At 49.5% G+C, this 140,423-nt stretch overlaps 5 protein-coding genes across 14 annotated transcripts; 1 reads left to right on the top strand and 4 right to left on the bottom strand.

The window, feature by feature from the left end:
• Positions 1–978: 978 nt before the first annotated feature.
• IL2RB (interleukin 2 receptor subunit beta) lies at positions 979–16,718 on the bottom strand. Of its 5 annotated transcripts, none has more exons than XM_054207876.1 (11): positions 15,760–16,078; positions 14,354–15,569; positions 14,137–14,237; positions 13,677–13,803; positions 12,060–12,165; positions 10,769–10,877; positions 9,630–9,778; positions 9,025–9,205; positions 7,143–7,239; positions 5,285–5,369; positions 979–3,914 (listed from the first exon to the last, which is right to left on the bottom strand). In XM_054207876.1, the coding sequence occupies exons 3-11, from the start codon at positions 14,216–14,218 to the stop codon at positions 3,087–3,089; spliced, it is 1,764 nt and encodes a 587-aa protein (XP_054063851.1). In that variant the 5' UTR covers positions 14,219–14,237; positions 14,354–15,569; positions 15,760–16,078; the 3' UTR covers positions 979–3,086. The 5 variants fall into 5 exon arrangements, with proteins under 5 accessions (XP_054063851.1, XP_054063892.1, XP_054063871.1 ...); XM_054207917.1 differs by having other exon boundaries at positions 15,491–15,569; positions 15,760–15,784; XM_054207896.1 differs by having other exon boundaries at positions 9,025–9,169; positions 15,491–16,718.
• A 2,965-nt stretch (positions 16,719–19,683) lies between these two features.
• Positions 19,684–35,777, bottom strand: C1QTNF6 (C1q and TNF related 6). 3 transcript variants are annotated; one of them, XM_054207956.1, is made up of 5 exons: positions 35,600–35,777; positions 33,630–33,763; positions 32,782–33,019; positions 30,757–31,202; positions 19,684–19,906 (listed from the first exon to the last, which is right to left on the bottom strand). In XM_054207956.1, the coding sequence occupies exons 1-5, from the start codon at positions 35,760–35,762 to the stop codon at positions 19,832–19,834; spliced, it is 1,056 nt and encodes a 351-aa protein (XP_054063931.1). In that variant the 5' UTR covers positions 35,763–35,777; the 3' UTR covers positions 19,684–19,831. The 3 variants fall into 3 exon arrangements, with proteins under 3 accessions (XP_054063931.1, XP_054063941.1, XP_054063921.1); XM_054207966.1 differs by having other exon boundaries at positions 19,784–19,902; XM_054207946.1 differs by lacking the exon at positions 19,684–19,906 and having other exon boundaries at positions 28,084–31,202.
• A 6,658-nt stretch (positions 35,778–42,435) lies between these two features.
• Positions 42,436–50,507, bottom strand: SSTR3 (somatostatin receptor 3). Its single transcript, XM_054207931.1, has 2 exons — positions 50,100–50,507; positions 42,436–47,105 (listed from the first exon to the last, which is right to left on the bottom strand). The coding sequence occupies exon 2, from the start codon at positions 47,048–47,050 to the stop codon at positions 45,845–45,847; it is 1,206 nt and encodes a 401-aa protein (XP_054063906.1). The 5' UTR covers positions 47,051–47,105; positions 50,100–50,507; the 3' UTR covers positions 42,436–45,844.
• A 2,853-nt stretch (positions 50,508–53,360) lies between these two features.
• On the bottom strand, positions 53,361–63,245 carry RAC2 (Rac family small GTPase 2). 4 transcript variants are annotated; one of them, XM_054187864.1, is made up of 8 exons: positions 63,034–63,245; positions 62,800–62,881; positions 60,208–60,279; positions 58,422–58,539; positions 56,844–56,906; positions 55,745–55,904; positions 54,389–54,527; positions 53,361–53,624 (listed from the first exon to the last, which is right to left on the bottom strand). In XM_054187864.1, exons 1-7 carry the CDS (start codon positions 63,035–63,037, stop codon positions 54,397–54,399), a joined length of 630 nt encoding a protein of 209 aa, XP_054043839.1. In that variant the 5' UTR covers positions 63,038–63,245; the 3' UTR covers positions 53,361–53,624; positions 54,389–54,396. The 4 variants fall into 4 exon arrangements, with proteins under 4 accessions (XP_054043839.1, XP_054043838.1, XP_054043840.1 ...); XM_054187863.1 differs by having other exon boundaries at positions 54,393–54,527; positions 63,034–63,243; XM_054187865.1 differs by lacking the exon at positions 62,800–62,881 and having other exon boundaries at positions 54,393–54,527; positions 63,034–63,238.
• Positions 63,246–73,165: 9,920 nt separating this feature from the next.
• Positions 73,166–92,900, top strand: CYTH4 (cytohesin 4). Its single transcript, XM_054187839.1, has 13 exons — positions 73,166–73,291; positions 79,165–79,247; positions 81,566–81,666; positions 81,926–81,992; positions 84,324–84,442; positions 84,816–84,896; positions 85,574–85,686; positions 86,246–86,394; positions 88,388–88,499; positions 88,947–89,023; positions 89,401–89,472; positions 90,490–90,644; positions 90,971–92,900. Exons 1-13 carry the CDS (start codon positions 73,273–73,275, stop codon positions 91,041–91,043), a joined length of 1,221 nt encoding a protein of 406 aa, XP_054043814.1. The 5' UTR covers positions 73,166–73,272; the 3' UTR covers positions 91,044–92,900.
• Positions 92,901–140,423: the final 47,523 nt, after the last annotated feature.

Consider the following 140,423-nt stretch of genomic DNA (forward strand, 5'->3'; position numbering starts at 1 on the left):
GTGTTTTCAGCAGAACAAAAAAATATAGAAACTCAATCTGATCTATCTAAGCAAGGATACCACATCTATCACCACAGGCTTTTGAATCAACCAAGGACCCAAAACCTTGATCAGATTTGACTTCAGAGGAATTCCTTTGCTGCAAGTACCCTTCACTTTCTGCTTCTCCACAGTAAAAAAAAGGAAGGGATGTGGGAGGAGGCTGAGAGTAATGTTGCCTCTTTACGAAAAAGGTGTCTTGGAAAGAGGGAGATGAGAGATGTGACAGCTATCTTTGCTGTCGCTGGGCTTAAGATAAAGAGAGAACTTGTCTGCGGCGGTTAGCTCAGTATTTTCCACACAGTGCTGGCGTTCAGCTTTGGTTTGCCTCTGGTACTGATGGACACTGTTGTAGCATCTTTCTGTGGTTTTGCGAACCACATGCTGGGCGTTCGCATCAGCTTGAGAGGGGACCGCTCCCCATGTGACATTTCCAAAGAGGTCTTGGGGACCCAGCAGAGAATGGGCCCCGCATCACTGAGAGTGTTACGCCTTTGGTATTCACAACCTGGGTTACTCACGTATGAGACCACATGATCTTGTCTTCCTGGAAGAAAGGTCCGGTTATCACCAGATCTGATGTTGAGCACTTCCTGCCGCAGTGTGTCACACATTCACACCCAGCGTGGTGGCGAATGCAGTACTAACATCTTGCCAGCTCGAAAATTGTCAGCACTTTCACAAGGAGGGGGGGAAATACCCAGCCGGCAGAATGGCCCTCAGGGGTCTGCAGCATGATCAGTTCCAACTCCGCTTTCTGTTTTAGGTGTCTGAGTCACCTGGTGGAGGGAGTAGGAAGGAGGGCTAAAGGTATATTGGTCTGAGCAAAGCTTTGCCTAGTCCCCTATTCAGAAAACCTGTTAATCCTTTTCCCCCATCCCAAAGGACAGAAAAACACCGTAGATTTCTTAATATTTCTTTTATTTACAAAGAGGCAAAGTTTTTTTGTTTTTTTTTTTTGTACTCATCTTAGCAGCAAGAATAATTAAGAAGCTTATGAAGACCTATATCAGGACAGGATAACCATCAGCACAACTAGGAACCTTGTCCCGTGTGAGACAGCAAGTTGCCCATTAGGGTCAAGGGATTCAGTGTCTCTTCTTGAAGTCCATCAGTGATCAGCTGGGCAAGCCTTGTGCTTCCTTATCTGGGAAGCTGTGGGGTCTTCCTCACCTGCTGTCTCCTGGAGACAATGGAGCAGTCCACGTCTTGATGCAGGTGCTGAAGAAGCTGATGAGAGGACAGGTCATAGCTCCTTCAGCCTCTCAGCCACAGGCAGGCTCAACTCCTTTGAGCAGCTCTTTTGAGGTGAAATCCAAGCCAGCGGGTGACCCAGTAGCTGGTACTCATAATGACATTCAGGCCGCATAATGCAAGGTCAGGTAACAGCGTGGGACCAGGACAAAGGGGAAGCTCAACGCTTGTGCAGACAGAGTTAGGGAAGAATTAGTTGTGGCTGATACTCACAGGGGTGACAGAAGCACCAAGTTCGATATCCTTGACCTTTTTGAAATAAAAACTCTAAAAGGAAATATCTTTATCACAGGGCTGGTATTTTCCCACTGCTGAATAGTCCAGAAATATGGCAGAAAGCAAACAGACAGTACAGAAGTTGAATGCAGGGATGGATGTAACCAGAACAGCTTGTCTTCCTTTGCCTTGCCACTTTTCTTCTGCAGTGTGCTGCTTTTTCTCAACCCAGATCAGCAAATGCAGAGATAACAAAAAAAAAAAAAAAGAAAAAAAAAGTAGTCTTTGCTATCCCCATTCTTTGTGAGTGGATGGAGGTTTTCTTTTCAGCAAAGGTGCTGATTCGTGGGTTAGTTTCTGGGCTCATTCACCACATCTTTGCTGCTAATTAGGCAATGGTTTCCCTTGAGCAATGGAAGGAATGGGCAGCACCGTTGCGATGTTTTCCACTAATACACAGGATGTGGGATGAACTATTCTGCAATCAGCTTATCGTAGTCAAATAACCGTATTTTGCCAAGCAGGGCAGAGAGGCTTTCGATTTCATGAAAAATATTGCAGCAAGAATGGGAAATTGTGTGCGCTCTTTTTACTGCCATCATCAGACCTGGGGGAAAGAAGGAGGGGGGAGGGGATTTCCCCAGTATTTTTAACTCAATAATGGGGATTTCTTTTTACACTGCACTGCTTAGACAGCTGACATAGTTGTGGCTCTGAGCTGACCCTAGAGACTCAAGTCTAAAGCTGGACCGAGTAGCTCAGAATGTAATCTCTGATTCAAACTTGAGGTGGGGACATCACAATAAAAATTACACTTTTGGGCAGTTAACAAGAGATTCTTCATCCACTTCACCTTCAGCCCCAGCACTGACTGGCAGTGCTACTGTCCCTTGTACAAAATCTCAAAGCCACCTCTTCTGACATTTCTCCCTCCCATTAGAAGTTTTTAGGCTGGGACAAGGCAAACGGACCATGCGTCTGCTTAGCTTCAAAGCTGAGTGCTATTTTACACCAAAATACAGAGCACAGAAGTGCTGGCACAGCCTCCTAGTGGGAGCTGGGAAAGAAGAAATGGGCTGGTGAGGTCTGGGATGGCACTTGAGCAGTGTGGGAAGGGGTTTCTATACCATTGGATCCAGCAATAGCAGAGAAACAGGTTCAGTTATGAAGATGAGTCCTTGTTGGCCTGTACAGCTAAGAATGAAGCTTCTGTGTCTCCATTACCTGTGTCACCACTGAACAGATTTAATATGCTTTTATCATTCCCCAGGTATTGCTTTATTGTCCACTAGCCCAGTTCTCCATGCAAAGTGTCCTCCACTTTCCAGTGCTCTGTTTCTCTAACCCTAGGAACTGATGCTACCCCTGTAGCCATCCATGAATTTACACCTTGTACATCCTATTCCTTTTCTGGTTTTGCAGCCCTTTAGAGTAACTGTGTTCTCCAGCCTCATTAAAGAACAGTTCCCATGGGTTTGATCCTGAAGCCACTTTCATGTCCTGAATAAAAAAACTGTCCATCCAGCCTTCCCAGCAGAGAAGACCTTTCCCACCTGTGGATTTCCTCCAGGCAGATGCTAGACAGGGCAATGGCTGTACTGGCTTTGGAGGTCCCTCAGAGAAAGGTAGGCACCAGTGTTTGGGACCTGGCTGGAGAAGGCTGTTCTGCATGAATCCTCATCCTGGTTTTGCCTTAAAGGTGGAGGCTGAGAGGAAGAAGAGGTAGCATGTGCTGTTGGTGTACAGGGGTCAATCAGAGGACCTGCCTTCCCACTCCCCTCCGTTACTTCAATAGTATCGCTGTCGTGCAGGTCGGGTGGGTCAGGAAAGTCTGTATTCAGCTGGCAGAGGGCCTCAGCAGGTTGTAAAGCTGCTTTGTCCATCACCTTCTCATCCTGGTTCAGAACTGGTGTGGATGAAGTGCCTTCACTTGACTGGAGAGCCCCAGAAATAGCCATGGCCTGCTGGGCTTTACCTTCTGTCTCCTCCACGAAGGAGCTGTTTTGGAAGCCATGGGCTGCCTTGATACAGTGAAGGAAGTTGTGGGACAACACGGGCATGTCTTCTGCTAGTGTGCAGAAATCTGGGGAGGGGAGAGCATGGTAAGACTTGCCATCCTCGCTGCCACTGCCCTCTTGGGTGAAAGGCTCATAGGTGAAGTAGACCTGACAGGGCTCAATCTCAAAGGAGTTGGGAAGGTGGAAAAAGAAGTAGCCTTGGTTGGTGAAGCAGCTGGATACAGAGTGCCCACTCGTTTCTATGGGAGGATCAGGAGGCAGGGTTCCCTTGGAAAGTAGAAACTGGGATTCTTGGTCATTCTTCTGCATCACTTCAAGCATGGATATCTCTGGGGTTGTGCTGTTCACACAGTAGGAAGATGTGGAGAATGGGGAGGAGAGCCATTTCTGATGGGGAAGAAACACAGAAGAGAGACTGTTATGCCCAAAGTATAACACTCAGTGAGGAACCAAAGGTTTCTTCTCCTGAGCACCCACAGCAATCAAGTGACTTTTTCTCTGCCCAAGCAAGAGTTGCCAGAGGTGGTGGGGAGGGAAATTCACATTCATGAATTCATGTCTCATCTGCGTGATTTTCAGAGAGAATATATGTTTCTGTCACTTTGAAATCAAGAGTGGATCTCGCAAGCCTATGTTTTGAGATTTCTGGAGAGGGGAAAGGAAGATGGAGAATTAAAGGGAAAGGAAGAAAAAAAATTACAAGACCATAAAATGAAGGTGGAAACATGAAAAGCAGTACTGAGATGCATCTCATGCAATGTATCCCTAGGTGCTGAACCAGTTTCTGATACATCTACATGGCCCTATGTGATTTCTTGTCTCAAGTGATCTTCCAGGCCCTTTGTGCTTAGATTTCCCCACTCACCATGAGTGACATCCTGCAGTGCATCATTATCCTTAAAAAAACCCTACTTTTGATAACACCCAAATTCATTGCCTTTATGACCAGTGAAGCAATTTTTCTAGTTCTTTCTGCACTGAGAAAGTGTCTTCAGTGCCTGCTGCACACCCCCGTCCCCCTACTCCACACTCTTCCCCTGTAGTTTAAGTTTTCTAAGTTTTTTTGCAGGTAGGCTTTTCCAAAGCTTTGCTGTCCTCTGGACCCTCTGCAGTTTGTTTCCATCCTTCCTAAAGTGAGATGCCCCTTGGGATCACCTCCCACGTCTTGGATCTGACACTCCCTTTAATACTGCACAGAATGGTAATCGTCTCCTTGCAGCTGCCCATACTCACGGAGAGATTAGGGGAAAGGAGAATGTATGGGTAGATAAAGAAGGGAATGAGACAACAAGAATGCAGAAAACAGCTAAGTGCCATTCAGTGTGACGGCAATTCACATTAGGAGCAGAGGAAAGGCTCACAGCCAGGAGGAGGGGATCACAGCAGGAAATCTGGGGAAGAGCTTGGCAGCCTAGGGCAGGCAGGGAGGGACAGAAGTGGGGTGGAAGGGGATCTGAGAGGCCAAGTTTCCTCCCTTGTTTTCTCTCAGGCTCCCCGTTAGGGGAGCAGGGTGCTGAGGTTTGCGTGGTTTGCCGTTTCTCAGTTCTGTAATTAGGGACGCTTCAGACGAGTGTCAGGTTTTAGAAGGTCAGAAAATAAAACTCGAACAGAGAACCCAGCAGCTGGTGCTACGGGCACATGTCGTGTGTGCACATGTAGGTCTGATAACCTGCTGGTTGTCCCAGGCATGTGCAGATGGACCCTCCTTTCCCTCATTTCTCCTTTATAACCACATGGCTCCATCCCCAGTTCCATACCTGAATGTCACCTCCGTGAACCGAAACGAGTGGGGGAAAGAATTTCTCGGGGTCTGGGATGTGAATCTTCAGGATCTTCTTAAACCTTGAGAAAGGAGAATGAGATGGAGGAATGAAGCAGGGCCTGATCCTGACCAATCTGGCATTGTGGTATGAGTAGGAGAGAGAATTGCAGCTCATGTGTACTACCATGGTGTGAGGGGGAGGTAAAATAAGAACAAGCCTGAGGGCTGTCCTTGCTGAAATGCAGTAGCTGAGGGATGAGAGGTATAGAGATGAGGCAGTTAAACCTAACATTGGACGATACCCACCCCTCAGACTTTTCCCTAGTGAAGCACAACCAATAGTTCACTGGTTTCTTCCCTGACTTGGCTGGTGACCTTAACTTCTCCACTTGCCCCTTTAGCCCCTTGTTCTGATAACAAGCTGGGCAGGTCTCCCTTGTTTCCAAGTTCTAGCAGTTGTGATTTGCTCCCTCTTTGCTTTCCTGCCACTGCAATGACTCAGAGGACCATATTGGCCTGAACGGGACCATCGCTGCCAAAGCCGTGCTACAACGTCTGTCTGCCCCATTATCAGGACACTGTGTGGTGTAGCATGCCCTGCATCAGCCCAGTGGCCTCTACTTTACTGTGTTGTCATCCCGAGGCACCATGAAGTGATCTAATCTACTCTTCAGTCCCTCAGAGAAGTTGGCTGATCGTGTCAGCTCTTTGCTGAGGGTTTGGTGTGGGATGCTCTGAGGAAAAACCCTCCTGACCTCTGTAGGCAATCAGTGTACTCTCTGAAGCATCAGAATTTGCTAGTTCTTGCATATAAACTACCTTACATCACTGCAGATGCTATTTTTATTCATGCGTGTCTAATCCTTCCTTGGATCTTACCTCAGCATTATCTTCCATCCAGTTCCCCCAGGTTAATTATACTCCGTGGAGAAAGGAGCCCTTTTTATCTCACTCTGTGCCATACAGCTAATACTTCCTCACCCTTGTGTTATGACTCAAGGTAAAACACAGTGACCAGTGTCTTTCTCAGTATCCATCTTCCTTCAATATGCATCTCCTTCTTTCCTTACAGAGAAGCCATCACAGCCTCTGCTGCCTCATCCCTGAGAACATTTTTCCTGCTCCCTGCCACGAACATCAGCATTCTGCTTCTCTGCCCCTGTCCTGAGAAGAGAAAACCTGAGGCCATTTCTAACCTTGCCATGCTGACAGGTCACTCTCCCTATTATTGCACGGAGTAACCTTGTGAGACACTTTCAGTTCTGAATAAAAGCAGTGCCTGGGTAGAAGCGCAGGCAAAGAGATCTTTAAAGCATCATGTAGATGTTTACCAGCATGTGATGAGACACTTCAGGACTGCACAAACCACTGAGAGGAAGAATTGTACTCCTCATTTTGGCTGCAGACCAAATGTCACTATGTCATGCCCGAGCTCTTGCCGGAATGTTCAACCGAGAAGGTAGCGCTACCTAAGCTTGCTTGGTCCTTTCTATTGAGGGATTGCTCAACCCAGTGGCCTTCTTTTTAAGATGCCATTTTGTTGCATCCCTGCTAGGGAACCCCACTCTAACCCACGGACAACAAAAGTGCTGAGGCGGCTGTTTTGAATTCAGCCAGGACATGTCACGAGGTCACAGGAGTGTGGCACGATACAATCATGATGGTGAAACCACATCATCTTGGGTGGTGATATATCTCTCCAGACAAATGTCATCCTCAAAAGGTTGGACTACAAATCATATTTTTAAGTCGCTCTCTATCCTGAGTAATGCCAAGTGAAAAATAACCCTGGTTTCAAGAAGACACACCAGATACAAGAGAGGAACAAAGAGGAAAAGTTGTTTCTCATTTACCATTTCAGGGTCCGTAAATTAATAAGGAAGGCAGTCCCAATGATCACAAAGATGCAGGTGGTCACTATAAGTGCTGGCAAGACTGGACGGGACGTTTCTGCAAGGTGAGAGAGAATGAGGGAGTTGCTGTGAAAATTTAGACAGGATTCTGGCAGTAGGAGCTACAGCCGTTCCATGGTGGTTCAAGATGATCAGTGATATAAAATTGTAATAAACAGGTGGTCAGATAAATGAGTTCTGCTGTGTTGTGTAGGATGCCTTTGAGGGTTTCAGAGTCTACTTGGCATTGCTTAATAGATAATTTGTGTTGAACAACCTGAAGTCCCTGTTCATAACAGTGCCACAGCTGGGGATTGCCACAGATGAGGTGGCATAGTGCACTTGTTAAAGTGTCCATCAACCTGTCTGTCTCATGGCAAAGGAAAGCAGGGAGTCCAAAAATCAGCTTAAGTGGAACTGGAGACTTGAAAGAGCATTATGAGCCAGTGGGAGAGACAGAGTCATGGGGTTCAGGGTTCTTTAAGAAAGCAGGAGGACAAAGGATGGAGAAGGTTAGGTGTCAAGAGGCTGTCTTCTTTCTTTGGAGAGGTGAAGGAAAGCTTTAGGAAGCTAGGAATTTTACAACATTCCACCACATGATGATTTTGGTACTTGGATTGTGGGCTTAGGAGAAAGAGACTGAGTTCCCACATTGACAGCACTGCTAGCACTCCTCAGGCTTGTCTGGTATTATCTCAAACTTTTCTTAATTTGTCTTTCACACACATCTCCCCAGTGCACTTTTGCTTGGTCTTGCTATTCTGGTGCCTGTCTCCCCTGCCTGCCACCCCCATGTCCCTCCATCCCTAGTACCCCTTGGTTTGGGTCTGCAGAGCTCCTCTGGAGTAGGTGTGAGGGAGCAGATCAAAGTAAAAGAAGGAGGAGACATTTTTAGGACATTCTTTCTCTGCCTGTCCTTGAGATGCTGCTAAGATCACTTTGTCTCCTCTGCCTCTGGTACCCTGGTTATCTTTGGGTCTTGGTTGCTATGACAACTGGTTGCGGCTGTATCCTATTCATTGACATCACACGCTGTCAAAATTTGATCGCCACAGCAACACAGTGCCCTTTCTAAACATAGCTCCTCTGTTTATACCAGCACCAGGCACAACAGAGAGGGGCTGAGCAGAGGCAGAGTGGGGGCGACATGAGAAGGAATAACCTCTATCTGCTTATTTTTCGGAAAAGACATGAGAGAGACCACTGCCAATGACTCACCAAAAAGACTTGCTCAGGGCACTATCTTTCAAGGATGGAGGTGTCCTCCCTGCTGTGGTTCGTGGTAATGACTGATGCAAGTCTCCGCGGACCTTGTTGGAAGGGACTTACATGTAAGTCTCTCTCATTCTCCATGAGACTTTGCTTCCTAGGCTCAGGTCTCCTTTTGTTCAACATCTGAGTGCTCTGTTTCACTGCATTTCACTGATCAATGGCTTCAAGGAACTGCTACATTTTAGAAAGCTGGATTTATGTCCCTAGGTCACAGGAGCACCTGGGAAAATGCCAGTCCTGGCCACTGCTTCTGCAGGTCAGACTTCTGGCCTTACTGCTCTGGGGAAACAGTCCCTGATTTACATTTTGTGGATTTTTGCCTGGCTTCTGGAAGTCAGAGGGGCTCTGTCAGGGTCAGGACATCTTTGTCCTTAAGCCCTGTTGAGCCAGCCTGACCTAACAGATTAGGAGGGGCAGATCATTTCCAATCTTTCTATTGCTCTTTGATTAACACAATCCTCCCACAAACCCATCTTCCTCCCACTTCCCAGCCTGCTTTGGCCCTTCTACTTCGTTTTCCCTGAGTGCCCTCTTTTCCCTCCAAGCCAGACTGCCTGACTCTGATCCTTACGGTTGGCATGTGTCCTCCACAGTATCGTCTCGCTCCAGTCGCTCCACACGCCTTTGTAGGTACCTGAGGCTCTTGGCCTTGCACGGACAGCCGCCTCGTATTTCAAGCCGGGGGAGAGGCTCTCAAACATCATCCACATCTGGTCCTGCTCAACGGTTAAAATGGTGAAGTCCTCTGCCTTCTGGAAGAAGGGTAAAATTAGAGCACCATCAACACCCTGCCATGACTTACAGCCTCATGTACCCATCTCTTCCAAGGCCCTCAAAAAGGACCTGTCTCAGATCCCTACACCTCAAGCACTGCTTGTTCACCCCGGAGGAAAATTCTTCTTCTCTTTACTTTTTTCACCCCTTTCAGGTCTGTCCTGGAGCCGTCTGGGTTTCTTTGTGGCAGGACTAAGTAAAATAGGATTCCCATCTGCCTACATGTCACCACAAAACACTGTCAGCAGGTGATGAAAGTAAAAGGGTGAGGGGGTGTCATCTGCTCTGCAGATTCACCAAAACCGGTTTCATCCCAAGTGGAAGCCCAGGGGCAAGTTGGGTGACATAAAGAAGACTGGGATTTGTACGGTGACAGGTCCCAGTACCCCACTCTGTACTCACCTCCCAGAACAGACTTGTGTTTCGGTACCGCACTTGATATTCCCGCTCCCCATCCAAATAGTGAGAAGAAATATTCAGGGTCCATGTCAAGTTGTAGGTGTTTTCCGTTTTGTGAATCAGCTGAAGGTTTCCTGGAGGCCTCAGCTTTACTGGAAAGAGAGAAGGATCAGGGCTGATACCTCTGCACTCTCTGTCTGTAACAGGGCTCCACCGCCAACCCCACTGCAGCAGGGTTGGTGTCTTGGCTGTGCTCACAGACTCCAGCCAGCCACAACCAGAGACTGTTAGTGAGTTCCCTCTCTCTGTTCCTCCTTCTTCCCCACTGTCACTGAAAGCAACAGGCTTATTGTCTCTTACATTAAAGGCAGCTCCTCCTGGGAGCCTGTGAGAGTGGCCCCTGCAGTCATTGCAATCAATCCCACATGGCCACGCATTCTATCTTGTAGGGGTGATCCACGAGGCAATTGTACGGACAGGAATGGAGCATGGATGGGGAGACAGCTGCTTTCCAGCTGCTCTTTCAGAGAGCTACAGCCACAGGGGATGAAGTTATACAGACTGCCTAGGCTGATCCTTCCCAATCCCTGACTCCAGCCATGCCTTTTTTTGCCTTACCTAGCAGCAGCTCTATTGAACGTCTCCTTGAGCCAGGTAAACTCACACATCCAGCAAAAAAATGACCCAAGCAGATGTTTTTCTGCTGGATTAGTGAGCTGAATCCTTTCAGCAAAGACTGATGCATGCCAAAGCTGCCTTAAAGGAGGGTGGAATCGCATATCTGGTAGGAGCAGCAGGGGAAGACCAGCAAGACTTTCCCTCTTTCTTGCAGCATGTATTTTTCGGGAGGTCAGCTGAGCTGTCATTGCCTATTTGAAGCCAGAAGTCCTAGCACAAAGTGCTCTCATTTAACAATGTCCCAGATATAGGACAGGATAGGAGGTAGCTGGCATGACACTGCGTGTTAGAGGTGCAAGTGGCAGCAGTCAACATGGTTCATCTGTGCTGGTTGTAGCAGGGGACAAGGAAAAGACACAAGTCTAAAATCATCCATGGGTGGTGCATAGGGGTGGACGGGGCAGAGAAATTAGTTATAAATTTATGGGGAAGCTTCAGAGACTGCAAGACAGACGAGTACTCACTATTTTCAAGTGGACTGAAATCTTCTATTCGCGCAGGCATAGATATATTCTCCCCAGTGTTGCAATGGACAGACAGGGTAAGACGGTCTGCAGCGGTGAAGCATTGAGTCTACAAGGAAAATTTACCATTAGGGACACTAAAGCCTCATAAATAAGCATTCATCTTTCTAAGCATTGCCTGTGTATAAGAGGTTTAGGAATACTTGACAATAAATATGGACAATATTTGTGGCTGAAAGGCATAAGCCTCAGCAGTGAGTGAGGAACCAAAGATTTATACTTCATGTGATTAGATTTTTTTTTGTTCATTGGCGAGAAGGGCACAAAGTATTGTGGTGTGGTAGTTTGCTAGGATTGCTGTATGTGCTGACTAAGCAGGAAAAATTTACTTGCTATGAGTGACATTTATTGAGAAAAGATATCTTTGCTAAAACATTTTGTGCTCATTGGTAAGACTGAGGTGATATTAGTATTAAATATTACTCTTGAAATGCAGTGATACTAACGGGCCTTATACATCATACAGTATTAAATAAGCAAGAGGGAAATGAGCTTGATTAGAAAGAAAAGATTTTGGAGCCATTTACCAATCCTGCAATTTGTCTTTGCACATGATGTGCAAATGTAAGAAAGCTTGTCTGTCGTTAGAACTGTTGTGACTTTATCAATAAGGAGAATTAGCTTATATTTGGATTTGTTTTTTTTCTGAAAACACAAGAACTAGAGTAACTCTGGCTATGACTGAAGGAAGCACATAATGAGTCTAAAACCAGACTGTTTTAAATGAAGAACAATAGCTAGAGGATTTGCATTACCATTAGCTCCAGTGATGTGTTGTTGTTGCATCTTGCATTTGACGTATCTAACCAGACTTCATAGGAGTTAATGATCTGGAAAATGGTACTAACCTCTTTAAGCAAAATGAGGTCAAGAGGTGACCTTAGAGCTGGTGATGATGTCCATCCCTCCTCAGAGGAAGGGATTAGAGACAAACCCAGGTAACTGAGACATGGGACACTGCATGTGATCTGTCTGTCCTGCACCTCTTCTGCATGCGTCAGGACAGCACGGCCCAGCTCACAATGAAATCAGTCCCTCCTGCAGGGGAACCCACAGGGGCGATGCATATCAACAACACACAACATCAAGCCTAACCCCAGAACTGGAGGCAGGGATTAGGTTTGGGCTTTTTATACTGCTCCTGGGCGTCACACTGTTTATACACCCAAAATCAACATACAAATCCTTTCCACCTTGTCATTAGCCAGAACATCCCAGACAAATTACTCACATTACTGTTTTTGCTGAAGGTCTTGATGCATCTTCTTGGCCCAGCCATGTGTTCTGCCTTGGGTAATTCACAGTGCTTCTTGAATTTTTCAGTTAAGGGAAACAACCTGGGTTTTAAGCAGGAGAACTCCAGAGATCTGGGGAGGCTCTTTTGTATTTAGTCAAACTTTATGTAACACTAAAGGCCTTTCAAAGCATTTTGCATCCTACCATATTTGCTGAACAGTATACAACAAGGATGTAATCCCACTTTCTCTCCCCACTGCATCGCTCAGTTAGCTCTCCCCAATGCACCCCAGTTATTTAAATCCAAAAACACCAGTAGGTTTCCAGTTTCCAAGTCTTCACAAAACCCTCTTGCTACATTCTCTGCTTCCTGTTGATATCAGAGAGCATGCAGAGCCTAAACACACCTGTTGCCCACAACTGCGCTAACGTGGCCCTGGAAGACAGGTGCCTGTTTCAGCCCCTCTAGGCTTTACAGGTGTCCTTCAAGCCACTGACAGTCCCGTAGGATCTCATAGACTGAGTGGATGCATCTTCTGAAACAGGTCACATCCCAGTCAATCAGGACCATACGTCACACTTGGCAGTGCTGCGCCATGACCTCTCTTCTGCTCTGACAAGTGTGGCTGGACAGCCTAAGCTGAGCTATGGCACAAGGGGTGACAAGGGTGGGAGAGCATCCCTGCGGTTGCAGCTTGAGGGGGTATCAGACTGAGCTGCCTGCTCCTGCTGTTAGGTCAGATCAAACCTGGGACTCGCTGACGGTGCGGAGAGGTGGTGTCCTAGAGCCCTGGTCGAGCAATGGCACAGTTCCAAATACAGCACAAATTCCAGCCCCCGTCTCAGTGATTCACACCCATGGAGCAATATAAATGTTTTGGCTTCCTAGGTCCATGCACCAGGCCCCAGAACATATTTGCCCATCTCACCCCATTGGAGGTGCCTCTATGACGGCCACAAGCAACACACCCACTGCCAGAATCACACTGAGCCTCTCCTAATGACAGGCACCCAGGAAAGCCCTGGGGTAGGCTGGTAAATCTTTTGGCTAAAGACGTCATACTTGGAGACCACAGAGACTCAGCCAGCCCCCACTGCAGTGCTGGCCACACACCTACCTCTCTGCTGGGAGATGCGTGGGAGAGGTAAACATCACAAACTGAGAAAGATGAAAGGGCCAGGGGAGGTAAGGGGAACAATATTTACCTTCATTTATTGTTACTCATGGTGCAACATCCCAGATCATCCTGGCAATGAGCAAATGGCCCCTCTATAACTTTAATTCCACCCTCCTCCACCCCAATCTCTATACATCCTCCTTTTCCATTGAAAATGCCATTCAGTCCAGGGGGTGACTACCAAGGAGGAGGGATTTTTTGGATGGAAGATAGGCTGTGCTAGACCGTTTGGGACTGTCAGATGACAAACACTGAGCAGTGGCCAGCATCTCAGACCCCATTCAGTTAAAGACAGTTCAAGGCAAAGCCCCTCGGCTCTGTGACTCCACTACACCCGGCCTGGGGAGGGGAAGCCTACATTTTTTTTAAGTGGTAAACTTTCCAGGACACTTCATTCAAAGCATTGGCTTTCCTCAGCCTCTCCAGTCACCCACCTGTCATAAAAAGCAAACATCGATGAAATCTCCAGCTGGCATGGTGCTTCAAGCAGCTCCCTGCTTGGGGTCCAGTCACAGAAGAGAGCTGCCCGCGAGTCATACCAACAAGTGAGGCTGGAGGCACCTGCCAGCAGGGAAGAGATGGACAGCAACGCGGACGAATTAGAAATTATGTTTGTCATTAACCATCACCCTGGACAATTCTGCCCCATCCCAAACTACAGACGGACTCCTCTGCTGGGTAACTGACTCCAACTAAGAAAGGCAGAGCCATCCACTTCTCTATGTCCTTGGAGGCTGATGTGCTCATAAGAGATCTGTAACTATTGCAACCTCCTCTTGGCTGTGCGTTACACCACGAGGATTGCACAGCAGCACACCGTGGCACACACACTCCTCTGACTGACCACCCTCCCTGCCCACCCAGCTGGCACGGGTGAAGGGAATCACTTCTTACCTTGTGCCGAGTCTGATGCCTGCAAGAGAGGCGTGAGGCTGAACAGCCAAAGGTGACACAGAAGCAGCAAAGAGGGCTTCATCTGTGCTGGTGGTGACACACTGAAAGAGATAAGACGCCCCCCCAGCATAGCTCAGCAATGCAAATTAGGAAGTTGACATCTCACAGGAGGCATGCTCAAAGCCAGCGCCGATCTTCCAGGCTCAGAAACTCATACCCTTTCCACTCCGGAGTCTGTGCTTTTCCCTCAGCACCTCATCGCTCTCCTGCCTTGGGTGCTTTGCTCAGCACTCAAACCATTCGCAGTGCAACACAGACAGGCTGTTTGCAGGAGTGATGCCTCCTGGAAATGTGTGTGCGAGCGCACAGCGGTCCACGTGTGTCATCTCAGGCTGCTTGCTGACTCAGGTAGAGAGTAGTGCCTTGGCTGCGCGCGGCTTGCGCTTTGAAGGGTTTCTCTTTTTGGTAAGCCCTAGGGCTGAAATAACTAGGTGCTTGCTGAGTAAGAGGGGTCTCTGGACGCAACTGACAAAAGTTAGTTGCAGAGCTCATCGCTTAGAAGGTAGGTTTTGAATGGCTTGTTTGGGACAGAGGAGGAAATCAGGGAGAAGTTTGTCAGGTTCTGGAAAGTCAAGGTTTTGCCATATCACACAATATTACGGTGTCATGCACAAACCATGCATCATCCTCACCAAATAGACCCCGCACTGCCTTGGAAGGAGTCATTTTTAGGCATAGCAGAAAATTTGGCCTTTGTAATTAGGAAACTCTGCAGCACCCCTCATCCACGCATGGCACCCAGAGAAACTCCTTGTCTTACAAAGCCTTTACAGCCACGCTCCATATGAGGCAGATGGGACTTACGGTCTTCTCATCCAAGCCTCCCTCTCTCCCCATCCACCTGGACACCCGTACCTCGAGGTCTGCCTCTGCCCACAGGAGAAGGAACCACCCTCACCTCTCAGCAAGCCTGGAGCCCAGCCAGAGCTGAGCAAAACAAGACAGTCCCTCTAGAGCCTGCTGGGACTGCCAGGGGAGTGGGAAGAGAGGGTTTATAAAGGGCTGGCATGAGGCATAATATCGATTCCCGTTGTGATAAAAGATTAAGTTCAGAGGAACTAAAACATGACGACAATGCATTAACAGACAAAGGGGAGAGAGAGGGAAAGAAAGCAGGCGGTGTGGTTGTGAGATGTGGGGTATGATTTGAGAGGACTGTGGATAGACGGAGAGATAAATATGTGCTCAGCCCTCCCCAACAGCAAGATTCAGTTTGTCAGACTGAAACTCCTTCCAAGACGCTTTTCAGATCAGCCACCCCCATGTGGGAGAGAGTTGGCATCACCCCGTTTACCTTCCAGCTCCAGGCAATGAGTGGTCCAGACGAAGAGAGTCCCCGGGTACCAGGTCGTGAGGTTGGATGGAAGCAGGTGCTGGACATCAAACAGTGAGGGGAACGGGAGGAGGGAAAGGGAGAGGGATGGATGTGGATATCTTAGCTCAGTGCATGTCCAGGTGTCAGCCAGCTACTGGCATGAGAGGAGAGGTGCCTGCAGCCTGGCAGTTCTGCTGCGGAGCCGTTCCTCTCGTACTTGCACGGTCTCTCTGTCTTCTCCCTCTCACCTTTGCACAGGAAGCTGCCGCTTGCTTGCCTTGTCAGACTGAGACGAGGCCCTGAAGTATCGAAAAGGCTAGCGAGGCCGAGAATAAAAAGCCCCAAACCACGTCCTACTTCCTGCTGGTAAAGCAATAGGTGCAGAAACAAGGGTGGAGGGATCAGGTGTTATCTTGCAGTGCTCAGATATACTGGGACCAGTTTGTAACTATTTCTGGGAAGCAAAAGAGAGAGAGAGAGAGAAGGACCTGTCTTCTTGGGACACCAGCAGGAGATCCTGTTTCAGACACCGAAACAGATCACTCATATCACTCTCGGCGTCTGTACACGTGCACAGACCACTTTGAAACTGGGGATAGGAGTCAATCTGCAGCAGAAATACCATGGAACACTTTGTGAAAAATAACTCGAGTCATTGACCTAAGCAACACCAGAATGAAACCAGTCTCAGCATCAGTGCCCCAGTTTCAGAGGATCCATCCTGGGTCAGAGCAGGAGTGGAACGAGGGCAGTGCTGAGTGTGAGCAAGCCTGAAGCACAACCTTCACACTTGCAGATGGTGTGACACCACAGGAACACCCATCCCACGGCCTCCCTACCCAGCTGAACACCACACTCGCTCCACAGAAGGAAGAATCACCCCCTCCGACTTGAGCCTCGCAGCTAGTCCAGACAGGCAACACCACCCTGCATTAGCTGCAGTGTCTGTTTGGCATGGCTTGTCCATTCAACAAGCCAGAGGGGGTGCAAAAAATATGTCCACCTTCTTATCATAGAATCATAGAATGGTTTAGGTTGGAAGGGACCTTAAAGATCCTCTAATTCCACCCCCCTTGCCATGGGCAGGGACACCTTCCACTAGACCAGGTTGCTTAAAGTCCCATCCAGCCTGGCCTTGAACACTTCCAAAGCTTCATGTCCCCTCACCTTCACAGGTGAATAACCCCTCACAGGCCCTGCAGGGCATGTTTAGTTTTAGAAGATCCTTTCACCACAGGCAGAGGTCTTTCCCAGCACACTTTGCCTTCACATCCCAAGCCAAGCCAGACATACAAACACAAATCCATGGCCAGATGATTGCCCAGTTCACAGATAGGCATGCACATGTAAACGTGTCCGTGCACACCTCTCTTTTTCTATACACGAATATAATTCTCTGAAATGCAGCATATCACGTTTCCTGTCTGGTCTGAGCCGCACGAAGATGGCCGCTGGTGTGGGGCCAGATGATGAGAATCTCCTTTTATACACACAGTGGTCGCCCCGCTCTGTGCACCTCACCTTTCTCTCCAAGAGCAGCTCAAGTCCCAAGCTCAGGTCCAGCAAGCAGTTTTTGCTGACCAAAAGTTGCCAGAGGCTTACCTCAAGTCTCCAGGCAGCTCCTTTTTGAGGACTCTATAAACCTGGAGGATAGGGCCTCCTTTAACAACAAAGGGATCTTGGTTTCAGGTAGTTGGAAAAGGGTGTGGGAAGAGGAGTTTTTAGTCACAGGCAGCCCAGCCCAGAGACTGGATCTCAGAAGATATTAGACCTCAAAAAAAAATAGTTTTGGAGTAAAACAGTGATATGAAGCTATGGGCAGAGCCATTTTGAAGGAGGTTGCAATAGTGGATTCTCATGGCCATTTCTGGGAGAGCATTGTGGTTAATGACTTAGCGAGCTGTCTGGAGTGCAACACCTCTTTCCTTACCACGTACGACATGGACCAGGAGTCTGAGAGGTATCATTTGAATGCTCTTGGTAGTCATCTGAAGACTCCTGTTATCACCACCCTTTGTGAGGGCGACTGGGGAATCTGACCAGCCAGCCTCTCTTGAAGGGAGCAGGAGAGAGGATGAGCTGTGTGCTTTCCTGCTCTGGTAATCACTGGCTGTGGTATGTGCACCTTGGAGGCTCCCACCAACTGTAATGGCATGTAACATCAGGGCATAGCCAGCCTTTCCCAGGCACTCTTAAAATGAATACAGATTACTGTGGTGGAGAAGTCCTCAGCTGAAGCAATGAAGGGCTCTCTGAGTAACTTCTTGGTATCACCAGCTCTGCGGCTGCAACGGAGTATTCATGTTAACCATCATTTTTCCCGTTTGTCCTTCAGACTGAGAAATCTGCGCTTTCCTTCAGACCACAGATCACTTTGGGAAAGCAAGAGCACAAAGCACCCATTTTTTATTGTTCAGCTTATCAAGGGGAAAAAAAACCCAACCACTGATTAATTTTTTTTTCTTTTTTCATTTTTTTCAATATGTAAGAATCAGATGAGGTTGGTTGTGCACTACGGTACTTGAAACAGTGGAAGAGGAAAACTTAACATGTAGTTAGTCCCTAGAGAAGATGAGTGGCTGCTATAGTTGAAAAAAAGGATTTATCTGGTCAGCCAATTCACTGGAGACTGTTTTTTCTAGATCTTCATCTCTACGATAGATTCTTATGCTGATTTTTTCGCTACCTAGTAAGGACTGATGTCACATAGAAGAATTTCCCAATGAGGATCCAAATGGAGAGCCATCTCTCCTCTATCCAGCCACCTTTGCTTAACATTAGTAAGGGATATACTTCTTTGTCAGGTGTGGCTGGAATTGATTGACTTTTCCAAAACTGGGGGGGGAATGGTCCAATGGATCAGCTAACAGACAGCTGAACATTGATGCCTCAGCATCAATTCATCAGTTTCCAGCATTGGAAACACAGTTTTAAATGTGCTAAAACAACAACTGTGTGGCGTAAGTAGGAAAGGGTTTCCTACACAGGCATCGTGTCCAGGCCCCATCTGATACAAACAAATACACTTGCCACCAGCACAGCTTTCAGACTTGATTGCCCAGGATGTCGGGCTGCTGAGAGTTTGGCACTTTTTATCTCCTTTACACCGACATTGTTAGGAATGGTGCCATTTTTAATGTGAGAAGCCCAGCAAAACCGCATTGTCAGCGACACGTGTGATGTGTTCTTGTGACTACCTTCCTGTCCCCATAATGGCGACCGAGACGGGTGAACTTGCCAGTCAGCATTGTTGTTTGGTGTCAAAGCAACAGGTAAAAGTGTGGTATTGGAGGTTTGGTTAAAGGTGTTGTTTGAGCCAGATCGGTGTTTCAGGAGCAATGTAAGTTTTAAAAATCCTCAAGGCTGGGGCAGGTGCTTACGTGCAGGCTGAACTTTTTCCCCCGACTCTGCTTTCATTAGAGCAGAGCAGTGCTCCTGAAACTTCTCATTTTCAGCTGTGCATCCACTGAGAGTCTCTGCAGAATGGCAGAGGTGAACAAGAGAACAGAAAGAGTGAAGAAGTGTGAAGAGCAAAGGTATTGCGTGGTATCAAATTGTCCCGCGATCCATCAACATCCCTTCCCTTTGCTGGCTCTCAGCTGGGACTGGAGCCCCAGGCTAACTGGGATGCCTTGCCTGCAGTTTACAAGCCATCTGTCTCACCAGGGGCAAGCTCAGTGAAGGGCTCAGTAGATCTATCTCGGTGTCCTGTCCTCATGGCACTCTGGAGTCAAGCAGTGGGAAGGGTGAAAAGCCAGCAGGAGGTGAGAGAGGGAGGGCAGAGATGCCCTGATGGCCACCCAAGTTCTCTTCCTGACAGGATACACTGTGAAGATCTCTAGACGCTCTGCAGGTTATTTTTGGTACTTTCCAAATAATGTTGTTTTAGCTATAACCTTTACATTGAATTTCCTGCCGTTCATATATGTGCGCTTCTCAAAACTCCGACGTTGTTCTACATCTGCCGTTATTTTCCCCTTAAATTGTGGTTCTACTCCGAAAAAAGTCTGTAAAAATGGCCCCGCGGGGAATCACTGTTTAGTGTATCAGTGAGCTCTTTATTGAATTTGTTCACATTACGGGTCTAAAAGAGGCTTTGCTTTGTATCAAAATGGCAACCTCGGGCCAACGTTAAAGAGGTTTTTTTTCCTCCTGCTCCATCATTCCTACGGATATTGCTGCTATAGGCTAAACGCTGCCTTCAGGTTAATCTCCATCACCGTGTTTAAGTGGAGAGGCATTTAAGCAATGGAGTTTAAGTTCTGGGATCAGGTACCACAATGGGAGTAGCCACGCCAGCCAGCAATCATTAAAGCCCACCTACACAGCAGATGATATTCTTGCTTTTCTTCCCTTCCAACTTCTGTCCCCCAGACAGTGTCCTGTTAGATCTGCCTGACAAAAGCAGAAGACATCAAATATACACGTTATATACAAATACACACAAAGTGTTCAGAAGTAGGGATTCCCTAGCCCTGCAGGCTAGGGAAGAACATGGATACAAGTAGTAAGAAGCTGAGGCATTTGCAGGCACTCTCACTCGTGGCAAGCCTGGGGCCACAGGTGGGAGGGGGATGGAGGAGGTGTTCACTTTCACTCCCTGACGGTGATGGTCACAGGCCCAGAGAAGTGGGGAAACAAGGGTGGGAGGGTAAGCATGCTATTTTTGAGCAGTTTCGCTCTTAGCCTGCCTGGCTGTGAACACATAACTATGAACTCATAAGCATGAGCACGGGACGGTCACGAGATGCCCCCGCTCAGGACCTGAGCCCCAACTCCTTGTTATGTTTGGGTAGAACTAGATACTGTCAGGACTTCAGTCTGAAGAACTGAAGCCCATGCAGCAGACTCAAGGCTTAAGAGAGCTCCTAGGTGTGGATGCCTGCCTCCTTGATGGGTGCTTGTGGTGCCACAAGGGCTCCCCCAGGGAGGGAATTCAATGAGTCCCTCCCTAGAGGCACTCAATAAAGACTTGGACTGTCACCCTGGCCTGGCACTCTGTGTCCCTCAGTACCCTTGGGCTCAGCAACACGAAGGAAGGTCAGTGCCTGTGCCCTCGTCTGAGCCTGTGGACACAGTGTGTGAGGCAAAGCAGGCATTTGAGCCGCAGCAGTGTGGCAAGTGATCTCTTGTCATCTGAATTGGGGCGTCTGTGTATGCAGATGACCTTAGCCTGGCACACCTGCAACGGAAAACTCACCAGTGTGAGCTGGAAGGAAGGTGGCATACCCGTGGGACTATCAATGTATTTGTACAGCTCTCACATCCTCTCTGTGTCTCAATTTCCACAGCAGAGAAAGGGGCACAAAGGACATCTTCCCACCTTCTTCAAGAACTGAGATTCTCAGACCAGGCACCAGATCCTGCATCACACGCAGATGTCTACTGCCCAGGTCTGTCATATTGATTTCTAGTATTAAAACACGCCTGTGCAAGTCCCTGAGGGTTCCCCTGGCATTGAATGCTGAAGATGCGCAGCCAGAGTGCTTACTGAAATTGCTGTGTTGAAGAGGGGAGTGCCTGTGCAAGTTATACGACCTACAGGAGGGCAGCACTGGATTCAGAGACCAGCCTTATACCAAATCTGTGCCGGAGCAAGATAATGAGCTGAAAGCTGTCTGATTTGCTATTCTGCGCCAGCAACCGCTCTCATCTTTGCAGGAGATTATTGCCTTATTACCTGGGCAGTCTTGGAAAGATAAAGCCCCGCTCTGTTTTGCAGCTTCCCAATGTGCTAAATCTCTCTCTATTTAAAGTTAGAGGGGCTTGTGTGGGAATGCTTGACAAGCCTAATATGAAGCAATGATGGCTTCCAGACCTAATAAATTGAGAAGAATTCAGAGATTTATTGTACAGTCAAAAATGCTTGAAGGCAAGACATGATACTGCAAGGAGATTCTTGGGAATAAACCCTCAGGTGCTTTGACTAGCGAAGCCTGCTCCCAATTTAATCACATTTCCCTTCCTTCTCTAGAGGAAAAAATCATTACAACAACCACCCCCACTCTGCTCAGAGCTCTCCTTGCTCCTTCTCCATTTTCTTCATCTCTGTGCCTGAGCAGTTTCTAGAAAGGGAGTTAATTAGATTGTTGACTTTGTTTTGAAATACGCTTGATGATGTCATGCTTATCCAAAGGCAAGCCCCCTGCTCCCCCTTCAGCCCTTCTGTGGGTTACTGATTTGTGACTATGGCAATTATTACTTTTCATGTCATTAAAATGCCTGAACAGAAATTACTTGTTTGGGGGCAGTTGCCTGCCTCTCCATGGCTCGGTGCTCAGGAATTGTGCTCCTGTCTCTCCCCTGGCCTCAGTCAGGAGAGACATTTTTTCCCCTGCTTCGTGGTTTCTCAGGTTCAGCCCCCCTCCTTTTGCACCTCAAACATCACTGCTCATGAGCACTTTACTCTTTCTTCCCCACCTTGGGAGGCAGAAGGTATGATGAGAAAGGCAATAGCCACAACCAGTGTGCCTGGGTGGAAGGAGTGGAAGGGAAGGGTGAAGTCCAGGCCCACAACCTGACCCAAGGACTTGAGGGCACTTCAATCCTCCAAGTGATGTACTGGCTTGTGAAACAGGTCAGCCCAAAGGGCTCCTCATTCCTCTTGGGAGCCCACCTCTGTCAGGGTTTCAGCTCTAGGCTGGCTTCTCTGAGGACTTTTCCTCCTAGGGAACCCTTCTCTGGGGTGAACTGCCTGTAGCACAGCAGCTCTGCAGCTTGATGAAGTTTTTGTGTATGGTTGCATGCAATTGAAGACCTCATTTCCTGGATTGGGGAGATGGATTAAGAAAGGCTGCTTGTTACTGGAGACTACTAACCAGACCGTGGTGAACACTGCAAGACCATCACCTGGAGAAAAAACAAGCAGTGTGGAAATTAGTATTTTCCCCACTATAGTCTCTGAGGAGCCTGAAGGTGCTCCTTGAGAGATGCGACACAGAGCCCTTTACTTGTGAAACATTTCAGATTTGTTGCTATAACACAAAGCCCAAGCCACATCTCACCACATCTGCCCCATTGACGGTGCCTGTATTTGGGAAAGAGGGAGAAGGAGGTCTGAGGGGAAATGCGACTTGGTTGCTCAAGAGAAAAACAAGACCAGGGTGTCACTTCCCTCCTCTTCTGTTCCTTAGGGTGGCATGCATGGATAGGAAGGGAATGCCTTTTTGAATACCACCATTCCCTGTTGTTGCAATACCTCCCGCCTAAGAAGCAGAAAAGGGCACAGAGCATTGAAACAGTTCATAATTTCATCCTCCCTCTCCCCACAGCTCAAAAAAAGCAGTTGCAGCCCTCGCAGCCCACACGGGGCCAGGAGGGCTGTTTTTGGAAGGGTGCCGTGCCCTGCAGTTGGGAGCAGGCTGTGGAGAAGGCCGGGGAGAGGGGGGGAGCGGGGGGGCGGGGAGGGGAACATGGCCCCCCCCCCCGGCCTGCACCTGTGCACACATTCGCACACATAAACACACCCGCAGGCACGCACGCAGAGCTGCAGCCGAGCCGGGAAACACAGAGGGGATCAAGCACTTGGCTCCACTCGCATGCTAACCCTGGAAACAGGCCAAGGACAACACGCGTCCCCAGGCACCCAGGGTCCCTGCCCTTAGCCACGGTCTACCCAGGTGGGACCTTAATTCTAAGGGGAAACTGGCACTGTTGCTTTTATGTTCCAAGGATGAGGGCGTCAGTACATTTCCCCAGCGCTGACCTTCCCTGCACCCCAAGAGAAAGGATCCCCCCTTTCTTCCTCCTCTCCCCACTCCCTTTGCAGGCAGCAGGTTCCTTCATCAGAGATGCTCAGCTCCCGGAGGGAAGGTGGCAGTTGAAAAGGGCCACTCGGTTTGGGTTTTTTCCCCTTCGGTCTTGGAAACGATGCCGGCAGCCCGGTGCAGTATTCGCCCTCCTTCCCCCCTCCCCTGCCTCAGCCCCCGTGAGGGGGGAGGAAGAGCGTGGGCGGTGGAAGGAGCTGTGGTCCCCAGATGTGTGAATTGTTGCCGAGTAGAAATAGCGCAGCACGGACAAACAGCGGAGCAGCTCAGCTGAGAGCCATTGCTTTGGGCTTGCGTCACTGACCTTTTCCTCTCGCCCTTCTCGGTCCTCACCTGACCCTCCCACCGCTTCCCCTGCACTTTGCACTCAGAGAGCTCTCTGCTTTGCAATGGTGAGGAGCCCTGGCCCAGGAGCTTAACGGTTGGGGGGGGGGCGGGGGGGAGGATGGAAAAAAAAGCCCCACAGCAAACAGAAGACAATGCATTGATCCTCCCTCCATTTCCCCAGAGTTCAGGTTGCCATCCTGCAGGACAAGAGAGTCACGGTCTGAGCCAACACACCACTGTCCCTGCCTGGTCTAGCCGTTGCCATGAAGATATAGCTGTGCTGCCTCCACAGCTGGCAGGGTTGGGGATGAGGGAGGAGAAGCAAGCCTGGCTTAGGGTCAGGGGGGTGCTTCAGACTCTGGCATATCATGAACAAATGGAATTTCAAAAAAACATGTCAAAGCCTTGCAGGACCAAGCTTGAAGTGTGGTACAACTGTAAAAGCCTGCATAAGTCTTCTGAAGAGTCAACCAGTGTCACCAGCATACCACATGGAGAGAAGCAGGAGTCGGAGCAAAGCAAGGTCTCAGGAGGTGTTTTGGACTGTGTGTGGAACAGTAATTCTGTGGGCCCTTGGCCCAAAAGATCTGCTTAATTGCTGCTCGTGGCTGCAGGAGACAGGCTTGGTTGCCTATGAAGCCCTTTCTAGTGATCTGCCTCGTTCCACTACTTCAGGGGAAGAATCGAGGACAGGTGGGGGGCAGTGGGGGGAAGTGTCTGTAGGGGCAAATGGGAGAATACCTTGAGCCCAGAAAAGCACGTGTGGGGCAAACAGAAGAATGCAGTGAGCCTCTGGTACCCCATGGAAGATGCTATGCCCGAGTCTTGCTCTAGGATGCTGTTGTGTCAAACACCTGGAAGGTAGTCAGAGCTTCAGAGCAGGGGACCAGAACAGCGAAAATGATACCTGCAGGGTCAGTGCCAGTTAGACAGGAGACTGTTGTCTTCCTTCCTCTCCCTGGGTGTTTTCTTCCCCTGGCTACTTTGAAGCATTGCAACTGCCCCCAGTAGCAACCAGTGAGGCTTGGACACATCTCCTGCCTCAGAGGTGCACTGCAGTTTGCATTGTCTGGGCTCCCTGGCAGTGGAGGCACCTCAGCAGCTTTGAGTTTGATGCAGGTCAGCCTCACTTCTTGAAGGCATGGATGCAAGTAGCTTAAAGTGAATCAAGAAACTACCCAGCCCCCCACCTCCCACTCGCCCAGGGCTGCATTCCCAGCCTTCCCAGGTAGATGGGGAGCCCCCTGCTCCTTAGCGTCTCCAACCCAAGAGCTCTCCATCCTGCTCCCTCCCATTTCAGCCATTGCAAACAGAGACTGGGAAAGATTTTGCAATAATTCCCTCATCATTTGCGAGTTAAGTGACACAAACTCAAGAGATGGGACAGTCTGTGGGTTGAGAAACTGTCAGAAGCCTTTGATTTAAACCTGCCCTGGCACTCACCATGGTATAACTGCAGGGAGAGAGATCACAGAGGGCTTGTGGGAGAAGGGGGAGGCATGTCATGAGGTGAGGGAGCTGTGCTTGTACCAAAGAGGCCTGGAGCCTCAGCCCCCCTCGAACCACGTCCTGATAGCATCTTCAGAGCGAGCCAGGCTTGCAAAGGGCAACAGTTTCCGTTGGCAGGAAGATGAGAGATGTCCATATGGGGCTGGTACGTGCATGTGCATACATGTGTGGGTGTCATAGCAGAGTGCGCACCGAGCTGGCCTCTGAAGCCCAGCATGGCTTGGCAGATGCCCATTTTCCCGCTGTGGTCAGAGGAGGGCCGTGCCATGTGAGGCAGTGGAACGATCATGCTTCGCAACGCAGCTGTGCCCCACCATCCGTGCAGCCACAGGCAGGGTCCGCATCCAGCCCTTTGGGCCCAACGGCAGGTCCCAGACAGCAATGGGAAAGGGAAGGTGAGAAAAAGGGAGATCTGGCACAGGTTCAACCCATTGCTGGCATCTGGCTGCGATGCACTGGATGGAGGGAGGCGAGGGCTCTGCTTGCAGCACTGGGCGATGCTGGCTGGGTCGTTGTATCACCCCCGTCTCTCTCCCTGGACTCTGGGAGACAAACAAGGCTGAGGTGTGAGTGAAGCAGGTTGACTGGGTGGTTTGGGCGGAGAAGAGGGACAGCAGGCTGGAGCAGAAGGGGAACCTGCTACGGTACAGTGCAGCGACCCCCTGAATGGTGCACAAATCCCTGACGTGGGGCAGACCCTGTACCATGGCTGGGAGCTGGGATGAGGCTTTAGAGGCTGTCAGAGACCTTTCCCATCCATCCCATCCCATTCCCATTCCACTGGATGCCCCATCTGTGACAAAGGGTCAGGGAAGATGCAGAGCCAAGATGCAGAGCCAAAGTGCTGCGCCCCTGCTCTCCCTGGTGCTTTGGGTGCAGGCACATCTACCTGTGCCCATCTGAGTGCCCTCAGAAGGGTTAAAGGTCTCCTTTTGTATACCTTTTCTTGCTCTGCTTCTCTCTTCCCCTTTCCCACAGCTATCACAGGGCAAGATGTTGTTTCAGGGCCTTCAGCTTCTCCTGACATGTACTTTCTACCCCGGAGACAGCACCATATCCTGCCCTTTACCTCCTCTCTCCCACTTCCCCCCCCCCTTTCATACCTGCAAGACCACAAACCCGCAGGAAGCCAGTTTAAAGGGCCAGCCCCTTGGCACATACCTTGAACAAGTTTGAGACGTGGCCACAGAGACCTTTGCAGCAGAGCTTGGACCTGTCTTTCAGGGGAAAAGAGAGGCACGGCCCCAGGGTAGTGCTGTAGCTGCCCACCCCAGGGCACGCTTCTTGCTTTGCCTGGGAGAGGGGTGCTGGCTGTCACCAACCCCAGGCTCACATACCTCAGGGCAGCCCCATTGCATGGAAAAGGACCCAGCCCATGGGTGAATGAGGTGAATGGAGGTCTCGTGGCCTTCAGGGCATGGCTGCACCCACTGGAAGGGCAGCAGGGCTGGTCTGACCCAGTGTAGCCCTTGTTCCTTCAACAGCATTGCAGGGTCCACCTGGCCTGAGCTGAGCCTCACCTACAGCAACTCCCCAGCTGGGTATCCATGGTGTGATGGGTGGCACCAGCTACAGATCCCGCCTGTCACCATGCATCTTATCCCCAAGGGATTTGGCTGAAGAGACTCTTCATATGGCACTTTCCTCTGCAAATGGGCAGGCTGAAGGACCAAATCAAAGAAAACTTTTCTAGAAGGTCTGGCTACACGTTTCCACTCCTCCCTCACTCCTCACCTTTTGTAACTGTGACAAGATCACCTCCAATCTACCAGCATCTCACCTCAAGGGGCCAGGAACATGCACAAGCGCAACCCCTGCACTTCCTGAGGACACATTTCTATCTGCTTCCTCAGAAGTAAATAAAAAATGCGAAGAAGGCCAGGCTCTGACCTGGCAGAGTATTGCATTTACTAGAATATATGTAGCCCTAGCTGTGTGCCTGACACAGGACACAGGACCTGTAAGGATGCGTGTGATTATGTTTTCTATGCCTTGCCAAATGAAGCGTCTGGTACACGTCAAAACACCGGAGAAGCTATGTGAAGATGAATTAAATTCAAAACAGAAGGTCCTACATGGGCATCTTCTCTTGTTTTCTTGTCCATTCCTCCACTTCAGCAGGAGTCCCCTCAGTCCAAACCCCAAAGATGCTAAACAAAGCCCTACTTACCTCTTTGACCCACACTGATAGCTCCAAAAGTCATCTCCCTGCCCTTAGGACTCTATCCCTCCTAGGATCTTCCACTCAGGTCTCCAAGTCTCCACTCCCACCTCACGTCTCCCCATTTTCCCCAACTTTATGGGCAATCGCCACTTGTCTTTCCACCTCTGACTTGAACCTCAAGCCTTTCTCATCAAACACAGGTTTTCCAAAAATATGTGTCCAGCTTAACTCTGGAACTGCCACTCACCTCATTGTTAGCAAGCACAGGTGTGTCTAGTCAACAGTTTAATGTCCCTTTTACATCTGTACTTCCTGGTCTTCACCTCTTGGCAAAGAAAAGAGAAACACCACAGGGAAAACAGAAAACACACATGCTTACTAAGCACTTGGTAGAAAGCTGAGCTAAAAATTTCACAAGATAAAGGGTCTGATCCCCCTTATGAGAACTCCAGCATCAGCCCAGCCTTCCTCAGTATAATTAATTACGTACTTGAAGCCTAATCCTACAACCTGTTCTATTGTCCTGGGTTTTTTTTTGGTAATTTCCAAAGAATCCTTCCTTGAATTTACTTAAAGCTTTCCCAGCAAAGAGGAGAGGGTTGTCATTAGAAGTGTGCAAGCAGTAAAATCTTAAGGTAATGGTTCTCCACAAAGGAAACAGACAGAAGATTGCCCTGGATTGCCCAGGGAAGTTTCAGAGCTGAGTTAGACTTTGTACCTGTCTCTTTCATGTCAGTGTCTTTTCCATTACACTATGCGGCGATAACCAGAGCTAGACGGAATAGGTTGGGAGGGAAAAGCAGATCTAAGTGCAAAACAACCAGAGAAAAAAGTTTAATACCACTGAAAAACAAAAATGTATATATACACACAAAAGTTCTTGGAGTTTGGTTTTGTAACATAAAGCACCATTAATTCCACAGTACATTACAACTCAGCCTACTACACCTTCCAGAAAGCACACAATACTCCTGAAATCTGATTTAGCACCAAGGGATTGCCATCTTGTTTAGCACCAAGAAGCCTTTTAAATACACCCTTTGGTCCCCCTTCCCTCCTCTCTCATGTGCATCAGGCACCATCTGGCTGCTTATGGGTAGCACATAAGACCTATCACTGGCATTCAAACACCAAATAGAAATGGAGGAAGAAGGAAGCTTCTTTCTGGAGATATTCAGTGTTAGAGAGGCTTGCTTCTCTTCAGGGAGACATAGGGGCACTATACACTGTAGATTAGATAGACAACATCTGGGTTTGCAGCCTGTTGAGGAAGAGAGAACGGGATTTGATCCTGAGCAACACCTCCAGCATGCTGCTGCTTCTCTACTGCCTGAAATCCTGCCTCTGAGCAATTCCACATGCTTGACCTGCTAAGGGAGGGGAAGAAACTCGGTCTCCCTTAGTTCCCATGATCCCATCATCACAGGTTTCCCTGGGAAAAAAAAACAGCTTTGCCTTAGCGAAACCTTTTTTTTATACCCACTGCCTCAGTGACAGTGGTGGGGAGGATTGAGGGCAGAAAGTGCCTGAAACTCATTCCAGTCTGTACAGCTTCCTTAGCAAAGCAGGGAGGGTAAGTAAACAGGGCAAGAGAGAAAATGTCCTGCAATTCTCTCAAGTTCATTTTGAATATTTACCCTGGGTCCCTGTGCCTTTGCCATCCTGGGCTGAGTGTACCAGACCTAGTCCTGTATAATGATGTGTATCTCCTATGGGAGAGCTCTGGTAGTCCCAGGTGCTACAGGCAGAGACCCTGGCTAATCGTGAGACCGCAGAAGCTAGATAAGTCAGAAGACTTCATTATCAGTGATGGCCAGAGGAGAAATACAGTTTCTCCTGCTTGTCCTGTCCTGAGACTCAAAAAACAGACAACTCTTGGCACTGCTGTTTACGGGACCATCACAACATGTGGAAGCAGGTTTCCCAAAGTGCTGAGTCAGCCTCACCTGCTCCCCCCAGGACCATAGTGATCCCAGAGGGATGTGAGTGAGAGCAGTGTGAGACCAGTACAAATGGTACTAGAAAATCCTGCCGCTGGCATTCCTTTCCCACTGCGACATCTCCAACCTGACAAGAAGAGCGAGGGTTTGTTTTGGCCACATGTTTTTCTCAGTTGCTCTGATGAGATTGCCAGAAAAGGGCACAGAGCACGTGGCAGGGAAGCTTTTAACCCTGGGGTGAGGTGCTGTAGTCTCACCTCTATCTCTTTTCCGTCACAGAGACAAAGAGGTGCCAACCTGCCCAGGTTTAGAACTGATTTAACTGCATACAGCCTCTAGGTCAGGTCCTGAAACAGTGGTCTCTCAATACCAGCTTGGGAGAACCACCTTCAGGAGGACCAACCTAATGGCACACAAGAACCAGGGCCTGGCCCCGACTCTCCCCCCACAACAGCAAGTGTTAGGGATGACCTCTGATACCAATGGAAGGGCACAAGTGCATCTCTTCCAAAAAAGAGACCAGATTCTGGTTCACTGTCTGGATTAGTTTCCCACAGCTGGGGAACCAAGACCGAGTATCATCCCAGGCGAGGTTTGGGAGGGTGGTTTGGTAGGGTTGTCTCTCTCTGTCTCGTTCTGTGCTTATGATCCCTAGTGGGAATAGAGTGGTGGGGTCTACTGATTCAATGGCAGATGCCTCTGAAGGATCTGGCTGGGTGTCTGGCCCTTAATCTCTTAGAAGAACTAGAGCTGGCACTGAGGAGAACAATCCCACCAGGCCTAGATTTTACAGTCAACTTTGACTCTGTGACCCAGAAGAGTGTCTAAGGAAAGCCAGTTACATCCTTCAGAAGGTCAACAGTCCCCTTTTTGAAAAGACAGTGTCATCTCTCACCACTCCTACATCTTCCTTGTGCTACAGGAAGCCATCAGACCCCACTCCTCTCTCCAGACTACAGGTGTGACAGGTAACATTAAGGCCATGTTGCAGGCTGTAAAACTGGCCTCTCTAGCTGGGACATAGAGGAGCTAAGATGCTCCTGGGCAGTAGGGACTTTCTAGCCCTTTCTACGTGAGTCCTTTGTGTATGAAGCCCCAAGGAGGGACACATCCCCAGGAACAGCGGTTTATCATTCCTCCTGCTCTAGGACCCTAAATGCCAGACACAATTCACTGGTGGATTTAGAAACAGACAATAACCTAAGTTGGGGTCATGAGGTGAGGGGGCGAGAGATGGTAGTGTCATGCTGTAAGTGGACAGATAGAGGCCTGGCTACAAGAGGGTGTGAGGTGGGAGCCAGTGCAGCAAATTTCACACTCAGTGCCTGAGAACTGACAGGCCCATTTCCAAGTGATTTGCAGTGGTTGCGGGCAGTAAAGAGAGAGAGAGAGGAAGAAAGAAAAGGCCAAAGAGGCCTCAAGGAGAAGGAGAGGCAGTTAGTCAAGGCTGGGCTTGACCAGGTACCCGTTGAAGGTGATGTACACATCAACATCATCACTGTAAATGGCATTCTCCCGCTCCCGCTTGTAGAGCCTCACCCAGATCTCATCATTTTCCTGAAGCTCCAGCATGAGGCTCTGGCTCTGCATGATGCTGCGGTCACTGGGTTGGGCATACAAGATGACTGCCTCTTCTTCGTTGTGCATGATGTGCATGTAGGTCTCCTTGAAGTTCCAGGTGTGGACGTTGAGGCTGAAATAGTAAAGTCCACCTACATAGCAGTAGAATTTGCCATTGAACATGTCGAAGTGGCTGTAGAGGTTGACGAAGACAGTGTCAAAGATCAAGACCTGGAAGCCTTCACTACTGTGCAGTGCTTTCTTGCGACCGACGGAGAATGCAGCATACTGATGCTTGCAGGGGTCTCCTGCTGTGCCCATCTGTCCTTTACTGCCTTTCTGGCCCTGGGCACCCCGCTCGCCTCGTGGTCCTTCTTTGCCCCATTTCCCTGGCATCCCAGGCTCTCCTCGGTCTCCTTTCTCTCCTACAAGAGGAAGCAGAGGACACAACTCCTATGTAATACCAGAGGCAGAGGTGCAAGTGGCGGTGAAAAAGACTAACAAGGAGGCAGAGGATTGCTCAAGGGTGGGGCAATGCCAGAAGAAGGAATGCTCCTGAAGGTCACAATATAATTGTGCTTCATGGGAAAGGAGATAGCAGACCTCTGGGTGTGACCGGGGTCTCTTCTCCTTTGAACCCCCTCCTCACCACATGATATGGCCTTGCTGGAGGCACTATGACCCGCCCCTAGGAGACTTCAGCCCCGGATGGAGCCCAGCAATGCAAAGTACCACTGAGGCTTTTACCTTTTCTTCCTCCACAACACTCCTTTACCTCCACCACAGCCCCTGCCCTCCTGCACACCTCTCCCATGACCCTCTTATCCATGTAGTGTGAACACTGTTCTTGCTGTAGGCTGGAGATGGGGAAGAAGTTCTAATGCCTGTGGAAGAATATGACCAGAGAGGGACAACAGTGGTCAGTCAGAGGGAAAAGCTGCAAGCTGGACTTGGCGGATGGTGCAGTGCAAGTTAGAGGGCTGGTACTTTGACAATACCGGCGTCCTTTGGTTTGTATGTTCCCTGTCACACACTTGGGCAGGCATCGATACAGAGAGAAAGCAGCACTAGAATGTACTTTATGTATACAGAGAAGAGATGGGGGTCAGAGCAGCCCCCAGCACAAGTGACAGCATCCCAAATTTGGGCCTTGTTCTTTTCCTTCTCTCTGTCCCCTGCATGGTATCGCAGCACCCTGCTCTAGTCCAGGCCTCTCTCTGCCCCAGATATGCTGCTGAGCTTTGATGGATTGCAGCTGTTTCCAGGCTGGGCAGGGAAGGGGGAGCATCTGCCCATCTAGCCCAGAGGAACCACAGGGCAACAATAAATGAGTGTAGCAGGATCCAGCTGGGAACAGGCTTTTGCCCACAGCGAAGTCTAAAAGGGGAGCCCTGAAGGGAGGAGCCAATCTAAAATAAGGAGCCTTTTCCTGCTATCCAAGCCAGCCGCTGCAGGGTGGAATGAGCTGGGGGTCACTGACAGCTTGGAGGTGCTTGCAAATAGCTGCTGCCACCCCTTGCCCTCCTCCCGCTCCGAAATGCATGTGACCCATGGAGCTGGAGAAGGTTTCCCCACAGCCTTCCCGGGTGCCAATGCCTACCCTCCAAACATGCTTATTTTGCAGCTGGATAGAGACCGCTCCTTTCCTCAGGCACTACAGGACTCTGGGAGTCTGAGGCAAGGACGGTGTCCTCCCAGGTTGGCAAGAGGTTCCCACCGCCACTCCTATGCTAATAGGGAAGAAGAGCTGGTAGCGGGCAGCATCCTGAGACACCAAGGTCACAGCAGGGATATGCATTGACTTCCCTTCCCCCAAGCTACTCTTCATCACAGCACAGAACATCTAAACCCTTGGCACAGTATTTGGGGGCACATACCCTTCAGGAGGGCATCTGGCAGTTTGTTAGCACAACCAGCATGCCATCAACCCAGCTGTCGCTTCCACCATAATGCCACCAGTCCCTGAGCAGGGCTTGGCATCCCGGGGCCAAGATGGGCACTTACCCTTCAGTATGGTGATGTTGATATAGGGACGGACCTCCGGTACTGGGTAGGGCCAGTGGTGTTGGCTGGGAGGGAGCGGTGGGGCATCTGTGGTAGGGTCCAGTGGGTCACAACAGCGCTTGCAAGCACCAGGGTCTGGTTCTGTGAGGTTGGGTTCATCAGTGGGTGCCCCAAGCACAACAAGACGGAGAAGAAGGAAGGCCAGGGGTGTGCGCAGGTAAATTATGTCCATGCTGACCTGGGAAGATATGAGGAAGCACCAGAGTAAGGTATAAGAAGGGGAGGACATGGGGGATGGAGCAGAGATCACCACAAAACATCTTTCTGTGGCTGGAGCCAAGGGGTGGGACAAAATGGCATTGTCCTGTGAAGGGAGTTTACATGCTTGTCCCTGGAGGTTCAAGGCTGCAATCTGAGCAGCAACCGCACGGCCCAAGAGTATGCCCCACGCCCTTCTGCCCAGACCAATGGAGGCTAGGTGCTAACCCTGGAAGAAGGCTTGACCCTCACTAGGCAAACCACTGGAGCCACTGGAAGATTCAGTCCTCAGGCTGGGATAGAGGAAGGAGCCATGGCAAAACACAGAGCCCCTTTAGCAAAAGCATACTGAATCTGTGGGGAGGGCTGTAGAAAACTTCTCCAGTCCTCCAGTCACAAGGTACCAACTCTTTACGGGAGTTAACCCAACAACCCCCCTATCCCAGCTGGAGTCTGACCCAGGACTGTGGCCTGGAAACTTAAATTCAGCCCCCTTCCTTCCGCCCACCAAATCCCATCCCTCCCTCTGCCTCAGCCCCCTCCCACCAGTGTTCATCTGTGTGCTCAGGCAAACCCCAGCACCCCAGCACCTTCCCAACGGGATGTCCTCCGAGAGCAGGGGACAGTGCCAGGCCTCTGCAGACAGACCAGAGGGGAGCTGCTCCACAGCAGGGGAGGGTGAAAGAAGCAAATCTTGGGAGCAGGCAGCCTCCAGAGAAGCAAGCTGACGAAAGACAGACACGCAAACAAGCTGAGAAAGCCCCTTTCCCAGCCTCTGCCCTCCCTTCCCTCTGCCTGCACCCCGGCGCAGCGTGGCAGCTCACCCCGGAGGCCGAGGGCTCCCCTCTGTGCTTCCCAGCCCCTGCTCGCCGGCTCCCCTCCGCCTGCAAAGCCGGCCCCCGGACCCATGGCTTTAAGAAAGCTGGCTCTTGGCACAGGCACTGCTGAGCGCTGGCTGGGTGCTCAAGCTGGGCTTGGACCTGCTCCCTCCCCTCTCCTCTCCCTCCCTTCCCCTCCCTGGCTTTGGGCGCTCTCCATTGCAAACCGGCTTGGGTTTCAGCGCTTTTTAACTCTTTCCTAGGTAGTGCCTTTCCTTATATATACATATATATTTATTTTTTTTATTCCTCTGCCTTTTTGCTTCCAAACAGCCTAGCCCCGGCCAGCAGAATGAGGGCAGCACAGGTTGCACCCCATGCAAAGGGTGGGCAGGCGGCAGGGCAGCGTCCCACTGTGAGCATCTCAGGATGGGCAAGGTGAGGTGCATGGGTGCAAAAGACGGGCTTTCCTTCAGGTGGGTTGGTGCGGGACTCTGCCCTCACTCCTTTGCGTTAGGCACTCGTCCCAGGTATTAGTCCTTCACTTGGCTGGCCATGCTGTCTCCCCAGCTCTGCCTGTCCCGCTCATAGTCCCCAAAATTCATCTTTCATTCTCTCCTGTGTTGTTTCTTCTGCATGTCACTGCAGGTCCTCGCCCCAGGCGTGATCTTTCTAGCAAGCTCATCTGCCAACTAGGAGAGGTACCAGTTTTTTCCCTCTCTGGTCATCCACTCTCCCGGGGCAGAGCCCCAAGCCTTGTACTCCAGCGCATGTCATCCCCCGGTCATGGCCCCGGTTAGGTCCCTGTCTGAGCATTTCGCACGGGAGGGATGTGCCTGGCCTGAAGCACAGCCCGGCTGCGGGGAGCTGCCTGCCAGCAAAGCTGAGGATCTGGAGTAAACCCTGGCCCTGATCTTTGTCCCCAGCCTGGCGCCGAGCTGACGTGCTTGTGCTCTTGGGGTGAGCACTACGTGGCTGCACCAGAAGCTGCGAATGAAGGGCATTTTTGGGGGAGGAAGAGTTGGGGGGAGGGGGGGGGTGAACAGGAGACTTTTCTTACACTCCAGAATCTGTTGGGAAGAGGATTTTGGGGATCCTACCCAGCAGCAAAACTGGATTTGGGAACTTATACTCTGGGGGGAGTGCACACATGTATCTTTGAGAGGCAGAAGGAAGAATGGGCAATAGCTCTCTTCTGCAGGGGCCAGAAGTGCCAAGTCAGCACTGTGCCTCCTGCAATTTCCAACAGAAGCTGGAGAAGGCTCCAAGGTTTCTGAGGGGGAAAGGGTTTTGTGCGTGTCTACGTGTGCTTAGACTTCTTTTTTTTTTCTGTTTTCCTTCTCCCATTTGTTTAGTTTGGGAATGGGAGGCCCCGCTTCCCAGAGAGTGGCTGGCGTTTGGCAGGACCCCAGCACCACTGGAGAAGCAAGCGGAAAACTCTGGGAAAATATGTGCTGCGAGCTGGGGGGAAGGGAGGAAGGGGGGGCTGGGAGGCCTGGAGATATTCTCAGGCTGCCTGTCAGCCTAGAGCTCAATGAACATGGAGTGAACATGCCTTCCAGACGGGGTGGGAAGAGGACCAAGAAATTCACTGCTGTGCTCGTGAGTTCCTAGCTGGGCTCCAGCACTGACATGCAATGAGACCCATTGCAGGTATCCCACATCTGCCTGTGCCTGTCTCCCCTTTTGGAAAATGAGATGGGGAAAGGTTAGCACAACAATTCTTGCTAATGGAGCCTTACCAGCTGACAGAAGCAGGTTTTTGTGATCCGTGGTGTTGTCTGCTCCTGCCTGCTGCTGGTGGGGATGTTGGCAGCTGCCAGTACTGTTGAAAGTCAATAAATTTTCTGGGGTGCATGAAAACTCTGAGACTGACACTGAAGGCAAAGTTCCTCTCTGTCCCATCAAAGCTATTGCAGTGCCTCATTCCTTCAGGCTTTCCTGCCCGGCTTATTATTCCCCCTTTTTGCAGCTCGTGGCCTAATGTCTGACCTCATCTACTTTTACAAGGGGAACAGGTAACAGGGAGGCCATCACACTCATTTCCATCCTACATTTCCATCTGTAGTCCTGAGTTGCTCAGAACCAAGCAAATGTTCTTTGTGGAGGACCTCATCAGCTGGGGCCTTTGCCTTTGTCTCATCTGACTGCAAGAACAGCTCACAGTGGGCAGCGAGCAGGACTTTGTATTTAAATGTCTCATCTGAGATGAATAGGGACCCATAGGGAGCCACCAGACAAAGACTTGGACGGGTGGCATTGCCCAGCTGGGCAGCAGTTTATGCCAGTAAAGACACTTTTGCCAGGGTAATATCGCCTTCCTCCCTGGAGGGAACTGGCTGCACCAGCAACATTCTGCCAGGGCAGCCACATTTGCAGGAGGTTTTGGCTTGTATGGCTGAGTGCTCCAAGACATGAGTTTTGAGAATGCTGTCCAACAACCCTGTGCCAGCCATGCTTTTAAGTGTAACCCAAGCCTGAAGGCACCTTGTGTGCTCGACAATCTTCCCTCTCCCTCATCACACACTCTGTCTTGGAAGCAGCCCAGGGAAGCTTTGGCCAGATTGGACTACAACAATCCCTGCTCAAAAGCAGCTGCTTCCTCCTCCTTCTGCATTTCCTCCCTTCTCCTGCAATCACCCCAACACGGGCAAAGAAGGAGGATACAGCATGGCTCTCCCCCAGTGGCTGTGTCCCATCCTATTAACCCTCTCCACCACAGGTACAGAAGGAAGGAAATCACCTGGATGTTTTCTCCCCTTTCCAGTCCCTGTGTACAGCTCAGCTCCCCTGCTGCGCATTTGGATCCCCTGCCCTGCTACACATACACATGTACTCACGTCCATCCACAAACACCCACACGCTCGCCCTTCACAGCTCCTTCCTCACCAAAACCTCTGGAGCAAAGGTATCATCTACACCAAGAGGCAGAGAAACATCCCCTTCTCTTCCCCTTCCTGGCTGCTTCTCCTCCACCACAGTCGCATTCCCTTTCCGTTTTTCCTCACCCCTCTGCCCCCACTCTCCGAAAGCATAGCAAGCCAGGAGGGGAAGTAGAAGACTCTTACCTCCACTCCCCTCCGGAGGGGTCCCACGCTGGGTTATCCGTATCCTCAGCTGCTCCTGGGGAGCAGCACGGGGAGGGAGGGCTGGCGGGGCCCAGCTGACTCCAGCCAGATGCTCGCCAAGTGCTTTTATGTAATTACTGTCTTTTCCATCCTGCCTCCAAGGCTTTTGTGAGTGTCTCCCCCCCCGCTCTGGCCCGTGTCAGGCTTGGCTCTCCCTCCTTCCCTCCCTCCTTCCACCCACCCCACACAGCATCATGATTTGCTCAGCTCAACAGCTGATTCCTTCTGGAAGCAAAGTTCAGGCTTTTGGCTACTGCCGTTGCTACCCTTGGAAAGAGAGCTCACGTGTTTCGAGAGCTGGGAAGCGATGGGCAGCGCTGCTCCGTGCTCGCCTCCTCTCCACCACTGCCTGGGTACCTTTGCCTGGCCCTTCTGTAGTGCCTGCAAATGGGGAGGGAGACACCTGGGACATGGAAAGGTGGCAGTGTGTTTTTATGTTTCAGTATTTTGGGGTGCTCTCGGGTTACCCTGTAACAGCAGCTGACCGTCTGCCGATCATCTCTGGCCAGGCTGCAGAGGGGGCTGGGAAGACTAGGTGAACTTTAAAGGTCCCTTCCAATCCAAACTGTTCTAAGATTTTGTGATACCATGATAAGATGAATCTTTTCCAGCCTGTGGACTCCACGGCTGTGCACAAGGCTTGTGTAACAGCCAGCCCTTGTTACCCAAGAGCACCAACGCGGTATGAAATTACTGGCTTAGAATATCTCGTACGTCTCTGAGGATGGGCAGGCCTGTTGGACGTCAGCTACATTGCTCTCATAACTTCTGTCCATGTGGGGCCTGGACTGACCAGGAATGACACGTTCCCGGGCTTTACACAAGCTGCTGCTGCCTTTGAGGGCACTTCTGCCAGCAGGGATTTCTGCGCTGGTCTGCTCGGCGGCCTGGACTGTCTCACACAGAGATCAAGGCCTGGCAAAGACGCTGAATTCTTTTTTGCTGCGCATTGCTGAAACGCCACGTGGCTGAGCAGCCGCTGGAAGAGCCGTTCACCTGTACTTATTGCTAGAGCAAAGCTGTTACTAGACCCGGCAGTCTCTGGCCCTGAGCATGAAACTGTGAGCTGCCTCCACGGCTAGTCCGAGACACTGCGTGTCTGCCGGACACAGCTGAACCGTGTATCAGAGAGTGGCGGACAAGCTGCGTTGGTTGGAGATGCCTTGTGGCTAAGGGGACATCACCTAGGCTGCCCCTCTCCCCATAGGTAGCTTTTTCAGCTTGAGTGTCCCGTCTCTTACCCCCACCTTGTGACCCTGCCTGAGAGACCACTGAGGGAAGGAACTGTGCCAGTATCCACCCCAAATTCTGGTGGGCGTGGGACTACAAGCACGAACCCAACTGCAACCAGCAAGACTTCGCTGCCTTGTGAGCACCTGGGCTCAACCGCTTGGCTGGGTGGGAGATACCAGGTGACACTGCAGCCTGTTTGAACCGGTTTTTAAAAATAACCATCTGAGCTTGCTGCCTTCTGCTTCTCTGCATCTGAATGCATCTGAACGCCTCCTCCTCCCATCCTCTCCTATGTAGACCCAGGAGTTTTTACCCCTGTCCTGTGCTGTCCTGTCCTACACACACTCCTAACCCTGCCCTGAGGAGTTATCAACAGCAGGTTGCTACTGGGGGCATCTCAACTCTCAGGAGCAGTGCTGAGAAAGGTAGACAGTGGTTAGGGCAAGAAAATTTTCTTCCAAGGTACCCATGAGCTTTCTCACCAAAGAAACAAGCACTTTGTGTCAAGAGGGGGGAAGCTGGTGTTTAAGAGCTCACAGAAACTCTTGTATCTGTGACGGGTACGTCCCACTAAGGGAACCACCCTGACACTGGAGGGGTTTGAAACAGAGAGGTTCCACCATTGCTTGGCAGCACTGTCCTGAGTCTGGTCCTAAAACTAGTTGAAAGGGCAAGAGTCCTGCTGTGTTCTCTGGCCATTGGATCCAGCACGAGCATGTTCATCACTCCGTCTTCAAGGCACAGGGCATAGGCATTGTTTGATACCTTTGTGATAAAGTTTGATGCATTTCATAGCAACAGATCTCTGCTGAAACTGTGTGATGCCTTGCAGTAGCTGTGATGCCTCTCAGGGTCTAACACAGGGCTCTGCATAGATCTCCAGGCCCACACACCTGCAGGGTGAATATATGGGATTTCCCAGAAGACAGTGGTGTTGGAGAGGAGTCTGGACAAAATTCCAACAATATAATTTGTTTCTGCACTCATCACACTGTGGGGAGTGCAGGCGTGCTGGGACCAGCCATTTGTGCAGCATCCCCGCCAGGCCTAGCCCTGCCTCAAACCCAGGTGGGAAAAGAGCAATGTGTGACAGGCTTGAATTAGAAATAGTGTGGCCAGCAGGACTAGGGAAGTGATTGTCCCGCTGTACTCAGCAATGGTGAGGCTGCACCTCAAGTACTGTGTTCAGTTTTGGGTCCCTCACTACAGGAGGGACATTGAAGTACTGGAGTGTGTTCATAGAAAGGTGGCAAAGCTGGTGAGGGGTCTGGAGCACAAATTTTCTGAGGAGCAGCTGAGGGAACTGGGGTTGTTTAACCTGCAGAAAAGGAGGCTGAGTGAAGACCTTATTGCTCATTACAACTACCTGGAAGGAGGCTGTAGTGAGGTGGGGGTTGGTCTCTTCTCCAAAGTAACAGGCAATAGATCAAGAGGAAATAGCCTCAAGTTGCACCAGAGGGGGTTTAGATTGGATATTAGGAAAAATTTCTTCATGGGAAGGGTTGTCAAGCATTGGAAGAGGCTGCCCAGGGAAGTGTTTAAGTCGCCATCCCTGGAGGTATTTAGAAGACCTGTAGATCACAGAATCACAGAATGGCAGGGGTTGGAAAGGACCTTTGGAGATCAACTAGTCCAACCCCCCCTGCCAGAGCAGGTTCACCTAGAGCAGGTTGGACAGGAACGCATCCAGGCAGGTTTTTGAATACCTCCAGAGAAGGAGATTCCGCAACCTCTCTGGGCAGCCTGTTCTGGTGCTCTGTCACCCTCAAAGTAAAGAATTTTTCCTCATGTTGAGATGGAATTCCACATGTTCCAGTTTGTGCCCGTTGCCGGGCACTTCTGAAAAGAGCCTGGCCCCATCCTCTTGACACCGGCCCTTTAGATACTTACAAGCATCGATGAGATATCTACAAGCATGGATGAGATAAATGATGTGGTGCTGAGGGACACGGTTTAGTGGCAACTTGGCAGTGCCGGCTTAGCGGTTGGACTCGATAATCTTAAAGGTCTCTTTCAACAAAACGATTCTACGAGTCTCTCCCGGTGGCTGCCTGCCCGCCCGCCCGCCCGGTTGCCCACCCTCCCAGTTGCCCGCCCGCCCGGTTCCTTGCCCGCTCGCCCGGTTCCCCGCCCGTACAGCGGCTGCCGACTCCCCCCTGCAGGAGGCTGGGCGCAGCGCCCCGCAGGCTGCCATCGGCGGGCAGCCGGCTTGTCCTGCCGGCGGGTGGGTGGCACCAGTGGCCGAGGGCAGGTGGGGACAGGGGTGGGCTCACGGTGCTTCGTCCTCTCTGCAAACCCCCCCTTGAGAGCTGCTGCCAGTAAAGACGGCCGAAGGAAACAGCGGTGGGGCACAGCCCATGAGCGCACAGCTCGTGAATCGAGGCGTATATATTTCTTTCCCACAGGACCCTGTTTGTCACGTATAGAAGGACATGCTGCAGTCCAGGCACGTGGCTTTAGCGGGCTGCATTGACGTGCCGGGTATGTGTATGCATGTGTTTGTGCATGACGTGGTAAGTGTGAGATCTGAGCGAGCCGGCTGCGCTGTGCGTGGCGTTTGCATATTTTATGCTTGGGAAGGCAAAGAACACCAAGTTTTCATGAGCAAATATTTGCATATTTTCCACTCGTTCGAGCAGATAAAGCATTTCAATTCTCTGTTGCATCCTCAGGAGAGCCAGGAACATCTTTTCAAGGATGTTTCCCTTCCTTGTGTCTCCCTGTCTCTTTTATCTACTGGCTCCCCTATTTCAACAACTGATTAACTGCTTTCTGCCCCTTCCCCACACCCCCTTGTTCCACGGTCCTCTACAATAGCTGAAGCAGAACGTGACCTGGACAATCTGGCACTGAGCTGCTGTGTTTCCCTGCTGATGACAAATACAGCGGCTCCCTAACAACAGCTTCAAATGACACTAAGTGTGGGCTGTGTTAGTAACAGCCTGGAAACACACCCTTGCCTCTCCACGCTGGAACCCCTCCCCGATCGCGATTCCTTGCCCTTCCAGTTTCTCCCCTGAAGATCCACCGCAGAGCAGAAGGGTCAAACTGAGTGGGTCCGAAGTTGCCCCAGGCCACTTTTGGGCTGGCAGGAATGTGCTTGGGTGCACACGTATGGTGGGCCTGTGTGTGGGGAGGGCCGTTTCCAAGGTCCAGTTGTCATCTCCTAGTTGTAGCCCATGCCTGGGCGGTGTGTATGAAGGCGTATGCGCTGTGCTCTTGTGTTCATGCTTAAGGCCAAGAGGTACGTGCATGTCTGGGTATGTGAGCATTTGTGTGGGTGGCCACATATGGTCTCACACACACATAGACACGCTTAAATCAAAGCACCCACACATGTGAATATGTATATATATATTTATACATATCCACACATTCACATGTACCCACACATACATGCATGCAATCACATAAATACTCATTCATATGTGTGTACACACATCACATATATATGCCTCTCTATACCCGCTCTTGTGCACTCTGACGTGTGCATGTGAACTCTCTGAGCAGGTGGCAGAATGGGTTCTCCGTGCCTCTAACACCCTGCCTATGATCAAATGTTTGCTGGGAAGAGGCATTGCACAACGCTGCTGAAATCATTGCGGCCTTTTCTAGTCTTGCAGCTCCGATCTCTACGTGACGAGAATAAAACCTTTTGTGCAGCACAGGGCTTGATGGAGCCCTTATCTCCGTGTCTCTGCACCCAGAATAGAAAAATCCATTTCCCCATCTGACTGGAACAAATCCCCCTGAACACAGCCAGAATTTCACTTAGCCATTGCGCAGGGTCCCGGTGGCCTCTGGGTTGCCCAGAGTCAACCACACCATCGTTAGGAGAGGAAGAGGGATCACAAGGGCAGTCAGATTAATGCTATTACCACAGAGAAATCTGGGGATTCACCAGGAGGGAGACAGAGCTGAGGACAGCAGGCAGGGGTCAGCAGGCAGCGAGGTACTGTCCGTCATTCCAAACGTCTCTTCCTACAAAAACCAGCCTTTTAATCTATGGTGATACTTTGCAGAATTTTGCAGCACTTGTTTTCTCCTCATGAATTTCAGACAAAACCCCCCACCTTTTCTTTTCCCTCCCCCAGTCTTATTTTCGGTTCATCTCCGTTTTTTTTTTCCCCAATTTGTCACTGAAAAATAGGATGCAGCGTAGGGGGGAGAAGAAAACACAAGACAGAAGAATATGATACTTGTGACCCTTTTTTCTTTTCAATTCCTGTTTAAACTAAAGACCTCCAGGTTTCTGCGGGTCTCCGTGGAAAAAATTTTGTTTTCCCCAGCAGGATCTCCTGCCGAGCTGCCTTCCTAGTGGGCTCAGACTTCATGTATCAAAATGATATTTCCTTGGCGCGCTTGCTCGGCGCTGGCATTGCAGTGCCTGGGCTCTTCAGAGATGCAGGTATTTTAAGAAGCCAACCAGTCGGTGGAGTTTCTTGAGTGGTGACTTGCAGCAGATGGAGCTGCAAAGGCGTGCAAAATGAAAGTCTCAGCTCAATTCGGTGGTGGAGGAGAGCATCTCTGCTCAGCATATTGGCAGCCGGGCAACTCCCCCGTCTCCCCACGGCAGCTGGGCAGCCACTCTATGGAGAAGGAAAAACCCTTCCTATATCTGGCCCCCCACCCATCTGAGCGGCCTCCTCCAAGTTCCTCATTCACTGTTGCACATCTTCTTCAGTGCCTGGTCACCAGCCACAAACAGCGCTATGTGCTCCCTAGCTAATACCATTTCTCCTCGGTCCTACAGTGATTCCTGCGCCAGTGGTGTCCAGCATTCGCCTTGCCCTGGTCCTGACTGCAAGAGGAACAACACAGACCCCCATTTAAGGTGCTGTGTTGTCTACCTAGTTGACAACTCGCCAGACCTTTTAATCTTCCTACTGTTTGTTGCCCCATAAAGAGGCAGGAGCTTTGGCAGTTCATCTTCATTCTGTCAGGATTTTTTATTGTGCTTCATCCAGTGGATGTTGCAGGAGCTCCCCAACAGAAAAAAAAAATAAAAGAGGCTTTTTTTAGTCCAACAGACTGTGTATCTCATGCCCATGAATAGTTTGGCTTCTTTTCTCACTGGGCAGCTGGTGCGCGGATGGAAGGAGGAGGACATGTGAAGAGGTAGCAGAGGATAGAAACTGGCCACCAAACACTTTCTTTTCCCCATGAGTTGAGCCAGCACTCCTGGGGGTCTTGACTGCCCATGCTCAGGGGAGTACACCCGCTTTGCAAGAGGAGCCAAGCAATGTGTGGTATTGCTGGTAGCTGACATCCTGAGGCTGAGCCTACAGGCATGGATGGCTTGGCACCAGCATCCCAGGCTCAAAGATGAAACAGACGATAGAGGATTCATAGGGACAATTGTCACCTCTGTCAGGGAGATGATGGTTGTATCAGTGGCTGACAGCACAGCTGAATGGCTTTTGCTTGGTCATGTTTGCAGTCCCTTCTCACCCTTCCTCTGTTTTGTGGCCTGGCTATGACATGTCTCTTCACCTGATGCTCTGCTACGGTCTTTTCCCAAACTCAGGTGTCCTGCACTCCAGTTCCCCTGATGCCCAGCAGGCCTTCACTTCTCACATCACCTTTGGGTGACCTTGTCTCTTGCTTCCTCATAAAGTGATTCTGTTCCCATCATCCTCAGCTGCTGCAGCTTGCTCTACTTTCCAGTCCCGGGCTTTTGTCTTCTGTCCCAGCACACTTGGCCCCATGCCAACCCTTCCCACCTTATGCCTCTTCTCAAGTAACCCGTGAGACACTTTTCCATCACCCAGCCATCTGTCATCACTGACCCTTCATGAACTGCCTCCTCCAACATCTCTTGACCTCAGGGAGGCATGTCTCCTGCTGGTGGATCCCTCCTTCCCATTTGTCAAAGTTATTTGTGGAGAAAAGTGCCCAGATATAACCAAGGACTCTGGTATGACAGTCTTCTTGGTGGCTGTAGCTTAGCAACAGCATTCATGGAGAAGCTCAAGGTGTGGGGCAGACATTTAGCAGAGCCTGCAGGAATGAAGTCAAAGTGGAGGGAGCGACCTTCATCCCACCCACCCTTGTACATTGCTGCTCCTCTAGCCTGCACACTCAGACGGGCCCACCCACAACTTCCCTGCAACAACCGATGCACAGACGCAAGCTCTCATCCACCACTCACAGCAACACACAGACTCACACTCTTACCCAAGCGTTCACATGCGTGCGCACGTTTCCATATATACTTGTATGCCTACACAAGCGTATATACCCTCAAACATCCCACAGTCACATAAGCACACTTCCTCATCTGTGTTTGTATACACACGCATAGCCCCATATCTACATTTGTACTCATTTACACACACCCTGCAGCCACACACAGATTAGGATCAGTGGCCAACCCGTGCACATGTCCCCCCAGCAGTGGCTCCTCGATCTCTGACCCTGTTCAGCCATTCTTACACACATACAGTCCAGTGATCAAACTTTCGCACACAACCACCTTTGAACATGTGCAGACACATCATTTCTTCTCCATCCCGAGCCAAATACCCTGCCACTTCCCATAAGACAAATCAATTCACATGCTGGACATCCCATGACCTCCCTCTGCTCCCTGCCCCCATCCTGGACTGATACATGTCTTGGTCTCCTGTACCAGACAAACAATGACCAACTCAACTCAAAGTCATTGTGTATTCTCAGGAGAGCCAAATCTATAGGACCCTCCCTCCCCTAAACACACTGAATGGTTCTGCCCAGTTGGCCTTTTTAGTCCAAATGCTTTTTGTTTATTTAGAGTAAGGCTTAGGGAGAGGAAAAGGGGAAGGGCATTTCAGCTTGTAACAAAACCCTGCCTCCAACCCGTGCCTTGTTGTCTTCTTTTCTACCCTTGTTATACCTTACACCAGGGTGCAGAGGCACCAGGAAAACCCTGAAGAATGCGAGGTTCAGGAAAGAATTGTCCCATTTGTTCTCCCAGGTAAGTGTCATCAGCCTGCCCAGAGTCCATGAGAGCCCTGGAAAGAGAGAGGAGGGTTTGAGCAGTCAAAGCAGTCTCCAGCAACAACCAGCATAACTAGGGAAGTTGTCCCCAAGACTTATTGAAGAGCTAGAGAAGGGTCAGCCATTCACGCAGCTGGTATGTCTTAGCTACAGACATTTTTCTTCCTGTTCTTCCTTTAGGGTAAACTGCTTCTCATGTTTATAAGGAAGATAACCAAGGCACTGGGATACCTATTTCTAGATCTTCAATGGCACGTGTCATACATGTCATTTTGAGGACTTCCTGCAGGTGCCACAGTCAGATGACAGCTGATGCCCTTCATAGCTGGGTGATTTAAGGATGGATCATGCAGTCTAGGGCTGACCTTGCTCTCTCCATACTGTCAGTGCCCATCACCTCTTCAGTTCTCCCTGGATTGAGTCCTTCCTTTACCTGGTACCACAGAAACCTCAGGTGTCCCTTCCAAAGCCAAGAACAATGCCTTGCTTCTTCCACAAACTCATGGAGCCCTCTTCATCTTTAAGTAGAGTCTTGGCCTTTAATATTCCCTTGTATCAACCTCTCCCATTGCCTTTGAAGTGGAAAAGCACACAGGGTGAAGGGGATCCAATGTCCCAATATCTCTTTCCCCTGCACCATCCCTTTCATCATAAATAACTGACGTGCAACTTGTTGCTCTTTTCACATCCCACAGGTTCTTCGGGGAGTGGTTTTTGCTCATTGCTTTCTCCTTCCCCACTGCTTAGAGGGTGTTCCTGCCTCTCATTACCGTTCTGGGTGATCTTGCTGATCTCACCCTCTTCCCCTTCATCATCAGTCTTCTCTGGGGGACATGCTGGCACCTCCTGGCTCTGGACTCGGCGGGATGGCCTAAGGATCGCCCTCCGGAATCCTTGCTTGAAGCGGTAGGAGAGGAAGCCGTAGATGATAGGATTGGCACAGCTGTTGGCATACGGCAGCACCACCACGAGGAAGTAGACGCCAAAGAGGGATGGCTCCTCTGGCAGTGGGCAGACGACATTGATTATGTTGAGAACATAGAAGGGGAGCCAACAAAGGACGAAGACAGCCACAACAGCCACCACCATGCGCGTCACCCTGCGCTCTGAAAGCTTGTGCTTGGAGGACAGAGCCCTCACCCGCCTGCCAGAGGAACGGACCTTCACGACGATAAGAAGGTAGCAGAGACAAATCACCAGCAGTGGCCCAAAGAATCCCAGGGTGGCAGTGTAGACGATGAAGCCAGCTCTCCACACGGAGGCAGGCTCTGGCCACTGAATGTGGCATGTGCTCATCCCTAAGGGGACATCTGAGAAGACCACAACAGGCAGCACCACTACGGAAGACAGCACCCACACAGTTGCACTCACAGCCTTGGCCACCCGTGCCGTCCGCCATTTGGAGGACTTCCCTGGGTGGACCACGGCCAGGTAGCGATCAACACTCATCACTGTCAGGCAGAAGATGCTGGTGAACTGGTTGATGGCATCCACAGCCATTACCAGGCGGCACATGAAAGACCCAAATGGCCAGTAGGACAGGGCATTTTGTGCAGCCAGGAACGGCAGGCCCAGCATGAAGAGCTCATCAGCTAAGGCCAGATTCAAGATGTAGACATTGGTCACTGACTCGCTCACAGACTGCCGCAGGACCACATAAATGACCAGAGAATTCCCAGCCAGCCCCACCACGCAGACAATGAGGTAGACCAAGGGGATAAGGATGCCGCTGACAACCACACCAGGACTGCTGGTGGTGGAGACGTTGGGGGTGGTGAAGCCCGCCCAGCTGCCAGAGACATTCCCCTCCTCTAATACCGCTGGCGTGGGGAGGCTGAAAGCAGAAGTGTCCATAGCAGAGGCAGGGAAGAAGGCGGGGGACAGTGTCCTTGCAGGATCAGTTAGCAATCTGCAGGTGAAAGGAGGAGAAAAAAGCCATTGGTATTGGGGACATGACAGCTGAACAAGCCACAGATAAAATCACCACGTGAACTGTGTGTAGGTATGGATAGGCATATTGGAAGTCGAGGTGAGTTTGTGGATGCTGGCAGTCACTGGAAGACGTAGGACAATATCGACCCTGTCTAGTCCTGGGAGGCACACTGGGCATGGAGGGACAAACAGGGACATGCCTCAGTGTGGGCCAATGGGTCTTCTCCACTAGGGAAAGGTCATCTGGAGAAAGAACCACAGACTAGGATAGGGACAGGAAAATTTCTCATTTTCTGCTAACGGCTCCAATACTGAGGACTAGTCACCAGGGGCCTGATTCTCATTTATGAGTGGCAGGTGTCTTACGAACAAAAGAGGGAAGAGCATCCAGTGGTAAAGGGCCATTCCAACTCTGGCTCCCCCATTCACTGAGTATCCTCCTGCTTGTTGAAGCTCTTTTTGGACTGGCCATGTTACCATGGGGTTGTTAGCCCCACCAGCAGAAACAAAAGCACCTCCGCTCTCAATCCAAGCCCAGAGGCTGAGCTCAGCACCTGAGCTGGAAGATAGCTGGTCTGTGCAATGCCAGTTTGAGAGTAAAGGAAGAGACAGATTATTTTGGGTACACCAAGAGGGATCAGTCCAGGTCCCTCTTGTCTCTTCCTCTCTTGTTTTCTCTCTCTCCTTCTGCACCCTGCAACACACTGCTAATGGAAGAGGCTCTGCCTGCCCCAGCTGTTTGCAACACCAAAGCAGTGTCCCAGCCCTCCTAATCTGAGGTGCCCAATTGCCCGTCACATCAGGGTTTGGCATGGAAACAGCACTCAGCTCACTTAGAGAAAGCCTTGAACAAACAACCTCTCCACTCTCCACCAGCTCTCTGCTGACACTGGGTGAGAAGCTGCAGGTAGAGAAGAGGCAGATAAGGGAAGGTTGTGCCTTTTGTCTTTTGTCAGGGCTCCAGATATGTGAGCGACAGAGACCAGCATATACTCCAGACCAGATACACCCTGGCAAATCTTATGCAGGGAAGACTTGTGATGCTTTCAAGATCACCCAGGCTCTGGCAAAATTTTCTGGAAGTGGACTGGCAGGGTCACTCTCCTGATGAACTACCTCCTTGGAAGCGAGCATGACTTAGTGGAAGAGAACAGGGACCCTAAGTCTCACCTTTACATATCCCACCAAAGAACTCTGAAGCTCCTTTGTTATTGAAATGAAAACTGGGGATCTCAAAGGAAAGGACTCCCAAGGGAGGGACTACTTTCAGGAGGCCAGAAACACTCCAGAAACTTTTTTCCAAGATGGGATTCTCTGTAGCATCACAACTTTGTTCACATGTGTCTTGATACTACAGCTTTTTTTCTTCTTTGTAGATGTCATTCCAACTTCAGAAAACCTTAGGGGAGACCTGAGCTTTGGATGAACTCCTTGTACATCAGATAGGTAAACCCAACAGAATCCACAGGTGTATCAAATCTTATGCTGAAAGAGCCTCATCTGATAGGCCCCATGAAACCACAATTGGGCAATTATGTCTTAAGGCCATTTCTATGGGCTATTGCATAAATGTTTCCTGCTATGCTTAAATGAGCTTTGAAGGACTGGAATTGTTTAGACTTTATTTGCAGCTGCCTTGGGCTGTGACACGCTGTCCTTCTAGAAGCCCATCTCTCGGGGTTCTGCAGTACTGGGTTGTTCCACACATCATGAGTGGCTGCAATGAATGGGCAGAGTAGGAAGTGAATTGAAACTCTAAGCTCAAGGATCTTTCCTCTGATAATTTTTTTCCAGTGCTGTTCCAGTGACGCAAGTCACTTGTTGGAGGAAAGGGGAGGGCAGTGGCTGCTCTGGAGACAAAGATGCCTGCAAAGGGGAACAGTATGTTCATGAAATGATGATTGTCTAAAAGGTGGAGACATAGTTAGGAATCCCTTTGAATATTCCTCCTGCATGCAAAGGAATTTACAAAAAAATGCATTTGGAGACTGAGCCCTGCAAATATCAAGTATGGATGGGGACACTCGTGCTGGGGCTGAAGAGCATATGGGAAAGTGCCTGGGGTCCAGACCTCAAAGCTAATTGCTCGGGCTGTTGTTTAGCAATACAGTAAACCCAGCCACAAGGCTCCAAAAGCCCTATCAAAAATGCTAAGGCATGCAACAAAGCACTGGTTCACTATAAACTCATTCTGCTGCTCAGAGCGCTGCAGTGGAGAAACTTTGTCTTTAAGCAGGCATGGTCTGTCTGTGCCATCCTAACTTTTTCAAGTACCATCTAGCAGTTCAAATGCCATATCACATATTCTGGCTAGTTCGACAGAACAACCACTGGACACCAGTGCCTCATCTGCATTGGATTCACTCTGCTGGCTTCTTCGGCAGCAGCTGCATAGGCAGGAATTGATGAGGAGCCTTGGCCTCAGACTGACAGTGTATTGGCATCTGCTTGGCGTCTGTCCCTAGTGATGTGGACTGCACCTGTTGCGAGAGGCTTGGGATTCCCTACCAGGTGCTGCCAGAATATATTTGGTCCATACATCTGGAGAGCGGGGGGAAGGCAGAGAGGTAGGAGGAGATGGTAAACTGGCGCTACTGCTTTCATTAGGAATAAAAAATAATATATTTTCTGCATTGAATGGGAGGAGGAGGTGGATACTAAAAGCTGAGCCTAGACCTGGTTACAAAACAGGAATGGAAGCTGGGAAGGATCCACAGAGTCCAATAACCTGCAGTCCCTTCTGCCACCCTCCTGTCCCCCTTGTTTCCCATGGCCCTGCTCCAGCCCAGGACTCCCCCTGCCTCACCGCCGGGCTGAGCTCTCTGGTAGGGACCAGACTGGTCTGGCAGAGTTGGGGGGATCAGGGAGGGTCGGCAGGCTTCCTTCTCTGGGACTGCAGAGTTAACTTCTGCATGGACTCATGCCCGCGGGAGACATCTGGGAAGAGCAGGCAGAGACGCCTGGTACTTACGTGTCGTTGGGATGTACATTTTCCTCTGCTTCACCAGGAGAATCCGAGTCATATTTTTCCCTTTCCCCTTTCTTAAAAGCAATTGAGCAGAGCGGTCCCAGGAGGGAGCGAGTCCCACCGTGCACTACCGGAGACGCGAGTCCTTCCTCCTGCACCTGCCCATCTTCCCCTCTGTGACTGGTGTGGGACTGGGGCCCACTCCCGTGCCCCGCTGGAGCTGGGCCGGCCCCGGGGATACTGGCCGGCGTCCCTCCGGGGATGCGGGGTCCCTCACCCTCAGGCCGGCGGGTCTCTCCCCCGCGCTCCCCTCGCCATCTGCGGGAGCGGGGGCTCCTCCGCCGGGCAGGCGGCGGGGAGCGGCGGCTACCGGGGGACGGATGCCGGCAGCCAATCGGCGCCACGCACGGAAACACCGGCAGGAGAAGGAGAAGGAGGGGATGGACGATAGGGCAGGAGAAGGGAGAGGGGGTGGCGGGGGGAGAGAGAAGGGGGGAGAAGGCAGGCGCAGGAGAGGGGCAAGGGGAGGAGGGGAGCGCAAAAGGGGGGATGGAGGAACGAGGAGTGCGGTAAAAGAAGCAGGGGAGAGTGGAGGAGAGAGGGAGAGAAAGAATAGAGGGATGCAAAGAGCAGCTGTGTGGTGGGAGAGTGGTGCGGCAGGAGGGGGGGTGCTTGGCTCGACCCCCCTAGGTGAAGGGAGCTGTGTCAGTCCAAAGCGCCCCGTGAACGCCCATGGACACACAGGAGAGGGGCTCCTTGTTTCGAGGACGACCTTGAAACGAGGAGGTCCCGCCTTGCGGGCAGGACCGGTGCTGCTCAGACATGCGGGGATGTGGCAAAACCTTCTGGCTGGCAAGATGCTCAGAAACCAGGGTGGATGCGGAGCACCCAAACCCTTCTCCCTTCTGTTCTGCCCTACAAGCACCATCCAGACAGATGGAGCTGAGGGCAGATGGGCAAATAGGGGGTCTGTCTGTCTCAACTCTGTCCCTCCCCTGGCTTCATCCACAACCTCATGTCTTTTGCACATTCTTTGCAAAAAAGCTCCGGTTCAACAGCCCCAAACTCTTCTACCAAATTTCATCCCTGCTGCAAGAAGTGGACCCAGAAGAAATGGGGGAGGACAAGTAATTAAGTTCTTTTGTGTGAGCAGTTCTCTCAGAAAGGAAATTAAGATTTCCCCATCCCATTTCCAGCACAAAGTGCTTCACTGTAGTCCCCATCCCCTGCCCTTCAGCCAACATCAGTGACTCTTTGTGCTGTGCAGTCACTCAGCTCTTGACATTTGGCACTGCTCGTATGAGCATTTGAGCTCCTAGGGCAAATTCCAGCCTTAGCAGAAGTAGGGAGTATCTCTGTGAGCAGAACACAGCCAGGGTCTAAAACCTGGCCTTCCAAACCTGCTTGAGCAATTTTATGTCCAGCCACTGCTGCTCAATGGTGAACAGGTGAAGGCAGCACAGGGCTTCAAAGCTGTCAGGATGCCTTAGCCCAGACCTTGGGCGACAATGCTGTCTGGAGACAAACAGGAGAGATGAGGCCTCACTGGGGAAGGAATGGCATGGGCAGCACCCAGTGGCTACCTTTGTCATGGCAGGACAGTTACCTGCAGCACCATGCAGGGAACCCCTGAGCTTATGTCTTAGAACACAGAGCTATGCAACAGCAGAGCTCTACCCAGGCCGGCTACACCTTGCAGGTCTTGTTAGCCCAAGCACAGTCACAGGGTCACAACTTCCAGGTCTCCAGCTCCGAGTCCTGCCTTATTCTCTGCCTCAGCTCCAACGGCGTTGAATTGTGTTGGAAGGAGAGCTTGCCATGTGCACCTCCACAGGTGGGCAGATACAGGAATTTTGCTTCATGCACATGGTGAGCCTCTCTTCTCTGCATTGCTGTATGTGATAGGGGACAGGGCAGACCGAGAAGGCAAAAGCCAAGGCTTGAAAACTGGAGGGGAAGTAATAACCTACTGAGAATTCATTGGTTTGAGTAATGTTTAGGATGCTAAAGGGAGGCTAGATCCCAGCCTCAAGGGCTTTGTGTCCCTTGGCCTTCCACAGGTATATGCCCACACCAGAGACTTCATTTCTGCTCTTCTGGAATCAATGTTAATACAATTTACGTTATCTTTGGCTGGGGCTTTTGCAATTCATCTGGCAGCAGCGCAGACATTTGTGGAACTCGCTGCCACAGGATGTCCTCCAGGGTTGCTCTGGACATTATCAGTCTATAATGTTTTACATCACTGAATTAACTGCCTTACTCAGATCCGGCCATGAATTGAATTTGCAGAAATTTCCCTGGCAGCAGGGTACCTCAGGGCCTTCACTGTGGCGGGTTGTTGCTGACACTCCCCCATGCACTTCCTCGGTGCCTTTGAAACTCAGAAGTGGTGCCGCGTCGGGGGAGCGGTGAGCTGGCTCAACTCCACCGTTGCTCCGTGCCCTCCTAGGACTGCAGGATTTTGCAGTGCCAATCATGGCACCCTGAGCCCTCCTCCCTCCCACAAGCAGTGGCAGCAGCAGCCACCCTGTAACACCTCTTACTCTCAAGTCCCTGCAATGCATCAGGAAGGCAGGTGCTCACAGCTACCAGATCCATAGTACCGCCGGGACCACTCTCCTCAGCTTAATTTTAGTGACTTGGAGGCAATTTGTCTGGACTGGTGACTCATTCCTGGCTCTTTTCTTTTTTTTTTCTCCCCCCCCCCCCCCGCCCTCCCCCTTCCTGTTCTCGCTCTGCCGGTGCCTGGCAGCATGAGTGAGTGCCAGTACCGATATGACTGTGCGTGACGTGAGCTTAGCTGCGTTAATGCAGAAATGTTTTGGCGAAAGGGTGTCCCCGGCAGTTCCCACAGAGAGGAGTCTGGTCCCAGGTGTCCCCTCCCAAAGCCTGCATCTCACCCTCTGTGTGTCTGAGAAGGAAGACAACTTTTCCTTCGAACACATGGAGGAAGAGGAAGGGCAAAAAAGCGGAGGTGGACTCACCTCCCTGCCTTTGGTTGGCACACCATGTTTGCACTTTGCTGAGGAATGCAGGGGGGGCTCAGCTGAGAACTCAGCAACTCGGTGCATGAATCAGGCCTCGTCTCTTCATCCTATAGCAGCTGGGGCTCCCCGGTACCAAGCGCAGTGTGGTGCAGCCCGGGTTATCACTGCCAAAGGAGGGGCACAGCTGGCAGGTACCTCCACCCCAGCTGTCCCACTGATCACCACTTCAGGACTCTGTGTCCTCCCCCGAGGCGCAACACATCACGGACATGGCGAGAACGTATGGTCTGTTTATTGGGTCTTACTCACTACGTTGTGACCTCGGAGGCTGGTGAGGAAGAGAAGGGTCAGCCAGGGTGGGGTGAGTGTGGGGAAGTTGTGCAAACGGACGAACCAGTGCTACAGACCCACAACAGTCTTTGAAGCCAGCCAGAAGTAAAAAGCACGGTGACCGCCACGAGGTACTGAGCTCCAGGATGCTGGAGCCGTCACTCTCCTGCGTGCTGGGCAGAGCCTGGCATCAGGATGGGGCTGGGATCTGTAGCCAAAAATGTGACAGACCTTGTGAAACCAGCTTGGACGTTTTCCTGCTCTCCCTCCCTCTGTGCTGGTGGTTGGTGGGAGAGCGAAGGGGCAGGGTCCTAGTTAGAAAGCTCTCACTCTTCTCTCTCCTCAGGCTCTGGCCGGTTTTGGCTCTTGTCCTGAAGCCCCTCTCCTCCCTCTGCTGCCTTGAGTTGAAGGGGAAGGGCAGGTGGGGACAATATGAGGAGTAAAGGAGTCTTAGGGGAGAAGCTGCTGCCTGCCAATGAACAGCAGCACAAAATCCCCCTTTCGGTGAGAAGGGCTTGGTAAGAGGAAGGGCCATTGGGCAATTGCCACGAATAAGGAACAGCTTTGGGGTTTTGCTGGTTTTTGGTGTTTTTGTTTTTTTTTTTTTTCTCTATAGGCAGAGGCTGCAACTTCACAGCTCTCACAGCAGGTCATCCCCAGGGCAGCTTGGACACAGTTCCCTCTGTGGCAGAATGTGACAGACAGTTCTTCTTTGTGAGGGCAGAGGTGGAAAATCTTGGGCCAACCTGCACCAGGAGATGGGGGCAAACCTGCCCATGGGCAGGCAGCAAGGAGTGGGAAGTAGTTCAGGGGTCCGTGTGCTCCGTCACACCAGCAGAACTGTTGTCTCACTCCCTGTCTCTGAGGGTGACCCATCCCACCAGCCACAGCAGGTCATAGGAGCCCATCGGCCCTGACCTTTCAGGAGCAGGAACGGGCCACTGGTGTCACTTCCCAGGGGTCCTTTCAGACTTACTCGCTTAGAGGAGGCTGCATACTCGTTTCTTTGTCCGGGTGGGCTGCGGACAGAGGACCGCTCGGATGGCCTCGTCAAACACCGTCTTGAGGCCGCGCTGCGTCAAAGCCGAGCATTCGAGGTATTTCACGGAGTCTGTCGGGAGGAAAGCAGGTGCTGTAATGGGGAGGAAGGGAACTGGGGTAGGCAGTGGGGGTACCCAGGAGGCTGCTGCGAAGGGTCCTCAGAAGAGAAGCATGCAAGAGGAATGCCACAGATCACATCAAGCAGGAAGAGCTGCATGTGCCTGTATCACCAGTACGTTTCTGGCTCCCAACACCTCACAGTCACAACACCCTCCTCCTTCGGTGCCCATTTTACAGTGTTCTGAGGCACATACACACCACCTAAACACTCCCTGAGTCTTGTCTTGAGACGAAGTCTCAAGTCTCCTCAGGCTTCGAGTGTCGAGCACCTCTGGTGGCACATGGCACCTCCCTTTCGGGATTCTGTACCCCCAAATTCTCAGAGACCTTGTGCTGAAGAGCAAGGCACCTGGATCTTGCCTGAATTGAATCGACACAGCTCAGGTGATCAAGCACCATTCACTCACTCAGGCAGTCTTGATTCAGGGCAAAACTTGCCAGCTGTACAAGACCAGGGTCTGCCCTTGTAGCCAGAGCAGAGCCATCATGTGAGGCTGGCTGTGTTATCCTGGTCGGACACCCTCTCCTCTGAACTCCTGGTGGAAAACTTCTCCCTCAAGCTGTGTTTCCCACCCTCTCTGCTGCCTCTGCATGCTGCATCTGAGAAGAGAGGGTACCTGGAACAGGCATTTGCGCTTGTCCCGAAATACAGGAGGGAGTTGATGCCCCTGGGGTGAATGATGGGGTTGAGACACGCCTGCCTGGGGTTGCATGTCTAAGCCCCGGTAGCTGGAGGCAGGGACAGGAAGCTGCAGTTGCAACTCTTCCTGAGAGATGTTAAAAAACTCAGTCTTCTGCCTCTTTCCGGATGTGGAGGAGAGGCCTCTGCCCACAGAGCAGCTGTGGCTTTCACAGAAAAATATTGGCCCAGATAGAAATCGCAGAGTGAAAGGGGAGGGGAATGTGCAAGTGCATATAATTTTGTGTGTGCATGTGTAGGATAGTGGCCAGAGAGAGGCAGAAAACAGAGGGTTGAGGGGCTGAAAATTCCTCAAGGAGCAAAACTCCTTCCTGAGCCTCCTGAAATGATTCTGTCCCATGACCCTTGATGTGTCTCCCTGTGTCCCTTGGAGATACCTCCAAGGAAGCCTCATTAGGTTGAAGGGAAGGCCTTATCTTCTTCCACTCTCCTTTCAGTAGGTCCAAGATGTTGTCCCAAGCACATACCAATTTCCTTGGCCAGAGCAAGGCCCTGAGGGTAGGTAATGGGGGATAGCTTCTTCTCCTTCAACTTCTCAATGGTATCCTTGTCATCACGAAGATCCAGCTTTGTGCCCACAAGGATGATAGGAGTGCTAGGGCAGTGGTGCCGCACCTCGGGGAACCACTAGCAAGGGAGCAAAATGGCAAAGTTGTGAGAAGTTGTCACACGTATGGGCATGCACCAGGTAAACAAGGAAGCATCTGTCAAGGTTTAGGCTGGGCTGGCCATTAAACGAATGACAGAGGCTCTCTTTAACCTCTCCCTCCCTTCCCAGAAGAGAATGGAGAGAGAATAAGAGAGATAGACATGGGTTGAAAAGAAACTAGAATTACTTTAATTAAATACTAATAACAAAAAGAAAATATAATAATATCAGTAAGAAAAATAATGAAATCTATACAATGGGGTGCCCATGGGATCAAACCCCTCATGGGGCAAGACACCCCTGAACAAATGTCAGGAAGATAGTTAACACCCTGTCCTTCCTCACAGCCCTTCCATTCAGTATTGGGCACTAAAGCCTGGCCTAGGCAAGCCCCTGTTGCTGGGTCCACAAGAGAAATCCCTGACGTGAAGCTCAAATTCGGTTAAGCAAAAGCACAAGCTGCTCTTCCCCCCTCCATGGCTCCCTGAAAACCAGGGAGAAACCTGAAAGTGGTAGGAAGGAAATACTACGTTGTTCTCCTCTCCATTTATCTCTCCCTTCTTCCCTCACTTCCCATGCAAAGGCTGTGGGTAGCTGCTTCTCATACCCTACGGACTGGTCCTGTGAGTCTGTGCTGGGACAGTCTTGGCTGAAAAGTGACATCAGAACACAAGCCTGTGGTCTCACAGCTGAATAGCCCAGCAAGATGAATATTAACCCTTTAACAGGGTTGGCTGCTGCCTTTGAGATGACCCAGAAAAGACATCTGAAGGAGGCTGATATTTTAGTTCCTTCTGGCTGACACAAAAAAGAATCTAGATGTCCTGTTAGCATTCTCCACCCAGTCATTCTCTTTGAAAGGCTACCACCAATCTCACCCTCCTCAACCCCTGATGGACCAGGATACTCTGTCTCACCTTAGCACGGACGTTTTCATAAGATGCCGGGCTGACAAGGGAGAAGCAGATCAGGAAGACGTCCTGTAGGCACACAACCATGGTGCAGTGTTAGGATGAGAGCAGGGGATTTTGTGACAAGAGGCAGGGAAGGGGATGAAGAGCTGGGTGGGCAGCATCCTCCCTCTGCAATAAAGAGGGTCATGCTAGGGAAAGCTGTCTCTCACAACATAACACATCCCTGGCTGCTGCTAATTGCCTCTAGGGAGAAGGATATTTGCTCCCCTGACTTGTGGTAACCATAGCCACCATTATCAGAAGAGCCAAATGTTTAACTACGAGGATGGGGTTTTTGCGGTAGGCACATTCGTCCTCATGGGAAACGGCCTGACAGTGTCCTGCTCATCTCTCACAGGACACCAGAGAGCTTTCAGGCCAGAATAATTTTCCCTGCTGTTGAGACAAAGCTTGGCTCAACCCAAAAAAGTGCACACGCAGGATGCAAATGAGTCTCGGTTACCTACATTAGCACTTCCCCTGGGCATGGCAGAATTTAGATTTCCATTAAAAACAAAACAAAACAAAACAAAACAAAACAAAACAAAACAAAACAAAACAAAACCTTCAGGGTTATATTTCTTTCATCCAACTTTGTCTAGCTAAACAAGGGTGTCAGGCCCAACATATCCATTTCCATACTTCTACAACTGCCAGAGGCAAGTACCTTGGAGCACATCCAAGTACGTTGGAGAGCAGTTCCCCCACCTTTCCCTGGGATGTGTCCCAGGTGGGTGCAATCATCTCGCTGAGAAATGCACCTACTTACACAGAGTGCAGAAGGAGCCTAGGCAAGCAGCTTACACCAGGAGTCCGACTTTTAGGTGGCTGAACCTGGCTGAAACAAATAGTGCCTTCAATTCCTAGCCCTTTCAGTTACAGTGGCAACCTTCAGACCAGCGGCTGAGGCAGCAGGGTCTTTCTGAGCTTGCCAAGAGACTGCTTGGAACAACATCCTCCAGGGAAGGTGACCTTGAAACCCTGAAATCACTCTGTCAGCATGGTGAAAAACGTGATCACCAGTATCTGAGGAGAGGCATCCATTTGTTCTGTTAGAGGCTTGGGCTTAGTTGAGGCATCAGCAGATCAAATACATGTGTCCACACATCACATCTCTTTTGAAAGGCAGAAGCCAGAATAGTGGGGTTCATAAAAATATGAAAAGCTCCTGCCTCAGCTTCTAAATTCCCTGAGCAATATTAGCTTCACAAGAGGAGGGTTTTTTAGCAGGGTTGTGTAAAGCATCTGTCCCATGCTAAAATCAGCGTCAGCTGGACTCATAAGTATCTTTGAAGATCTCCATTTTCTTGCTAAGTTATCCCAGTAATAAATTTCATCTAAAGGCTCCAAAATACCCTTAGATATCTTTTACCTTTAGGGTTTCAAGGCACTTCTATATCAACAGAGGTATTCCCAGGAAAGAGCAGAGACAGATGGGAACAGTCCTACCACTGTGTTAGGGCAAATGTTGATTTCTGCAGTGGGAGACAGAGGCATATCTCAGGCAGGAACAAGGGATGAGGGGCATGGAGTGTGACCCACCGTCTGCGGGTAAGAGAGCGGCCTCAGCCTGTCATAGTCCTCTTGTCCAGCAGTATCCCAAAGCCCCAGGTTTACAGGCTTGCTGTCAACCATCACGTTGGCGGAATAGTTATCAAACCTGAAACGCAGAGACATAGGCTCAAACAGGAGAAGAGGGAGCCCTTCCAGGAGTGTAGGTGAGTTTCACTAGGTGTACCACAGAGCAAAGTGCAGGGATTCCTCTTCTCAGCTGATGCTGTTTTCCTGTAAACTTCTGGCTTATGGACTTCCCACTCAGCATCAACCTCCTCCCTATCACCCAGCTGTCCTGGACAGGTACCTGGCTGCAGCTCCACCTTTGCCACCATGCACGCAAATCCATAAACCCCGCAGCTTCCCCAGTATCCTTCCCACAACAGTGTCTGCTCTAGCCACCCTTGTCTTTCTTTTGTGCTCTAAAACCCAGCTTTCTTCTTAAAAGTGAAGAAGAACCCATGTCTCTGTAGCTCCCCCAGAGCCCTGAACTCCTCAACACCCCTGCTGGAACTGCTATGCCAAGGTGTGTCCCCTTACGCTTTGAAAACCCAGCACAAAATATTTAAGAACAGCTGACAGGATTGCATGCTTGGAAGCAAAGACTTATTGGAAAAAAAAGGCTATTAAATCAACAGAGGTGTTCCTTCCCTGGGTTCTTAGAAAGTTTTCTTTCCTGTTCCTTTTGGTAGATTTTTTTTTTCAGGTTAAGGCGAGGGGAAACAGTGATAGGAAGGAACCGGTGCAAAGACCTTGCGAACGTGCTCACAGCACATGCCACAGTTGTAAGATAAGCTCTGCTGCCCAGGAGCACGAAATGGCCTCCCTTTCACATCTCCAGACACAAGCCTAGACGGGAGGAGAAATGATGTGTGACATACAGAATGCATGGCCACTTCACGGCTACACGCTGGGAAGGGATGGTGCCCTTCCACCAACCAGCTTCTGAGAAGAGATGGGATTTTGTTACCACAACCATTTTTCAAAATGTCTATTGCAAATTGCTCTGAAGAAAAAAGTGAGTCTTGAAGGTTTTCCTGCACCTATCCTTCCCAAGGAATCTGAACCTGAGCTGTCAGTCTGACACATTATACCTAGCTCCTTTTCCCACCTCAGGGAGGTCACACTCCACACCCCAGTGGTGTGGTATGAGTATATGTGGTGCCCATCCCCAAATGTACCCCACACGCTGCAGGGAGACAAATGCATCTGACCACTCAGCCGAAGACAACCCTAACCCTGCTCCCTATTCCAACAGTCTACACGTGTCCCAGCCTTACCCACAGATCCACTGGATTGCATAGGGCTTCTACTCTGGCAAAGAGCTGAATCCTGCACTCCTACCGTCAGGGTTACCAGTGCCTGCTCCAGTGACAGTGGGTGCCTTGGACAAGGAAGGAAGTGGGTACATGTGTCCAGTCCCAACTGCCTTCTCTTGGGTCTGGCTCAATTTTTGCAGCCTGGTGCCTGGTTGTTTTGCCTAGCAGGACCCCATCTACTACTTGTAAACATAGCAGGCAGAGAGACCCTTGCGTTGGTTTGTGTCTCCCAAATATCCCATTACGCCAGGGTTTTATAAGGCCACTTGTGCTTCTGGTGAAAGGTGGCAGATCCAAAGTGTAGAGGCACCTTTGGTAGTTTGACAGCCCTTCCTCTGCTGGCATGGAGATTGCGACCCTGCCTTCAGAATGCACAACAAGGGGCTTCTGCACCCCTTTGCATTCAGCTTTCCATGTCCCCACCCCATCCCAGGACCTGTTTATCTATTACTCACACAGTGGGGATGTATTCTCCTGGGAAGGCATTGGTGGTGTAGCTGATAAGAAGACAGGTTTTCCCCACAGCTCTGGAAGAGAAAGAAAAAAAGAACAGTAAGTCATGGTAATGCAGGCGAGATGGGGATAGAACAATCCTTCCACACCTCTAAGCCAGCCCTGTCAGGAGACCCCTGAAAGCAGAAACACATTCACAGGACCAGACAGTGCATAAACATAGGTTAGACAACCAGCAGGAAGAAAGACAGGATGTCACCCAGAAATGTTTGTTGTCTTTGAGCACGAAGAGTTGTTTTTACGGTCTGGTACAGAGATCACTCAGCTAAGACATATCCACTCTGAGATGGAGGCGAGGGCCCATTTTCCAGTGTGTGCACAGTGCCGTACGCTCACAGCCAGGGTAGGTGCATCGATTCGGTGTGGGAGTGCCATGACAAGGCTGCCCAGCCAGCTACAGCCCCCAAACACAGGCACTCCTGCCAGCGCTGTGGCCAGGGACTGGTAGCACCTCCTCTTGACTTAGCCACAACACTTTCCAGTCCTGCCTGCCTGCAGTAAGCTGCAGCATCACCCGCAGAGAGAGCTGTAAGCAGCCAGCAAGGTGCCTCTCCCTGTGGCTGACGGAGGCTGCTGGTGTTTCTGAGCTAGACGATGGTGCTTCCTCCCTCCTCAGCCTCCCCCACACCCATGCTGCAGCAGGTTGGAGTGTAAATAAGCCAGGGTAGCAGCACAGTCCAGACTGGGTGAGAGCACTGGTGTGAGGGAGGTGGGAATGGGGGCAGTAAGGCTGTCAAGGGGAGGAGAGTGCTGGGGAAAAGGCAGGAGTCCCACTGCTGGAGATGCTCCAACCATCTCAGCTGTACCTGCGAAGTCCCCTGTTGCAGAGCTTCAGACCTGTCTTTTTGTGTGCCCTTGACAAGAACAGCTGGCATCTTCTCCCTGGTCACGAGGCACCTGCCTTGGTCACTGCACTGTGGGGCAGCTGAGGAGGAAACTGAGCTCTTCAGCATGCTCTGACAATTGTTTCTTCCTTCTGCAATCTCCTAGATACTCCTCTCTCAGTCCCTTCTTTTTCCCCAGCTCCCTTGCTTCTTGCGTGTCTTAGAGATATTGAGGGAGGGCCATGGAGACTTCCTGAAGCTTTGCAGGTAATGGCTCAGGAGATCTACAGGACTGGGGGTGGGTCAGTCGTGAAAGGAGGGACAGTTCTGTATAAGTGTGGTTGAACAGAGAGGAGCACAAAGCATCAGTGAAAGGGTGAAGCTTACAACAAAGCTATTGAGAGAAGAGGTGAGGTTAGTAGCACCTGTAGGTTCCTGGGACCGAACTCGGGGAGCGTTAAGGGGTCAGTGATGTGTGATGGAGGGGGCTATGGGGCCAGAACAGCTACAGGGCAATGTGAGTGGCTTAGCTGAGTGGCAGCGGAAGGTCCTGTGTTTCATAAGGTTGAGCCAAGGAAGGGTGAAGTGGCTGGTATGGCTGGGAGGAAGGTGAAGGGTGATGAACAAAGAGCTCAGAGTGAGGGGGGGATGACTGGATTGCTGTGTTGCAAGATGGTGAGAGGGGAGGTGCAGTGTACAGAGAAGGAAAATGATGGGACAGAAGACATTTAAGAGGAGTTGTGGTCAGAAGGGTTGAAAGCAGGACATTTTGTGGGGTTAGCCATGATATGAGGGGATTGCTGCCTTGAGGGATGGCTACAGAGTTAGTGCAATGTGTGAGGGGGAAACCAAGGGGTTAAGAGGGCAAGAGATAAATTCCCAGTGGAGTTGTTCACCCAGCTCTAGCTTGCAGCCTTCAGGGGACTTTTCTTAGAGGTGATGGTGTTTATCTGGGGCTCTGTCCTTCCTTGTCCATTCTCCCCATCCCCTGGCCCCAGCCCCTGAGAATACTTCTAACATGTACTATTATGTTTGCAGACTTCTTCTTCCCCAGGCAAGTTTTGAAGGAGGAAGCGACTGTGGGGAGCAGGGCTGCTGCAAATGTCTCTTCGTCTGCTACCTGATAGCTGCCCCAGATAACAGTCTGGCCAGCTCCTAGCTGGGAAATGAATTAACCTACTCCATGCCAAATGTGGACTCTCCTCCCCTCCCTTCCTTGCATCTACTCATCCCCCTACAGAGCAAGAAGAGTCCCCATCCGCCCCATCCCTCCCGCCCCCAGCAGTACTGACTGCTTCACTTATTGATGGCTTAGATCGGGCCATTTCCAGGGATCACGGGACATGGGCAGTGATGCCATCATGCTGTGAAGGCAAGGTTGCGTTACCTCCCACTCCCAAAATGGCATATACTCGTGCCTATCTCAGTGGAAAGAGCTCCTCCTCCTTGTGCCCACAGAAACCCCTGCCAAAGAGTCTCCCCCACACCCCAGTACAATGTGCCAAGAAAAGCTGAACACAGAGATACCGGAGGACATCTCATCAGGACCACAGTGCTATGCCCTCTCTCAGTCAGCCCCAATGAGCAGATGGCTTTCAAGGAGCCATTCGCCTGCAGAAGAGCACTTGAACCTCACAGGTTTTAAATCTGACTCCTACCTACAGGTTGAATCTGGCAGCTACACCACCACCTCCTGTGCGTGGGACAGACCTGCTCCATTTTCGATGCCCCTTATGCAGATGCCCTTCAAAATGTCCTCTTCCACACCCTCCTGAGAGGAAGGTCCCTTGCCCTGGGGAGGGAAGAGCGAGCGAGAGAGGGAACACAATTTGCAGGAGGTCAGAAGCAAAGCTGGGGAAGTTTCACCAAGCAGCTGCCTTCTTTCTTGTCCCTTGTCACCGCCATTCCCTCCCCGCATCCACAGCAAACCAGCCGGGTACCTACCCATCTCCCACCACGACACACTTGATGGCTTGCATGTCTCTGGACCCGTGGCAGAGGAGAGCACCCGGGGCAAAGGAAAGTCAGGCCAAGGCAAACAGCAGGGACAGACGGGCAAATTTGTCTATGAGCCCTTGTGCTGCAGTGAGCGACAGGTTGCAGGGAGGGAGGAAGTGGAAGAAGGAACTTTACTCGACGATCACCCTCCGGTCCCTCCTCCCCTCCCACCACAGCAGCAGCTCTGCGGCCGAGGCCGTTAGCTGAAGGCGGGGCATGCATGACTTCACGGTTGGGATGATGACTGCCGTAATTTATTTTTTTTCACCCCCCCGTGTCTCACTCACTCCCCTCACACCCCATCTCAGTGAACAGCTGGGGGCACCAAACCGCTTTTACAGGGGAGCTGAACAAGGGTTAGAAGCGGGGTGAGATACAGGAGAGGTGGATTTCCTCCTCCCTCCTTTATCATCCAAACTTTGGAGGAGTTGTAAGCAGGGAAGAGAATCTGAAGTGAGAGTAGTGGGGTGACATGGGGCAATGAAGATTTTCCAGGTCTTCCCAGTGCCCCTGAATGTCAACAGCAAAACGTCACAAGGAACAACGTTTTCTGTGGAGGCTGAACAAGGAAGTTAAGCAGCCTCTAGGAAGCAGCAGCCACCCCATGGCTGCCCTATCCCTCCTCTCCTGTGGTGATAAGGTCCTGCCGCTCTTCCCTACCTGCCCGGATTACTAGTACAAAGAAGTATTGTGTGAACCTTTGTGTTTACCATGAAGTGGAGCAAATGCATCAAGGGATGCAATGATCTGTTTTCTCTCCCCTGCCAGTACTATGAGAGCCAAGACTGGTGGATGGGAGGATCCCCTGCAAACCAACTTCTCCTTATCCACCCACTGGTTTGAGTTGGAAGGTACCTTTAAAGGTCATCTAGTCCAATCCCCCTGCAATGAGTAGGAACATCTTCAACTAGATCAGGTTGCTCAGAGCCTTGTCCAACCTGATCTTGAATGTTTCCAGGGCTGGGGCATCTTCCACCTCTCTGGGCAACCTGTTTTAGTGTTTCACCACACTCATCATAAAAAATTGCTTCCTTATATCTAGTCTGAATCTATCCTCTTTTAGTTTAAAACCATTATCCCTTGCCCTATCACTACAGGCCCTACAGGTCTGTGCTTACCTTTCTTATAAGCCCTTTTTACGTATTGAAAGGCCACAATAAGGTCTCCCTGGATCCTTCTCTTCTCCAAGATAAATAACCCCAACTCTCTCAGCCTGTCCTCATTGTCCTCAGAAGGTAAAAGGATTTTAGAGCTAAACAGCAAGGAAGGAATTACCCTAAGGAAGAGAGAAAGGAGGCTCTATTCCTTCCTTTCCCTTCTCAAAACGAGGGTCTGCCTCCTCTTCCTTCCTTCTCCTCCCATGCAATGCTAAGCCTGGAAAAGTGCATATGTATGCACATCTGTGTGCTCCAGCCTGAACTAATGGGTGGATGGGCAGGAGATGGGTTTTATAGAAGAAGAGATGTGGTGCCACAGAAGTAATTGTTATTTCCAGGCTTTGTCAGGAGGCCAATTAGACCAAGAACAGTGGGTTTTCAGCTGGGATGTTCCTAACGGAAGGAACTCTGAGGCAAAGTGTTTCTCCAAAGGTTGGTGACCTTTCCGCTGCTGCAGCCACGGGAGGCTGTTGCAACTAACCTGCTCAGGAGGAGAGCTCTCCCATCCATCACATGGCACTGGCCGCAACCCAGAAATCTTCAACTGTGGAACATTTCCAAGTCTTGTGGCTATTTCAGAAGCACAAAGCGACCAGCTGTACTAGGTGTTCCCTCTGTGGGTGGTAGGGAAGAGGGAAGAAGGAAACCCACTGACTCCTCTGCAAGCGAGAGCAGGAACAGGCCATAGGAATACAGGTCAGAGAAGGACAGAAGGCAGAGCGACAAAGGCTGTTACAGGTAGAGCAGCAGCAGGAGCTAGAAAGGGCAGGCAGGTACAGAATACAGCAGGCCAGGAGACAGGGACTCAGTCAGAAGAGAAGGCAGGTATATTTGGCTCTAGAGAATGCTACTGGTGGATGGAGAAAAACCCTGGGCAATTGGAAACATTGAGAGCTCTCTGTAGGAGACATCTGAGCCACAAGTGAGGGTCCAACGAGCTGGAGCTGGTGGAGTCCCTAGGGATTCAGGGAGCTCTAGGTTGGGCAGGTCACCTGGGAGAGGTACGTAGGGAGCTCACCCCTTTCTGGGCATTGTTGAAATTGCATTTAGACTCAGCTTCTCCAAAGGAACATTTCCATTTTCACCCTGTCTTTCCTCTGAAGGTTTCCAATAACCCTTTTGTGCCTGGGGAGAAGCAGGATGGGAAGAACAGAAAGTGAACACCTGGGATGAGAAGGATGGGGACTGAGGGGAAAGGAGCTGGGGAGAGCTGGAGAATACATTGAGTCTTACCTGGAACAGAGTAACAGTCATGTGAGGATAATGGATCTAGGGATGGGATTCAGGCTAAGGGAGACTGGATGGAAAACCAGCCAGTGGCACGGTAGGACCTGGTGGCAGGGATGAAGGAGGACCACTGACCTGCTGAATGACAGTGTGTGCATTTGTCCTTGTAGTCTGGCATATGGGCTTGTGGGACTGGCAGCATGGAAGGGAGTGGGGAAGAAGAAGACAAGTTAAAATTGGTCAGGGAGGAGGGACTGTTGTTGAGACCCTGTGTCCAGGTGAGCTCCATGTCAGTTACTGTATTTCTCTATGGCAAAGAATGAGCTGTGGAAGTCCTGGCGAGAAGGTATATATCCATCCCCCTTCTGGGGATTTTGTAAGATAATTGCCTGCTATTGCTATGGGTAGTCAGTTCTCATCCCAAGTCAGAGATCTGTGCTGTGAATCTATAAACGTCCCTCCTCTGCCAGTGCCTCTGTAGAGGGACAATAGGGATCTACATAAAGGCTTTTAGGGTGTTTCTTTCCATCATATTTAAATTATTAAAAATGGGATATGACATTCAAATAACACATATTGTAATCACTCTGAGAACAACTGGCACATGATACATTAAAATCTCTCAGTTGTACATGCTGCAGGAAAGGGAAAGAAACTGCAGGATATAGACCCAAAGCCTCTAACTGATCACATACAGATCTGTTGCTGCTCTGATGTCCTCTCACACCACCAAGAGGTGCTCTTGACATGAGTTTCCTTCTGCATGTGCAGTGAGGCTGAGGGAAGGCAGGCACCCATCTAGGGCTTCTTGTTCCCTTTACTGAGTTTGAGGAAGACGCTAATGGGAAAGAATTGCTCAGAGAGACAGTTTTGTTCTGAGAGGCTTCCAGGGCCCTGGGATGGGTCACCTCCGAGTGACTCATCTGTGCTGGGTTTACACGGCACCCATGTGGGGAAGCAGGCAATGCATGATACCATTTTTCCCCCCACAAAGATCCAAAGCGGCAAGGAACTTGGGTGACTCCATCTCTCCCCTTCTTTTGGAGGGGGGCAGGGGGGTGTTCTGCTCCCTCAGAGAGGAGGGGAAAGGGTGAGGGGGCTCCTTCAGAAAAGGTGTTCTCACTTCACAGCCCTGCACAGGAGGGTGGGAGCTCAGCAGGAGGCTTGTCCTTCAGCACAGACAGAGTAGCAGGGGGGAATCCTTTCCTGGGGGGCACACGAGGATCATTTCTTTGCACACACAGGGCATGGCCACAGCAGGTATTCTCATTACCCTGGGCCCTGATAGGATTTATTTAATGTGGGCTATCGCTCAGGCAATCCTGAGTGGCCGTGAGACCTTTTCTGTGTGTGCTGGGCCTCCACCAGGGAAAAGAGTAACTTGCTTCAGCCTGGCCAGGCTGCAAACTGTCCCCACTTGCTATATTCCCCTTTTGCATCTTCCCACTTCCCCATTCACACAGCTTCGTACCATCTGCCTCCTGCTTTTAGTTCTTGCTTTGCTGCTTCTCTTTTCCAAAAGTGCCACCCCTCCCTGTTGCTGCCCCCACCTCTCCCCTCACGGCTGGGGTTGCCACGCTCGTCTGAAAAGCCTGCCCCAAATTCAGAGCTCACATCATAACTGAAGAGAGGTGATGCACCTCAGGCCATGATGCTCTCCAGTCCCTGTTAGAGAGGGCATGGAGCTGCTTCATACAGGGTCTGTTTTCTAACGTGGCCACACCAAGGGCATCTGTAGCCTAAATTTATCCTGTCAAGCAAAAGCTTAGGAAAAAAAAAGAAGTTTCCAATCCAGCCTCACTGAACACAAACTACCTACGTTTACAATGTAACACGGAAGCAACTCAACTTGAAAATGGTTTTTACTGAGTCTTGGACCTGTCTTACTCACGGGCTTTTCTGGAGATCAGCCCTACTGCAATAGGGGCAGGTGGTCCATTCCTGAAACTTTGTGTCTTGAAGGCTCCTCTGTCTTCACGGTGTGAAAGCTCTCAGTCTCTCCAGTTTGGGGCAAAATATCAGGTTCACTGACATCCTCCTAGCTGGAGCAATGAAAGAGGTTCACCTCCTCCACCTCTTCTCCACTATGTACCTGAGTAAGCAGAAGACCATGGTACAGACCTTTGGGCATCAACTTTGTTGTGATGGCTGGTTCACACTTGCGCTTCCCTCAGTTGAGAAGTTGTTTGCAGACTCTAAATCATACTGGTTTTTTATGCCTTGGCCTTATCTGGTTCTCTACCTCTGCAAGTCCCCAGCGATTCTGATATGGGTTTCTATTCTTACAGATACTTTGTTCTCAGCCAGTGACAACCCCCATCTTGCTGATACCACCCGGTTACTTAACAGTAACAAATGCAGATCAATATCTGACTGTGCGTCCTTTCCCAAGAGGTGCTCAGACAGTTCAACAACACTTTTCACCTGTCTGTTGTAGAGGGGAGGTTACAGGGACTAGAGTTTACACGTGTAAATTCTAACTTGAGCGTCAACTGCTTGGCTTGCCTCCCCTGCCTGCTAGCACTCTTCATACGTTATCAGATGTTAGACATAGTATGTTTTGTAAAAACGGATCTAATATATATCTTTACTAGGAAGCTATGGTATCTTCTAGGAAGGCTGCATCAGGGAAGTGAAAAGAGCTGTTTAGAGTACTAAGGAAATCTACAGCTACTTTGTTTTACAAGACTAATATTTTCGGAACTACCAAAGTAAAATCTTTTGCTTGACTTCTACCATTTCTTCTCAAAGGCATAAAGCTTCAATACTGCTGCACTTCTGAGTCCAACAAAAAAATCCCTCTGGCTCTTCATTCAAGTTTATCAGACTCTAAGTGACCCTCCTCTAATCTTTATAAGAGCTGGTTTATTTTTTTTCCTGTGGCCTTTTATAATCACCATCTTTCTATCTTTAAAATAGACTCCAGTTCCTTGAATTAGTAAAAGCAGTTGAGGACAGTCTATTCCAGGCACTCTGCAGTAGTAACTTTACTTACTGCCTGCATGTTTGCATCCTGAGCTACTGACCTGGCTGTCACAGTCAGTGTTGCCCCTCACAATGGACACGGATTATTGTATTCCAATTGTTATATGAAAAATCCTGTTATTGTCTTTGCTTTAGTGCTGTTTTACCTTGCATGCAAATACTGTCTGTGCAGCTTGTAATCCCCACAATACCATGTAAGAAGTGCTTCACTCTCTCCTGACATACTGCAGTCCCTAAGTCCAACCTGAATGGAAGCCTAAACCTCCTGAAGGGGCTATTGAATTTGTACAGACCTGTATTTTGTCTCTCTGTGGACAGTTGTGGGAATATAGCTGTCATGTTCAGCACAGAGAAATATATGGCACTTTGTCATTGCCTTTATCCCCTCGAAAGTAGTAGGAAATATTTATATTTCCTTTTTATTTAAACAATCATTTTAAGCCTATAACAAATAGTAGAAAAGTGCACCCATGCTGTTGGTTTGGTATTTTCCTTTGTGATCATGAGAACAACAGATATTTCTAGCTCCAATTTAAGTCTCTGTGTACAGACAGGGAGCATCCTTCGAGAAAAAAAATGGTTGGTAGCACCGGAGGCACAGGGAGCAGCCTGGAGTATTGATCTGCTGCAGTCTGGCTAGTCTGCCCACGCTTGATGAGGTGAGAACTGCTGGACCAGCCTGGATGCCCCCCATTGCACACACTCCCACCTCTTGCCTGCACAGCCCCAGCCTGAGATAACCAGGACTGGGAAGGATGTGCATCAGCAGAAGCAATTCCTGGATCTAACCCCAGTCCTGTATCAGAAGCGCTGATTTCCAGGGACCTGCTTCTTCCTGTCCTTGTTCCCAACAGCTCTGGAGACACAGGAGAAGCACTGCTTTATCTATGGGGTGTTGGATGTGAAAGGGAGTGATAGGAGGGGGAAAAAAGGGGCAAATCCCACCCCAATCCAAGACATATCTGACCTGTCCCAGTCCCCTTCACTTACCCTGATACTATGTAGGCCCCTCAACACCCCCTAACACCCATTCCTCTTGTTCCCTTGTTGACACCTCTTCTTGCACAGCTAAGAGAACTTTGCACCTTGGAGCCCGGTATGTCTCGGAGCAAGGAGAGGCCATTTCCAGCTCTACTCTTTGCCTTGTTGAAATAATCTATATCACCTGGAAAATTTTCTTTGGATCTTCTTCCAGTCTCCTGCTTTTCAAAGGAGTGCGTTCCTTGATGAGATGTGCCCTTGATCTCATCTGGGTTGCTCTTTTCCCAGATGTTGCTGCAGTCATCATAGTGGTTTTTTCAGATGTATAGGCCACAAGTTTCTCTAGAAAGAGGAAGATGCCAGAATCAGTGCCCAACATGAGCCAGTCCCCTCGATGTGGGTATCTTTCAGCATAAGTTGATTTTTGCTGCATGTCAAATTCTCCTTGCTTAGTCTGTATTTGACCTAGGCTGTATCTATGCTGGTCTTCTCCCACAACACCAGTGGGAGAACCCATGTGCTCCGAGCCACTGGCTATTGTGTAGCTCTGACCACACTGTGTAGTATTTAAATCTCACCTCCCCAGGATCCATTTGATGTTTCCTTGACCCTGGGGCATAATTAATTTTTATGTCATCTTGCTTGCTTGCTTTTTCTTTCTTGCTTGCTTACTAGCTTTCCTGCTTTCTTCCTCTCCTCTCCTTCCTTCCTCCCTTCCTCCCTCTCATTCTCCTTCGTTCTCCCTTGTTCTCCCTCTTTCTGTGTCTTTGCTTTTTCCTTTGCTTCCCCCCCTGCCTTTTTCACTTGAAATAATGAGAGGGTTGTGTTGTAGCCCTTTCACGGCATTTTCATGCCATGACCACAGAACATGTGTTACTTACCTTAAGGGCATTTCCAGATGTATTGCTGGCTGGGGTAGTCTTGGTATCCACCTGAGCTCACTAGAGATCTGTACTGCTTGTCTGGGATGCTCAAGCAAACTGACCTGTCATCTGGGTATAGGCTTCCTCAAGAAAGAATGGCTGTTTTGCTCCAGAGTAAGGCTGGAACCAAGCTAGTTTGTGCACTATGTGAATGAGTAGCAGACTAAGGACCAGGTGAGGGAGATATACTTACCCTACAGTTTGGAAAGAATGGGACATACTCTAGGTTTAGTTTAGTTCTACAATCCTGTCTCACTTCTTGTGTACCCTCAAGAGAAAACATCTCACAGGTCTTTCGTTTTTACATGAAATAGGCTTATGCAGTTTTTTAATGGTGCATTTCCTATTCAGACTCCTCTGGCTGAAATAACAGAAAGCATTCAAAACGAATCAAGGCCAAACACTGCTAAAAACAAGGCTCCCAGAACAAGGAGAATGCAATTAGTGGAGGTGATAATTGAAATGAATTAGTAGTCAGGGTCTCAAAGCAGGGCAGTCAGGGATTCCAACCGACAGGCAGGAAAAGCTGTGAAAAGAAGGAAGCATCAAGGAATTAAGAGATGCAGCAAGCATGGATTAGAGACACAGGTACAAGTTTTGCATTGCTTTCTGCTGGAGTGGCTGATAGTACTTCTGCAGTGCACAGAGGAATCCATTTTGGTGTTTGCAGGGTGCTTGTGGTTTGGCCTGTCCACAGACACATGCATAAGAACAGCCCTGATGAAGCTGCCCATATACGTCACCTACCTTTGAGGCAGGCAAGACCAGGTCTTTCAAGGAAGTGCTTTACATTTGTGTGTGTCTGCTTGATGTCAGCTGCAATACTGCCGAAACAATTTTTTTGGTGGAAAACAATGATGTGAGGACTGCAGGTGGCAGGCTGGACCCAGCCCCAGTGCAAGAATTGGGACACTGGGCCGGACTGTGGGGCAGTGAATTCTCCTCTGCCGTGGCCCAGAATCTCAAGACAGAAATTGAGTTTACCAGGAGTGGGCTCTTGGCAATTTGTGACCCAAAGGCAGGCCTCTGATAAATTTTAACCACGAACACTGGGTGTAATGAAGGTCAGGGCAGACATGGGTGTAATCATTTGAAATCAGTTTTCATTAATAAAGCTTGGTGTCTTCTCCTTCCTTTTATCACTCCCGAATAAGCTCCTAGCTGCTTCTTTGAAAATATTGACACTGACCATGGAAAGTGAGTGTGAAACTTTGCCACTGACTCTTTTTAAAGATCATAGGTTATTTGAGACCCTGCCTACAGCTGCCTGCATGGATTCATTCTGGATTTCTGCCACCCCTTAACATCTTTAAGGTTGGGATATCTCCCACTCTTCACTGGAGGTTCATTGGGGCACTTGTCCTCTCCAATAACAGCACTGAACCTATAGCATAACCACAGGTCAGAGCAAATGCAAGTACTGAGAGGAAGGGAGGGCAACCTGTGTCTTTCTTAGTGAGGTTGAATGGCCCTAGAGCAATGGTCCTTAGCCAGAGTGTTCAGGCAGGTCCTACCTTTTGCATCATGCCTTTTAAAGGGCCAGTTGTTCTCTCCAGAGGATCTCAGACCAAGCTCAGTTAATGGGAATGTGGAAAGGTAGTAGCTCTTCCTGTCCTAGTGAGTCAAAGACCTTCAGCGTCACAGGAGCCTATTCTAAATGGTGGCAAGCGTAAACAGATGCTAACTCCAACTACATAACGAGTCAGAGGGTCATTTCTTACTTTTCTACATATGCAATGCTCTTGCAAACTCTACCTTGCTGTGTCATGGAAAGATGGTAGGTAGACGTCTGGACCTGTTTTGCTGTCCTGCTCAGGGCCTGCTGTGAGTACAGCAACAGGCCAGGGAGCTAAGGGTATACAGAGTGCTGCAAAGGTAAGTGTTTGTGTGTGACGAGGAGCCATCCCTCTACAACGTCAGTCCTGCTAGAGGAGGCAAGAGCCCTGTTCGGGCATCGCAACTGGTTTGAATTTTAGCTTGACCTATTTCATCAGTTCTTCTGGCTCTGAGGTGGTGCTCTCCTGCACACTTCTTTTTTCCCACATTGGCTACATCCAGAGATCTACCACATAAATCACATGGCAACCAAATACAACTCAAGGGGAAGTGTACAGACTTCTGGGGCTGTGTGGAGGGGATGGAGGAAAAAGAGCACCCCTCTGCTTCGCAGGTGAACAGAGCAGCACAAAACTGTCCTGCTAATGCCAGCTGTTCCACCAGCAGGGATATCACTAAACCAGAGAGTCCTCAGTTCACTCCCTTACTTACAAGGCTTCCTAAAAAAACCAGTCTGTTAGTGGAAAAAAAAGGACCAAGGCTTAGAGTACAAGTCACTTAGTGGCTGGTGGGGGAGGGAAAAGAAGAAAAATACTCTCTTCTCCCCTCCATCAACCATCCTCCAATTTTAGAACATTCATCCCCCCACCACCTGCTGCAGAATGAAGACAGGAAGAATTTTTCCTTTAAAATGAAACCACTTCCTGAATCAGATGGATTTTCTGAATCAAGCACTTCCTTTTTTCCCCGTCTCTCTTTGGAGTATTTCAGACAAAAGCCCAAAGTACTATCAGCCTCTAACTACTCATTTCAGTCCCCTGAAACTGAGACGAGTGCTCAGAGATCCCCCAAAAATCTTCTGGGATGGAAATGCCTTTGTGGGTTTGCATTTCAGAAGTAGCCAAGAAGACCCTCATAGCAGTATGCACGTACAGTTTCCTTGACTGATGCAAGCTCTTGAGATGAGGTCGGAGGGACGAGGAGAGGAAGGGAGGAGTCACGGGGCAACCCGCCCCCCTAATGCTGCTACGATCTTGGTCACTGGCTCCAAGTTGTTTCAGTTCTGTGAAGCATCTGAACAAGCAGAAGGCAAGGAGGAGCAACACTTTTGTTGAAAATATATTGCACTCTTCAGGATGGACTTTTGTCCTGCTGGTAAGCCTTGACCGTCTTTTGCCTTGTTTTCTGTGAGGGCTGTGCAATCTGTTTGATGGGGCAGAGCACACCATGAAATCCCAGCAGCTAGAGTGGATGCTGCAGCTGGTGGCTGGAGGAATGAGGCGGTGGAAGATCCCTGGTGGTGCAGCTGATTGCTTGTTAGCCTTCAGCATTAGGCATGGTTTTTGTTTTACTTGCTCTCCCGTAAGCAAACTCCTTTCATATTGGGAGAAATTTTCCCACGGATTTGAATGGCTTTTGTGATGAGAGTGTCTACTACTGTGATCCTTTGTGCTGGTGATCCTGAGCTGAGCTGGGAAGCGACTCAGGGGTATCAAGGGTATATGTGACACTTGGGATGTGCACCTATAAGCTTTGGCTTCTCTTCATGCAACTCTGGCATGGCTTGCAAGCTCCCCAGTGGTGTTTCCCTACAGCCCCCAGAAGCTGGTTTGCCTTTGCAGAGCCTCTCATGCAGATGGGTGTCCCAGTGCAACTCACTTGCAAGGCTTTTGGTGCTGGGACCTCTCTTGCTTATGTTCATGTTAAAGGTAAATTACTGTATTAGAGTTCTACCAACTCCAAGTGACCTGCAGGTGGGCCTGCCTGGTCCCGAAATAATCTCAAAAGTCAGATGTGTGTGGGGGGAGATAAGCCACATCTGAGAAACCGAGAGAGACCTCAGGTTTTATTTCCTGCTCTGGCAGGTGATGGATAAAGTGGTTGGAATTCAGCAGGGAAAGGCTGAATTGCCAGACTGAACATTTCTAGCCTCTGGCTGAGAAAGCTCTGAGTGCGTGTCTGTGCAAAGGCAGCAGACAGGGAGAGATGAAGGGGAATAGGCTGAACAAGGGAGAGGAAGAAAAGGGATCAACTTGCAATGGCCCTACTGTGTCTGACTCTCTGTCCCGACGGGCTTTTGCATATAGGATATAGAGTGCAGAGTGAAGGGAAAAAGCAGTGCCCAGTTTCAAAAACTGTTCTGCACTTTTTAGCACTTAGGTGGGTAGCTCAAACCACATACTAGCCTTGCTTGTCAGGGAAATTGGTGGTACCTATGGGAGCTGAGATCTTGCCAGCATCTGGCTATGACTGTTGGTGAAGGTGGGTCTTCTCAGATCACCCAGCCGTCACCACCTGAAAGCAACTGTGGACAAAGCTTCTGCAGGACAAGCTGGGCAGGAGAAGGGGGGATAATTCATGTTTTGCAGCTTACTTTGGGGTGTGTTTTGCACAGAAAAAGTGGCACTCTGAACTGATGGTCTGACACAGTCATTCACTCAAGTTATGTGGTAATTATGTCTTATAAGTAAGTTACACACTGCTATCGCACAATGAGATCCTGCTCAGGGACAATGCAGGTTTGCTTAGCTCTGGCTAGAGGCGGAGCCTGGAGACAGGCAATGCCTGAAGAGATGAGCTGGTTCTGACTGATGTCTTTGCTCAGTCCCAGCCTGTCACTTCACAGCTGGGTAGGAAAGCGGGCTTGTTTGCTGCTGCTCTACCTCGGGAGCCAAGGCTGCCCCAAGATGCAGTTTTCGGATGTGTTTAAAGTTGCTCAGTTGTGGCATGATTTTCCTCAAGGTCAGAGGTCCACATGCACCTTTTCCTGGAGTCACTCCTACCTGGAGATGCAATGGTCCTCTTAGGTACCTGTCTGCCACAGTTGCATGTGGCTGAGACCTATGTCTGTGGGGAGACTGCTCTTCCCACAGTGGATGTCCTCTTCCAGCTTCCTTCAGGATCCTCTAGTGACTGTCTGGGTGAGGCCACAGAGTCAGTATGCCAAATCCGTGAGCTTAGTGTGTGAAACATGGGAGACCAGACTGGCACCGTGGTATCATGTACTTGGCTGTGTGGGGTGACAGCCATAGACAAAAGTGGCTGGAAGCTATCCTGATTGCTGCAGGTTGTCTTGTGGGATAAGGGGACCAGGACACAACATAAATTCTTATTCACACCTTTTTCCCCATAGCTGGAATGTGCAAATTAAACCTGTGTGAGGTTCATGTTGAATTTCTTCTGAAATAGGCTGGAAGAGAACTGTGTAGTGGCTGCAGGAGAGAGACAGATTGGGCTGGAGGGAATTGAGGAACTGGTACGCTTCCCGTTATCTGCCTGGCACCAGCCTGGTACCTGGCTGGGGAGGTGGTGGTCTGTGCTGAAGATGACACAGCAGCCATATCAAAAAAGAAAAGGAATTTCAAGTGAAATTCTTCCACCAGACAACCTCATCCAGGCAGAAGGTGCCCATCAGGCTGCTCTGCTTGTGTGTTGCCATGGGTGGAGATGCCCAAACCCTTTAGCAGCCACACACAGAGCCCTAAATTGCTTTCAAACGGGTCAGCTGAACCTCTGCTGTTATTCTGTGGGTGGGTAGCACGTGGATGGTCTGTAACAGTGCTACAGAGGCAATCATTCTTCGTAACCTTCTGCTACTGTTTCTGCAGTCCATCCTTCCAGCTCTCCTGGTTAGTCACTTCCCACTTACCCCTGTGTCCTAAAAGCTATCTTCCTATTCATATATTTTACTTGGGATTGAAAGCCTCACTTAGCACCTGGGTAGCTCCGCACAGCCCTTTGAAATGGGAAATGAGACCAGCAGACACAGCACTCTTTGCTGGCCACCTGAGTGCCCGGACTTTTGGGTAACTCCGACCTGCCCTCCAAATAGGGAGGCTGAGGGCGTAAGTCACCACATCTGGAATTGAAGTCTATGTTCTGTTTTGAGTGACAGCACTAAAAATACAAGCTTGGGCAATTCATGAACAACTGGCAGGTCTTTCTGGGTCTGCCCTGAGAGTGGGGAAACAATCTCAAGAGCAGGTGTAAGCCCCACAAAGGTGAGGCTGATGTGCTTTCCTTTCAACATTTGCTCTCTGAGAATAAATTCCAAGCAGCAACTTTATGTCCTCTCTGGAGAGGATGCTAGCCAGTTTTTTACATCTTGTGTCTGAACTGGAAGACTTCAGCGTTGTTCTGTCTGACAGCATCCCCCTGAAACCTGCGGGTGTTTTCGTGGTGTGTTCTTCATTGGGGTGAAATTTCCCCCTGTGCAGAGAACCCTGACCAGGGGCTATGCTTCATCTGTGTCCTGACTTAGCCCTAGAGGGAAGTGGAACTTGGTGGTACTGAGGACTTTGACGAGGCTGAAGCCGTTCCTCAGTCCCACGGTGCAGGGACAAATTCCCTCTGCCATTGCAAGCCAGGCAGTGCTTCTCTTGGAGTGTCCTTCTCCTGCCGGCTGGGCTCGTTCTCAATGTGGAGAACAAAGGAAAGGCCTGCTCTTGTTGTCTCATCTGCTGCTTGCCCAGCTGCCTCTGTTGCCTTCACTGCCTTTCTGTGGATGCTTCCCCAAATGAGCCTTTTGTGTTCACTTCCCCTAACTGTAGACCCTCAACGTGTGCAGTAACATTGACGGACAACCTCAAAATAGGATTGAGCAGAGCATTAGGCCTTCTGTTAGGGAAGCACAGTAATGCGCAGACACTGACCTCAGAATTATTTTCCAGGGCAATCGGGGACTTAAGCTGTCTAGGAAACAGGAAACCTTACAAGGACCCTCTCTGCAGCTCAATCTAAATTGCTCTGAAAGTTTGATCCATCCATTTTTTTCCTTACTATGTCACCCTTTCCTGTTTTTTTTTTTTACCCTTTGATTGCCTTCCCTTCTCCATGACTCCTATGCTTTTTCTCCCCCACCTTCCCCACACACACAGTCCTTCCCACGCTTTTCTCATTCTGACAAACTGGACAGGTAATTCACTCGGGAGTTGGGGTTTTCAGGAAGGGGGACTGAGTTATTTACAGTCTCAGCGGGGGTCGCGTGGGTGAGATATTGTCCTCTGGGAGCTTCACGTCTCTTTGAGATGCTTTAGGCTGCTTCAGTAGACACAGAACAACTGAAACAAAGCAACCAGCCACGCTACAGACTTTGCTGACGAGGTGGGGGAAGGGGAGGTTCCTCAGGTATACCCTGCTTACGTCCCTTTGTGGAAAGAAATACAGGACGAAGGGTCTTGGTGGCAATTTGTCAAGGAATCACCCCAGTGATTCCACAATTATAAGCCCCCGCAGGGGGGAGAGAGAGAAAGCTGGGGAGACGATGAGGCTGGCCTCATCTTGTGCGGATGCCAGAACTGTGGGAGACACACAGTAAGCTGAAAGACCCAGGCACCACAGGGCTGACATTGAAGGGGAAGTCAGCAATCCGCCTAACAAGCAGCAAAGCCACTGCATGGGGGTTTTTGTTGTTGTTTATTTTTGGTTGGTTGGTTTTTGTTTGCTTGCTTGCTTCCTTGCATGTTTGTTTGTGTTTGTTTTCCCCTCACATGCTCATTTGGCTGTTATCAGCCGCTGGATGACACAGGTTTTCTTCCTCCCTCGACCAGCGTCAGCAATCAGTCAGCTTCTTTCAGCTCTTCAGGAGAGTTGCTTGCGGAGCCGGGAGGGGACGTGGGTCCTTCCCAGCCCTGGCTTCATGCTGGATCCTTGCCTAGTGATTTCCACCCAGAGGCTCAGCAGCTTCTCCCCAGGGAATGCAGCGCTTGAAAACAGCGGGAGAAGTGACGGGAGAGAGGCTGCAGCCTGAGAAAAGTCAGAGGACAGACTTAGCACATGGAAACCCAACCAGGCAGGAGGGTGGGAGAAGGATTAGGATCAGGGAAGGCAGGTCTCTCTGAGCTGTTGTGGCCGTGACAGGAAAGAAGCATATGTGCTCTGAGATGACTCCCTTTGCTCCCTTTTCCTTCTGTCTGTCTTGGCTGGTTCCTTCCCCTTTTTTCCCCACTCGTATTTATAGCAGTTGTTTTGCATGTGAGATCCACACTAAGAGAATTTCCAAGGCAGCTGGTGCCGCTTCCCCTTTTTCCAGGAAGAAGGGAGGCCCAGAGGATTTTGGTTTATGAAACAGTGGAGCAGGGCATCCAGTAACCTGACGTGGCTCCCTGGAGAAGCTTTGTCTCACAGAGTTTGGGTGCAGCAAAGACCCTGTCTGCAAGTTCTGCAGTGACCTCCCAGGAGCTCCAGTGCTCTCAGCCTTGTCTGAGCCCTCTGTTTTTTTTCCTGGGGTTCACCATCTGCTTTGCCTCTCTAGGGCTGCAGCCTCCTCTTTCTCCTTGATGAAGAGGTTGTGCTTCACCTGGTTTATATTTAGCAGCAGTGCTGTCACCCCAATTCTTCTAGGTCTTTTATGAATCATTTTGTGGTTGCCTTGGCTCTGCTGGTATCTGTTTAACTTCCTGTACATTACAAGGAAACCTCCTCTTATTTCTGCATTGTCTGTAGTCCACAGAACAACAGCCTCCCACAGATGCTCCTTCTTCAGCAAGGCTTTCATCCCCCCAGATCCTGCCCTCAGACTTTAAAAACCTCAATTCTCTCTCTTAAGCCATTTCTGACTCTAGCTGTGGTGGATCAATCCATGAAGCCAGTGGCTCTTCATGGGAGGTTTGGATGTAGATTAAGTAATTAGGTCACAGCTTTTCAGTACATAAAGGTGACTGACATAAAAACCACCAAAGAGCATTTGGTAGGACCTCTTCATGCTGCTCGCAGCAAGCAAAATCGGTTGAGTAGGCGGGGGTGGCGGGGGGGATGTTGCTGCAGGGTTACATCAGAGGGCTACCAGCACAGCGGCTAGCTGCTAGGAGGGATATATGGGTTTGTGCTGCTCACTCCGGTCTGAGAACCATTTTCAGGGCAAAGCTGAGGTGCAGTGGCTGCAACAGCGGGGAACATAGATGCTGAAACACAGGAATCAGTGCTGCTGTGGCATGACCCTAGGAGAGGATAGGCCCTGAGAGGTTGAGGCAGCTTTTCCTGTGATATGTGGGCCCTGGTACTATTCTCAGACATCTTTGTTCTTCCAGGGTCAACTGACCTGAGTGAGGCTGAAGAGGCTGAAATAGAGACAATCAGGCAGCACAGACAGGAGCTTTTGGAGGACATTAAGGTAAGCACGATGCTGTTCCTCCCGTCTGCCTAGCCTTCTCAAAACTGTCTTCACCAAGGAGTGTCTTCACCAAGGAGTGTCTTCACATAAGAGTCAGGCCATGCAGAAATGTTTTTGCACGGGAGACATTTGCTCTGGCATGATCCAATTTAAATTCCGAATTTCAGGCTGCCCTGCTATATTTGCTACCAGTGTACATCCAACCTGTGGTACTCTCTGCTGCAGGAGTCATCAACTACCCTAATAAGACATTTGAAAATGTTGGTCAGCCCATTAGCAGGGATGAGCTGGGATTGCATATTTAGGATTAGGGAAATGAGCAAGACTTTACTAAGTCATACTGGCAGGGGTCTGGCTCAGCATTTATGATTATTTTTAATTACTGATTACCTGCTAATGACATATCAGTCCTAGTTACCTGATGCATCCCCCTGTGTTTATTAAACTTTTGTTTGGTTTGTGGACCTCTAACAAGCTCTTCATGCAGGATCCTGTCTCTTTAGAGAGATGTGACGGCAAGACCTTCTACACAAATTTCCGTGGTTGAACTTGCTTTTCTTCTTTTCTTTTAGCAGACCCAAACATTTATCCACTGAATCCTGAAATGTCTGAAAGTGTCAGATTCAAAATCAGTCAGTAATATCGCATCGCAGCCATGCATGGTCCCATACACTTTCTATTCTATTCTGCCTCCACCACCATGCAATATGGTCTCCCATTTGAGAGAGCTCATTGCACCGGATCATGGGACTTGCACTGATTTTCCCCACAACATGAAGATGTCCAGGTGCCTGCGGAATAGGTGCAATATTTCCTTGTGTAAAAGATTAAGCCAAACTCCCTACTACTTCTCAGGCCTCCAGATTCACCATCTCTGCTGCAAATCAGAATGGTTTCTTATCTTTTCTTGCAAAACGGGCTATGAACATATGTGCGTGTGGTTTGCTTGTATGTGTTTCTTAACTCTTCCATTTTCAGAAGGGGCAATGAGCACTGTAGGAGGCAGGATGCTTGAATAGGAGTACTACATTTTTTACCCACTCTGGACAGAGAAAAGCTGCTAGACTACACAGACCCATACTCTAAATCCCAAAGCCATTAACCAATGGGGTATCCATTGTCCAATGGAGCAGGATGAGTTTAAGTGAAAGAGCACCGAGAACTAGACACATTGTCCCAGATGGATTTCTTCAGAAAGTATCTAACAATACCCTTTAACGCAAAGATGTGAGGGGAGAGAAAGGAGGGGAGAGGATGGGTCTAGACTTGCCAGTTACACTGCCAAAAGACAGCAATGAATAAAATAACAAAACTGATAATAATTTGAAATTCAGGAGTGAAGATCACAGCTTTTTTATGTTTGCACAATACCTAAAGTCTGGGGACTGATGAAGCACAACAGAATGAAGGCCAGAGCAAAACCGAAATCCAGAAGCTCTTTTAAATTATGGGATATTGGAGAACTCCAGTTCCTCTATTTGGGTGCATATTGCGGCCCCACCCTCACTTCTTGTTGAGGCAAGATCTGTCATAAAACAACCCTTCTTCCCCTGCCCATTCTGGTTTGCACGGGGAAGAATTCAGCTGATTCCTGGAAGAGAGCTGTGACGAACCCTGGCTCTGAGGAGGACCGTAATGCAGGATGGAAGCAAGGAGATATAGACATCTTCATTTCCTTGGTAACACAGAATATCCAGCCAAGAAGGCCATGGTCTGTCAGGGGCCTAAAAGAAACTGAATTCTACAATTGATTTTTTAAAATTTGGCAGTGATTGCTCTTCTTTTACTCCTCCTCTCTTCTTTCTCCACCTAAAGACAGGTATCTGCTCAATGGTATTTGAATGATAGGTGTGTTAAAAACTCTGTGTTTCACAATGATGTGGCTACTTTAGGTTCATATTGACCTCACATTTGCTGGTTCCACTTCCCCTTTCCTGGATGTGTGGTATGGCTATGCAAAGTAAAAAGCTAGAAGGAAATGGGCACAATGGAAGGAGTCTCATATCTGACATTGTTTGAGGAACTGAAATCAACACTGGGGTGAGTTCTCTGACACTCTCCACACTGGCTGAGCTTGATTCTCCAGCCTTAACTGACAACAGGCATGAGAACACCCTTTTGCCCCTGTCTCCCATTGTTTTAATCTGGAATCCAGCGGAGTCACCCCAGAGCAGTGCCCATTTCAGAGACATCCTTGGCTGGTCATGACCATCTAGCCTGTACTTGTCCTATGATTGAGGAAAGAAGTAAGACATGCTCTGTACGTATCTGCTGTTTTTCTCTTCATCACCTTCATCCTGCTGATATTTCTTTTGCAGAAGCTGAAGGAAGAGATTGCTCAAGTGTTTGCAGAGATTGAGTGCTTCCAAAATGCAGAGGAAAGGCAAGAGGCAGACAGTAATCCTGGGGAGCAGACCAGGCAAGTGGGACAAGATGGGTATTCTTTTGTTTACAAAGTCTTTCTCTTGATGTTGAGAAAACAAAAACACCGATGGGATTTTGGATCACAACAATGACAGGGAAATGAGACCAGGAGTACCCTTCTCTCCTCTGATATTTCTCTTTTTATTCCTGGATAGTCAGTCTCTTGTCCTTGAGATATCTGAGTTACCTTGTGAATGAATTGAAACATGGCCCTTTATTCTAAGTTTGACTTTCCTCCTTCTTCGTGTTTGCAGCAAACTATCACAGAGGGATAAACTTCTGTCCCTGGGCCGGAAGAAATTCAACATGGACCCTGCAAAGGTAGGATTTGCTCCTTCCATTTATGAGGAGAAAGCTGGGAGGAAGAACTTCTGTTGGTTACTGGTCCACTTGCAGCCACCCATGTCGAAGGAACTACAGCATGGGACTGTGCGGCTGGTTTCCTACCTCACTAAGGCTCCAGTTTATAGCACCCTCCTTTCAGTTCCTGAATAAAGTCTTCTGATATGATCGAGCTGTGTTGCCTCTCCACTTCATGAGCCTATAGGCCATCCCATCAGGTGCAACCCAAAATTAAGAGTAATAAAGGGAAGATGGTTTAACACTGCCAATGTGTCAAGAGAGCCTTCAACCCAGTGCTCCTTCAGCCCAGCTCTTCTTGCCTGTGAGAGGTTAAGAATTGGCCATAGTGTGGTGGAGGACGCAGGAAGTAAGAAGAAGATGAGGTGTTCGAGAGTGTGTCAGGGTTCTTGGCTCATTTAGAACAGAAGAAGACAAGCTGCCTTTGTAATTTTGGCAGTAGTTTTGGTTTTGATAGTACTGGTTGGATTGTGGAGTGAATCCAGGTTTTCCACTTTCTGGGACTCTGACCACTGGGGTACAGACTCCATAGCCTTCAGCTCTCTGCAGAAAGCTCTAAAATCCTCATGATTAAGTACAGAAGATGTGAGAAAGACAGTTTTTTCTTCCTTCCTCCTCACTGGTGCACCATTTTTTTGAGCTCTGTAAGGAAAACCACAAGCTGCGATTGAACGGTTGCTCATTGTCAGTTAACCACCACAGCTAGCATCTTGGGTAGCTGCTGGTCTGAGTGACAACTTTTCATGCCTCCTCCTCTGCTGTGCTGAGAGATTCAAGATGTCTTTTCCCCAGTGTCCGCACCAGAGCTGGAATGCTTGCCAGTCCCCTGGACATCCCTCTGCCAGTGGGAGCTGTCTCAGACCAGTGATATCAATACTTACAGCCTGCGTGAGAGCAGGTTTCCTTTTGTCTTTCCATCTGACCTTGGTTTGAAGCCCCAGAGACATGTCTGTGCCATGCTGTGCAGAAATACCTGAACTAGTTCTGACCCCAAATCAGTTTAGCTTCGTTAGTTCAATGCTGATCAGCCTGGTCTAAATGTTATACTGTGCGCCTGTATTGTTTTTACTTTAGAATAAGCATATGCAAATCTCTGTTTATTGCTTCCCTTTTGCCATATGCCATAGGCTGACACGGGCTGCAATGCAAGGAACTTTCTTTGCCCTCCTTGCTAAGGTGATACTTCTTCCATGCAGTGCTGATACTTTAAATGTGTTCCTACCACCAAGATCTCAGGGCAAATTCCTGAGGCTAGAGGAGGTAGGCGTTAGGAAGGCGGCTGAACAAAACCTTTTGGGAGAAACATTTTCTTCTGGAAAATGGAGCTACATCATCACTGCAATGCTTTGCAAAATTAAATTGATCTTACCGAAATTCCATCTGGGGAAAAAGAAAGGAAAATAGTGTGGAAAAATCTCACAAACATTTCAATTTCTTCTTTTGAAACTGCTTTTTCTTTGGGGCATTTTAGAAATAGTTTCTTATATATTACAAGGCAAAGTGAATTGATTCTGTTGAAGTGAACATTTTGATGGATCTAAAACAATTTTCATTCCTTTATTGTATTTTGTGAGGAGAATTGCAATGTGGTCTGGAGAGTTGCAGTGTTTTTAGATATTGCTAAGAATCTGAACAAAACCTCAACTTTCTGTGACTTCGAAAATCATGAAATTCCCTCTAAAGTAGAGTGTTGACTCTTTGCACGGCCCAACTCAGACCGTCTATATTCCATAAAAAGCATACTCCACCCTTACTGGCTGGGGAGGATGGAGCTGAAAAGATTGCAGACTTCTCTGTTCTGTGGTGTAGAAGATAATTTGGGGCTGTCTCAAGCCCATATTTTTGTCTGAGCATATTTTTTGATTTTGTCTCTTTTTAAACAAACATTTTTCTCTTTAAGTTAATTTAGAAAAAAATTACATTTAGAAAGAGAACGCTGAGATATTTTGATTGAAAATATTAAAATGAACTACTTTGCCTTAAATCTACTTGCTTTTTGGACTTTTAACCTACATCGCCCTTTTTCGTTAGCTTGAGTTTCTGCCCCAGTGAAACATTTATGCAAATCTAGGGACAAAATGGAAGTGGGACTGACACACCACGGTAGATGAAGAGGGACAGAACAAGGTGGGGGAACATGGCTGTGGTCTTCCATGAAGGGAGGGGCTCAGGAGTAACAGAGGAAGAAATGTCATCAACGCCAAGGAAGGCTGATATCAGGGTGTTGAGGTTCTACTTTCTTATCTGGCCACACAGCTGTCTTACTTCACTGTCTTGCTTCTCCTTCCCCAGGGGATCCAGTACCTGATTGAGCACCAGGTACTGTCCTCAGACCTGCAGGAGATCGCCAAATTCCTCCACAAGGGTGAAGGCCTGAACAAGACAGCCATTGGGGATTACCTGGGTGGGAGGTAAGCAACGCAGACAGGATGAGGAGGTCCTGTCCAGCCTGGCCCCTCTCAACTACCATTTTAGATGACCCCTGGCAGACCTCAGTCAGGTGCCAAGACTGAACACACCTCAAACTGAAGTGGGCTGGGTGGGCAGTACACTCCGGGGAGGGGGCCCTTTGGAGTGTGGCTAAGGCTGGCCATATGGGCTACCTGTCCTCCTGCCTGTAATGGGGTCAGTCTTCCCAGACAAGAGTGCGCATCTTGGCTTCTTATTGGTCAGAGGGGAAGTGGAGGCTGGGATGGAGCCAGGTGCATGTCATCACACTAAGGGGCATCCAAACTGAGGAGGATCAAAGCTCTCTTCTGACCTTTTCCCCCTCTCCTCTCCCAGGGACCCCACAAACATTCAGATCCTCCAAGCCTTTGTGGCATGTCATCAGTTTGCCAACCTCAACCTGGTGCAGGCACTCAGGTGAGTGAGCATGCAGAATGCAGGGGATGGAGCAGGAGCCTGCTCAGCCACTGGGTCTTACCACCCAGGAAGGTTGTGAAGACCTACTGGGCCGAAATGAGGCTTACCAAGGCCCTGCTGCCTGTGTTGGCCCCAAGACCGTTGCTCTGTGAGGTGTTAGCACCTTTTCTTGGGGGAATTCTTTCATGGAGTTCTTGGGGAACTCTGCATACGGCCACTCCTTGTCTGTACTGGCCATATGCAGAGAAGATGGGGAAAGCAATGTGAGTCATCATGGCTTGATTACTTAGGGGGATGGGGCAAGTCATTTTCTGCACCAGGAAACATGTCTGTCCACAGTGCCCATCATGTCAGTGACAAAGTGACTCTGTCTTAGGGCATCTTGTTTTCTTATAGGTCAGCCCTCTGGCAGGACTTTCTCTTGGCGTCTCTGCTGCCTTGCAGGGCAGTCATTAGGGAAGAGGAGCCACAATTTCCAGAATGCTTAGTTCTGATTCCTCCTTTTAGTGTTCTAAGTTCTAGAGAGAGGAGGAGACCTCCTGCTTCATGCACTGTGTAGTCTCCTCAGTGTAATGGGATGACTTCTTTTATTTTCATGATAACCCATGGGTTGGGGGAAGGGGTAAATGTCCCTTGCACTCAATCTGACTAACTCTCTGGCATGCTGCTCCCAATAGACAGTTCCTATGGAGCTTCCGGCTGCCCGGGGAAGCACAGAAGATTGACCGGATGATGGAGGCCTTTGCCAACTGGTACTGCAAGTGTAACCCAGGAGTATTCCAGTCCACAGGTAGTTATGGGGAGAAGAAGGTCTTTAAAGCTGAGCTCCATTGTTTGCTAGAGAGAGGATCTTTCCTTTTCCATTCACAAAGTACAGACGGCATCACTTGGAAGTGTGAATATTTTCCCTTAAGCTGAAGGAGGCAGCCCAGTTCCTGTGAAGCTTTTCAATAGGCTGAGGGTCTTCAGTCCTCCTTTTGCTACCTGCTGCAGTCCATCCCCATGAGCAATAGACTTAAGTGCTCCCAGCCCCACATGACGTACGCCTCATCACAGCAAGGACAGCACTGACAGACACGGGTCTTTCCTGCTGGCAGAGCCATTATCAGACCAGATCTACCCAACTTGCCCCATTACCCTGAGTGGATCTCTAGCATAGGATATCAACTTTCCTCTAGCCCTGTCTGTCCCTCTTACTCCTAGCAGAGGGGATATCTCCCTTTTCTTCCTACAGTGGAGGGGATAGGACTGTTCTCCAGTGACTGGAAACCAAGCCACCTGATAGGGTGTGGGTTGATCTGCCCTCTAAGACAAGTGCCACCCATCCTGGTTTTCTTTCTCGTTGCCAGATACCTGTTATATACTCTCCTTCTCTATCATCATGCTTAACACCAGCCTGCACAACCCCAATGTGAAAGACAAACCTCACTTTGAAAGGTTTGTATCCATCAACAGAGGCATTGACAATGGAGGGGACCTGCCAGAAGAGCTCTTAAAGGTAAGAAGACCTTCCATTTTCCCATCAGTCCCTCTTTTCTCTCTGTCTTGGGGTTCACTGAGAAGCAAGGTCCACAAGCCTTAGTGTAATACAGGCCTTCTGCTGTACAAGGGGAAGGGCTACCTCTACAACTACCTGAAAGGAGGTTGGAGAGAGGTGGGTGTTGGCCTCTTCTCCTAAGTGAATAATGACAGGACCAGAGGAAATGGTCTGAAGTTGCGGCAGGGGAGGTTTAGGTTAGATATTAGGAAGAATTACTTTACTGAAAGAGTGGTCAGGCACTGGAACAGCCTGCCCAGGGAAGTGGTTGAGTCACCATCCCTAGAGGTGTTTAAGAAACGTGTAGATGTGGCACTTCAGGGCATGCTCTAGTGGCAGAGATTGTAGGTGATTTTTTGTGTGTGTATGGTTGGACTCGATGATCTCAAAGGTCCTTTCCAACCATGAAGATTCTATGATTCTATGAAAGAGGGCAGTATGTACAAAAGCAAAGCTGGAAAACATGGAAACTGCTTTGGAGACAGGCTGCACACGTTTGTTGGTGAGGACATGGAGCAAAAAGACAGGGCTGGAGACATTCAGGGAATAGCAGTATTAGTTAAATAAAGTTTGTGCTTTTAGTGTGTCCATGTGAGATACTGTAACTGTGTGAGAGAAGAAGATGTGAGCTGTGGGGTGTCTGTGTGTCATGTAGATATGAGATTGTGTGAATGGGACACCCACCTCTGTGGGAGGCAGCTGGGCACCTTAGTCTTTTGGTCAGCTTTGAAAGTCCTAGCCCCCAAGGGGACTGACTGTTTCTTGTGTGTCTCTGTGTGTGTGTGAGACAATGTCACTGTGGCCCAGATGATTATGAATCCCTGTCTCAGCTGCCTCCAGTGTTCACATCAGTCAGGACAGCAGTGCCTGACCTCTCTTGCACCAGGACGTATCTTTGAATGAGTAGAACCAACAAGCCACAAGTGAATGTCAGGGGCTTTTCCAGCACCTCTCACAGCATCTGCAAAGCTCTCAGCAGGTCCATGGCGTCTCTGATCCCAGAGGCTGAAGATGCAGAGTGGGGCAGATTGAGACAGGGGATGCATCCATTTGCAAAGCTGGAGCTAGCATTTTCCCAAAGGCTTAGCAGGCATGGGACCCACCCTATGAGGCAAGGTAGAGGTGGGCAGCCTACCAACATGTGTCTAGCTTCACCCAGCCAACCTGAGGGAAATAACTTGTGCCTTATGTCAAAGAGGCTGCCTGCATCCCATGCTTGCCTTTGCTGAGCAGCATCCCCTTGGGGTAAAGGCTTTAGATATTTCTCCAGAGTGTCATTTCTTTCAGGCAGTTTGAGAGAAGTTGTGGGAGCCTGTAGTTTAATTCTTTTTCTTGGCGTTGGGCTTGTGTAATAAGCGATGGCAAATCCAATGATGTGAGCAACATTTCTGTATCCCTTGAAAGCAGCCTCCCTGTCACTCTGCTGTTATGAATGTCACACTGTGTCCCCCCCAGTGCAAAAGCCTTGGTTCTATGGAATGTGCCTCCTTGTGGTCATGTAGATGTGCGTGTTAGTCTCTGCATACAAGTTCTCAGCAAAGTGTTTGGCACCACCAACCCAGGGCCTAAACAGGACTGCAGTCTCTGCTGTGCCATGTCCTTCCCTCAGTGCCTTAGTATTACCCACTGTGGCACTCGTGACATGCTGGGTTTGGTCACTGCGGTCTCTCTTGATATGGGTACATGCTTTTGTGTCTGTGGCTTTCCAAATTGTGTCTCTTTTTTGACACAGGATGCAGAAAAGAGCTGGTGATCACCCATGAGATCCTGTGAGGTGTAGGCTGAGGGTTGTTGTACCCCGCCAGCGCTCAGTGCACGCTCTCTGCTCCATTCACCCACCTGCCCCTGTGGAAACAAAGTGAGGAGCCAGGTGGCCCTAGGAGGGTTGTGTACAAGCTTTGTGAGAAATCTGTCTTTCTTTCTCTCTCTTTCCCTCACCAATGCTCTGGGGCAGAATCTGTTTGAGAGCATCAAGAACGAGCCATTCTCCATACCAGAGGATGATGGGAACGATCTCACACATACTTTCTTCAACCCTAACCGTGAAGGCTGGCTCCTGAAACTAGGTAAGGGGGAGGATTCTCCTGGCTCCTCTCAATTGCGTGCCCGCCTGCCTCCCACCACAAATATCCCCCCAAGAACCCACCAGCATCTCCACTGTCCTTCCCTCCCTTCCTCTGCGACGGGGTGAGGCTGACACCTGCTGTTGAAACCAGCCGCCTGCTCTCTCCTCCCAGCCCACTCCTGCAGGCTCTGACTGCTCAAAAAGGGACTCAAAAAGAGATCCCTCACCCCTCCCCATTCCCAGCCCCATCGGAGTAAAATTGTCACCCTCTGTGTGCGTGCCCACCACACGGCATCACATCAGCGGTGAGCACCACGGATGCCTCCTTGGGGCTGTTCTACGGGGAGAGCTAGGAGTGTATGTCTGTGCGGGCATCTCTGGAGCTTGAGGGGGGCGGGAAGGATGGCAGAGTGTGTGACTAATGGCTTTTGAACCTCACTGCCTTTAGGCGGACGTGTGAAAACCTGGAAACGCCGGTGGTTCATTCTGACCGATAACTGCCTCTACTACTTTGAATATACCACGGTAAAGGCTTAACTCCTGGTTGGGAAACTGTGTCCTGGGTGGTTATGAGCCTCTGAGGGGCCAGGGAGGAGGAGAGGGTAGGGGGTAACTCTTTCTTTCAACGCTATGCTCCCAGACTGAACTCAGACCTCCCTTCCCTCCTGTGCTCTTTCCTCACCTCTGGTCTTGCGGAGGAGAGAGGCTGGACACTGCAGCTATTGCTGGGATCTCCTGTTAACTAAGCTCCCCGTTGTGTAAATGGAGATGGTGTCCCCAGGAATACACTGCCCCTGTCACCCCCCTGCAAAGGCACACGTCTGAGAAATCAGGGAGGCTGTAAGCAGTGGCATAGGTGCGGGGAGCATATTGGGTGTTAATTCATGTTTCCTTGCCTTCAGGACAAAGAGCCTCTGGGCATTATACCCCTGGAGAACCTATCAGTCCGGAAAGTGGACGATCCCAAAAAGCCAGTAAGTCTCCATTGCTTGGCACTCTGCCAACGCAGGCTCTCAGGTAATTAGAGGGAAGAGAGGATGCAGACGCCCTATTCTTACCTTGCTTCTCAGGGGGAAGGTGCCATCCCAAACTGCCTTGTCCCCCCATATAAACACGATGGGATCTAAATAGGATTGTATTTTACTAGGGAAGATCTGGTGTGAATGGCTACCTATCCTTTGGCTGGCTGCATTGTATGTGTATTCCAGCACTGGAACAGGCTGCCCAGAGAGATGGTGGAGTCTCCAACTCTGCAGACATTCAAAACCCTCCTGGACGTGTTCCTGTGCAACCTGCTCTAGGTGACCCTGCTCTGGCAGGGGGATTGGACTAGATGATCTCCAGAGGTCCCTTCCAACCCTATGATTCTATGATTCTAGGTGTGTGTGTATGTAGGGGCACAGAGATGAGTGCATACAGCTGACACCCTCCTCATTTGGCACCAGGAGATGTGGGTTCAATTTCTCTCCCCAGAGCTCTCCATAGTTAGTTACAGCATGTGTAGACCAAACAGCGTTGTGGTGTCAGGAAACTTGACCAGGAAGTGATACTCTGTCTGTGGATCTTCTATGGATACCCACTCTTTGGTGTGGCATGGCCCTTGGAGAAGTGTCTTCTGCCTGTGTGGTGGCACCCAGAAGAGAGGATGTTGCATTTGCTTAAAAGGGGAGGAGATCTTCATAGGTGAAGCAGAGTTACAGATCCCAGGAGCTTTCTGATAACTGTTGGTCCTCCACTTCTCCATAAACCCTCTTTTAGTGTCCAGCCCTTCACAGGAGGGGTGTGTTTACCTAAGAGGGCTGGTCTGGAGATCTAAACTCATAGGGGAATACTTGGGGTGGGGAACGAAAGGCTCTCTTGCATTTCAGAGACAGAATGCTCTCCTCCCCTTTGGAAACTCTCTGAGCCCGTCACCCATGGTTGAAGGCAGCTCAGGTTCCTTGGTCCACCCTGTCCTCCCCTACTGCTCAACTTTATTCCCTTTCTGACAGAACTGCTTTGAGCTCTTCAATCCCAACTGCAAAGGGCAGAAGATCAAAGCCTGCAAAACAGATGGGGATGGGAAGGTGGTTGAAGGCAAGCATCAGTCCTACAAGATCTCAGCAGCCACACCAGCAGAACGTGATGAGTGGATTGAGGCAATACGGTGAGGAGACCAGAATTGGAGGCCTGAGTTTGCCTTTGTTCAGCCCCAGGGACAAATGGTCACATGGTTTATTTGGCTACTAGTGCTTGAAAAAGGGTGTGGAAAGATATGTTTGAAGTCTAGTAACTGTGGTACCTCTTGACTTCAAAGAGTTTCAAGGTCCCTTCTGGAGAATCTCTAGCCACAGCTAAATTCTCTGCTGTGGGTCTGCAGATCTCCAGTCTTACATTTTGGAGAGTGGTCTCTCTGCACAAGTTCAGTTAAGATGCTTGTACTTCTCTCCAGCATTAAATCTTACTTTTTCTCCAATTTCCTCTTATTTCCAGGACCAGCATCACACAGGATCCTTTCTATGATCTGGTCTCTGCCCGTAAGAAAAAGATTGCCAGCAAAAACTGAGCCCTGAACTGGTCACTGGCAGCAGGAAGATGTAGTTGTTGGACAACTTCCCTCCCATGCTGGTCTCTTCCAGTGAAGAAATTTGGGAGCATTGGTTCCCTCTGTCTCCCACTTGGCAGGAAGATGACTGACAGGACAACTTGCCAGATTTGCTTCTTCCCTTTCCAAACTGAAGGCAGAGGCGCAGGGTGCGATCCACTGAGGACTGTCAGAACTGTTAGCACAGCGTTTCCTGTGTCCAAATGTAAAGGGTCAACAGCAACTGGCCTTTGGGTTCTCCCATAGAGCCCCAGGCATGTAGGACAGGATCCGAGGGGAGACGAGAATATCTCCAGCCCTTCTTGCCATCAGACCAGGCCTGGGTATTTTTCTGTGAGGAATGATATAGATGCTCTTGGAGCAACCAAGCATGGTCCAGTCAGTTGCAGAGCAGAAAAGCCCCAGTGGTTTGCCTTCCACAAACAGATGTATAGTGACTGTGGAGAAGAGGCCATTGATACTTAAGACCTCACTGTGAAACTACAGGCCAAGGGAAGATAAGAAGCCCTCTGCTCGGAAGAGAACCCTCTCTACCTCTTCCTATAGCTGTGAGGGCTGTAATCCTGGGAAGTCCCTGCTCTGTAACTGAGTCATGGGTTTTGTTGGATGGGGAGATAAAGGGTAACTGAGTGTAGAGAGGTTGTGGGACGAGGGAAGCAGCTCTGGGTCTTTGGTCTCTCTGTTTGAGACTCAGGGACCACCATAGGTCTCCCTGGGGAAGAAACCTGAACACTAGCTCTTCTGGCTGATGGCTCCCCAGAAAAGGTTGCTTCCTTGTACCACCCCAGAGGCCTGGGCTTTGTATCTGAAAGGTCTGCAGCCAGAAGGCATGAAAAATTGGAGGTGCATACACACCACACACACAAGCACACACACACACAGGGGCATTCCCATCTTCACACAGTGGTTCCATCTGGACTCTGGGGTTTTTTTCTCTCTTGTGTAGAGAGAGAAATAAAAGTGCTTGAAAACAAGCCCAAAACCGAGGGTAAGACGATCATTTTAGTGATAAGGACAGAGGATGTGAGATAAGAGTGTCGTGTTCCTGCGCCTAGCAAAGCAGCCTGAGCACCACCGCAGCACTGCACTGCACCCAAAATGCAGGCAGGGCACAAGCAGGCAGCTGCTGGGCGGCGCGGGTGGGAGGAGCAGTTAATGGGACCAGAGGAAAGGTGCAGGGAGCTGTAACACTGCAAGCTGGGAACAGCACGGAGTCAAATCCCAGCGACTTGCTAGAGGCAATTACATCTGTGGGGTTAAAGGATGTGATAAGCTATTGCTAGTTCTTCTGTTACCTTTCAGGTCTCTTCTAGTAAACACTGGTGCTGTCTCAGTCTCTTGCCTTTTTTTTTCTTCCTGCAGAGGGCTCTATCTACCAGGCAATCTGCAGCAGAGCCAGCAGAGCCCGATTATTCATTCTAGTTATTTTTGCCCCAGCCACAGGAATGTTGAATTAATTTCAAGAGGCAGGGAGTGTATCTCAGAGTTGAAGCACGCGCTCACCCCGGAGAAGGAACGTGAAGGTTTTCTTCTGCTCGCGCCTGCAAATGTCTCCTGCCCTGAATCTCTTTGTCACTGATGTGATACGGAGTGAGCTCGCTGCCCACTGCTCTAGAGCACATGTGCTCACACTTTGGGTTCAATCTTGCTTTGGGTTCAATGCAGGGAGGCAGGGTCATGTCCAGAGGTGGGAGGAGAAGTCAGAATCTGGCCCTTTATCCTGGCAACATCTCCAAGATATGCAAAAGAAATATAAATATGCACTTGGTTGGTAAAAGATGCCTCAGAGCCTAGGATTTGGGTGAGAAATGTCTGTTCTAGTGCCTCGCAGGCTCATGCTCTGTGTGACAAAAGCCATCAAAATGTAGCCTGGAGTCTCTCTTCTACCCACAATCTGGTTTTGGGTGAGGGAATCCAGGCTAAGCCTTTCCCAGAGTTCACCTGGATCATTCCTATCACAGCAGGGTCTACCCAAGCTCTTCCCAGTCCCTCTTCATCCCAAATCCTTGCAATTCTCTTCAGGCCGGCTACGTCCTTTCCCCTCCCGTCTTCCCCCAGATACCCAGGCACTGCAGAGCAGAATTATTCCTGGTGGGGACAGGATTAGGACAACTTGTGAGAGGCAAAACAATGCATGGAGATAGGCAATTGTGTCATTTCCATCCATCAAACTAACCACAAGAGTCATGTGGAGATGGACCGGGTTTCCTCTCTCCTAGAGACTGTAGTAGGGAGAGAGTAAGTTTGAATTTCCATTGCCTTTCCTTAGCTCCAGAACAGAAAATTCAATTCCAGGCTCCTTGCTATACTATGCCCCAATCTCCTCAGTGCCATGAACACAATGGTACCTGATGTTGCCCACCAGCAATGCAACATGTTCACTCACCGACTGCTATCCCTGACCTCATGCCTGCTGAATACCAGTGCATTTGGTATTGGCCAGACTGTCTCAGGACTGGTCTATAAAATGACCACCCACTCATATCCGTGTGCTTTGACAGCCGCACTTGGAGCCCTTGCAAATTTATGACCGGAATGACCTGTGACAGTAGAATGGCCTCACCAGGGAATGTGTTGCTGGCCACCATCACACATTCCCTTTGCTGAGGGCAACTGCAGCAACACACACATCAATGCATACACACAGACACACAGACACACACAGAGCCCTTCAGGTACTAAGTCTGACAGATTGATATCTGGTAGATGTGTTCCTCTTTCTTATCATAGGCAGCGTATGTGGCTCACACAGACATACACCCAGAAGACTGACACGTATTCCCTGCCTGCCTAAGGACTCCTGCGCACATCCAGCAATTCATTTTCATAATAAATGTCCATCTATTTTAATAAAAGGGCTGGGAGGAGAATACTGCAGATGTGTGGAATAAACCACATCACTGCATCCTGCCTCCTGCCCTCTTCTTCCCTTCCTCCTGTCCCCTGTTTACCAGCTCCTTTTCGGAAGGGTAATACATTTTAAAAAGGCTTTCTAGAAATTGTTTGCAGCGACAGAGATGGAGCAGCTGTGAGGAGAGCCAGCAGTCTCATTCAGTACAGCTTAGGTATCAAGCAAAGGATAGAGAAAAACTCTGGGATGTGGAGGGGAAGAGCAGTGTACAAAGGGAGACAGACTGGACTGAATTATGGATTCAGAGCTGATCAAACGGCATGAGTTGAACCTGTCTTTTTCCAGGAGGTAAATGCCCTTGGTGATGGGAGCTCATGAGCAAATGGAAAGCCTGTCGGGAAGCAAGACTCTGCAAGCGAGTCAGCCAGGAGTGGTCCTCAGTGGTGGGGTAAGAGCACCCATTTGAGATACTGTCCATGCCTGGCAGGCCTGAAACTGCTCAGTTGTGTGTCACACATGCTTCAGCACAAAGGGAAAATCAAGCAGCTCTCTCCTGCTAGCTAAACTGGGTTATGTGGAGTGGGACTGCCAGCCTTTCAACTCCCTCTGCGAGACAGCATGTGAGCCCTCACACCTCATCCCTCCACAGCAGCGCAGGGATTGCCACCAAGAGGGGTCAACAGGTTTGCCAGCTTGTCCCATAAACCTGGAGGAACAGAAGGCTATTACAAGGGCCTCCAAGGGATGGGAGCCAGTCTTTATACCCTCTGGGATCAGTCACTTGTATGGAAAGAAGCACAGCCCTGATGTATTGGAGTTGGTTTGTATAGCACAGTCAGATTTGTGGGCCCAACAGAAGCAGTTCCTCCTGTCCCCCATCCCTTATGTTTGGTGGCAGGAAAGCAACTTGTTACCTGAGGGTGGGGGGCTCATTGTGGTACTTCCTTCCTCTTAAAACTTTCTTTGAATATGCATTTCACACAGAAAGTCCAGAGCACAAAGCTAGAGGGCAGGATGGCTCTCAAAGGCACCACGACTGCACGTTGTTCTGGCTCACTTCCGTCTCCAGCCTGACAGATGGCCAGTCCGGGGGGCTGGAGGAAGCCCAGACAGACTGGGGTTGAGAGCTGACCAGGGTTTCTTGGAGTGTCACTGCTGTCACATCTGCAGTGACTCTGCTTTAAGTGCCTGCGACAGAGGTATGCAGCAGCCTCATCTTGCCATGCCATTTCCAATCCTGTGGCCTCCCTGCGATGAAGATGAATGTGGCCTGTCCCAGGTTATCGCATTCCTGTGTGTGTGAGCCTGCATACAGACATCAGTTTGCTTCTGAAAGCTGATGCTATTGGGCTGACTGCAAGGAGGCTGTGTCTGGTGGGCCAAGGAAAGAGTCAGGGAGGGTGGAGGAGTCTGGGTCTTCTGTGGGTAGTTGATGAAGAAGGGCTTGCAGTGACAAGAACAGGGTTTTCACCTCTGCTCCAGAGCAGGGGCAGCACAAATGTCAGAAACAAGCAAGGCATGACATCTGTTGGACAGCCTGCAACCTTCACCGCAGCCACTGTGTCACACCACCAAGGGTCATTCCATGTCGCAACAGCTCTCCCCTTTCCCTGGGGTTGAAGAGTAGCATCACTAGACATGCCAGCCTAACACTTCAGGGAGAGAGTAGAGATGGCACAAGGTGGCCATCACACCTGGGTCCTCAAGGGCACAGCATGTGGTACAGAATCCTAGAACAATTTGGGTTGGAAGAGACCTTTAAACATCATGTAGTCCAGCCTCCCCTGCAACAAACAGGGACATCTTCAACTAGATCAGGTTGCTCAGAGCCCCATCAGGGAGAGGGCAAGGACATGTGCAGGGAGAGGACCGTACGCCCTGCTAGCACCGCATGTCTTTGCTCCTCTACCTTGCTGAATAAGTGGGGTTACATTTCCCTTTCTGCATGTGAGCACAAACACAGCTATAGACGTGTGTGAGCGTGCTGTGTCCTGCAGACTGATAGTCACACATATCCAAGCACATCTGCGCATGCACAGGGACACATAGAGTTCACATGCATCCTAACCCAATGGGGTTAGGGCTAGGAACCCAAAGGGCCTCTCCTTGCCCTTTCCTTGCAGAAGGGCCCTGAAGAAACAGCCCGTAAGGGAAGAACAGAGATCACAGAGGAGCAGGGAAGGGCAGTCCTTGTAGGGTTGGACAGCAAGGAGTATGTGGGGAGAAGGAGGTAGAACAGACTGCAGTGAGGTCTACAGAGACCATAGAGCTCGTGCCCCATGGGGGCTACACCAGTGGGAGCACAGCCCTTCACCTGGGGCAGAATTTGGGGAAGGACTGTCCCTTAAGGTACATTGCAAGGTGAGGTATTTAACAGTCCCCTCTTCCTTCTGAGGTACTAGGCTGACCTTAAGAGACCTACAGAAAAGACATTTTCTGCTGCCTCTTTAACTATGGTGGGTGGCAGCAAGGTTCCTGGGGCTAGCTGAAGAGGTGGTGATTTGTGCAATTAATGTCTAATCAGTTCTATGAATATTTATTGCAAGTCAGCAAGCTCCTGAGTGACAATGAAGTCCCATCTGATTGGAATCACATTCACAGGTAAACCAGAGCCTCCTTTGGGGTTCACAGACCTCGCGCTGGGGCAAAAGGCCCAAAAGGTATAACTATCCTGCTGTGTATGGGAGGCACATGTGCAACATCCACATGGAAAACTGTATTCAATCCTTCTTTGGGGGAGGAAACACTGATGTTTTAAAATCAACTTGCTGGAGAGAGACACCTTGAAATAGTTTGATATATTAACAAACTTAACCTGTGACTGAGTTTGAGCTTGTTCTTTCTTTCTTTCTTTCTTTTTTTTTTTTTTTTATATGGTCTGTCATTTGTCTTCTATTGCGACATGGGAGAGAGAATAAAAGGGGGAAAAATATAAACTCCTGTAACGGTTTGAAAAGTCACATAACAGTCAGGAATTTCTTGGAGCTTGTAATGGACCCTTCCCCCAACATGGCCCAAAGTGTGCTGTATTCACTTTTCTCAAGAAATACTACTTTGGGGACTTTCTGTCAACATCAGAAATGTGACGCTTCTCAACTTTGCCCATATGTATACTCCTTTCCAGAAATTCCCATTCTTTCCCTTTACTTTCCCTCTGCTCTAATCCTTTCACCCCACCTCTGCTTCTGGCTTCTCTTTCCCATGGTGACTTCTGCCCTCTGTGCTTCGCTCCATTCCCTCCATAAACTTGCCACCGTCCTCTCACCTTCAACAAATCTCTTCCTTTTTCCTGATGAGGGATGCTGCCTCTCCTGCCCTCCCGCTCCCTGGACAGACTTGGTCTGCCTTGGCAGAGCTCTGGGAAAACCCCCTATTATTGGTGGAACGTGAGTTGCTAAACCTCAGCCAAACTCTTCAGCTCCTGCTGCTCACCTGCAGCTTGGGTTTGTGCTGGAGGTGCTGCCAAAAGCCTGTTATTACCTAAATGAAAAAGATATACACAGCCCTGTCTGAGAAGGAAGAGGCACAGATAACAGTGATTTGCCCGTTGCCTGCTGCCTTCTGATGGGGAAAAACACCCCAAATTCCAGCAGGGCTTCCAGGACCAGCCCTCAGTGGAGGGGAAAGGGACAGAGACAGCTCTGCACAGTGAAGACCATATTTTCACTTTCTGTACAGATAGGATCTGTGGCTTTTGGGGCAGGGTGAGAGAAGATCATCTGAATTTGCACCACAGAAATCCCCTTCTTCTCATGTGATTATGCTTGGCCTTGAGCCGATACAAAAATATGAAACTGGGAGTCAATAATAGACCCAGAGTAAACAGCAAGGTATAAGGGGAGGGAAGAGAAGAGAGGGTTGGCAAAACCGAAGTTATGATCATAGTGTACAAGGGCTCTATTCTGCAGAGCTCTGTTTTCCTTGCTGCAGCCCTTGACTTGCCTCACCAGTTGCACCACTGTGCCCTGGAACCATGATTTCAATAACCGGGAGCTAATGTGGTGCTTGGCCTCCTTTCCAGAGGGCACTCAGGAGAAACTGTGCTTCACATGAAGAGGCTAAAGGGACTTCAAGGGAGCCAGTGGGAAAGGGCAGGGGAGAGCAAGCAGCTCCAAGCCATGTGCCACGGGGAAGAAGTGCACTCAGAGGTTCCTGGAAGTCCCAGCTGACCCTGAACCCCAGGCATCCACAGCTTCACCTCACACAGCTTGGTGCCCATACCATAATGCCTTTACTCTGATTCAGTTAAAATTCATATAATGCTAGACGACACATTGGTGTGTGTAGACAACCAGTAGTCAACCAATAGTAGACAATGAGTAACAAGTGGTGTTCCTCAATAGTCCATACTGGGGCCAATATTAATGAAAATATTTAGTATCTTCATTACTGACATAGATAGTGGGATTGAGTGCACCCTCGGCAAGTTTGCAGATGACACCAAGCTGTGTGGTACGGTTGACACACTAGTGGGAAGGGATGCCATCCAGAGGGACCTTGAACATCATGAAGTTCAACAAGGCCAAGTGCAAGGTCCTGTGCCTGAGTTGGGCCAATCCCCAATTAGCACAGACTGGGTGATGAATGGATTGACAGCTGCACTGCAGAGAAGGACGTGGGGATACAGGTGGATGAAAAGTTGAGTACGACCGGCAATGTCTACTTGAAGCCCAGAAAGCCAGTCGTATGCTGGGCTGCATCAAAAGAAGTGTGGCCAGCAGGTTGAGGGAGGTGATTCTCTCCCTCTGCTCCACTCTTGTAAGACCTCACCTGGAGTACTGCGCCTAGCTCTGGGGTCCCTAACATAACAAAGACATGAACCTGTTGGAGCGGGTCCAGAGGAGGGCCATGAAAATGATCAGAGGGCTGGAGCACCTCTCCTGTGACGAAAGGCTGGGAGAGTTGGAGTTTTTCAGCCTGGAGAACAGAAGGCTCTGGAGAGACCTTGTAGCAGCCTTTCAATATATAAAGAGGACTTATAAGAAAGATGGAGAACAGCTTTTTGCCAGGACCTGCAATGACAGGACAAGGGACAGTAGTTTTAAAGTGAAGGAGGGTAGATTTAGATTGGACATATGGAAGAAATTATTTATGATGAGGGTGGTGAGACACTGGCACAGGTTGCCCAGAGAAGCTGCGAATACCCCACCATTGGAAAAGTTCAAAGTCAGGTTGAAGGGGGCTTTAGCAACCTGATCTAGTGAAAGATGCCCATGGCAGGGGGGTTGGACTAGATGATCGTTAAAGGTCCCAAAACCATTCTACAATTCTATGAACACATGTGCTTACACACACATTCCTTTTCCACTACTTCCTATACCCATTTACCATTCGACGAAATCTCATCTTTCCCAAGCTAGACCAAAATATCACCAACTTCCCCAAACATAAGACTGGACTTCAAAAAAATCACCAGATTTTATCTGAATATCCAGTGAACCCATGCCTAGTTACATTTTGAGGATATTTTGTTGCTCTGGAGAAGAGAAAGAAACCTGCCTCCCTCCTTCCTTTTTGTATTTGGTATCAGAATTGCAATTGTCATTTGATTCCCCTGACTCCACGTGCTGGGGCTTTAAGGAAAATATTAAATATCATGATGTTTAGGTCAAAATGGTGGGAGTCTGCATCTTTCCATGCACTCCTTTCATCAGACACCCCTACTCCTGCTGTAAGGCATGCTCTTACACTCACATCTTCTCCCAAATACATTCCCTCCTGTATTTCCCAGCACCTGACAGAAACATCTATGCACCACACACAGCTCTGCTTAGTCCTTTGCAATCGCACACAGAAAATACCTTTTTGTTTTGTTTGTTTGGGTTTTTTTTAATGAAAGACTGATATTTATCTTGCCACAGGGCAAGATACAGTCTCATCTCAGCTTTTCCGCAGACTCCTCCATGATACCTCCTCATGCCTGTTTCCCAAATTCATCAAGGACGCAGATGTAGCGTGTACCCTGAGGAAAATCAAGAACTCAGAAAGTGTTAGAAAGTGTTCAGCATGCTGCTAAAAGATGTCACGTCATTCAGTCTCATCAGGAGAAAGCAAGGCTACCATTTGCATGTCAAATCCCTACACTTGCACAGCCCACATCTCAACCCGCTTCTGAAAAACCTCCAGCCTGTTACTGTGGCATACTACTCAGCTATATTGTTATGCTGTGGGTGACTCTCCCCACTCCATAGCCAGGCTTGTTGGCCTGAGAAGTCAACACCCAGAGCTGCAGGTGAAACCATGGGGCTCTCGTAACCCTCAGCAAACCCATGGGGTCTTTGCTGTGGGGCAGGAAGGAGAAGAAGAAAGGCTCTGTCCTCTAGGCACGTTTGGGAGCTGCTGTTTATTTTCTCTCCACTCCCCAGAGCAGGCAGGCTGCTCCTGTAAGCTGGGAATTGCTAAGAGATTGAAAACCTGTTGCTGTGAATTTTAGAGACGCCTGGCAGGGGCAGCTGGAGCAACGAAGGGTTCAGTGCATTAAACTCACCATAGTAAAGCCATAATGGGATTTTACATGCTGCTGCGACCAGAATACCCAAACCAGCTCAGCATCTTGCCTCATCAGGCATGTTTTCAATACCTCCTTCTTGCTCCAGTCTCTCTCACCGCACCTGCAGTGCGTGTCCCAGCACCGAGGGTTCAGAAGAACTATCTGTGCAGGAAGAAGGGGGAGGTTTTACCCCTCGGGCCCACCCAAGTCTCACAGGCTTGTTGGCTTCTTCCTCTGCTCCTTTTAGGAATGTGATAAGCATCATTTATAGGTGGGAATACATCAGTGGCGAAGGGGAGAGGGCAGAATTGCTCCCTAGGAAGAAGGAGCAAGAAAGTGAGTTTCTGGGGAGGTGGATCAGATGTGTGTGGAAAGAAGGCTTGGGAAGAGGCAGGTCAAATGGCAAATGGGACATGAAGGAAGGCATGGAGGAAAACTGGGAGGAGGGATGCTCCAGGGAAAGAGCTGGGAACAGCTTGGAGGAAGGGATGCCTTTCAGAATAAGGAGGGTGTGGACAGGGGTCTGGGAGGACGGGTACCCGGGAGATAGGGCTGTGAGAGGGCAGGCACTGGGTCTGAGCAAGGATTTCCAGTCTGTGGTCAGGGGACCGCAGGGGGGTGTGTGTGTGCATTTAGAGGGGATATCTGCACTGTTTCCCATAGAGTAAATTCCTCTTAGAAAAAGCCACTTTGTAATCAGGAAGCTGGGATTTGCTCTGCTGTATCTGCCTCTCTGTAGACCGTTTAGGAGAGTTGAGCCTGTAAAATCCTCCGCCCTGGAGGAGGTGAGGAGGTCAAAGGCCTTTATGGGGATAGACACTTAGCAAAGCTGGTTCCCTAGCCTTGCAGAAATGCTAATCCCCATGCCTCCCTCCCCTGTTCAAGCTGTAATACCTAGAAGGAAGAAAACAAGACGAGAAATAAGGGTCAATGTGAGAGTGAACCCTCCTTCCATCTTGTGTGGGACTCCAAGGCTGTGTGCCTTCCCCCGATTGTGCTACCTGCCCAGCTCTGCAGCTGCCCAGAGGTGAGGGCAGAGAAGGAGAAGGCTCCCTCCCAAACCCTGTGGCCTGGTTAACTCACAGCCATCCAAAACTACTGGTGGGGTGTAGCAGGGGGAACATATAAAGGGCAAAGGCCTGAGATCCCTATGCATCAGGGAGACAGGAGGTGGTGGCAGGGCTTGCACATCAGGAGCTCTTCACTTCAGGCACCATAGTTATCTCTGTCCCCCAGAGGTGACTCTGGGGTACAGCTTAAGGGTTGGGGAGCCTGCTTAGAGCTGGAATACGGGTCTGCTGGGAGCCCAGGATGGAAAGAAGGAGAATGGACAAGATTAGGACTGAAAGAGAAGATTAGCAAGGAGGAACAATGAAGGAAAAAGTGAGAAGAAAGCAGGCAGATCCAGAGAGAGAGGCAACAAGGGCAGCCCGTGCCTAAATAAACAACATTTATTTAGAGGTGTTGCTGTGGACTCCCCCTTTGCCTGGTCATTTTAGCCTGAACATGTATTAGCCACTCATCAGAGCATAGAATACGAGGCAGGAGGAAACTGCCTCATCATCAAGAGAGGTTTTAACTGCCAGGGCCCAAAAGCCCCTTCAGAAACTCTCTTAAAGGCAAGAAGGATTTTTCACTCCCTTACCTCTTGAGCACCTGAAGGCCGAGACTTCACCTTGAATTAGAAGGCAATGAATTCACCTGTGGAGAGCTGAGCCCCAGAACTCCCAGTGCTGCTGGGGATTAGCTATTTCAGCTCTAATTTTTCCTTATGTTGCCACTATAAAATGGGACTTTATACTGGAGAACACTTTTGCTCGTTGGTTGCCTCATCTACTGAGCTGCAAGATCTTTGGGGTAAGGCAATTACTACAGCTACACAGTGCTGGCATGCAATCACATTGTTATTCTTGTTGGGGCTACAGGAAATAACCCTAATACACATAACTGAGAGGGTGGACTGCAGACTCACAGATATCTTCTTCATCATAAGCACAATTTTATTCACTTTCTGAGGAACCTGACTCCTACCTAAGTGTAATTTTCTTCCTATTTACCCCTAGCTTTCCAGTCTTCTGAGACTTTGCCCACTCTCTCTTTCCATAATTACTCCTTAACTCTCTCCTGTGCTCTTCAGTGGGTCTGGGCTTGGCTGTCTCTTGGCCAGCATGACTTCTCCTTCACTGCAATGAAGAGGTCGGCAGGGAGAGTAGGAGGGAACTGTCAGGCTGCCTCTGGGAAACCTCCCTGCCACATTGGTTTGGTTCATCTGCCATCAAGATGCATGGCCCCAAAGCCCACCTGACCCCAAGGCTTGGCCATCATGACAGAGTCAGGGTTAGCCTCCCTCCCAAAATATAAGCCCGAGTGGAAGTGAAAAAGATGTGAATTAAAATAAGGGAAGATTTGTCAGTTTAATTTTGAAGGTTTAGGGTGACCACCTCTGACATGGTGAGAATAAGCACAAGGAAGATGTGAGGCTTTTCTGTGCATACTGCTCCTTTCTAGCCTAGAAGAAGTGAGGAAGGTACCTGAAAGTTTGCTCTTCAGCTGTGAGTAAGCTTGCAAGGAAAACCGCATTGCTTGAGTCACTGACAACTTGACTGGCCAGAGCCCCAGGGGCAATGCTCCCTAGCTGGCTGGGTAACAAGAGCATCCCTCTCCAGTGCTGGCAGCGTGGCAGTCAGCCACTTGGCGAAAAGATGGATCAAATCGTAACGCAGCCAAGGAAAACCTGGGGGGGGAGATGGAGTCCAACTCTGTCAGGCCAGGCTGTGGCTGGTTAGCGGCAGAAAGACAAAACTCAGTTGGGTCTTCTCTTTTGCACCCTGGAGGGTGAGGCCTGGGTATGGATAGGTGGGGGTGAAACCTCATGTCACTATGAGCAGGAGAGGGTTGGGGCATCATATTTACCCCTTCATTAGCCTTCCCTCCCAGCATCCAAATCAGACACCAGTTGTCACCACTGCTGTGCCAAAAAAAACCCCCCACAGATACCAGGGGAGGGCAGGGCAGATTGAGGGGGAGCACAGGTGGAACTAGCGAAGGGTACATTGCTCCACCTCTCCCTAAATGCTCTTTTCTATCCCTTTTTCCTTTTGATACCACATGTGCAGTGGTCTTCCATCTGCCCAGTGAGGAAAAGCAGATGAATCGCTTCCTTTCACCACTTCTCCACAGAGGGTCTCCAGCGGCTGGGGAATGACAGTATCTCATTTGCCAGTGCTCTGCCACAAAGCAGAGAGGCAAGTCAGATCTGACTGAGGAGGGTACTGCCACCAGGACAGGCTGGAAAGACCCAACCCACTGGCTCCAGCCAGCAGCCGGCCACTCCTGCCACGTCTCCATCTCACTCTGCTGTGTGGGGCAGGGGGAGATGGCTCCATACCCAAGCTTCCTCCTTTTCTTTGAGGGACAGATGTCTGTCTCCCTTTACTCTTCTCAAGGACAAGGTACCATTGGACATAGAGGAGGAGAGCAGATCTGTGTGGGTGTTGGAGAATGGCTTCCCACCTAGAAACAGGCAGGCTGTTAGCAAACAAAACTGCATAGGATTGTCATCACGAGATGCGGAGTCACAGGATTAAGCTCCCTGACAAGAGGAAAGGGCAACCCCATACTCAGCACGTACAGTCTGTTGGCCCTAATTTCTCCTCTGCTCTGGGCTCTGTGTGCCAGGATGAGATGCATCAGGAAAGGTACCATTTTGCTAAATCTTGAAGCTGACACTTTTAATATCCATTAGTGTTGCTACTCTGCCAGAGAGCATTAGCTGAGGTACACGGACTGTTCCCTCCCTGATCTGTAGCCCCGGCCCCTACCATCCCTCCTTTTGTCTCCCCGGCCCAGCCTGACTGCTGTTCCCAATACCAACAACATCAGTTATCTCAGGTTTTCTTCACCCCACCCTATTCAATAAATGTGTCATTGCCATCTTTCACTTGTCTCCTTTTCAAGGATTTTTGTGTCTTGAGGTAAGTGTCTCTCCACACAATGCACGTGGACTCACACCCAGACAGATACCTAGCAAAGGACCAGAGGGCAAGACTTACTTACTTCTGCCTTCAAGAAACAGATATGAAGCACTAAGTGGAGCAAAGGAAGGAGAAACTGGCATTCCTTCTTGGCTGCATTGCAGGGGTCAGCAGAATCCTCTGCCAAGATCTGTTTTTGAGGCACTGTGCAAATGAGTTGTCAAAGCCATCCCTCCACTAGTTTGGACTACTGAGCATCCAAAAGCAGGATGGTTGGTGCTCCCCTGCAGGGGATGAACAGAGGTGAGGAAGGTGAGTAGGATTTGATCTCGATGTCTGTGACCAGATTAGAAGATGGACCTGGCCCTCCATGCTTTTGTCAAGCTGCCATAGATTCAACATGCTACTTGCCAAATCCAAGAGACCTGAAATAGCTTATACTCAGATAGTTAAACTCTACTTTCCTCTACCCAAACAGGGGCCCTCATAATGACCCTGGGCACTGGCTCTCCCTTAAACCAGGCATGAACCTCGTATAGCAGATTGCTGATTTGCACAAGCCACAGCCATGCTCAGGAGTGGCCTAACAATTGCAATGTGGACAGCCTGAGAGCAGTGCTCTGACTGTCCTAGCTGTGTTCAGTAGAGATGTAACCCCAAAGGGCTGTGCCCGCAGTCTTTTAGGCATTGAAGAGTCTTTGGGAAAAGGGAAGGAAAGAGAAGGGCGCCTGCAGCCCAGAAAGCCAACCGCATCCTGGACTGCACAAAAAGAAGTGTGTCAGCATGTCGAGGGAGGTGATACTCTCCCTCTACTCTGCTCTCATTGTTGTGTGAAAGGGGATAAAGCGGTTTTGGCAGAAAATTAACCCCCTTGCATTCTAGCACTCCTCACCGAGGTGGGAGGCTAGGTGCGGCTAGGTTTAAATTCTGAGTGATGCCCAATTCAGCACTATCAGTCCAGTCGCGTTTAATATGTATTAAACTATTACGATATGGATACACTAATAGTGGGCTGCACCTTCAGTCTAGTTGTGCTCATGAACTAGCACGGCCACTTTCGAGTCTTTGGTCGCGTTCAGTGAGAAACCGAAACAACTAGCTACTTAAACAGTGCAGTTTATTTAAACAACAGATATATAGGTTCTTAGGATTGCCGGTGATAAATACACTGTCTGCAAAGCACGTGCAAATAAAGATATTGTTAAATATACAAAATGCACAACAAAGTTATAAACAATACAGTCTGCTTATAAATGTAGGAGAGAGATTCTCTAGAGACATTTCTAAGTTTCCCAAGGAAGCACTCGGTATAATCTAAGTCTTACCCAAAGGCATCCCTATGGGGGGGAAGAAAGACTCAGCCCATCGGCTGACCCCAGAAGGCAGTGATGGAGTTCTCCTCGACTGGTTCACGATGGTGTCTTCCCTGATATCCACCCTCTCTTGGGCTATTTTTATACTATTTTTTATCTTCAAAGTGGAGTTTGAGTGACTTTAGTCATAAATACTTTTATTATGATTGGTGTACTCAACAGGAGTGGTCGCACCTTGGAGGTGGGTAGCCTCTGGGATGGAGGTGTGTTTTGGTACATTATGATGAACAAAGTTTGCACAAAGGACAGCATTTCATCAAAATTTGACGAAATGTTGGCTCAGGGTAGTGAGTAGGCAGCTTATCGGTTCCACAGTACCATCTCATTCCCTTATTTGCTATTCGACACAAGGCAAGGCCACAGAATGATAACATTTCGTTCCATCCCTCATGTAGCTTTGCAAGCAACCTTGTACAGGGAACCGCAGATGTTGCATTCTTCGCATGACAGCCGCAGCTGTTTCCTACCTCAGAAGCCTCTTGATTTTATACTTCTCCTTAATGTGTGAACAATGCTGTACTTTTGTATTCTTGGCCAATTTAGTAATTATTCCACACTCATGAGAACCCACCTGGAGTACCGCATCCAGCTCTAGACCCCCCAACATAAGAAGGACATGAAACTGTTGGAGCGGGTCCAGAGGAGCACCACAAAGATGATCAAAGGGTTGGACCACCTCTCCTGTGAAGGCAGGCTGAGAGAGTTGGGGTTGTTCAGCCTGGAGAAGAGAAGGCTCTGGGGAGACCTTGTAGCAGCCTTCCAGTACCTGAAGGGGGCCTACGGGAAAGAAGTGGAAGGAGTCTTTATCAGGGAGCAACAAAATGAGGGGTAATGGTTTTAAACGAGAAGAGGATAGATTGAGATTACATATTAGGAAGAAATTCTTTATCCTGATGGTGGTGAGACACTGGAACAGGTTGCCCAGAGAAGTTGCCCCATCGCTAGAGGTGTTCAAGGCCAGGTTGGATGGGGCTTTGAGCAACCTGGTCTAGTGAAAGGCATTGGGGGATTGAAACTAGTGCACTCATTAGTGCACTCAGGGCCCTGACACTAGTTAATACCACTGAATGCCGTGGTCTGAATGTCTTGGTTACTGCAGTTGTAACTGGGACGGGGCAGAGGAGAGGGGCAGTTATACAGTTATATTTTAGTGTGTGACTATGATGAAGAAGTTTGTATACACACAATCTGTCATCCTACGGGTATGAAGCTGTATGGCCACTGAATCCAAAGCAAAAAAATAATGTAGCTAACTAGAGCTGTTTCCATCTACTCACTCAGTAACCTAATCTGGTCTCAAAAGCATAGGTGAGTTACTTTACCTCTGCTATTGCTCCCAGTTTAGGTAAATTAACGATGGGGAAAATCTTTTCAGAAAGACAAGCCTTAGCTTGAAGTTTGTTTAATTTCTTGGTCTCTGAACTGTTGTATTTGACTGAGTTTGAATTAAAGTGGCTGTCAATCACTGCACCTGGAGAAGTGGTAGAACGTACAAATATGCTTGACTGACCCCTATTTAGATGCTGGACAGATTCTTAAAGAGTTTGTAACTATGCTACAAAGTGGAAAAAACAGATTGCTTTTTCTTGAAGGTGTGGAGACACTCTCTGTCTGGGACCCACTTTAATAGGATTTGCTAAGGAGCCTCTCACAGTGAGAAAAAGAGGAAATCAAAATTTCCTCCCTGCAGGCAAATGATATTATCACATTGTCCCTAGGCAGAGCAGAGGTAAAAGAAAAATGCAAAAAAAAAAGAAAAGAAATCAACAGGTGTTAAGGTATAGAGGCATGCACAGAAGTCTGAAAGGACACAGAAGAAGAAGAACAGTTTGGAAGCTTGAATAAAGGAAATAAGTGTTCATCGAAGCACCTAGATAGGCAAAGTCTTTAAAAGATGTTATGATGTAAAAATAATTCCATTGCAAAGCATAGGTGTGAAAAGTCATTACCTCACACACAGATCTCTTGGCAGACAGATAATGCTTTGGCAGCTCCATCTCAGACCCAATACAATGGCAACTTTAGGCTATCTCTTGTGATGAACGCTAGTCCTACTTTCTGGGCCAGGCTGGGACTAAGACCTCACCGGTGGCCCACACCACAAACTTCCTCTCAGCATAGATCTCTTAGCAGCTTTGGCTTTCCCATTTTAGACCCACTCCAAACATACCTCTCGTTATTATCTTTATACATTCTCTAATGGCTTTTATCGTCTTTATAGAATGTAACGGTTATCACAGACAAGAGCCTTAGTCATGATCTTTACAGTACTAAATGCATCTTGAATCCTCAGATGGTTTTCTTAAAACATCTGAAATTGCAATTTGATGTCTCCATTTTACCCTGTCAATTGTTTTTCAAGGCACAATCCAGCTATTTATCTTAGGAGAATGAGGTAGTATTTGCAATGTCTCCTATCAACATAGTGTTCAGGCACCAAGCAGAAAAATCCCTGGGACTGCAAAAAGCCTGGAACTGCTTCTTCGGGATATGGATATGCTCAAGTCCCCTGGGACAGGCCAGAATTTTTCCTCCCCTGAGCCACAGCCTGCCCAAGAACAACATGTAAGCTCAGACCTGGAGGACGGAGGAGGATGGCAAGTAGAATGGGGACTGTTGCTGCCTGGCCTCTTTCTCCCTTTGTTTTGTCCTCAGTACTGAGATTGTTGTGAAATAATCTCCTTGCCTCTGATTGTCCTCTTCTCTCACTCCATGCCTTATAACGGCACTCTTCTGACAGCTTTTGATGGTGAGGTTAGAGGGAAGGACAGTTGGGTCTGGATTGCTGAAGGTTACTTGAGAGTGGCAGGACTTCATGCCTACAAGCCAAGATCCACGTGGAGGTATAAGGTGAGGCTGACAGGTGAGAGGTGTCTGGATACAGTAATGTGAAGTGAGCGAGCAGAAGACACAAGGAAGGAGGCAGGAAGGGTTGTGGAGTCCTGTCAGACCCCTCTGATGATACTGAGTGGGATCAGGGGGTCACAATGGGGCCAGGATAGAAAATGGTCAAGGGATCTAGGCCTTCATCTGAAGAACAGACAAAGCACCAGCCTGCAAGGCCATTTCAGTGGGCATGCCAGGCAAATCAGACAAGGGAGAGCTCCAGAACCAGGCACACCACTAAATGTCTCATTCCTATTTAGGCACCTAAATTCCCATTGATTGGAAGGGACTGTAAGTGTGAATACTAAAGCCGTTTGTCATTCCCTCACTGTGGTTTGTAAGGGCCAGATTAATGCAGAGACAGACAGACAGAATGAATGAATTAAGCAGCTCTGAATTAATCTCCAGTTTAGCAACATGTTCCTTTTGTCCTCAGGAAGGATTAGATAGACAGCACCTCGGTGTTGACCCCTAACCTCTACCTGCTGCTACTCCAGGCAGCACAAGGTTGATTTGCTTTGGATTTGAAGCAACTGCTGTCAATAATATAAACCTCAAGAGGTGAGTAACAGGCCTCCTCATGAGATCTTTTTTTTTTTCCCAGCCACCCTGTCTGCTCCTGAAACTTTAAATCCAACGAAGGAATGTGTAATTTTTTTCTAATGATTGAAAGAAAGGAGATAAGAGGTAGGTCTTCAAATTAAGAATCCAAGACTTGATTGCAGCTCTTATCATATTTTTCCATTTTTCCCCCTTCTCCCCAACAGAAAATAAATTACTTAATAAATTACATCTTTAATCTGCATAGGGGACCAGCAGGCTGGGCTCTCCTTTTAATACGTTCTATTGCAAGATAATCAACCCCTTCCTCTCACCGCATGGAGCAAACTAATAGATTTTAAACAATTCCATTATTTGATGATTTCTCCCATTATTAATACAAATTGCCTCCACTCGCTTTCAATTAGAGCATTTTTATTTTCTAATAAATCCCAATCAGGTTCTCTCAAACACCACCTAAACATGGGGAGATTACCACACTTTCCATTTAAATGAAGAACCCACCACACTAGCATGCCTCGCCTCCTTCTGTTTCTCATGACTTTCCTCCTTCCAAACTCTCCCTCTTCCATTTTGCTCTCCTCTCTCTGTCAGCAGAACCCACTCATTTTCTTCCCCTACTGCTTTCTCCTAAATCTAATTCTATGTCCCTATCTCTGGTGGTGAAGTCAGTAAGCGCCCCCCACCCCCACCCCGCCCCCGTTAACACTGTCAATTTGTGCTCTCACCCTATTATTCTGCCTGCATTCCCAAAAACGACACAGCTCATAACTGGTACGGGTCCCCTCTTCAGGGTCTCCTTTCTCTGCTCTGACACATGAAAATGAGCAACTCTGCTAACCTTCAAGTGAGGGTTGCCTCTGTTGCAGTTGCCTCTGTTGCAACATCAGCTGCAGTTCCGTGCCCAAATGTTTGTGATGCTACTGTGCAAAGGTACCTCCACTCTGAAAGCAGAACTTCTGTGGTCACTCAAAGTGGAAGGAGTATCTAATCTGGGGCCACCTGTAGCAAGGATTGTGGGAGATTCTGTTGCAGCTGTTACCGTGATTGTATTGATCGTGCCCAACTGCCGGCTCTCCTGCATGGACTCTTGGCTAGACACCTTGGCTCTGGAGGTTTACACTCATTTCTTTGTTATGTGTCTCCAGCAGCACTAAGAGACCATTGTTCAAATTAAGAGCTGAATACATCTAGTAACACCCCATCCACCAGCTTGGCACCTTGAGGGTAGCAGATGGAGAGGCAGCATTGGCACCTTTATCTTGAAGCTGAAGGAGAAGGGTCTGATTTGCCCCACAGGTCTATGAGAGAGCTAAGATCTCCCAAATCCCACAGGGCTGTGATGCTTCCCAAACTGAAGGTCTTGGTCGTTGGGTTTCTTTTGTTGCAGGTAGGGGTTGTGGTGTTTGAGGGTTTTGGGTGGGATGGAGCATGCTGTGTAAAGGCTCTGAGTCACACAAATAAAGACCATTGAAGTGTTTGTGTGAAAGACGTTTGAGAAGGTGCACCAGAACATGATGACACATTGAAAATATAAGAATGGCTATCTCAGGGTGGATCACAGCTCTAGAATTTTGCCCTGAGGAAGGAATGCTTAAAAACCTATAAATATAAAATATTACCCCCAAAATGGAGTGCCATCTTTTCAGAAGACACCAACTGTTGTACAAAGCAACACCAACAATCTTACTGCTACCAATCATTGAGTGCATTCCCTAAATAGTGCTGCTTAGAGCAGACAGGGCTGGCATTCAGCTCACCTATTAATGCAGCTCCTTCTGGGGTGGAAACTGATGCCCTTTTTGCTTCTGCAGTGCAGCAGCATGTCTGTGCGACGGGGACAGAGAGGAATGAAGATTCACGAAGAGGTACGATTCAGCGTGGAGGATGTCTGCACTGCCAGCTACAAGTGGTCTGGAGACCCCTTCTTTATTTAGTGCTGTCGTAGCACAGTTTAGCTTTCAGAAGGCGGCATCACTGAATCCAACCCAGCAGCTGGACAAGACTGGCTGTGGGTGAGGAGCACCATGCATGCCCAGTACACTAGCAGCTCTTCCTCATTACTACACCTGGATGCTCTGAGGTGACTACCACCAGCCTCAGAACGTTACCAAAGGAGTCCCAGCTGCTGTTCCCAGGAGACAAGGTCACAAGCATGCCATATGTTTCTTCCTACAACCCATCTTTTTTACTGCTGCTGCCTGTCCTGAGAGTTAGGACAGTGGACGTTGTCAGCTGCTATGGCAACCCTGCCTTGTCTGGCAAGGAGCGAGGAAGGATGAGAGCGAGGGCAGGGATAGGAAAGGGTGTGGGCATAGAAGATCTGCATGGCCTGGTTCAAGGTAATCAATATCACAGAATCACAGAATCACAGAATGGTTTGGGTTGGAAGGGACCTTAAAGATCATCTAGTTCCAATCCCCCTGCCGTGGGCAGGGACACCTCCCACTAGACCAGGCTGCTCAAAGCCCCATCCAGCCTGGCCTTAAACAATTCCAGGGATGGGGCGTCAACAACTGGGTCTGCAGAGGTCATTACCCTCCACCATCGTTGCAGCTTCCCTGGCGCTGCAGGGGTTGCATGGCTGAATATCAGGAGGAGGAGACGGCTGTGGGATGAACAGGCAGAAGGACAGGAAAGCTGGGTTCCTGCACATTGATGGGCTGGTCATAAACTCCACGTGCATGACCTTCAGCTCCCTCTGCACTTCGGCCACATCACCCACAGCATGTGCCACGCAGCACCTCCCTCCCACTGGCTTGCATCTCCGCCTCCCCTCTCTCAGCCTGGTGGGTGGCACACTGCTGCTGACCACCTACATATGTTCTCCATGAGTGTCATTTCACTGCTTCTCCTTGACGTGCACAAACACACACCTGTGCCCCCGCCCTGCAGGCAGGTTTGCAATGCACTGACCAGCCCTGCAATGCACAGTCCTGCACCTGCAGAGCTGTGGAGATGTGGTCCATTATCCTGATGTAAACCCCACTCTGCGCCTGTGATCCTAGACCCCCAAAAGCACGCACACGCACCTTAAATGCCCACAAAAAAGCACAACCCCCACCACACACACACACAACCCCAGGCTTGGCCTCTGCCACGTATGTTTGCATACACCACCACAGCCAACTTTCTTCCTCCCCTCCTGAGCAAATTTGCTCAAAGCAACTAAGTTCCCCAGCATACACACATCCTCCCCTCCGCCCCGATACTCCCTCCTGCCACGCCAGCCAGCGCCAGCCACCCACGCAAAAACACTCGCATGCAGATCGAGAGCGACGGCGGAGCCCTCGGTGAGCTGCTGGAGCAGAACAGATGGCTTAGCAACCAAAAAAACAGTCATTCGCTCCACAAGTTTCTTCCTCAATGTTCTGTTTGTTTTCAGAACACGTTCGTCACCAGAATAAAATCCAGGCAAGATGGGCTGATATAAACACCCCAGCCTTGATCCCACGAGATGCGACGTCCCACCTGCTTTTTGCACCCCTTTTTTCACAGATGCCAACTAACTCTTCCTGAGGCATCTCCCCCTCCCCATTTTCTACTTGCAAATCCTCGCCCCCTCCCTTCCTTGGCATACAGATTAACTTCATCTTCCTTGGGAGACAATACCCCCACAAGTTGTCTCCTTCTTGTCCTCAGTTGGCAGGCACCCTCCATACTTTCCAATGCTCATTTTTCCATTTCAGGTGTGCACCTGACCCAAAAGAGCACTTTGTCTCTCATCTCGTGCTGGAGTCGCCTCCCTGAAAAGCGTTTGAGGAAGCTGCATGGTGGATGGAGAAACTGCCAGATCTGTGGCCATGGACATAGTACACATCAGGTAGCACATACTGCTAAAAGGAAGGGTTAAGAGTATGTTGCAGCTTCTTCGCCCCTACAGTGAATTCCTGACTGGGGTCTGGGATAGCAGATAAAGGGGGATGCACACGACAGAGGGGAAACTGTCTCTCACAGGCAGAAGGGAAGCTGTCATAACCTTTTGATGCCCTGCATCACAGCCAAATGGGAGCTATACATACTCCGGAACACACAGGTCAATTATCAGGGCTGTCTTTACCCAGGACCTATGGCAGGGAAGGGGGAGTCTTAAACCCTGACCCACCACAGCTGTCTGCCTTCTGGGGTGGCTGGGGGTTCCCTATACCTGCTATACATCAGCAACTGAGCCGTCCTATCCATCACCAGAGGCTTCTGGGTGAAGCTGAGCTGCAGCAGAAGTCAGGTCTTCAACTCCCTCTAGTGATTTATCTGGAACAGGGCCTCACGGACCCACTCCCCCCACAACTTCATTAAAAGCCAGCGCCGGGCGCTCAAGATGCAGGGTCCAACCTCCCCTGCCAGCTGAAGCAGGCTATTTATACAAGCAAGCCAATTAACGGCTCTCATGTTCATTCCCGCATTGACACTTAATGATGATGCCTCCTGGGAGAACTCACCAGATGTGTGCGGTGCAGGGGTGGGGGTGAAGCCCCAGGAAGGCAAACAGCTGGCTCCAGTGTAGTAGGAGGAGAGGAGAGCTAGGTTTGGTTGGGGTCACTCTACGTTTTCTGGACAAATTGTATCAAACCTTGCCTCCCCCCTCTTAAACAGGAATCTCTGCCCTTGCAATGTTCTCCGCTGTGGGGGAACTGCACATCTCTCTGTTTCATCACTGAGGATGGGCCCTGAAGTCTCAGAGTGCAGCCAATTAAGAGCCATGCCGTGCACAAGCTGCCTTTGTATTTCTAGCAGTGGCTGGGGTAGTGCCCTCCCCGCGTGCTGTCTCTCCCCACTCCCCTCCCCGGGAAGAAAAGAAAACATAAAAAGCTTCAGCAAGATGAAAAAGAATTTTTGAAAAGAAAGGCTAGATGAAGAGGTAATTGACAAACACAGTCAGTGTGAGGAGAGGCAGGGAGAGGGGTGAGGAGTCGATGGGTTTGGAGAGACAAAGGGTTGTGTCAATATTTCATGAGGAGGAAGTGCTCCTTTGATCTGTAGGCTGGTTGTCCTCGGCCAGTGGTGAATGGCTATCAGGCCAGGGCAGTGGGGAGGGGAAGGTGTCAGAACATAGCTTGTTTCATGTCAAAAACATCTTCCAGGCAGGGAGAGGGTGTGATGAGATGGGGATCTGGGCAAAGGAGGGATGGAAAGGTTGAAAAGAGAAACTGGTCCTTTCTGGGAGATGAACGGGGGCTAAGGAGTGCAAAGGACACAAGGTAAGGTCTCTTAAACCTGAAGAAAAGTTGTGCTCCCACGTAATTAAGCTAGGTCATGCTTAGTTCCGACTAAGCCATCTTTGTTGTACATAGGGGATCACACTTACAGTCCCGCTTACACTACATGAAGTCATCCATGGTGTGTCCAGCTTATAGGACAGAAAGCTTTTGTATGAAGGCAGGGACAGGGCCCCTCCTGTCTGCAAACCAGCTGCATGTGTTTGTGCATTACCAGCCCCTGCTGAAGGCTTGAGTTTGTCTCCTCTGTGAGACTCAGTTGTGCTCCTGCAAAGGCTACATCTAGACTGGGCTGCAAAGACAAGCTGCAGCAATCTTTGGTATTCTCATCCTACATTGATGAAGCCAGGGAGACAGTAGCATTCCGTGGCTCCCTGTCCACCTGCCTCCCTGCCCTGACACATCAGGCAGGCACAGATGATGGGGTCTCACCACACATGGGCTCAGCACAGGACAGGGGTAGACAGCAGAGCAGTGACCATAGCTGAGAAGCCTTCTGGAGTGCTGAAGCTCAAATGGAGCCTAAAAGAGCTTTTCCTTTGTCCCCAGGGGCCCTTCCAGGGGAGAAGGGCATGAGCGCCAGCCTTGCCACCACCGTGAAATTGTGAGCAGTTGTGCTACGCAGCACAGCAACAACTGTGAAATCCCGAGGGGAGTCACAGATTCGTTATACTGTAATGTATCTGGGTCAAAACAGGGCAGGCAAGGGGAAGTGACAGGAGAGGCAGAGCCAAAATCCTTCCTCCCAGGCTGCCTCCCCGGTGAGCAAGAACAAGCACCCACAATATCAAGTAGGCTGCTGTCATGACCTGCTGCTGGAGCTGTCGGTGGCTTTTGCTGAAGATGGAGAGAGGTCTGGAGCTGAGGCCAGGCCAGAGAGGGAAGACCGCAGCCCGGAGACCCTGGCGTGGATCACTGCCAGCTCTGCCATGCCATGTCAGGACAGGGCAGCCAGCGATCATGGAACTGCACAGCAACAGATAGGCTTGGCCCAGGTGCCAAGAACCAGAGAAGAAGGGAATAAAGACAGCCTTATTTCATTGCTTCCCTCCCTTTGACTCCCACTCTTTTAGCTGACATGCTTTGAGACCTCCCTGCCTCCCTCCCTCCCTCCCCTCCAGTTCCTGCATCCCTTATCATATTTCCAGGAGGTGATTGTTTCCTCTGTCTGTTTTTCTTGGCTTCTTCTTTCTCCCAAAGCACTAACAAGGGACTGTTTCTCCATATTGGATAACCCTTTCCCCAAAAAAATGGTACTAGCCATGCATTATTGCATTTATGGTCCCCAGACACTAACCACAATGTCACCCTGTTGCTGAGTATCTTCACCAGCTGCCAGGCTGAAAGACCCAGGAGAAGCAGGAGTTCCCTCGCAAAGTCAGTGGGTGCCCGAGGTGCCAGGAAAGGCTACTGATCCTTCTGTGCCTGGTCCCATGCACATGTCCCTCTCATCTAGTGACAACCAGAATTTGCCCTGCCTCCTGCATGCACTGGGAGTTCTCCCGTGCCTGTCATCCCTGCTCCCTCCCTCCGGTGGAGCACGGTCATCTCCCTCCTCCACCATCATGGAAGATGCCCGCAGGCTGGGAGAGCGGGTCTGGGGGAAGAAGGCTGCCTTTCCTGGCAAAGTCAGTCAAGGTTTGGCACTGCAGATCAACCCTTGGGCCTTTCATGTGTTTCACCCACTCGTACTCTCACGTTCTTTCTCCCAACAGGCTTCCCCGCGGACACCACCCAATGTGCTATACAGCTGGTATTTCTACCACCGCGGAGCCATCTTCATTTTTGTTGCCTTTTCCTCCTCAATGCCCCCATAAACAAAAATTTATTTTCATAGAGGGCCATTATGGATAAACAATCTCCTGACAGCTCTATTTACCAAGGGATGGGGAGGAAGCAGCAGCCTGTGCGTGTGGAGGTGGGGGAGGCTGGAGCTATGCTCCAGCTGACAGCAGCATTCATCCACAGAACCATACAGGACCTAATTAACATGCAGCAATGCTGCCCGTGGCAGGTAGTGCCACGGCAGGACATCAGCAGGGAGGCAAAAAGACCAGGAAGGAAAAGAGGAAAGGAGAGAGAGAGAGAAGTGAAAGAAGAGGGAGGGCAGGAGAGGAGGGGACAGCAGAAGGAAGGCAGGGCGCTGAGGGCAGCCCACTGCTTCTCCATCATCCTACGGGTGCTGCCTCCCTCTGGCTTCCCTAACAAATTCCTAATTGCAGCGACTTTTTATTTTTCACCTGGCTGCTGGGAAGTGACAGCCCTTTTGTAATGTTAATAATGTCTTCAAAGTCCAGAGCAGCAGCCAGACCCCATGAGGGGTGGTGAGAGATGCAGGGGCGGGGGGCGGGCAGAGGAGTGCAGCACACAAGGTTTTTTCACTCTTTCAGATGAATTCAGGAACTGGGCTTTTGGTTGACACAGAGTAAACAATCCCACTCCAGGTCTGGGGAGCCAGGCCTTGGCATACACACACCTGGCTGAAGGCAAAAGGACGGGGACGAGGAGTGTGGAAGGGGAACGGAGCCACGTGCATGGGCATACAGAGATGATAGGAGGTTTTGGTGTGAGAAAGCCAAATCAGCCCATTTCATATAGTTGACTGAGGGGGTGATAAAGACCATGATGTGGCAGGGGGACACGTAATGTCATACAACAGAGAACAAGCTGTACTTGCAGCGACTGGATGAGAGGGGTGGGAAAGACACTTTGTGAACCATTCCATATAAGTCTATGTGCCCATGCCCGTTTGCTCACTGTGTGCACACACTGCTTTCTGCTCGCGTGCCATGTGCCCCTGTACATACAGACCCCTCCTTGCCCACGTGCCGAGGCTGTGTGCGTGTGTGTGCCTATGTCCACCCACCCCGTGTGCCCAGCTGCTCAGCGTGAGCCTGGGAAAGTCTAAGTGGCAGCTTGGATTTGTGCCTGCAAGGTGCCAGCCCAGGCTGCCTTTACACGGTTGTGCAGCTAAATGTGTGTGTGTGTGCATGTGTGTGTGTGCGTGCTGCACACGCATGCGCGCAAATATATGTTGCTTCCCTTCTGTACCAGCTCAGTGCCCAAGGAACTGCAGGGCATACGATGTCTGGACAGCAGCTCTGTGCTCATGGATGCTGTGAATGATACAGGCTAGCTGTGGCAGTTCTCAGCAGCTCAGGAGAAGGCTCTTAACTCACACAGACAGCCGGTGCTGGGGGCAGCTGGCAAGGGGCTGGAAGCCAATCCATCGTGACAGCTGCCCTGCCAGGGGTGGTTGGGGGCTTCTCTCTTCTTGTTTTCACCACAAACTGGTTACCTAGTGTGAGGCTAACAGGGCTGCTGCCAAATCCGACAGAAATGGGATCTAAGGGGACAAGCACAGAGTGCATTAAGCAGAAGAGCATCAGGAAAGCAAAGCACTCGAGAGCTGCACGCTTCTTGGTTCATGCGCTACTGATACACAATCCTCTTCTCTCATGCTTGCTGCTTTTCTCAGGGCCCCTCTTCCTTTCTATCTTCCATTGCTCCCCCTCCTCCTCCTCCCCACCTCCACCACATCTTTCTTGCCTTTTCCCAAGTACCTTCCCTTCATGGCCCCACTGAGCACACAGTCAGGATACTGTCAAAGCTGGAGCTTCCAGTGTATCTGGGACTAGCCCTTTGGATATCTTTAGGCAAAGAAATCTGAGAGGAGACTACAGTCGTACCCTACTGTTGCCATGCTTTGTTCATCATCCCTGGCCTTAGCCACTCTGGGAACCAAAGAGCCAGGCAGGTTGCCAGCTATCACAGAAAACTGCTTGGTTTTTGCTTCCCAACAGGCTCCTGACAGCACCGGTGAGCCTCATGCTATGAATAAGGGAGAAAACAGTAACAGCTCTGAGGCTGTGATGCCTCAGCATAACATTCATCCTTGTGGATAGGTATAAGTAACAGGAAGGAGGGCTTGAGAGCAAGCACAGAAAACCTAATGCTCTGGATTATTTTTGAAATCCATCCTGAGTCTGCTCTGTGTCTTTGTAGCCCCCTCATGCCCCAGACTGCTCCCTTCTCTGCAGCCTCCCTTTTTTCCTTCAGTCCAGTGCAGGAATAACGGTCCTTTCTCCAGTGTCACAAACCAGCTGGAGGAGCCAGTGAGGACTCAATTTTCTATCTCCACAAATACTGGGAAAGAAAGAAAAAGAGCACAACGCGTGACTTGGCAGAGGAAGCAGCTTTGTCGCACGTCACCCCATAAATCTCACGCCTGACAGAGTTTCTAGTGCTGGAGTCACTTAAAACCATGGCATAGTATTGGGTTAAATTGATGAATGGCACCAAGAGAGGGGACAGTCTAAAGTGCTGAACAGGGACTCTTTCGATGTCAGGCTCCCACTCTTGTTCACATTCTGCTCCCTCTCTCCACTAATGGAGCCTCATCTCTCTAATCAGAAAGTAAGTGCTCTCCAGGTTACTGCCTGAAACATTCAGAGACACTCTTTAGGGAGACCCAGAAACAGCAACACTCATCTTGGAAACTCTTCAATCAGGAGAGCACAAAAGAAGGGAAAGGACAAGGAGGTTCTTTGCATTTGTACTTGAAGGGTTGTGCCTCCTCAGTTGTCAGTGGTGCCAAAACCAGCCTATCAAGTTGTTGGAGAAGCTCGATACCAAGCCAGACTTGCCCAGAGGAGTAATGAGTATAGTGGTTCTCAGGAAAGGCCACCTCTAAAATGAATGAAGAGAAGTCCAGGGCAATAACCTTTTCTCTTCCAGCAGAGAGGAGGGGACTCCTGGGGCAGCACCGCGCAGACTGCAGGAGATCGTTCCAAGGCAGGGCTCCAACCTCGCTGCAGCCAGTGCTGGAGGCCACATTGCTGGGATCAGGCTCACCCTTTCTCAGAGCCTTTCTTTGACTCTCTGATTTCATCTCTTCCCAGCCTAATTTGCTGATATAAAGGAGAAAGGCTTTCTAAAGGTGTCTGCCTGGTTTGGTGTTATTTCCTATCCTTTGGTGATCTAAGTGCAAAACAATGTCAGAATATCCCACAGTCCTGTGAAAATCCATGTTTTACTTCCATTCTGGGATCAGACCTTTTGGCATTCAGACTCTACCCTGTCTACACAGCACCAAGCATGAAAACTCTGAGTTGCCTCACCCCCACTGTGACTTTGACCTTCTCTCTTCCACTCCTCCCCCTTGCCCCATCCTCCTTTCCTTGCAATGCCAAAACCTGTCACCTGCTCTGCCACTAGTCTTGAGTGGCTGCCTTCCCCCTTTACCTTCCATTCCCAACCTTCTCAGATTCCCCTGCCAGGCACTGTATTTTTCACAGTTTGCTCCCACTGCAATTTTTCCTCTTGATTTTCCCCAGAGAAATCCCCTTCTGTTCTTTGCATCGTTTTTCCTGCAAGTGCAGGACTCATTAAGTACCAAGTTGACTCACAAAGTGTCAAGTATTCTTCCTCACATCATGTGTTGGTTGGGGACACAAGCTCCACGGGGGACACAGCCATGGGGTAAGTATAGCCACCCCCTGCAGATCTCAGTCCAGGCAGCCAGGAAAAACACAAGGATTGCGGCGAGGCCAAGCTTTATTTGAGGCCGGAGTCAAAGTAAACCCAACCAAGAACTGACGGAAAAGCTGCATGGCTAGTTTAGATAGCTGTGACCTGCATGGCTGAACATACCTTTGGTATTCCTGTACTTCTGTAGTGAGCCGGTGCAAGTTCTCTTGTATAAGAGTAGCCTTGGAGTGCGGGAGCACAGGGAGTCTAGTGGTTTAGATGCCCTGCTTGATACTTGTATGCCTCTTGAGTTAATGGTCATTCACCAGGTTTGGTGTGTGCAGATGGAATCTCTCATTTCCCCCTCAGCCTCCAATGCCACAGTACGTGTGACTCTCCAATTTGCATCACAATGACATTCTCTGCATCTTTTGCATTTTTCAAGTGCAAGGTGACAGGTGAATTCTGCATGTGGAATAGCAGGAATTCCATGCTACTACCATATAAAATCTTTGGAAACAATCATGTAGAAGTCTGTAAATCAAATGCCCCCTTCGGAGTTACAGAGGTGTTTTGGCTGAGGCTTTCAAAAGAAGCCCACTGTGGTTTAAGTATCCAGCTCTCAACATGGCCACCAGTCTTCTCTACTTTTACTTCCAGCCTCTGATGCAGCCTTGTCCTGTGCAACAGAAGCTCGCGGGGGCCATTCCTGCTCCCTCTTTTGCTCTCTGGGGACAACACAAAGTCAGAGTTCAGCATCTTTACCATGTAGCTCCCACAATCGCTGCCCTCCACCATCCCTGGGATGCAAACACGAGGGTGGCACGGAGACTCTTAATGTGTGTGGGGGCGGGAAGCACTGGAATATAACTTGCACTGCAGGTCCTTCAAGGGAGGTCTGCTGAAATAAAGGCAACAGGGAACATGCAAGCCTCCTAGAGAGCTCACAGCAGGTAGGCTAAATAGAGCAAGGAGGTATGCTAGATACCAAAAGGCAGAGGGAGGCGGGCTGGAGTGGGGAGGGAGGTGGAAGGGGTGTCTGGGGAGGCCACCTTCCCTGCTTGGCTGATGGCAGGCACGGTGATGTCAGCCCTCCTTATGAAGGGACCTGGCGACAGGATAATTTCAGCTGTGGCATTTTCTAAACGCTGGCTGTGCTGATGAGCAGGGCTGCTGTGATGAGCTTATGCTCTGGAGAGAGTGCACGTGGGGTCGGGTGGGGGAAAGGGAGGGAGAACCACGGTTTGGGACAGGAGGAAGAGAAAGTGACTTTGAAATGCTGCAGACTTCCATTTCCTCTGCTTGGGTGGCTGGTTTGAGGGATAGGGAACAGGTAGAGACAGAGCCAGGAGGAAGACACTGCCACGCATGGTCCCTGCAGGTAGTGAGATCAGATCTCTTCTCAATGGAAAGTCTACCTCTCAGAGCTGGGACTGCTTCCTGAGGCTAAGGAAGCCTTTCCATCAAGGGCTAAACCATGTGTGACAAGTGTCTGCCACTATTCCATGTGCCACCTTCTCTGAAAGCTTCCAAGCACCCCAGCTTTCCTAAGGTGTTGGTCCCCAATGTCATCCCTTTTGCTTTGTTTTTGTTGGATATTGTCCCTCCATTACTTCAGCATGAGCCCCACCTGATCCTTAAGCCGAAAGGGAGTCCTAGATTCTCCTGACTTTGCCTTGCCTGGGGGATCCTTAGGTGGCTTCTTCTTCCTGAGGTGCAGAGCGCAGGGTGGGAACACTGTTTCAGGGGGCTGCTGTAAGGGACAGGGCCAGGAGCACTGGCTCGCTGTGTGTGAGTAACTGCAGGGGTGGTGTGGGAATGCTACCGGAGAGGGACAGATGGGGAGAGATGGCAAGTGGTGGGCCCCATGCAGTGGCCCCTGCTCCCCGCACTTGTCAGAGGTGCTGCTGCGCTCACCCCACATGCGCCACAGTCTGTGGAAAATCTGTGTCCTTCCAAGTCGGTGCTTCCCCATCCCCCTTGGCCACGTGTAATCATTGCCGTGCTCAGATGGCACGGCCTGTTTCACTTCTCTTCATCTCAAGGCTTTTCCTGCCTGTACCATTCGCTGCTCTTACCCTGATGGAGAGAGAGGCAGGGCAGGAAAACCTCACCCCTTCCCAAAACCAAGATAATTTTCCCTGTCAACAGCAAGAACATTTGGCTTCCACCTCCCTTCCCCTCTCTCTCCTCCTCTCTTCTGTGTGCTACATTTTCTCTTCTTGTTGACCTGAAGCAGGTCAACACCTGCTTCACAGCCTCATTTGAATCCCTGAGCATCCTTCCCCAGCGAGCTCAACAGGACCTTGGTGAAGGTATGGAACAGCAGGTAGCCACCGCTGGAGGACGGTTTGCCTGTCCAGATGTTGGGTGCAGAGGGTGAACCAGTGCAACAGGTCTCTTGGCTACATGTGGGAGCAGGGCTACTTGTGCAGGAGATTGCACAGCTCTGGTCCCCAGTTCCTGGGTGCTTGGAATCTAATGGTCAGGATGCCATACTAATCCTCCAGAGGTTATTTCATAGCCTGTGCACTTCAAAAGCCCATGGGAGCACAGGCCTGCCCAGCCTATTTAGTCTGGGGGACACAGATTTAGTACACATGCCACATCTACACTTCTTAAGGCTCTCTGGGGATCCGCTGCTCCTCCAATTACTTAGCCAGCCAGACCAAGCAAGGGATGCCCAATGTGTCAGCTTATAGCTGTATAGGACAGACTTTTCTGGGGGAACTGTGAACAGGGACATGGGGGGTCACTCTGCCTGTTGGTGATCCCTAGGAGCCTGGGCTATGGCTTATTCACCGTTAGGGAAGACCAAAGGCTGAGCATTTGTGAGAGAGGCCCCAGGTACCAGAGAGAGACCGAACGCAGCTTTGCTCTGAAGCAGAAATCCCCATCTTTTCACCGTGCAGACTTGGATGCGCCAGCTGCCCAGCTAAACCCAGTGAGTGTGCTAATTGGGAGCACAGGGAGAGGGGCTGAGACGCGTCAGGGAAAGATGGAGTGACTGAGAGAGCAGACGTCAGCGGCGGCATGAGGGAACGGTCGGAGGGAGATGGGAGGATGGATGGGGGGGCTGAGGAATGGCAGAGAGGCTGAGGAGAAGGAGGAGCTGAATGAAGCAGAGCATTGGGGAGAGAGGGCGAGCACGCGTCAGAGCTGCAGGGAATCAGGGACGGTGTCACAGGCAAGGCTGAAATATAAATGGAAATTCTCACTGAGCCGGATCGATGCCATATTGGTGAATGAAAAAAGGGAGGCTGAAGGAGTGAAGGAAAACAACGCAGCCAGGGCAGCCCATCCAGTGCCTTCCCAGGCACCCTCAGTAGCATTGTCCCACCCCACCAGTGGAGGCTGCCAAGCAGAGGGCTAGGCAGTCAGTGAACTGGAGTGGGAGTGGGGCACTACGTCATTAGTTTGTCATTGATAAACCAATAAAGAGAATAAACAAAGACACACAGCCTTTTTTTGGTTTCTTTCTTGCCTTTTCCCCTATGCCAACCCCCTGCCCTTCCTCCCTGATCCCTGCCTGGACGGCTCTGGTACCTGTGGCAAACAGCCAGCCCTCCTGTCCCCACCACCCCTGCCCCCAGCCTCTGCCTCCTACAGGGTCTGTTTTGTGTACTGGCATTTCTCATTAGGGCTCCATGAATCCATAAAACATGGGGCTCTTACAGCCCCAGGTGCTAATGCACATTATGTATTTCTTAACCATACAGTTACTCCTTCCCTTGGTCTGGTCCTAGAGGGGCTGGAGAGGCTTGGCCTAATTAGAACCATAGAATCACAGAATGATTAGAGTTGGAAGGGACTTTAAAGATCCTCTAGTTCCAATCCCCCTGCCATGGGCAGGGACATCCTGATTAAGTGTGCCGCTCTTGGAAGGGTCAGGCAGCACCTGTCCGGCAGCTGTAGGCAGTCAGATTAAGGTGAGAGGCAGGTAGGGGAGCAAAGGGCATGATCTCTTAAGTCAAGGGAACTGTGGTCTCCTTTGCAGGACGGTCTGGTGTCTAACTCCCCTAGCTTTTGTCCCTATGGCTTCCTCATGGCCATTTTTAATTTAATTCTGTTTTCTGCTTGGCTACAACTTCGCAAACCTACCTGCCCAAGTCCCACAGTCACCTTTAGCCCCAACCAGATCCATCTACCTCCTTTAGTCATGCTGCCTTCTCCTCCCAAATTCTTCTGTCCCTTTAGCTAACACCTTTCTTCTTCTCGCACCTCTGCACACTTAATTTCATGGCACTGGAGAGGAGCCTCAGAAAAGTCAAGGTGGAACAGTGCAAATCAGCTCCAAGGTCTGCCCTTTCCTACCATCTGTCTTTACCCACTGCTCATTCCCCTGTGTCCCAGGAAGAAAGCTTCCTCCAGAGCACAGGGGAATGTCTTTTCAGATAGAAATATAAGTGCTGAGAGTGTAAGTGTTGCCATGCCATTGGGGCCTGCAGGTTCGAGACTCCAAGGACTGAGCTGCCAAGAACAAAGAGACATATGGGTAAATCAGTGGCCCCTTTCAATCTGGATCTGCTGTGGTCACCTAATGCCACAGTGCTGACTCTTCCTGTTCACCAACAGCAAGATGGTGAACCTCTAGCTTTGAAAGCCCCAGAGCCTAAAAACGAAAAGGGATGCCCCTGTGGGAGAAACAGGAGCACTTTTCTGCAGCGGATTTATTCACATTGAGAACTTTGTGGCTTTCTGGTGACTCCACATGGACTACATGTATAGAGAAGCAAGCAGAATTATTTCCTTTTGATGTTGCTGAGGCTCACTTCAGTATACCACCAAACCTAGATCCTCTGTCTGACACTGATGCCTGACAGAAGTTCTCCCTAGGGAGGGAGGAGCATCATAGAGTCCCTGTGTCATCACCATGATTCTGCTTTTGTGAGCACCACCGTGCCATGAGACACAGAGGGTTCCCACCTTGTGTAATCAACACTGACTCAGCTCCTGCAAGGTAGAAGGAAGGATCATACTACAACCAGCCATTTACTTAGAGAGAGCAATCATGAGCTCAGTGGGAGGGTAACCCTGACAAAGTCAGTCCAATGAACATGTACCAGACTCACTTACTGTCCACACCAGAACCACTCACACAACTTCTAAAAGGTTGCTGGTGCTCTGTGGAAGGGATGTCACTTGCATGGTGACACCTTAGCAGGCCCATGGTCACACAGTTTGGATGGAGCAAGGCCTGTCCAAATGCTCGCTTCGACAAGATGTACCAGCACCATCAAAGTGGGGGTCTGCCTAAGCACGTTGTGGATGCGCTAATTCAAGCTAGAGCCAGCAATATGGACCAACATGGCCTGCTCCACACCTCACAATGCAGTCAAACCTCTATATGGCTCTACCAGTATAACACCTTTCCCCCTCGACTTGAAAGTCAAAAACAAATTTCCCCCAGTAGGCCAGAGCTCAAGAAACACATTCCACTTTGCTCACTTGGATCAAAACTGCCTGATGAAGAGATTTCCCATTTGCCCCAAATCTGTTCGCATCTTTGTCGATCCCACTCCACCCTCCTATCCTGTGGAGCGAAAGAACATCTCCCTACCCTGCATGGCACCCTCCCACCCCTCACCCTGCCTTCCATCAGTCCTCATGAACATCACAGCCAGTTTCTGTGCCATTGGAGCAGTTTGTTTCTCTCTTGATTTTTCACAAGTGATTATCAAAGTCAGAATTTGTCACCCACAGAATGAAAGGAAAATGAACCTTCAATCATAGACGCAGATCTACTTGCTGAGAAAGAAGAGGGGAGGGGGAAGAGAGACATGGGCAAGGGATGGGAAAAGCAAGGAGAAAAAGGACATGTGAAACAGAGAGAAGAAATCATGAACAAAGTGGGAAAGAATGAAGACAGGAAACAAAGAGACATGGGGGGAGCAGGAAGTGAAAAGTCTGAGATGAGGAGACAAAGTGAGGCAGCGCAACTAAACCCAAAATGGTAAAAGATAACATGAAAAATGGAGGGGCAGAGTAGAAGAGATCACTCTGTCTGGAGATGGAGCAGTGAGATTTCCTTGTTCTCCTTCCCGTCCCATCTCCCCACCTGATCCAGACCCACTACCCTCATCTCTTCTGACTCCCAGCAGTACTGGTCCCTCTTTGCTGCTGTGGAGTGATTCTGGCTGCCCTTGAGCCTGCGCAGGGGCAAGGAAACCACTGTGGTCAGACTCTTCACAATGCCTTGTCCCTGTGACCACCCTAAAGCATGCCCACACACACATTTGCACACAGTTGTTCGTGTCTCTCAGATGGGAAGATGGTTATCACGCATCCTCTTAGTCATCACTTAGCAAAGCTAAACACATTTAGTGCTTAATCTCCTCTCATCAGTCAGGCCTTCCTTTGCCCCTCTATCTGCTGCTCTGCCCTGATTCTTCTCCGTTTTCTCTCTATTTCAGTTATTAAGCTGCCCAGCCAAGCAGAGCCCTCCGGAGAGGGGCCAGCAGCTCCCTGTTCCATGACTTGACACGTCTTTAAGGACAACCATTTCCATCTCTACCCAGCCTACTCCACTCCATCTCCTCCAAACAGCAGCTATGGATATTGTTTTGTGATCTTCTCTACCCTTCCCTTCTCTACCACTCTTGTTAAGCCTAGCAATTTGCTCCCAGGTCTTTCAATGGCTATTGTCCTTTAATGAACCAGTTACTGGTATCAGATGAAGAGGGGACAATTCTGAGTTCTTGAGAATTATGTATAAAAGTGTATGTGCTTCTCTAAAATAATAGGAAATTGTGGCTGAGAAAAGTTTGACAGTAAGAAGCCCGTATATAAACAAAGCTCAGAGAGAAAAACCACCAAGTGTTCCAATTACCATTCAAAATTCATTATGATAACCATATCCCAGTTGCATGAACCCAAAGACCTTCTATTATACCACAGTATTTGTGGTGTCACGTGCTTCACAAGGTATTTACTCATCTATGCCTTCCAGTAGCTTCCAGAAATCTGGTTTTTTTAGAGCAGTGCTACCAAACCCCTCCAGTGGTCCAGGTTGCAGCGCTGAAGTACCAAAGTCCAGCAGTGTCTTCTCTATTGATTGACTATCCACGTACCCACTACATAGTCAGATTTGGCCTTCTTACAGCCTGTATGAGGCCAAAGTGGCCTGACAGGGGCAGCAGGGTGAGGCAGCCCACTGCACACCTTGCCTCAAATGCTGTAACGGGACCAGGGTTTGTCAGGTATCCTAGAGAAATCATAGTGAGCACCGTGGAAAGAATCTACTCATTCACTGTGCTGCATTAGCAATATAACGATCACTTCAAAGAGCTCCGGCACACAAGCACAGAGAGATGCTGGGCTGTACAGTCACACACACACCACCACTGGGAAGGCAGGCGGGGAATTCAGGACAAGGCTGTGCGTGTGTGACAGGGATGAATAAAAAAGATGCTGCAGGTTTAATGATTGCTAGGGAGCCTGCGTTTGCTTATGGATAAAGATGGAGAATCTGACTGGATTTTGAATAAGTTCTGCTACAAACTGATCAAATGTCTTTTAACGAGGTGGATTTAGCTGCTGCCTTTTTTTTTTTTAAGATGGTTCCAGGACACAATTAGCCTCCTGTATGCAGCTTCAGTGGTCATCACCTACACATAGGCATTCACCACTTCCGAAACAAAGAGGTACGGGAGAAAAGAGCTGTGTTTGAGAAAGGGCTAAAGAAAGCAGTGCAGTCTGATAAAAGTATGAGATAACACACAGGGAGTAAAAAAGCACTAAAAACAGACTGAAGAAAGTTTTTTGAGCAGCAAAGAAATTGCCTCTTAGTTTTTGACTTATCAAGCAGTGTTTTATACTTCCATGGGAAACAGAGGGTGTCCCCAGAGAACGTCCTGGATCCTTCATTATTTGCCTCCTTAAAAAAGAACAATATATAGGAGCTTGAACTTCAGCCAACAACTTGAATCAAAAAGATGGTACACAGTCTAAGCATAAGTCTGGAGCAGGGATCCTGTAATGTATGTCTTCTCACCATCCACTACATCTCCCATTAGGGGGATGCCAGATACATCTGAAAAGTATGTGCTTACTGAGGAGCTGGGAGCTGTTGGTGCCAATGATGACAACTGCCACGACCAAATATGTGCTGCCACTTGTACCTTTTACCACACCAGTCCCAGCATAAAATTTTGTGACTCTGATTTATCCTGACCTCCTGTATATCTCAGGTCATCTAGATTTCCCTGTATATGCTAATAACAGCCAAAGAGTTCGACTTACCAACGCTGAACCTGGTAAGTCAGTGCTTACCAAATAGAAACAAGTGCTGCTGGCAGGTACAGAGAAATATCAAAGTGCAACCTCTGCTCGAGGGTCTACAAGGACAGGGAACCGATTGCCCCTTCCTGGAGCATAAAGAGAACATCTTTGTACTTGTGTCTTTCCTCCTCCTTCAGCACCCCATCCCATTCTGTCTCTGCCCATCCCATACTTTCACCTCTTAGCACATCGCTAGTTCCAGGTGAGTGGCCTAGGGAGGGAGGGGGAGGTCCTCTATTCTTTACCCCCTGCAGCAGCATGTGTGTGCACAACAGGTCAGCAGTAGCCAGGGAGCAGACATAGAACTACTTATGTACCCATCCCTGTCTTTGGATGAGCAGAGTAAAGAGAGAAAAGGAGATGACGGTAATATTTGGAAAGAATGGGAAGGAACTCACCCGGACCCTTGCCGTATCTCTGTACACTGACTTTCCCATCCTCTACCTCCTGCTCCACTGCAGCCACAGGGATGTTTTCCCTGTTGACTTCGGAGGCAGCGGAAGCCAGCCTCTAATTAGGATCCCATATGACAAAGCACAGAGTAGCCTGACACCGCTAAACCACAGGCGCCTGGAGGCAAAGGAGACAGCGCCTGCTTGAGGATCAGTTTCATTAAGATGAAAAACATCAAACAGCTTTCCCTGAACTGACATCCGTCTGTCAAAGGAGCCTGCAAAGAAAGGCAGAGCTGACAGGGGCCCTAAGGAGAATCTCATTAGGATGGTCTTAGAGGGGCCTTTTGATGAGAGAGCTGTGGGGACTATCTTCTCCCTCCCATCAGAAATGGCTCGTGCCTGTCAGTTTGTTGTCTCCATTCTCAGAGGCTGATGGGGATGGACAGGTAATACTGATGGAGGTCACGGGCATGGGAATGTGACCAAGGAGGAGGCACTGGACTGAAGGAGAAGTGCGGAGCAAGGCACCACAGAGCAAGTGCACAAAGGGAACATTCAAGGCACGCCTTGTTTTTTGGCTCTGAGGAGAGGGAGCTGCTGTGAAGGGCAGCCTACTACAGCAAGCACCCCAGGCAGTGCTGGGCTGCCCAAGGGGAGCCTGGTGGGAGTGAGAGTAGCGTCTCACCTCCTTGTGCACCCATGCACACTGTGCAGAATTGAATACAGACAGCTATCCTGCTTTTTGTTCATAGGATTTGGACAGAGCTTTCACTCCAGACACATCTGCACATCCCTAGAGGCTCATCAAGGTCTCAGCCCAGATGAATTAACCCACAGCCCAGCCTGACAGGTAGGGATATGCTTCCTCTCTCATGGGAGCACTGATGAGGAAAGACTCCTTCACTCCACAGACAACAGCAACATGCACATTTGGATGGAAGAGGCATAACCCCAGGGACATATGGCTCTCTGGGTCTGAGCTACAGCCACATGGCTCTAACATAGACCAGTGATTTCTGGAAGGCTTAAAATCAGGCATTTATCTAGCACTGTAACTCTCTCCTGAGGCACTCGTGCTGGTAAGTGCGTTCAGACACTTGCCCTGCAGTACAATGAGAAGGCACGTGCTCAAATTCCCCAGCCAGCTCTGATTCAGCAATCACAACAAGTGTTCATTAGTGCCTTCAGGGACAGCCTACTTATTAGGAGTGGTCAGCTGGGCATTACACTGTGCTCAAGTGGTTCACCAGTCTTTAGCCTCTAGAACTGACCTTGCAATTGACTGCTATACAAGTTGGTGACATCATTCAGTGTCTCTAGAGGCTCACATCGGTGATATCATTGCCTTCTGTTAAAAGTTGCTACTCACAGTCTCTTGATGTAGAATAAAAGCATGATGGTTTTGTTTCCTTAGAAAGCTTATACTGATGGTCTGTCTTTGTGATCATCCTTAGGGCTTCCACACATGACCTCATTGTTTTGTCTAAAGCAAGGGTGAGAGACCTAAAGTCCCTGGGCTGGATATAGCCTGCAAGAGCTCATAGGCCTGGAACTTATCACAGACACTTGGTATGCTCAAAAGACCTGCAACTGGGGAACACAAGAGATGCCCCTGCTTCAGGCCAGGGTGTCTGCATATGTCACCACAATCTCAAATCAAAGATACAGCTCACAAACCATATTCCCAACCAGCACTGAAAGCAACGTGATATTCTCACTTTGTGTTATTGCTGTGCAGTGCTAAGGTATGTGTGAATTTGTGACCAGCTAAAAGGTGTTGGAAAGACCTGCTCTCTCCCCAGGAGAGAAAAGGCTCAGCAGCCCTGCACCAGGATTTTGCAGTGATGACATCACCCAGGCTTTGAAGAGCTCTGCCGGATGATGTCACATGGTACCTCTGAAAATCTGCAGTGCTGATGCTGTCCCTGGTTTTAAGGGTTAGCACAAATTATTTTAGTCAAGGAGTGCGTCAGAGGCCCAAACACTGGTGTTAAGTGCAAGGTCACCCACCTGTGTTCAGCATCTCCTTTAGAACATCTCCCACAGGTCCTGTGTGGCATTTGCCATCACTGTGCAAATGTTTTGGATAACTCAGGGCACCAAAAATGTCTCTGGAAGCCAGAATCTTACTCTTTAGATCCCTGAGACCCTGCAGCAATGGTGTCATCCCCCATCTCCAGAGACTTGCTGGGATGCCTTTCTTCCATCTTTTCCTCTCTTCTGAGGACAGGCACTCAAATGTGAAGGCCTCACACTTCTGGCAGAGTGCTGAGCTGCATTCCATAGTGCACGAGTGCTGTAGAAACCTTTGTTTTGCCACCACACCTATGTTTCACTCACCCTTGCAGGGCTTGGAAAGGATCTGCCACCAAGCCCTGTACAAAACTAAGGGGTCTCTGAACACCAGATGGCAGGTGATCCCCTCTGCAGAGGCAGCAGGAGCAGGATAGCTGATGTGTTCAGGACAAATAGGTGCTGGGAAGGGACATGATGTTCCCATCTCCTAGAGACTGGGAGTTTGTGGTTAGACAGGACCGGGTCTGGCCAGCTGCTGTGCTGGCCATTTGGCTCTGCAGAGGAGGCTCCTGCAAGCAAGAGGAAGGCTATCTGCCTCCTGCTCTTGTTACAAACAGCACAAACACAGAGGCAGCAGGACTGGCTGTGTGACCAGGACAGAAGCTGCTCTCTGTTGGAACCTTTGGACTAGTCCTCTTTGGCTTACCAGTCTATGTGGAAGGGAAAAGTTTTATTCAATGAGTCTCCCTTGCTTCCATCCTCACTGCTGCAGACTAGCCATGTGGTATTTCAGGTTTGGTGGGGATGGAGGACAAGCACCGTAACAGGGAAGGCATGTGTACAGACAGGAGGTTGTTGGGACTCCCCAGCTCCCCCTGGCATCATTGACTTAAGCCAGAAGGGTCAGCGCATGGCTCTTAGGGCTCCACATCCCCACCTGGAATGTGCCAACCCACCACAACTCCAAGCCCCCAAGTGGCTTCCCAGGCAGAGAGCAGGTTGGAGAGGCTCCACTTCAGCTCACCCTTCTCCTTCTGCCTGGCTCTCATGCTCCCGCTCGCACGAACGCTGTAGTTGTCTGGAGCTCTCTCACACAGTCTGTCTCTCTCACACACAAGCTCTAACACCAACACAAAGGCTATAGGATACATATCTCTCATGCATTGTATAGAATTCCTCTCCCTCACACAGTGTCTGTTTCAGACACAGCGTCTCTCTCCCTCACACTCTTGCTTGCATACACCTCTTTCTCTTCTGCCTCTTTCTCTTTCTGGCACTGGTGGGAGTTTCAGGGAACAAGGCTCTGTCTTATTCATTCTGTTCGCAGTCTCTCACTCCCTGCTAGTCTGTACCATTTGTTTCGTTATATTACTACTATTTTCTTTGCTCGGGGCTCAGTTCCCTCCCCTCGAGGAGGAGCTCAAACCCTTATGGCTTAGCAAGAATCCTAGGATTCACCAGACATGCCTTCATCGGCAGGTCCATGAGGGTTTTCCAGACCTTGCTCTGTTTGGCTGTATTACCTGTCAGAGAGTGATGCTTCCAGAATGTGGCAGGTTCACATGGGTCAACCAGGTGAGATTAATGTGAAAACAAGCTATAAAGTGGCAAAGAACAGCTCTGAAAGACTAACTGTTGAACTGCAGTTCAACTACCTGGAAGAACAGCTGATCCTCTTCTTTTTTATTGCAAGTGTGGATTATCACAGTGGGTACCCATATGCAAGTGGATCATCAAACAATTCCTTAATCTTCTGCTTCCTTTTCTTCCCAGCTCACCAATCAGTGTCGGGACGCTGGGTCTTTGTGAAAATAAGAATTCATATTTTAACAGCAGTGCTGTTCTAAGCGTGACATCTGAAGACTAAGAGTGTTGTAGAGAAGGATCAGCTATGAAACAAGCAGAAAGAAATGGACAGGGTGTCAGGTACACAAGCAGGTCTAGCAGAGATAAACACAGCAGCCCTGAAGAAGAGCTTGTCCGTTCTAATTTGGCTTGTCCAAAAAAAGACATTTATCTCCCTCTACAAACCTTGCCTCACCAACGTTGTTCCAACTTGGGAGGAATCAGAAATGTATGGATTCCTCATAGCAGCATCACCTCTCTTAGAGGTGCATGTCTCTTAGAAGTTAGTGGAATTTCACTTCCATCTTTCCCAGTTGGCATGAACCTTTCCATGACTTAATATAGACTTAGACCTTCCACAGCGACATTTACATTCCTCCCGTCCTCAGGCACTTCTCCCAGTGACCATGAGTGTTCAAAAGCTATTTAGGGTGACATTGAAATTACATCAGCCAGCTTCCTTAGCACTGCTGGTGCATCCCATCAGGGCCCATGAACTTACGTATGTCCACTTTGCTTAAGCACTTCCACCAAGGTGAAGTTGCTCCCTATTTACCCCTGGCGGTCCCTATTTACCTCTGGGGCCTGGAATTTCTGAAGGCCAGTCTTCCTAGTAAAGCCTGAGCAGAAGGCGGCATTCAATACCTCTGTCTTTTCCATGTCCTGTTTCAGCAGGGCATCTGCCCCATTTATCAGTGGGCCACATTTTCCCAAATCTTCCTTTTGCCACTTATATACTTTTGTCTTTTTGTCAGTTTTAAGGTTCTGGACAGTCATGAGGAACTCGCCTGGAGGCTTACTCAGAGACACTCAGCACTGTGTCCTACAGGCAAGTAGTGCAGAGCGTACCTACCATCTGCTCAAGAGAGGATGTGAAGCTGACTGCAAACAAGGTCATTTAGCACATCTAGCATAGACCTACATCTCCCAGGATCAATCCCATAGGGACTTTCCTCTCTCAAGACCTATCTTGGTTCAGAAGGAGCTTTAGGTCATGAAGCCATATGTTTCAGCTTCTTCCTTTTCTATTTTCACCAATAAAATCCTGATTTCTTCTATCCTACCACTCCCCACACACACTTCTATGTCAGCAATCACTGACATCAGCATTCTCATTATGAGGCAAATTTTGCTGCTAGGAAGATTCCACTGCCCTGGTACCATGGCTCTCCCTCTCTCATGTCATCTGATGTGCCTGGCCTTAGTCGTGACACCTGCCAAGGTGCTGACCAGGATAGTTGTGAAGACTCTGTTGCCCAAGGCAAGCATGTCTCCAGGGCTGTCCTGACTTACGCAATTTTATTTGATGAAAAGCCCATGCTAAGTGTAGCTCTTTCTCCTGTTCATTCGTCTGATTACCGATGTATACATTTAAGCTTTTTTCTACATAAGCTTTGCACTTGCCCTTTCAGTCCATGCCAAATAGTTACAAGGCCTGAATTTTATGCACGCGCTTGCTGTGTGTTGGGAGAATCATCAACAGCAGCTGCAGAAGCTCTGTTCTGAAACCGTGAGTCTCACTGCTGCTATGTTGGGAAGCTTCAGATGTAGCTGTTTTCCCATCAGGTCTGTCAGATTATCTTAGCATCAGGCTAAGAGTTACCTGGCATTTCAGACCATTGCAGCAGACTTGTTGGTTAGACCTGGTGTCCTGGTTTCAGCTGAGTTCATTTTCTTTCTAGTGGTTGTTGTGTTTTCAGATATAGTATGAAAAGAATGTCAATAATGCATATTGCTTTAGTTGTTGCTAAGTGATGTTTATACTAGTCAAGGACTTTTTTCAGCTTCCTGTAGAAACTGAGAAGGAGCATAGACAGACTATAGAATGGTCAATGGAATATTACGTACCATAGACATTGTGCTTAGTATATAACATAAATGGGGGCTGGCCAGGAGGGGAAATCCATAATCTCTGCTTGGGTCGGGCTGGGCAACAAATTCAACAGAAAATGAGAGTGACTTCTGTCTTGATTTTTTTTATTTTTATTATTATTATTATTACTATTATTATTATTACTATTATTATTATTATTCCTTTTCCTTTTTCTTTTCCATTTTTATTTTATTAGACTGTATTTATCTCAACCCACAAGATTTTTTTTCCTTTCCCCCCCTTGTCTCCCTGTTCTCCCTACCCTTCTTGGGGGGAAAGGAGGGGTGAGCGAGGGGCTGCATGGTCCTAGTTGCTGGCTGGGGTTAAATCATGAACACCTTGGCACAAGGCTGACAGAAGTTGAATAAGATGTGCAAAATTGCAGAAAAATGGACGTACTGGATCAGCATGAAGGCCCATATGTCCCAATGTTCTGTTTCTGACAGTATCCAGGGCTGGCTGGCTGGGCAAGAACTGGGCATGAGCCTTCCCTCTTTTCTTTTCCATGATACTGGTCATCAGCAGTTTAAAGACTTCCAGATATTTGGTTTAAACACTTTGGCAAGGAGTTTCACAAGTTATTTCTGTACTACATACGGTATGATGTTTCCTTGTATTTTCTCTTAAACCTGATGCATGATCATTTCAAGGATACTTGATGTTGTCACATCGCAAGGAATAGTCGGTACTTTGGCCCTGCTTGCCTTCTTCAGACCATTTGTGATTTTAGGATCTCAGTGGAGGAGAAGTTGCAGACAGCTTTGATTCATGCTAATATGGCAATTTTTCTGCTGCTGTTCCACAAAATATTTCCTTAATTTGGAAGAAAAATCATGTTCCCTGAGCAGAAAAATTTGCTCCATCTGCCTGGTGGTCACTTGGTATTGATCATACAGAGACGAGAAAGCATGTGCCTTCTTCCACTTGGCCTTTTTCTTGCCTGAGATGCTAGCGATGGAGGAGTACATATAGGGGCTGCCCCACCTGGAGGCTGAGAAACCCTGAGATCATGCCTTTCTGCAGGGAATGGTCCTGGCAAGGGCCTCTTGGATGTGTGCTGTCCAAGGAACTTTAGTGCATATCCAAGGAATCTTTTCTGTCCAGATTGTTCCAAGCGGTGTTAGCAGAAGCTGGGAGAAGGAGCTGACCCATAAGGGGAATACTTTCACTCCCGCCAAACCCCTTCATTTGTAACAGCAGGTGGGGAGCACATGGTTCACATCACACACCAGAGGAACACTGCTGCAGCTACAGAGCCTGATCATGGTAGGATCTGACTCCAGAACATCCTAAGTTGGCAGCACAGCCACAGCCTCTACATTGCTTGGAGACTCTACGGCCCAGACCATACCACTCAGCTTGGGCTGTGATATCCTGGTAAAGGACAGAGATCTGGTGCCCTGCAGAGCAAGACCACACACTCACAAGGTCTCTGCTAGAAGGCGCACTCCATTGCTACCACCCTGCCATCGTCCGTTCCCCAACCCTCTGTCTGTATGCAGCCTCACTCTGCATAAAGGCCCAACTCTGCCCCATCACCATTACATGAAGCGCTGTCTCAAGCACTGACAAAACAGACGCCTGCCTCTCCACCCTCTGTTCAGGCTGATGGATCCCAACAGAGGCACACAGTGAATTAGCCTAAGACCCAGCCGCAGAACAGCTGGTTCAGCTAGATCCCAAGACATTTTTCTTTTAATCGGACATCCTGTGTCTCTCACCACTGCACTTGCAGACCTTGATTTCCACCTGAGGTCTTCCCATTTACTAGGAATCTTTGGAGTCTGGCTTCAGGGCTCCTGCAAGTGAAGCAAGAACAAGTCCCGGTTACCCTATCCACAAACAGGCTGCTAAAAATACCAGAATCACGTGGGATTAAGCCTGTGCTTTCTGTATACAGAAATACAGTTTGTTTAATAGATCACTGCAACACAAAGGTCTGAGGAAGTCATTGAGGTTTTCTTTCTCTGCCCACCAAATCTGCTCTCTGATTGAGCTGGTATGTGTTGAGTCGGATTCTTTTTTGCCCTGTAGTGGTGCTGGGTCTGTCCACCGCTTGTAAGAACAATATGTTACTTTCTCTGCTTCAGTCATTTCTGAAGTGATGCTCCTGCCGAAATCTATTGGACTTCCTCTGTACTACAGTCTTTGTTAAGAAATTCCAGCCTGTGGGTGATGTCCAGACACTGCAGTGGGTCATCTCTGGGATCAAGGTGTGAGAGAAGTTGGTTACAGTTGAGGTCATTCAATAAGGAATCAGGAGAGACATGGGGATCTGGGAGGACCGTCCATAGGGGAAGGTGTCTGATCATGCATGGAAGTACTTTCCAGGGATGCTTTGAGTGTTCAGCAGATTCCTATTTCTGATTGCAAGGCACCACATTAGAATGAGCGTACCCCTGACCTTCCCACCCCACAATCAAGGCCATTTCTGGAAGGAACTGGGGGAATTTGGGCAGAGACATCACCTCAGAAATGACTGAAGCAGAGAATATCCAAGTGCTTGGTGGGCTGCATTTCCCTTTTCCTTTCGTCATTTTGAAGAGCTGTACCTTCACTTTATTCCAGCCCCTGTTTAATATAAGAGCAAGGTTCGGTGTCCAGTAGACTCTTTATTTCTCCCCTAAAATTAAATTTCTTTCCTGACTCAGCCTGAAACAACAAAGCTGTAGGACTGGGGAGGAGCTGTGTGTGCGTGTGTATGTGTGTGTGTTTGAAAGAGACATCCTAAGTTTGTTTCACACACTGACTGTATCTCAGCTGCATCCCAGATTCCATCTTCTGTCAACCCCAGTGCAGTCTAGGTTGTCCCCACTGCAGTGCGTGTCTGGCTGAGAATCTTAGCAGGAATTTCAGTGACGCACTGATGAAGAAATGCTCAAAACCCAGTGGTGAATACTTGCTCAGGTAAGTTTTCCCTTTCTTTACCCCTTTCTAAGCAGTGAGCTGGCATTTTTTGCCTAGTTTGTCGGGGTTTTTTCCACCCCATATGGTCAATACTTAATTTTTGGTGAACAAAGATATTTTTCACATTCTGTTTCCCTGCGGGAAATCACTTCCTTGCAGGTTTGGATGACTCAAGATGTGAGGAATTATTTTAGATATTATACAAGAGAGGAAAATATGTGGACAGGGGAGGAGGCAGAAAGGGTTGAATAGAGGGAAAGAAATGGAGAAATGGAAAAAGGACAACAGGTAGAAGGTGGTGAGTGAAAGCATCAGGAAAGTGAAGGAGAGGAGAGATGGAGGAAGTCACGATTCGTTAAGAAACAGAGAGATGAGGGACAACGAAGGAAGGTAGAGAACAGAGAAAACAGAAAAAAAGGGAAGTGTGAAGGGAGTGGTGGGGGAAAACACAGTATGCAGGAAAGGAGGAGAGAGGTGATGGCCCAGAAGATAAAGCAGAGGTGAGAGCAGAACCCATATCCTGTTCTGACAGGGCTTCAGATGACTGGCTGCTTCTCACAGGTAAGCGGCCAGGCAGAAAAGGCCCACAGGTCTAGTTGCCATCACATGTTGCCTCCCTCCGTCCACCGCACTGATTAGACTTGGGAGTCAGTGATGTAGAGAGAAAGTGAGGGAGACAAATCTCTTCTATTTCCCAAAGACACACTTCATGAAGCCTATCTGGGACATTAGGGATGTGACTTTCCAAGACATGCAGAGAAGTCCATTCCTCCCCCAGAGCCAGAAGGAAGTTTTTCAGTTTCTTCAGAACCAGGAGGTCTGTAACGGTGTAAATTCACAGATGTATTGACCCTGAAGTTTATACTCTTCTGTGGAAAGACCCTATAATATGCCAGAGCAATCACTCCAAGGCCTTCTAGCAACAAGACAAGTTTCTTATTCCTCTGAGAGGGTACAGGGGTGTAGAGAGACTGTGTTGGCAAAGGTGACCTCTTCAGAGCATCCCTACATAGCAACAATTGCAAGTAGGAAGGAGAGCTGTCGTATAAACCTCTATCACAGGCTGGTTGTGAAGCTGCCTCAGGCACGCTGACTGCACAACAGGGCTGGAGAAATTAGTGCCCCCTTCTCCAGTAAGGATCTGGGTTGGGGTGAGGGAGCAGTGTCTCCGCATCATGTCCAGAGTCAAACAGCCCAGCGCTGGCAGAGTGGAGGCAGGTGCAGACAGAGCAGCTCAGGTACAATGGGGACAGCAAAACCTGGAGAAAGAGCTCTCTCCCTCTCACACTCCATCACTGACTGGTAATCTCCTCCACTGCACACTCAGTCACAGGCAGCCTGACCCTTCTCGGAGAAGCAGGAAGGGCCCATGGTGCCTTCTTACAGAAGCAGGCTATGCATGCCAGAGTGGAGTTGTGGGTGGCTGAGTGCCTTTCACAGCCTTGCAGAGGTCACTCAAGCCTCAGTTTCTATGGACGTTACCTTAACAAATTCTACCTTCCAGCTCAGTTCTCTGCAGCAGTGGAGGGAGGAATGAGGACCAGTGAGGGACCTACTGCCCAGCTCCCCTTCCAACATCAGACCACAACTTCATAGGAGTTTAAAAACCCTCCACCTGCACTACATCAGTCATTAAACCTCAGGACCAGCTCAGGCTGGTCTGCCTCCTCAGGGACTCTTTTTAGCTGCTGGGTTTTAGAGAGACACTGCTTTTGCTGCAGCAAAAGCTGAACTCCCATCAGTGAGTGCTGAGAACTGGATCTCTCCCTTCAGTTGCATTTTCTCCACCATCATGTCCCACCGTGGCCCCACTCCAGTCTTTGTCCAACCTTGTTTCTTAGTCTTCTGAGCTGTTTGCTCTACCCCAGCACCTCCAATGCCACTAAGGTGCTGCAACACCCTTTTTCTGGCCACCTCATCCACCATTAATGCCACTGACACTTTCTTACTCCTCCCCTCTGTCCCAAAGGCACGGTTCCCTACAATGGCCCTGAAAGGAGGGCACCATCCTCATGGAGTATGGTAACTTAGCCCTGGAAAGCCTCTAATTAACCCTAATTACGTAATTCACGGCTTCTTCCTGGCAGCTCCTGCCACAAAGTGCTCAACAGACACTGTCAAAAATACCAATTATCTCCCTGGCTGCCACTTGAGAAGCAGAGAAGACGAGAATCAAGTGTCGTGGGCAGGAAGTCTGGTGGATGATGGTGACACAAGACAGAGAATGTACGGCAGAGAAAGAGAGGCAACAGCTCTTTCCCCACCTTATCAGGAAGGGATGAGAAGCTGGGATCTTATGTCTTCTGGCCCAATGCCCAATCTGGGCAAAGCCCAGAATGAACCCCTTTTTTCTCCAGATGAGCAGATATCATGACACTAAGCAGCCACTTTCCTTCGACTGGAGGTACTGATACACAACAGGTACGGCCACTTCAGCCTTTTTAGACTCAACCTCCTGGGTCTAGCTCCTTCTTGCCCTGAATCTGCCCTATAACACAGTTTTGCTTGGCTTGGACATTTTTATCAGCTGCATCACTATCCTGCAGCTCAGGACCTTGGTCCAACAGCGCAAAGGCCATTTTCAGCTGTTAGGAATCCCCAGTCATCCCCACCCTTAAACTCACCCCTGGATAAACTCCAGGTGCTCCAGAAGGGAAAGAACAGAGTAGAAGGAAATCCCCAGGCCTGTGTGAGCAGGTAACAGCAGGCAGCTGGGGCAGGCTTCTGCCTATTTGCTCACAGGTCTATGGGCAAGCCTGGCTCTTCCTCGTGCTGCCTGCCTGGCTGTGCTTCTCCTTCCTTCAGCCACATCATGTCAGAGGTCCTCTGCTCCCCCCGCCCTTTCTTCAAGCTCCATCTTGTTATTCAGGTACCGTTTGTCCCTCGATACTCATGGCAGAGCCTCCACTGTCTTTGGAGCTGGAGCAAGACAAGCGGGACAAGGCACTGGGCCGGAAAATTGGGTGCAGAAGTTGCAATGAATTCTTAATGACGCCCTTTCTGGCAACATAGACAGAGAGATGGAGCTGAATGCTTTTCTTTTTTAAAGTGTTTCTTATTTAAAAAGTGATGAGGCTTTTGATCCACTTTCCACAGTAGGGTTGGCTGGGCCCCTCCTTACTTCTGCCTTGCTTAGCAGGGCATCTCCTTACAGCTCCTCACAGCTCCTCAGACTCACTTTTGGTGCTGTTCCCTCCTCATCTAA

This window comes from Rissa tridactyla, chromosome 1 (assembly GCF_028500815.1).
Source record: "Rissa tridactyla isolate bRisTri1 chromosome 1, bRisTri1.patW.cur.20221130, whole genome shotgun sequence".
NCBI lineage: Eukaryota > Metazoa > Chordata > Aves > Charadriiformes > Laridae > Rissa > Rissa tridactyla.

Excerpts from the sequence above, each read along its gene's own strand:
- IL2RB (XM_054207876.1), bottom strand. The coding sequence starts at position 14,218 with ATGAAGCCCTCTTTGCTGCTTCTGTGTCACCTTTGGCTGTTCAGCCTC. Across the intron at positions 13,804-14,136 it reads GGCATCAGACTCGGCACAAG|GTGCCTCCAGCCTCACTTGT; the intron begins GTAAGAAGTGAT and ends CCCTGCTGGCAG. Across the intron at positions 12,166-13,676 it reads ATGTTTGCTTTTTATGACAG|GTTGTTTCCCTTAACTGAAA; the intron begins GTGGGTGACTGG and ends CTTAAAACCCAG.
- C1QTNF6 (XM_054207946.1), bottom strand. The coding sequence starts at position 35,762 with ATGGGACAGAGAGGAACTTTGCCTTCAGTGTCAGTCTCAGAGTTTTCA. Across the intron at positions 33,764-35,599 it reads AAACCTGCTTCTGTCAGCTG|CTTGCTTCTCTGGAGGCTGC; the intron begins GTAAGGCTCCAT and ends GTCTTTCGTCAG. Across the intron at positions 31,203-32,781 it reads CAACATCACCATACTGAAGG|GAGAGAAAGGAGACCGAGGA; the intron begins GTAAGTGCCCAT and ends TTCCTCTTGTAG.
- SSTR3 (XM_054207931.1), bottom strand. The coding sequence starts at position 47,050 with ATGGACACTTCTGCTTTCAGCCTCCCCACGCCAGCGGTATTAGAGGAG.
- RAC2 (XM_054187864.1), bottom strand. Across the intron at positions 60,280-62,799 it reads GGGCATCGAAAATGGAGCAG|AGCTGTGGGGAAAACCTGTC; the intron begins GTCTGTCCCACG and ends TTTCTCTTCCAG. Across the intron at positions 55,905-56,843 it reads ATGAAAACGTCCGTGCTAAG|TGGTTCCCCGAGGTGCGGCA; the intron begins GTGAGACAGAGT and ends CTCCCTTGCTAG.
- CYTH4 (XM_054187839.1), top strand. Across the intron at positions 84,897-85,573 it reads AACCTGGTGCAGGCACTCAG|ACAGTTCCTATGGAGCTTCC; the intron begins GTGAGTGAGCAT and ends TGCTCCCAATAG. Across the intron at positions 85,687-86,245 it reads AGGAGTATTCCAGTCCACAG|ATACCTGTTATATACTCTCC; the intron begins GTAGTTATGGGG and ends TCTCGTTGCCAG.